The 138,854-nt window shown below is 38.2% G+C and overlaps 3 protein-coding genes across 6 annotated transcripts; 1 reads left to right on the forward strand and 2 right to left on the reverse strand.

The window, feature by feature from the left end:
• Positions 1 to 3,895: 3,895 nt before the first annotated feature.
• Positions 3,896 to 24,757, reverse strand: chrd (chordin). Of its 2 annotated transcripts, none has more exons than XM_088427432.1 (21): positions 24,482 to 24,757; positions 23,047 to 23,150; positions 22,836 to 22,962; positions 20,049 to 20,207; positions 19,788 to 19,905; positions 19,613 to 19,700; positions 17,622 to 17,763; positions 16,229 to 16,366; positions 15,979 to 16,061; positions 12,966 to 13,113; positions 11,098 to 11,204; positions 9,746 to 10,025; positions 9,415 to 9,656; positions 9,232 to 9,345; positions 8,226 to 8,417; positions 8,048 to 8,141; positions 7,703 to 7,759; positions 7,464 to 7,567; positions 6,309 to 6,572; positions 5,663 to 5,756; positions 3,896 to 4,886 (listed from the first exon to the last, which is right to left on the reverse strand). In XM_088427432.1, the coding sequence occupies exons 1-21, from the start codon at positions 24,621 to 24,623 to the stop codon at positions 4,822 to 4,824; spliced, it is 2,862 nt and encodes a 953-aa protein (XP_088283558.1). In that variant the 5' UTR covers positions 24,624 to 24,757; the 3' UTR covers positions 3,896 to 4,821. The 2 variants fall into 2 exon arrangements, with proteins under 2 accessions (XP_088283558.1, XP_088283556.1); XM_088427430.1 differs by having other exon boundaries at positions 15,979 to 16,064.
• Positions 24,758 to 28,347: 3,590 nt separating this feature from the next.
• On the reverse strand, positions 28,348 to 33,487 carry LOC148415664 (fibronectin type III and SPRY domain-containing protein 2). Its single transcript, XM_088427793.1, has 5 exons — positions 33,371 to 33,487; positions 33,249 to 33,285; positions 32,537 to 32,620; positions 32,188 to 32,430; positions 28,348 to 31,449 (listed from the first exon to the last, which is right to left on the reverse strand). The coding sequence occupies exons 1-5, from the start codon at positions 33,485 to 33,487 to the stop codon at positions 30,914 to 30,916; spliced, it is 1,017 nt and encodes a 338-aa protein (XP_088283919.1). The 3' UTR covers positions 28,348 to 30,913.
• Positions 33,488 to 33,624: 137 nt separating this feature from the next.
• On the forward strand, positions 33,625 to 74,886 carry LOC148415665 (solute carrier family 12 member 9). 3 transcript variants are annotated; one of them, XM_088427992.1, is made up of 13 exons: positions 33,625 to 33,662; positions 39,766 to 39,900; positions 40,081 to 40,228; positions 40,404 to 40,721; positions 41,059 to 41,166; positions 42,352 to 42,463; positions 56,518 to 56,675; positions 57,102 to 57,184; positions 59,646 to 59,770; positions 65,059 to 65,251; positions 67,934 to 68,108; positions 69,121 to 69,267; positions 71,811 to 74,886. In XM_088427992.1, the coding sequence occupies exons 2-13, from the start codon at positions 39,871 to 39,873 to the stop codon at positions 72,749 to 72,751; spliced, it is 2,538 nt and encodes an 845-aa protein (XP_088284118.1). In that variant the 5' UTR covers positions 33,625 to 33,662; positions 39,766 to 39,870; the 3' UTR covers positions 72,752 to 74,886. The 3 variants fall into 3 exon arrangements, with proteins under 3 accessions (XP_088284118.1, XP_088284116.1, XP_088284117.1); XM_088427990.1 differs by lacking the exon at positions 33,625 to 33,662 and adding an exon at positions 36,548 to 37,049 and having other exon boundaries at positions 40,091 to 40,228; XM_088427991.1 differs by lacking the exon at positions 33,625 to 33,662 and adding an exon at positions 36,916 to 37,049.
• The last annotated feature ends 63,968 nt before the right edge of the window (positions 74,887 to 138,854 follow it).

The following is a 138,854-nucleotide window of genomic DNA, read 5'->3' on the forward strand; positions in this document are numbered from 1 at the left end:
TAAAAACTGATCTGGTCGCTAGCCAATCACAGGGCACGAATAGCCAGTCGACTATTCACACAGGACACAAGGAATAATAAAGAGCCTTGAATTGGACAGGCTTTAAATTGGAATTGGGCACTTGACACATCCGCATTATAAATTCAGCCTGTGAAATGTTCAAACCACTTGGTGGAGCAAACATCCATGAATTGAAGTCTGACCATAAAGCCAACTGGCAAAATCTCCTGCTCACCCTGTGACCCTAGGGATGATAAGAGCACAAAATGGATTATTATGTTACAAAAAAGACATTATTACAAAACTTTGTTTCCACTTGTCACACTTGGTTATTGGGGATTATTTTTTTGACTTACTTAGATGCCAAGTATTGTTTACATTGTCACGACATAAAAGAGCAATGCTGGGTCATTGCAACAAAGCCAGACTGAGTGTTGCCAAATTAGTAGATCGTCACTTAATTAAGTGATTTTTCCACACCCTCTAGCAAATATTTCCCCAAAAAACTAACAAATTTAGCCATTGATGATGATGCGTGCGTGTGTAATGTTTCTTTCAATTCAGAGAAAGACATTTTTGCAACCACAATCAGTGTACAAAACAGAGCTAAAAGTTAGCCTAGCTTGTGAGGAAAGCCAGGCAATTGCCTCGTGCCCAAACTGACATTGGATAGTATCAATAGCAAAGCGATGCTAAACTAGCAGACTTGATCTTTGAAAAACAGCTAATATTGGTCCAATGTCACAAGCTAACTGGTCAATAACAACAAATAAGCAAACACTGAAATGACATGATGGCGGAATGATGGAGGAATGTCATCTCCCCACGTTAATAGAAAAAAAAAGAGGCGAAAGTGCATTTCTCTTCATGCCCTGTGATTGGCTGGCAACCAGTCCAGGGTGTCCCCTGCCTGAGACCTAAATGAGGATTAGTGTAGTGTAGCCAGAAGTGGGTAAAAACAATGTCGCTTGTAAAAAATAATCATCTTTATTTACCACATTGGCATGGAGGCAAATATTGTATTTAGTTGTTCATCTTTGCGTGTTTAGAAAATCTCTACAGCATATTAAAGAATCTTATTAGTAGCGAATAATATTTTCGCTGAAAAATGAACGGAAGGCCACAAAAAGAGCTCGTAGCAAAGTTTTGACACACATAAAAAAAATTGCCAACTTCACGTGCATAACTAAGGAGGCATGACAACAAAGCCTGCAAGGCCATTTCCCAATATCCTGAAGAAAAAAAATCGTCCAACTCAGCTCATTGTAAGATCAAAGAGATGGTCTCGTGATTTTCAATCGCACAGATGATGCGCAAAAATCAATCATGCAGAGAAGAGGACCGTGGCCGTGGTGCCCTAGTTGGGATACTTCCACAATGCCCCCCCGCCCTCCGGCTACAAGTTGCGAGGTGAGGAAGAATGGGGAGGGGGAGGGGGGGGGTATAGTGCGCTCATCATGCACGTATTTGCAAAAATTGCAAATTGACTCACCACGCTGTTCATGGCAGAAGTCCAGCGCAGGTGTCCTCAAGGAGCGATCGTTTACCTGCAGCCCCTCAAGTGGAAACACTGCGAGTTCAGGAACCAACTTGCATCCATGTCCACGGATGAGCGTGATAGGACCTCCGCAGATCTCAGCCGATAACCGACTGTCGGTCTTGATTCTTCACTCGGAGATCCGAGCGGGGCAGGATGGAAATCTTAATGGTTGCGGAGTCAACTTCCAATTTATTATCCAAGAGCACGCCCTCTCCATAATCATGTCAAAAGACCATCAGTGTTCTCGCTCTCATGAAAAAAAAAAGCGTTTCTCTGCCTTCTCGGCTCATGCAGAATGTTAATAAAATGTTAAACGGAGAGTTCGAGAGAGATCTTCTCAGCTGCATTGTCGTCAGCATCGCTCGGGCGTGTTGCAATGCGGACTGCGGCCGTGTGAGCGACATCTTCAAAGATTTTCGATTTTTCTCAGAAGCTTGTAACTTAGAATTGCTTGAATAAAATCTTGGAATGAATGTAAAAAACAAATGTAAAAAAATCGATCACATAGCACACAACTGCCTGTCATATTTTCATATATATATATATATATATATATATATATATATATATATATATATATATATATATATATATATATATATATATGTGTAAATATAAAACATCCAAAGACATGGATTGCACATTTGCAAAATGATTAATCAATATTAAAAAATAATTACTCAATATTAAAAATCTATAGCACAGGTCGCATGACTGCCTGCCATATGTTGATCATCTTAAAATTTTCTGAGAGTATACATAATTTTTGTATTAATGTTGAGGATAAAACATGAATTTGATGAGTAAGCTATTTATCAATCCATCTCTCTCTCTCGCTCTGTGTGTGTGTGTGTATATATATATATATATATATATATATATATATATATATATATATATATATATATATATATATATATATATATATATATATATATATATATATATATATATATATGTATATCAGGGTGTCCCCTGCCTACTGCCCATGGACAGCTGGGATAGGCACCAGCAAGCCTGTGATTTTTGTAAGGATAAGCGGCTCTAGAGAATGGAAGGATGGATATATGAATTGATAATTACATGATCCTTTCAATTGTCTCGTCAGGCGATGCAGGTTTGCAACAATTGAAATGAGAATTCCCTCATTTTTCTTTATTAATATTTGACTTTGAGCCTGAGGAAGTTAAAATTTATAAAACTCTTCTAGACAATAAGATAGGGTGCACTTCATAAATGTCCACCAGAACGCGCTGACTTACTTTGGTCCTTGAGACTCACAATCCCAGTGTGTTTTCAATGTTTCCCCTCAGTCGACAAACGTGATTCATACGATCAACTCATCAGTAAACTCCGATCATTTTAGTCAGGCGTATTGGAAGATGGGAATCGTCACGAACGGACTGCACTGCAGCTGTCGAGGTTCGAACTTAGTGTATGTCATTGCCCTGTCACTTATACCATGTGCAGGTGCAGGTGATTGTCGCATGATTGTTCACGATCTGCAACAACATGTAGCGCACAATGCTTGACCTTTGACCTCCTCCATCCGGCTTCCCACACAGCCTCCCACTTCTCCTTTCTGTGCTGATGAATTTAAAAAAACTGCCGTATGCTTCAGAGAAGTCTAAGTGGGCCTTGTAGGATTCTGTAAACTCTTATTTTCCCAGCAGCGCTTATGCAATTGTGCATTTTGACCAGCAGAGTGCACTGTGCATTTGTGTATACATAGGGAGGCGTGGTCGACCTCGAGAGTAAAATTGCCTCACTAAGAAATTTAACGGTACAAAAGTGGCTATTATCATCAAAGGTTGAAGAAAGAGAGCGTGGAATTTGAAGATGAATAAATTGCAAAACACGTGGAGTAAATTATTGGTAATTGAGAGCGACGCTGACAGAGGTTCAAAGTCACTTTGTTTATTACACACTCAAAGGCATTGTGAATTTTATGAGCACAATATTAGGGCCACAATTTGTAAAATTACATCATAAATAACGGCCATAAATCTGTATAAATAAATCTGTAGACGTGTGAAGGAAAAAATGTACTAAAAATGTAAAAAAAAAGAAAAAAACATATAGAGTTCATTTTTCATACATTATGAATTTGATACAGTAATAGTCTTACAACGTTGTAACTATCTAAAAATTAGCCTTACTAATTTTACTTTTTCTCTAAAAATGCTAACTTTTTTGTAATATTGTATTTTACAGTATTCAGAACATTTTCAATAATTCACTCCTTTGTATAGTGCAATGGAACCTGATAGAAAAATCAATGATAAAATGAAGTTAATGAAGCAGAAAACTAAAGTGATTGATTAAAGTCAGCAATAACACTACCACAGATAAATATTTTACCATCTTCTATTTATTGGGTTCCAAACATTTCAATAAATACAAATACAAACAAACCTCCTGTTCTTAAAAACAGTATTAACATTTTTAATTCATAACTGACAGGTGGCAAAATATGAACAAGTGAAGCAGAGCAAAACTGAGATCAACAAAAGGCTCAAGGTTAACAGAGAAACAAGAAGCAGCTGAGTATCTTGGAGCTCCTCAATGCGCGATCTTAGTGCTGCCAAAAAAGAGAAAGAAAAACATCGACGGGTTCACTTGTGTGGAAATACAGTCTCAGGGGACAAGAATCTTTTTTGGAAACTCACTGAAACGCCCCCAAAACAAACAAAAACAAAAGCTGTCCCTGTTTCACTCTTATCTCAAAGTTGAACTTCGCATTGCAACCCAGTACATAGTCATGTCTATCCGTACAGCTGATTAGCTGTCATTTACATCCGCGCACACACTCTCACACACACACATCTGGTTTTAGACAAATTCACACAATCATACATGTCTTTACATTGTCCAGTGAGAGCACTCGAAGTAGCTTCAATACAGTAGCTATGGCTGTGCTCCAAAATACAAGACCTGTCAGCAACGTTCAACTGAAATTCACTTAGTAGCTCGTAGCTTCCATTCAAAAGCTGCCTTGTCAAGCTGCTAAATATTTTTTTCTATGAAGAAGAAGGCTGCAGGTTTGCCGTGTCTGTTTGGTCATTTCGAAGGTCAACGATCCCAAGGAAAAGACTGTCATTCGTTAAACATTTTCTGATTCTCCTCCTGTGCTCCTCTCTTTTCTTTACAATCTTAAAGCTGACGACAAGGTGGGTGGGAGATGGCGGGGGGGGGGGGGGGGGGGGGGCAGTTCTGGGCTTGGGTGAAGGGTCAGTTTGGCAAAGTTATTATTGGGGATGTTTCAAGCGTTATCTGTTAGGTCAGGGTCCTCGGCTTGTTCGTTTGTCTAGAGCCTTCATCCTGACTTCATCTTCGTCTTTTGAATCTATAAGGAAAAAATGACAAAAAAGATGACGGTAAAATTGACAGGACTGTAGATTTTATTTGTCATGTTAATCCATCGCTTTAATAGTCTCCACCTTTACCACTAGGCACCGTTGTTGAAAGTTACTCAGTTAAATCTTCCAAATTTCCATAAAATCTTTATTCAGCCATACAGCATAAGTATGCAACAGCTACTATTAAGAGGGAAAAACATATATGATGTATTGCATTGAGTACGACTGTCTCCTCATTGGTAACATGGTTGGGAAGTCAATATTTGAACAGTGTTTCAATCACGGTTTCATGAATTAAAATGCATCCAGTACACGATTGCTCAACGCATTCATTGTACGGGCCTAAAGACAATGTTTATAATGAAGTATTCAGAGATTTTTTGTGATAGTTGCATTTTTAAAAATATTTGAATGAATTAATCGCTTGAACATAGTAGAGCAAAGCATCCTGGAACATGCAAAAGATGACACCATTCAAGTAACCAATAGGCACATTGCAAAGCTCACTCTTAATGACGCTTACCCAGGAAATGCAAGATAGAAGTTTCTAAATTTCCTTCAAAAAGTAAATTAAGCTCACGTTTAAATAAATTTACAAAAACAACGGTCCAACAACGTGTCCATATACTGACGGGATTGTAAATGATGCACCAGCAAAAATGTAAGATGGCCACCTCTGATAAATGTATTTAATATTTAATTTCTGATTTCAAATTCATGAGAAATTGCAGTTTTAGGATTCAGAGGCGTGATATGCACTTACCATTGCAGTCAGGACAGCACGATCCCTCTCTGCGAGTGATGTTGGAGCAGGTCAGCACTGGACATTGCTTACGCTGGCATTTAGTCACACCATGCTGTGGGAAATAATAAAGGAACATTAGTTGGATGTGTTAATGAAAGAAAAAAAAACACACACACACACACACACACACACAGAGAAAAAGCCGCTGCTTCATTTTTCACTTTTATTAAATTAAATCCAGAGGGAATGACCATGGCTCCAAAACAAAACACTGACTGTTATTTATTAGAGCTGGTAAGGAAAACCAAAGCAAACCTTGGTGAGACATCTGGCAGAAGCACAGTTTGCAAGCTACTTTGGATATCAGAAGAATGTAAGCGCAATATTTACTTACTGATTATTTCATTTTCTGTGCCTAATAATTGTCAAGGGAAATTTCAACCAATTAGGTTTTCTCACGCACCACAGGTCTCTTCTTTTGTGAAAAACATAGGTCTTGTTTCCTATAACATTACGTACGATGTAACCGTGATCGTATTTACAGCAAAGTAATTTCGCATCGCTGCGTTTTGGGTTAAATGAAAAATCCAAATTGGTCTGGTTTCGAATCAAACATTTTGTTTTATTTTCGACTGGCTTCGCAATTAGATTTGACAACACTTACATCACACCAGCAGTTGATGCATTTCATCTCCCCCACCAATGGTACCCACGGATGCCAGTTATCGCTGTTCTGGTAATAGTTCTTTCCAAATTTGCAATGTCTTGGCCCATCTGCTTGCATCATGTCAGTGTGTTCCAGGTCTCCGGGTGTCTTGTCCTCTTCTGGACACTCTTTACAGCAGTCTGACGGATTTCGTCTCACTGGATGACTGCATGTCAACATCGGACACGTCACCTTTTCGCAGTGTACCTCACCCGTTGAACCCTGCAAGCGGTGGATAGCATTAATACAATCAAATCATGATTTTTATAAACTAATTGACCATTTATTGTAATTAGGAAAAATACACAGATAATGTCACCCTCATTATCGTGTCAGCCTTTATGGATTAAAAAAACGTATTTCTATCTGAGTTTGAAATGTTCGATTACGTTAACACAGTTAACAGCTAGCGCTAACGTTTGAGACTTGTGTCGTATTCTACAATCACAGCTTAATCATCATAGAGGTTTCTTGGCGTCCTTAAGCAGTGTGACGTGGTGTTTTATATTTTTTCTTAATTCATGAAATGGATTTTAGAATGTTGTGGCAATTAAATTTCACAACGACAATTTACAAGGCACATTAATACACTGGATTGGCTGCAATGCAATGCGGGAAGCCATTTGAGAGTAGAAAACAAACTTAAAAGTGGTTATTAGTACCGTAAAGTTTGAGCAGATGAGCAGCTCGTATTTATTCCGCATTTTGCGTTTAAAAAAATGAGTCATGTAAAATATAAAAGTTAACTTTATGAATTAATTCACTGCTATTGACGGCTATAGATGTCAAGTTCATTTTGTCCTCCGCCTACTGCCCACAGTCAGCTGGGATAGGCACCAGCAAGCCTGCCACCCTTGTGAGGATAAGCGGCTCTAAAAAATGGATGGACCTGGGCAATAAGTATGAACTCTAATTATAATCCTCTGTTAATAACTTTTCCTTTGCATTTCAACTCTCGGTTTGCCATTTCTGAGAAAAAAATGCTTATTCTATTGCCCCGTTTTACTGAAGTGAACTCGTGAGACATGTATTCAGGCCTGTTTCTTGGGAGCTAAATGACCCATTAGGGGCCTTCCAAAGTAAAGCCAGATGTGAGTGCTGGTGCATGTATACCTTGCAAGTGCAGACGGCACATTTAATGTAACCAAAGGGAGGTACAAAAGGATGCCATGTCGTTCCTGGGGCGTGCATCTTCTGGTCTCCCTCAAAATAACAACCTAGGAGAAAGACATTACATTGTTAAGTCGACAACAGCTGGCAGGAAAATACCCAAATGATTTGCAGTCTATCCTCGCAAAAAGACACATGACACGAACAAATTCCAGATGAGAGGAAGAAAAAAATACACCCACCTTCGGGATTTTCTTCCAATTTTTCTGGAGCTTTTGTGTCCTTTGCGTCCTTCCTCTCTGGATGGCAAGACAAGAATTGAGACATAATTGGTGATCACAGAGCAAAAGTGGAATGCGTAGTACCAGTACTGTTTGTAACACACGAAAAAATATAATAAACTGTTAAAAAATTTCTCAAAAGGCGAAAAGATTTATTTCCGTTTAGTGGAAGACCGTTACATTGTTCTCCTGTCACTATATACTGTAGCTGGCATAATATGATAGATGGTTACAACCAAGAAAGTGAAATCAGGCAATTTCTCCTGACCTTGTTCGAATATCAATGTCGTGAAGCAATAATCTCACCATCACAGATTGGGCAACATTTATCATCAGGCTGGATAGTTTGGGAACAGGTCAACACTGGGCAAATGACTGGATCGCAGATCACAGTTCGCTTCTAAAAAAAGAGATAAATGTATTCTTTTAGAAATAGGGTCAACATTGAATAAGAAGTTGTCTCTCATTGTTTATTTGTATTTACCTGGCAGGTGCAGGAGAAACATTTATCATAGTTGGGAGTCCAGCGGGATCCATGAGCGTGGTACTGGTTTTCAAAGGAGCAGGTATGAGGGTCCTTCTTTAACACTTCGGGATCTTTGACAAAAAGGTCATCAAACTCGGCCTCATCTGCGTCCTCTTTAGTCCCAAACTCGCAGTTGTTGGGCACATGAACCTGGACAAATGACAAAATTGGAAAGGAAATTGAAAGAGAGAAATATGCTGCTCTATGCATGTTAGAAAGTATGCTAAAGTTATTTAGTCCTTTCAGTAGTAAAACCCTAATGTTTCGGCCTTATGTCAATCGAATAGAGTTGTCATTGTGAGTTATACAATAAACCAATTTAAAATTTAAAATGTTTTCCACCACGTTCAAGTCATACCAAAACTAGAACAACTTCCTGCTTCTGTGTCAATGAGTCATGGGAAATGAAATCAGACTCTAATGAGTGAGGGAGTGACGAGTGATTAAATTTGCTGGTGAGAATGTTTACTGATGATAATAATATTTTGAGACGATTTTCAGCAAAATTGGCGCGTACCAGTTTTTAATATTGAATGCTTGATCACCCTAAGGTAATATATTCTAAATGGGGGGAGACAGAAGTAGTCTCAGGGTCACCACGACAGTCCGAGCTGCATGAGGAGGCTGATGCCCATCCATATGCATCCCCTCCTTGCTCCAGCATGGGGTGTTAGAATCTGCAAGCATCGCCTTAAAATACCCTTCCTGGCATATACATGTTTTACAAGCGCACTTGCGATGATAATGTTAACATCGTGCAGCTATGCTTGTAGTGATAACATAACGTGTCAAGTTTTTTCTGAGGAATATTTTTTCGATATCTGACTGCAAGGGTTTTGTTGGAAACACCCCCCCAAAACTAATCCGACTCCCCATGTCAATTTCTGGTGAAACATATTCTGAATGAAAATGTTACAAATCACAGACCACAAAACAACGATGAAGTGAACTTTTCATTACATACCCGCCCACGGATTTCTCCTCTTGGGTTCAGCTTGGTGCTGACCTGGATGAAAGCCGTTCCCTGGTCCAAGTGCTGTAGTAATTCTGCACTGATGTCCTTCAACACTCCCTGAGCCTGGACAAGAGACAAGATAGATTGGTTCTGTTCTTGCGCGCTGTGGACTCTGCGTTCACAGCGACGTACCTGAGAGCCATAAAAGCCAGTCAGCAATCTCTTGTGGTTGACACTGCTGTCACCCAGATCTCCGATCTCAGCGAGGCCATGCAGGTGGGCGTTTACTGTGAGATCATCGGCCTTGCTGAGACCCGCCACAACAATCTCATAATGAAGGTGACAATATTTGTCCACAGACACCCAGGCGTGACCAGAAGCGCCGGTTCTAACCGGAGGTGACACAAAGTGGCCAGCAAGAGGGATGGGCAACTCTAGAGGAGGAATTAAACAATTTTGTGTGATGGAGGAATGGTATTGTGAATGTATTATGGATATATTTGTGTCAAACAAAGAGTCTTACCGTGCCTTGGAGCCTCCAGACCACTATAGGGCAGTGCTTTGATCTGGCCCCTTAGTTCCCCCTCCTGGTTTTGCGCAGTAGCCACATTGATGAAGAGTTCGTTCTGCAGCAGCATGTGAATGTTTCGGGCCTCCAAGCGACTCCAGCTACCCACTGCCCTTCCCGTAACCTGGTTGTATTCTGGAGTCAAGTCGAACAGTACTGAGCGCTTGTTTCGTCGTCGCGGCTTCAGCTCAATTGTGAGGCCGACCATGTCGCCTGTGAGACCTGCAACTTGAATCTGGATATAGGGGGCAGAGATGAGTTTTGGATTGAAATTAGGATTACTGATTAATCGGGCGGTTGATTTTAAAAATGTTACTGAACAAAATAGCATGTGTTTTCTTCCAAGACATTTGTATTTGTTTCAATTATAAGCCTGTTCCTCTCGAAAAGTAGTGGCCAACATTAGATACATTGTTTGAAATAATAATAATAATAATAATAATCACTATCTTTTTCCTTTTTCATTAAATTTCATGTTATATATTTAACAAATTCAGTCCCAAAGACATGTTTTTAGATTTTCTTTAGGAGTCCAGCCATTCAATCCCAGATATTTGATTTTTTTTTCATTTTTTCAAATGTTTGGCAAATGGAGGATCTGAAAATTACAGGTATTAAATGAAACATATACTAAAGTAATTGATTACCTAAGAATACATTAATTTAAATAATTAAGGGATTGACAAAGTTGATTAATCAAGATTAATTACTTCAGGACCTATTTTAGCTGTTTGACTGATATAGCAATTTATTACTTTGATACGAGAGTACTTACTTAATTTTATAGATACAAAAGTAATTGATTACCTTAGCACTTAACTCATGTATTACCAGTCGTTTTTGGAGCTTCCTTAAGCCAAATGAAATACGTAAATCAACTAATTCCTTAATTACATGTCATTTACAATTTATTTTAGGTAATTTAGCACTTAAGGTGCACTAACTGTGTTACTTGTATGCAATCGCTGTAAATGGATAAAGTATTTGAATGTAAATCAGCAAATATAGGCCATTTAGCCAATTACTTTTGATGGGCCCTAACTGAAATTGTAGGGAGACAATTTTTCTAAATTCCTATATTTCTATATTCCTATATTGTATCAATAAAAACTACAGCATGAAATCAGCTGGGATAGGCACCAGCAAGCCTGCGACCCTTGTCAGGATAAGCGGCTCTAGAAAATGGATGGATGTAAACCGCGGAAAACTTCATTGAAGCATCAGAACCAATGGTAGACTTAATATAAAAATAATTGGAAAAAAAAATAGATAAATGAAGTGAGTTCAAATTTCAAACAGATCCCGACCTGATAATCCAGCGTGCCGTTATCATGGAGGTTAAAGAGGGCAGAGCCCGTGCCTCCTGTCTTCCCAGGAGTCAGTGCATCACCGCTGGACAGCACGCTTTGGATGGCTGAACCACACACAAAGTGACTTTCATCAAAATCTTCTTAAGAATATTTTCATGCTCATATTACTCAGACTCCACACGGAGTAATCCTCCCTTAAAACTGCTACAGATTCTGACAGCATGCAAAATGAGGCAATGATTACTGTCATGTTTGCTTCTTAGTCCAGCATGCACATAACCTTTAGAAAGTCAACCAGGGCACATGACCAGCAACATCTGATCCTATGTGAGACCGAACAGACCAGTATGATGAGAGAATATGTGGTCGCGCTGTCTGGCGCATTCACAGAAACACACCCAAGGTAAAGCCTTGAAATGAGGTAACCCTTGCTAAATGCAGCCGGCTTATAAGGATTGGGAGGAATTAGAAGCAGAGGGGGGAATAGTGCCGTATGAGAATGAAAAAAAAAAACAATTGGAAAAAAGCTGAACGAACAACGCCATTGATATACTCAGAGACTGAATTGTGAAACAGAGGAGGAAAAGCAAATCACAGGACCTATATTGACAATTATCATCTATATATTAGTTAAGTAGCCCAATAGGTACGTTATATAATATGGAAGAGAGCTGAATTTGGCAGAAAAATAACATGCAAGCCTAGGAAGAACATGCAAACTCTTGTGATTTGTCCTCAGATCTGTGAGGAATAAAAACCATTTCACCACTTGCTACAGTGATTGGTTTTTTTTCCACCCAAAGGCAGAACATCTCTGAGGCCTAGACATAAGCGAGCGTGAATTTTGCGTCACTAAAGGGCCTGTGTCGTGTTTTTCGCACTGTAAGGCGCACCTAATGGCCTTCAATTTTCTCAAAAGCTGACAGTGTGCCTTAAAATCTGGTGCACATAAACCACGGCTTTTCATTTTGGAGAAAACAAAAAAAAAAACTTAATTGCCGATTTATTTCTTCAATTTTTACCTCTGCATTTCATTTAAACATATATTTTTAACAATTAAAATTTCATAAGTCCCAGTTTTAAATTTTTATATGCTGTATTTGCTCCAAATTCGAAGCAATTTATATAGGGAAATGGTGGGAATACCACAGGTTTTTGTAAAACAAAATTGTGATTTATAAAATCAATACAGAAACTCTTTTTAAATCAATAAAACAATATATTTTAAAGTTTTAATTTGCAATTTGACTCAAAAACGTTAGTTCAACATTTAATTGAACCATAATTATCTTCTTTTAAACCCTTGATCTGTCGTGGCATTGCTTCAAACAGTATTTTCATGTAAAGAGGTATTTTTTCCCCATTCTTCACTGAGCATTTTCCACAAATCATCTTCAGTCTTATTTCTGATCTATTAATAAAGTTTGACTGATTTATCTGATTGCTTTGTTAGTGCAGCTCCATCTTGTGGATGTGTAATGCAACCACAGCCACTACTGTAGCTTCTATTCTATGCGCCTTATAATCCGATGCTCCTTATAGTGTGGGAATGACAAACTGCATTGGTGTCAAACTCAGTACATTTAAAGGAAGAAAAGATTTGTTCACTGAATCGTCCGCCAAAATGTTTACTTACTCAAATTCAGTAGAGCCCCACCCCCAATGATGCTCAATGCTGATTAGTTATAACTGAGTGAAGAGTGAATCGTTTCAGCGCGTGACTTTTTTTCACTCACTTTCACCTGAAAAATGTGTTCTTTTGAAAGAATCATTCACGACTCACACACTGCTATTTTGCGGAGGACATAAAATGTTTTCTCGAAGCAGGTCTGCTCTCAACAAAACATATTTTTGGTTGTACTTACTGTCACAGGATTTTCTGCCAGTAATGAATCCAGAGATCTGCTGGGAACGGTGTCCCTGTGTTGCCACGGTGATCTCCAGCTGCCCACGAGAGAGCCAGAAGAGTTCACGACTATTCAAGTCCGTCAGAACCTCTGCAAAATCTGGATCCTGCAAAGATTGGAACAGTAAAACTGAAACTAAGCTGCTGATTGAGAAAACCGTTAAAGTCACTGAAGTGAAAACATCTTCCCCCTGGATACAACCACACTCATCAAACCCTTAACGAACATATAAAATATCACCAACTGTTTCCAACTTAATCACGTCTCACAAAAATGAGCTCAGGACTGAGCCAAAAAAACAAAAAAAAGGAGTGAGAGCACATTAAAATCTCCCACCGAGAAATTCAGTAACCACATGTGCATCAAGAGTACAAATATCATTAAAACGCAAATGACTGCGTTAAAGGCATACTGGGATTCACATTAAACAATGCCTTCAAAACCAGCTGTGACGAATTCCTTTCAAACCGACAGCACACTAGAACAGAAATGGTCAACATAAAGGTGCATTAATATTCTCCTACTGTATATTTTATCCATCCATCCATTTTCTAGAGCCACTAATCCTCACAAGGGACACAGGCTTGCTGGTGCCTATCCCAGCTTAGTTGTAGGCGAAGGACACCCTGAAATGTTTGCCAGCCCATTGCAGACTGTATTTCATTTGTTATTTATTATCCTGTAATATTTATCCTTCTTTCAAGTAAAAACGAAGCCAGTAGTTGTTCTGCTTTCAAACCAATAGCTGGTCTGAGCACTTTATTCATCAAATGCCTTACCCATGTACAGTAGTCGCTTGTCATAGGATGCCTTCAAGGAAGGTGGGACGTTTTCTGATCTCCAATTAAGAAAAGTGCATACAGATAAACAGATAAACTGTGAGGTCCGAGTTGGAAGGAAAAAAACAATCATTGTCAGCCATCTTTTTTGTGTATGTTTACGCTTTGATCTCGGAACGGATACCTTCCTTGAATGCATCTTTTGTGTTCAGACTATTGTAAATGCCTAAATAGGCTTACAGTATTCTGGTTGTTACTATGACTATGTTAGGGCTCTTTTGTGCAGATCAAAGCATTGCTTGAGCACATAATTCTTTTTTTTTAACATTTAAAATTCATTAATGCACCTTCAAATGGTGGAGAACGCTACATATAATACCGATAATATCATGAGATGGAAAAGATCCACTTTCCAAACTCAAAAACATATACAGTAGTTTGAAGCAACCAACAAAATAACAACATCCTGTGTTATTTATTTGAAGTACAAATGACTTATTGAGCTATGTTTGTCCTAAACATCATTCAAAATTAGCATGTAAATTGCACCTCATTTTAAATGTACATGTACCATAAATCCTTGCAGGGTGGAAAAAAAAGAACTTAACGCATAATGGACGGAATGGGCAAAATTAGGCATGAATTACTGGCGTTCTTCCCAAACTTCACAAAGTGTGGTGTCAACACTCGTTACAGGCTGATGTGCAACATGTTTTTGAATGCCCTAGTTACTGAGATTGATCCAAAATGAGTCAGTGAATTGCGTTCAAGGACATTAAAAAGAGTGGCAGCAGCTGAGCGCAAACTTTTCACATGGTCATGCTTGCCGACAGACCTGAAAGGGACACGTCGGTCCTTCACGCCATTCCAGGGAGAATTAAAACCAGGCTCTGCTTTCATCGAACCCCCCCACCACCACCACCACCACACACACACATACACACACCCCTCCTTTTCCTTTCTCCATCCATCTGAGCCCACAGACCACTAACCACTGGCATGTGTGAGAAGTGTGGATGCAGTCCATCTTCCGGAGCACGCCTCCCTTCGTCTCTCATCCTGGCCTAACATCTGTCTCCGGCAAAGAGACACTCTCTTGAAATGGAACACTTTCTCTTCTTTGCTGTTTCCCCGTATGCTTTCATCCATTTTTTTTTCTTTTATCATGTCTCAGAGTCATTGGTTTCGATCAGAGAGATGCTGACAACAACGCTAGGATGTGGTGGTCAGACCACATCCATTTCACAGGGAAAGAGAGGGTGTCTCACAGTAGTTTTGACTCTTTAACTATAGCAACCCCCTAATTTTAAACCTGGGACCAAAACAGTAAAACCTCTCCACCTATTACATGCTGCCAAAAAGGCTATGTTTCGATCACTGTTTATTTGTTCATTACAACTAGTATGTAAAATGTCGGTGGAACAGTAGCATTAAAAGATGCATTATCATGAAAACTCAACTTTTTGGAGCTTTTAACCTTGCTAGTGTTGATTCGTCACCCTAAACATTCCCAAAGTATTATTTTTATTCATTAATGCTTTTCTAAACATTCCTTGCTTATTCTGACGCTCTTCTCACACATACATGGCAACCTTATCCCCGTCTTGTAGTTTCATTTTGGTTCCGGAGTTTAGGGTGAAATGTTGCACCCGGTCAGCCAAGTAAACAACAACTTTTCATTTAATAGCGACAATGTTTTAAAATTGAAAATGTGGAAGTGGTGAGAATGTGTGTTTGGTAGCACATAGCCCGACATTCAATGTCAGTCACCCGCAGGCAAAATTGTTGTTATGAAAATTGTGTTCCCATAGCGACCGATTTATAGGAGGAACCACCGAGTGCAATCTATAGATACTGTTTTGCATTTTAATGTCAGTAAAACACACAAGATAAATGGTGAGAAGCACAGTCCGCCAATTAGACGTTTTACTTCCTGTATGAAATGTCAGTACCATAAAACGACCGTTACGTATGTAACAGCGGTTCTATGAGCCCAGATAAAAATAATACAGATAAAATGGCTTTCATTTGGAAGCAAGGACATTTTTTACATTAAAGTGAAGAGGGCATGAATGTTACTGAGAAAATCTCAAAGTTAGAGCATACCATTATGAAGCACGATTGTTATTTTATTTTATTTTTTTTTTGATTTCTCAAACAAGACATTATGAACTGTTTTGAATATTACTCACATGAGATGTGATGTTGGCCTGTATCTCTCTCAGGACGTGTTGTCTGTAAAGCAGTTGGACCCGAATAGGAACTAGAAGTGGTGCTGCTAAGAAATAAAAAAAGACAACACAAAAATGAATCCTCAATGTAACATTTGTAATAGATGGAAAGATAGAACGTGCGATGAAATAAAAATCTCGACAAAAGCGTCTTTTTTTTTCAAACAAGCTAGCTGTATACATCATTTTAGACGAAACCCATTTTCAGTACCTTTGTCTTTGTTTTTTATAAGGCCTTGAAGGATGAGGATGAAGTGGAGGTTGTTCTCCGTGTCACTTAGCGTCAACATGGCGATGCCTCCCATGCCTGCGTTCTCCTCCTCTGACGTCAGTGTTGAGCTGAAAGTCTCTGTTCGCAGTGAATAATAAACAAACTCAGCATTTGTCTTCACTTACAGACCTTTGGAAATTTACATGCAGTTCCACCACTTTGTAAATACTGAAATTACAGACTGCTATAAATAAAACACTGAGCGTAAAAAAACAAAACAAAAAGTAAGCTAAGGTAGGGTGACCAGATTTTCAAAATTAAAAATTTGGACAACCACAAATTGACGGAAAACGAATTAGATAATAAATTCTCACCAGCATTGAAGTATCGAAGTATTTCTATAGACGTTTGCGATGTCCTAGTGCAGGAGTGTCAAACTCATTTTTGTCACAGGCAATTTTGTAGCTACAACTTCCCTCATTGGGCCAATATGATGAAGATACCAAGTTCATTTTAAATCATCTCATAGTAGTCAGTGTACACAACAAATTAAGAGCTTCGTAGTTTTGAAATCAGAAGTGAAGGATACGAGTTTTTTGAATTATTGTGTGTGTTTTTTTTTTTTTTTTTAAGGGATAGTGTGTAAGAATTAGACCGTTTTTCATTACGAACAGCAGGAGGTGCTGCAGGTGCTGCATTTACCATTGTCAGTAGTTATACCAAACATGGCCGCCTCCGGAGTGCCACCCCTATTAAAATCATTTAATGAAAACTAGACCTAGGATTATATTTTAAACATACTGTTAGTCATTGAGAACACATTCATTTGCAAGTTTTTTAAATTTAAATTTATTTGATTTATTCTTTTTAATGAAAAACGGTCCAAATCTTATACACTGTCCCTTTAAAATGTGCATGAAGCTACATTACCTGAAATGACTTTCTTTACACAGCTGCGCATGTTCAAGGTGATTTTGTTTACTTCTTTATGTATGTGAAACCATTTGACTTGGAAGATGTATAAAAATGATGTATAAAAGCACAACATTAGCTGCATCATTGCAGCTAATTTCCAAGCAAAATGTGCAATGAGTGTAAAACAAGGAATGAGAAAACAGTAAAAAGTAAACAGTATTTTAGACGTGTCAATTATCAATTCAAATTTAGGCCGCAAGGAGCTAATAAACAGAAATCAGGCTGGAAATCATCACAAGATTGGCCACTTTTTCCCTATTATGATATTTTCCAGGTATGAGCACTGAAATACTCGCAAAATTGCTGATTTGAAGCAAAATGTCTGACTTCCTTTTTTAACTTAGCTAAGGATCATTCCAAATTTTGCATCAGTCAGTTGGCAGTAAATTCAAAGCATTAAGTCTCACAAAAAGCTCACCGGCAAACAAAGCTCTGTGTTTGATGATCTTCCCTTCCACTTCCTCATGTGTGGTGGTCGACGTGCTCATTCTGATGCGCAACTGCTCGTTCTGTAGCTGCCTTAGAAGAGGCTTGGCAACATTTTTCCATACACCGCAGATCTATGCACATAATACAAAGACAAAATTAGGCAGTGTGAGATTATTCGTGTCTACAGAAAAGAATTTATCAATGAGTCACATAGACAAGACATCATACAAGTGACTTCTCTTTCAACCCTAGGCCGCGAGTGAAAAAATGTGCGCGCGTGCCGGCACCTCATAACTCGAGAGTTCAGAGGTAATCTCCATTCTAATTAGCGATGGTGTTTGTCTTCTCACTAGACGGTGATGTAACAAGTGAAATATCCTCTCCTTCCCAAACGTTTTGCCCAGGCGACCTCCTCATCCCATTTCATTCTTTTTTTATGGGCCGGAGTGTTTCCTGGATGTCTGGTGTTCGACGCTGACATTTATTTAAAAATAATAATAGGCCGATTTCTGGGACCTGTGTTTAAGGGGCTCCTGCCTTACGGAGATGTGTGTTCAGCCTGAAATGGAATGTGTGATGTGTGTTGTTTGGCAGGAAGTGATATGTAGTGACAGCTTTAGACACGGCGCAATAGCTCGGGGAAGCTTTGACTCTCTTATGAATCATTTCGATTCGGATTTTTGGATCAACATTTTGACTCAGAATCAATTTTGGGTTCAAACATTTTTGATTCAACTATTTCAATTGAGTGGAGGTGTGCAGAAATCATCATGGCCTACTCATTTGCAGAAAAATGGCAAATGGATACATTAAAGGGGCATTTTATTTTCATTTATAAAGTTTTGAATTGTAGGGGAAGTACATTTTGTGTGGACCCATACTGCCACTCTATTCTTTATTAGATTGATAAAAAGCCCACAATGTGTACATAATTGCGTTTATTAAGATTTAATGCATAGATTGACGTTTTTTTGTCTGGGTTTGAAATGTCCAGCTGCATTTGAATGCACCATGTGGTTGGTGGCTTGAGACTTGCACCGTATTCTGCAATGCATCGTAATTGACTAGTGGTTTCTCAGCAACCTTAATCAGAGATTGAATTTGATTTTCCATGGCGGTTTTGAGTTCAGTTCTGACTCCAGCATTCCTGTGTGGAATTTGCATGTTCTCCCCGTGCCTGTGTGGCTTCATTCCAGATACACCGTTTTCCGCCCAAATTCACAAAAACATGCACGATCGGTATATTGGACACTTCAAAATACCCTTTGGTGTGTTTGTGAGTGTGTATAGTTGTTGGTCTCTGTGTGCCCTGTGATTGGCTGGCAACCAGTTCAGGTTGTACCCCACTTAGAAGACTAGAAGACCCAAAAACTACTGGGATAGACACCAGGAAGCTCCGACCCTTGTGAGGGCAAGTGGTTAAGGAAATGGATGGTGTCTTGGTGTTGGTAGCATAAAGCTTGCTGGTAATTAATTTGTGTAAATATGTGTTAATATGTGTAAATTCGATTTTGGGACATTTTATATCGATTCTGAATCCTAGCAAAAAAAATCTTGATTCTTTTCTGAATCCATTTTTTGGCACGTCTCTAATCATGCAGTATGCAGACATACATTTAAGTTTAATAGTGTTTCACACACATGTCCGCCGACTAATTTATGAGGATAGTTTCAACCGTTTGAATGTGATGCTAACACTTGAGGCAGTTTCTTCAAGATGACCCATTTTCTACATTCGGGTGAGTAACGGTTGATTGCAACCAAAGCGGTTCATGTTTCAGGGATGAAGCCAGAGACTATGTGTGCGTGATGCTGTTTATTGCCGCAGCATGAGTTATGGCAAAAGAAGTCACGGAGTCAATTCATATATCACCAGGGAACTTCTTCTCCCTCTCAGGAAACACACAGACATCCGCGCACACGTCATAAAAACACAGCTAACAGAAGCAAGATGATTTCTTGTTCCAGATGAAATCTTACCATGTCTGACTGCCCCCTGGGGACTTTGTACTCAAAAGCAGTGGCACCATCTGTACCCAGGAAAAGGATTTTACTGGGACGGGCCATTCTGCAATAACAAAAGATATTCATTAGACAAGTAAAATTGTTGCGGTACTTTAAGCTTTTGTTTTGCTCATTCTTAGCAACTGTTTACTTTTGGAATGTGATGGAGAAGGCCAGGCTGGTTCTGGTCAAGGAGAAGCGAGCTCTGGCAACCGAGCTGGAGCTCGGCAGCCATGATTCTGTCACTCCTGTCAACAATGCTACAAAGTCTGCAGAAAGGGTGAATAGTTTGGTCAACAAAACGTGTTAAATCATCGTAAAAAAAAATCTGAATAAATATGCCATGAGTGATGTCAGTTTTCAAGTTGTTTTTTGCATGACCTGCTCGTTGAAATGTGGGTGTTCTGCTCACCAGTGCGGCTCTCCTCAGGGCCCATGTCCTCCGAACTTAAGTAGGATCTGTCGTTGTAAGATTTGTGCAGGTCGTCCTCTTTCCCTTTGCCCTTCTCATGGAAAAAGTCAAAGCTATCTAGCATCGGGTCCGTCTGTTTCTTGTCTTCCTCGCCTGAACCTAGAGAACCGAATAATAAATTCCCACGTCTGAAATTAAACCCATCTAATTAAGATCAAATAACACTTGAAACAATTATAACCATTTCTCTATGGGTTTTGAAGCAGGTATTCGCTTTTGTTTTCAAAGCACATCCTTCTACATGTTCCCCAAAGTCTGGTGGACAGATGACACAATAGTGTCAGCTGTTTGCCTTTGTTCCTAAATTTGCATTTGAGGATGAAATATGTGAACATGGGCAGCCAAAGAGGAAGTGTGGCAAGTGAATAAGAAACACAAGCTGTATTAAAAGAAGGCGCCTCAAGAGAGTGGAGACGCCAGACACCAATTAATACAAATTCATGCTGAGTTAATTCTCTTTTGCAGAAAGATTGATACGAGGCGCCATGGATCCTGCTAATACATAATTCTGCAGCAATACTTATGCAACAGGCAAAAGTTCAGAACATTCACAAAGATTTTCCCAAACCATTAAAAACCAGGTTTTCCGCCAAAAGGTCCAGAAGAAAGTAATGGGCGACTCTAAACCAGAGGTGCCCAATTGTTTTCCCCAAAAAATCTACTTTTCCAGCAGCCAACCTCCTGTAATTCATAAGCTAACATTTTGTTTTGAGTGGGGGTTTGTGACCTTATCGCCGAGTTGCTCACTACCAGTGAGCTAAAATTATAAGCCGCCAATGCAGCTCAGCACTATGACTATGTAGTAATTAATGCTAATTGGTGTTAGCGATATTAATTTAGTCCTTCGAGGGACAGCGGTTTCAAAACATCCTCTAGCGATTACAATGTGAGTCCAAAATCATACAAATTATTTTAACAACGGACTGAACACGACCCAACTACTGCAACCGTGTTTTATTGATTTAATCAGCAACGTAAACATCTTAGCTTGACTATATTGGGCGCAAGAATTAGCATGCATACGTGAGAATTAGCATACGCAATTAGCATGACCCCACTATGCTGTTGTCCACGCAGCATGCAATCTTAATGATAAGAGAAATGTTTTAGCTGAAATAAATAATATACTGTTTACAACATGTTACACACTGTAATTACCTTTCTGCCCCTTTGTTTGTGTCAGTTTATTTTATTTGTTTTCATTTTTTTGAGCTAGTCTGTGACAGGCAGGATGGACAATGTTTTATTATAAGGTTATTTTCTAATTATATAGTGATTGACTAAAGAAAACAGCACCATTTCTCCAGATGGCAATACAAAAGATTGCAACCAGCACCTGGGACTTACGTATACGTCTCACGTATAACAGAAAGTAAACGGTTAGAACTGCATCACTCAACGTGTCTCCGAGAAGATAAATGACTAAAGCCATGCTTATGTTTCTGTATATAAATATTATGATCTGCCACAAAAATAAAACTATATGTCTACATTTGAAAAAAAAAAAACTGGTTAAGGGTTTTTCTCAGACATTTCATGCATAGATTTTAGTTTAATAATTTATTTTTTAATCTCTTTACAACACTCTCCTCTTTACAACAAGACGTACATATTAAAATATGTTCATATGCACGAACTTGAAAAATGAAAATAAAAAAACTAACAGTGTACAGTAGTGCGATCATTTTTCCAAAATCAACACCAGAATGGTACCTGCTGCTTTCTTTCTTGGTGTCTTATTTGCATGCACACATCATCACTCGTCACTGCTCCACAGGTTGCACACTCTAGTTGGCTTCTGGGTCGTGTCACACTCAAGTCTCTCAAACTCATAATACTGAATGCTCAGGTGCACCACTATACGCACATACATGCACGCACACACACTTTTTCCATCACTTACACAAATATACAAGCTGCCTTTGTGCCAAAGCTAAGACGAACACACTCAAACTTTTCCCTAAAACGTGACCACAACACACACACACACACACAGTCTTGACCCTGTCCCAATTTTGACACGAGACACACACACATGCACACACACACTGAACTCAGTGTTGTCCCGCTGATGTAGGCTGCAATGCTTTACCTTTTCCATTTCATTCCATTACCAGACACCAAAAAAACACCCAATCGACTGAATAAGCAGCATGAACCTGCGAACAGTGTGTGTTTGTGTGCATAAGTGTGTGTCAGGGGAGGAATATTTAATTAGATGGAATTGTATGTGTGCAACAGTGCAAACACGGTAGGCAACACCATGAGGCTAAAATAAATCGGCTGCGTATTTGCTGTAGCTATCATTTATCCAGAGATTATTCCCATTCTAAGTACTGAATTAATCACTCTTTATGCTGCCCAATTGATTATTCACGTGATTATCCCTAAAACAATTCCAAAAGTAGGCACGTACGTACTGTAGCTATATATGTATGCAATTTATTATACATACATATATATATATATATATATATATATACACAATATGCACAATATGTTTTTTTTTCAGTTTTTATTTCTCTATTTTTCTTCACTATTTCTTCTTCACTATTTTTCAGTGTCATTGCGCTTTCTCAAAGCTGCTTGGAATAAGAATAAAATGTATTGATGTAAAAATGATGTAAAAATGAATAAATGATCATAATAATAGCATCTTTTCTGAACTTGATGAGAGAAGACAATACAAAGACAGTTTTTAACATACATGGCATGCATGTTAGTTACCTTTTGGACAGGTTTTGCAGCAGTGTCCTGGCAGCAAGATGGGGTCATCACAAAGTGGATCCGGACAGTCCTGCTTGATGTTCTTGCAGTTGACTTTCCCAAATACCTTCCCGCGACGACTCTTTTGCTGCATGGCGTCATTGGTGATGTATATATTTAACCACAGCACATTTGATTGATACAGTAAAGAAGGCATGCATTCAAAACTTACAGGGTCACAGTGGCACTGAACACAATGCATCACACCAAAGGGCTCCCCCAAATCTGGGTGCCATGTGTCCTCCAGTGAATAGAATCGACCCCCAAATGAGCATCCTGTAGAAAAAAATATAGAATGGAAAATGTTACTTTTTTTTTTCATTTTAATGTTCGCATCAAACAACCTTCCAAAATGCAAAATTTGTACAAGACAAACTCAAAAGTGGCTTTGTTTTGTAGAAAACAATCCAGAAAGTTAGGTAAAATTTACAACATAATGTGGCAGTCCTCTTTTGAACCATGATTGGGTTGTTTTTAATCCAATTTAATTTTCAAAATTTGGGCTGTCCCTTGTGACCCAATTTGAATTATTTTCAATCTGTCTTTTAAGTGTTCACTCTAAAATAACAAAAATGAATACAGAAAGTTGGGTCAAATCAAACTATGTTTTTTTTTGCCCTATAGTTTGATTTATGTTTGACCCAAATTGTTTTTTATTTGACCCAAATGTATTTAGAATGAGAACATGAACTACTTGGCATTCTTTCTCTACTGCCTAGTGTTTTACAGGCAACAACAACGCTTGCTACAAAGAAAATATGCAAATTTGCAAGCAATATCCTGTACAGCTCAATGCCCTGGCATGTTGGAGGGGAATGAAACTCCCAGAATGCTTCACAGGTTTTTGCTTCTCACAGTCTCGCATACTGCCTCATCTCAATGATCCATGCATGGGAGCTGTTCAACTTTCCACTGGGCGTTTATCAGAGGATCCCTGACTCTACTGTATGTTCCAGATCCGTTCTTTTCAGAAAAAAAAGAGATATACAACATGGAGTATACAAGCTGGTATTAAATGTGACGTTCGTGTTATCATTTGCAGTTGCATGGCTGCTGCAACCCATTAGATTTACTATCAATTGTTAATCAAATTTAAAGAGAGATGTAGTTAAACACTAGTACATTTTTGTTTCAGCTCACTGCTCACTGGTAACATCTTGATTTAGTTTTGTGCACGCAGAGAATAAACAGATTTCCATTGTCCCCTATTAAAGTGATTGCACTCTTCAACTGATCCAAACTGTGAGCCACTTGAGCTTGAAATGAATCATCTTGCAAGGAGCACATGCTTGTAATGGAAAGTCGATTGATTAGAGTTTCCATAGCAGAATTACACACTGAGGCGCTCTCCCTGGTGGTTAGCTGCCTCGTAAAAAGTCGCAAGAGGCTTTGAACGCGCGGGGATTTCACACATGCATCAAATGTGGTTATGACTCAGATGTTTGCCAGTTTGCACATGAACCAACGCAGAATATGGTGAAGCCATAAGAAAACTAAGATAACAAAATGCAAAGGCAAATCCTTTGTCCGGATAATTCCTGTAGTTCTCCAAAAAAAAAAAAAAAAAAAAAAAAAAACATTAAATTGTAATCGGGCACTTAGCTTACCTGACAGGCCTTTGGAAGGCAAAGGTTCTCTCTCGGACTGGATAGGCAGCGAGTGGGTCTTGCTGCGGGAGGCGGCCTCCAAGTACGCACACAAGCAGCTGAGCACGCACAACACCGTGCGGAGCGAACGAGGAACCAGCATCGCTGTGGTCAGTTTGCGCGATCTGTACGCAAGATTCGTCACCCCCAGCAAAAAGGAAGCACAATTTATCCAACAGTTCTGCAAACACAGATCTCAAGTCATCTATCCCAGCGCTGCTCTTCTTTCAGCAACCCCCCCCCGAAAAAGATGTGGCAAGTTCAGTGCAGTGCAGGACCAGAACCCACTAAAGTGCCGTCCCTCTCACTTTTATAGCCCGCTTCCCTGACAGCTTGTAGCAGCCACCGGCTGGGAAGAGAAGGGGGGCAGGTGGGATGGGTAATGGGGGTGGGTCAAGGCTGGATTACCAATTGGACCCCCCTCCCCCTCCCACACCCACCACTAGGGGCCCCTAAATGACAAACCTATTCCATGAAATGTTATTTAGTGCCTTGATTCAATGAGAATTTCATTCAAATATGGAGAACTTTAACAGACCCTTAACAATCCTACAATCACATTAGTTTTGGGTTATACGAGTTTCACATTTTCATTTATATATATAATATATATATATATATATATATATATAATCAGATTTCGAGAAGTGCATGTGAGTGTTTTTAGTTGGCTGAACCCTCCACTTCCATTTAATGCTCGGACCTTAAGTGACTTAACAGAAACGAATGAAAATATTTGGAATAGTTAAAGACAACGCTTTTCAATTTGTACTGGCTCTGCACTGCTTTTTCCTTCAATTGTTTCTTTTGGCTGAACAGGGAGCTCAAACCTGGACGCCCCTACTTATAATTCCATGCGCTGTGATGTCATTAATTTCAGTGATCGCTTGTGCCAAAAGCTATTTAAAGTACCATTTATCTACAGGGCATTTTTAGACATGAAAATTGACATGAAACCAGAAATGTCCCTTTTAAAATGAATTACATAACCCCATTTGCGGAACCCTAAAAAAATCACACTGAGCAAAATCACTATTCGGTTACAAGTGGGCGCATTTACTGCCATATTTCAACATTCCTCTCCCACTTTTCTTGTCAGGGACTGTGGGAAATATTTCCACAAGCAACACTCGCTTCGAGTGTCTTTATGTTGCAGCGCCGCATAAACGTGTCACATCCAATCGGTTTTGTGTGCCAAAAGCGAGAGAGGTGTGAGCCCAAGGTGTTATTTTAATGCATACGATGTCACATAACGTCTCCTGTGGGAGCCACTTCCCACAGGGTGTGGGGATTCACACTGTAATCCCCCCCCCCCAGCAATGAGAGTCGATGATGGCCTGTTTGCACTTCATCATAGGGTGCTAAGCGACGCTTTTCGCCTGCGCTGCACACAGCCATTCATTAGGCGGACGACATTCCAAATTGTCCATTGGAGAGTCCACAAAACTCAAGCAATTGGGTGCGATGGGACTATTTTGTGTATTGGAGACATGTCCAGTTCATATTTTGAAACTATACACATAACATGTGGAGGAAACTTAACCATTTAGCGCCCTATAGTGGCAGTCAAATATTTGGAAATGCTTTCAAATTCTGAGGGATCAAAACGTCAAAACATATTCAGGCTATTATTTCCTTTTAAATATAGTGAACTACAAGCCATTCATTTATATTGTTTGAGCAACAGTTTTTTTTTATCAAATAATACTACTTATTTATATTTATTGTATTTATTGTAGTGATGCCTATAATATGACATCTATCTATCTATCTATCTATCTATCTATCTATCTATCTATCTATCTATCTATCTATCTATCTATCTATCTATCTATCTATCTATCTATCTATCTATCTATCTATCTATCTATCTATCTATCTATCTATCTATCTATCGTTTTATCCATTAAAAACGCAAGAAACATGGATTAATAGCCATCTATAATTTTCCCAAAAACTTTTTTGCCAAGAAACACGGCTCAGCAGCAGCAGATTTCCAGGCGGAAATAAGAGGCCATTAAAAGAACATTATGTTGCGCGTGTGGGTGAGGGCGTGGGCGGTTACTCCATAATGGTGCGTAATGGTTCCATTGGATGGATACACACTCTCAATCACGGCGCTGTGTATTTGCCGGAGTCTGACAGACGCTTGCGGGGCCATTAATGCGGATTGTTTAACGGTATCACTTCCCTTCACCTCTAACAATTAACTTCTCCTCCCCCAAGCTGCCGTGCTTGACAACGCAGCGCCCGCTTGGGACCGCATCCTGTTTGTTGGTCCGTCTTGGAGGTGTGAATATTAAACCCATGAGTTATAATAGCCTGGCAGATGCGCGACCACCTACCCCCACCGCAGATACTCTGAATCACACCACCTGTTCCCTATCCCATGGTGGCTGCTCGACTTGGCGCAATATTTGATTTAAATAGAACCCATTCGAGTCGCGGTGATATTTAGAAGCCCACCCCCCCAGAAAAAAAAAAAAAAAAAAAAAAAAGAAACAGATCGGTCATCAACGAATGCTAACCCTAATTCCATTTAACCACTTTAATTATTTCTGACTCAGATTTGGATATAATCTCGGCGATTCCGTTTAAGATATTTTGCCTCCCGTTTCCTTACCAAAGGAGCTACGGTGTTGTTAATCTAACCGCATCGTTGCATATCAGTAAAAGCAAGATGCGGCAGAGAGCAAAGGGAGCCGCAAGAAAACAAGAGGCGCATGTTGCTTTCCTGCCACTGTTATGCAGATGTCAATAATGATGGAAATAAGAGGCGTACAATTCACTTGTAAAGCTAATTTTTTGCGCTGCTCCTGCAGCGGAAAAGGTCGAAAAAGGCCTTAATTTCCACTTGCAATATGCAAATCGCAGAGGCGATGTTTATTCATATAAATCGAATCGATTTACAGACAGTCGAAAAGTAGGCCAAAAAAGCGAACTTGTTTTTCACGGTTTAAAGTGTAAGACCTCCCTCCTAATACCCCCACTCGCTACTCTGTATCTGATTCAAATAGTTATACATTTTTTGGTTCATTGCATTATAGTAAAGTTTTGTGATCCCTTCAAAAACATGTGAACTTCAATGGAGAATTAAAAAAAATAGAAACAAAAATTATAGGTCCTTAAATAGAATAGAATAAAATATTTTTTGTCCAGACTGAAAGAAAAAAATAAAGAAGAGTTACAATTACATTATGCAGCACATAAATTACGTCAAGTCTTTATTTCATTTTATTATTACTTTTGAAAAATGTTAAATTCAATCTGCCAGCACTACCTCTAGTAAAAACACTGCATCCTGATTATGTTTGTAGAATAGAAATCCACCTGTTTTTGTCCACTTCACATGGCGGCCATTTTACTCCATGCTGTCGACCATAAATGACATCACAATTGCACAGTGCTCAGTTAAGTTCATATTTGACCTTAGGTTGAAATCTGTGGCATTGGCACTTTCAGTGAGACTAGATATCTTCAAATTGTCCGTTCGACAGGCAACATTCATGATACATAAATTAATAAGAGATCAAGACAGAAACAACAATCCTTTCAGATTTGAAACTTCAAAATGTAAAAAAATCTTTTTAAATGCTTTAAATCAGCACGAAAAGAAACTGTTTTTTATATGTCTTATCTTATTGTGTGATATTCAATCAAGTGTGTACATGTTGAATACATATGGTTCAAATTGACCAGGATTGACTGGCTTTAAGAACAGTATTTCTATAAGAAACACAAGTCTGCAGCTCAATTGAAGTGTTGGAAGACTTAATGTCACTTGAAGAGAAGAATTGGAACATAGAAATAACCAGGACACAAGAGTGGAACACTAGAAAGTCTTTATACACAAAAACACAAAGCGACACAACAAAACTAGACCTGAAAATCGAGAAAAATAGACTCCAAAACTAGACTCAGATAATTAGACATACAGTAGACTTGGGCTACTAGACTCGGAAAGGAACTCGGGGGACAGAGCTTGGCGTTCTGACAACATGTCACAGAGAAGCTAAAGTTTAAGTACTGTCATATACTTTCATTGACGTCTTCAAAAAAATAGGTTAATGATTGTGCTATCCTTTCAGAACGACAATGAGCGCTTAACAGCCTTTGAAGTTGTACAGTATATGGCGCCAAGCCCTGACCTCGTCACCCCGCCGACCCTGTGAAATATCAGGTTGGTCTCATTTCTGTTTACACCAAGTAAAATTGTTTCCACACACTTTTCCGCGCATTTCCGAAAGCTTGATAGAAGTGCACTTTACCAAAAGCGGTCACGGCACACGTACATTTTTGCAAGCTAAGCGTGAAACATCGACACAGTCCTGCTGATGAATGGCGCTAGAGGCGACAGTCTAATAAGAGCCCATTTGACTCATCTGTGATTATCCAGTCTGCTGGAGAGTGCGCAAACTGAATGATGTGTACTTGATATGTGTCCAAAACAAACCTCTTGTTTTTTAGCACGAGCTTTTGATTTTAACTAAACATTTGTTCATCATATTATACGCTATAATTTAATTTAAATAGGAAAAAAGGCAGCCTTTAAAAACAACAGGATAAAGCTGGAGGGAGTTGACAAAAGGGAATCTAAAAGCACCTTACTGTGTGGAGTTTGCCTGTTCTCCCCTTGCCTGTGTGGGTTTCTTTCCATTGTAATCAAACCTAATGTATGTAACAGTATCTCACAAAAGTGAAGACGACATTGATATTTTTTAAAGTACTCATGATATATAGTCACTAGTTGAAGCATGGCATTCTGATCAATATTACATTGGCATTTTGATTAATATTGCTTTTATGGAATATTAAGTATCAAAATCCTTCCATTTTTATCCATCTCAGGCGGCAGTCATTTTGCTACTTTCATTGACGTTGATATCAGTTTTGCTCTGGGGTCTTGTTGCCAACCAATATCACATGACCAAATTCAGAAACAAATGAACTATGATTGGTTATAACTGGAGCCATGACTTTAATGATGTAATTTTAAATTATAATCGTAAATATAAAGTTAGTTTTAAAATCAGAGGTTGCATTTTTTGTTTTCCCTCAAAATTTATATATTTAAATTCAAAATTTTAATTTTTAAAATCAGTTTCTGGATTTATTCGATGAAATATCACTTTCTTTTATGAAAACGTTTTTTTGCGCCTTGTCTCCTTAAAAATTACTTCAAAATTGGAGCATATATAGCATATAGATAGCATATCTAAATTTCAAACGTTTGCGAGTGCTGGCGAATGTAACAGATGTTGTTACATGATGTTGTTTTTCGTCAGGGTTCACTCAAGATCACAAACAATTAGCAGACATTTTGGCGCATTCTTTTTGCGGCATAAAAAAATAGAATATGTTCCAAATCTTCTGGCAACAAGAACAAACAGTTGGCGAAGAGATAGGGAAAATTTGGACCCAACTTGAACAAACCCTGAGGAACCTCTAACGTGAAAGCACATTCGCTACCTTCGCCAACAGCTGCAAACATTTCGCTCCTCAGTGGGATACGGTCTTACGTGGGCACACTAACATGATCATAAAATCATAATCTCCATTGTAAATATATGTGTAAATTCATTTATATCTAATGGGTTTTTGAACATTTAAATGTAGACAGCTGTGACCGCATTTCTAACACTTTTGGTGGCCACTGCAACTCAATGCCAATTTTACATTCATCCTTGGCCAAGGACATTTGGGTCTTTTCAAGGATTCTTGGCTTGAAAGCTGTTGGGAAATCCTCCCTTAGCTCATTTCTTTTTACCGTCACCTGCTGTCTTTAATTCATGCATGCTGTTTTCTCTTTTGCCCCCTCTCTGTTCTCTTGTGTTCTGCTGTCCCTTTTGAAGTTTTGGGGAGTCCTGTGGCTTTCAAAGGGTCAAGAAAGGGCAACCTACTGTCTGATCGAAGGCTGAGCGTGGGATAAACGCGTGGTACCACCTGTCCTTGCGGCTCTGAGTTGACACCACCGGTGTCACTGTACTTACACCTCTCTTTCTCACCCTCGCACGGCTTACACATTATTTCCGCTTGTTTGTGTACCAGCTACATGGCGAAAAGAACGCTGAGATGTGTTGCGGGTGTAAGGACCTCCTGCTGTCTGACAAACGTCACACAGAGACAAATTAAGAAGTCACACTGGTAAAAGCCCTCCCTTTCCTGACACTTCACAATAATTGAGGACTCATTCTGGACCAAATTCAGAGCGGCAGGGGTGTTTGATTGAGGGAAAAGAACTGTGTCCTGGAGAGAAAGTCAATTATAGGTCTGTGGTCACACAGAGAATAAAAGGAGGCATCTGAAAGTCCTTCAAGATGGAGCATTTGACTTTTAAATTGCACCCATAGATCAAATTATTTTGAGGATTTGTGGGTCCGTCAGTGAAATTCTTCATCGTAGAATAGGATTGTCTTGTTCAGCCACAGTTTCCTGTCCTGAGTGCTCAGTGGGATTTGTCCCATAGAATCCTGAGGAACAGGGAGATCCAAAACCAGGCTTCAAAGTAAAGTTAGATGCCGACATCTTCTCAAACTTCTGTATCACTTTACGTACTGACTGGAAGGGAATATCCCTGTGACCCCGGCCCCTACTTGATCCACAGGGCCCTCTATAGGCTGAGTTTTTACTGAGGAAAACGTAGGAAGGAGGGGAGAGGCCACAACGCAATCGCAGCCAACCCTGACCCAGGCCCAGGATTGGCAACACTCCTGACGGATTAAAGCGGGTAGGCAGGGTGACGAGGTGCTCCTGGGTCACCGGGTTGAAGAGGCTTAGAGCCCCTCCTCCAAAATTAAGAAACAGTCCGATGGTTTTGATCTGAGGTGGGACAGTGTTCAGCATCTCTCTTCTTCCATCATAAACTGTAAAAAATGACAAGCCCTTTCGTTCCAGCAACCAGGCTTGATGACCATCCAGCGAGCGTACACCTGAAACGACAAAAAGTCACTAATTGAAGATTTAACAACGCTAACATGCATTTTGCTATCCTTTCCTTTTTTTTTCACGTAATACTATACTTTACTTTTACGTAATACTGTCTATACAACTGGTTGTTTGGGGTTGGTTGCATTACTGATTGCTTAATGACAGCCATGACAACTCGCTAGTGACAATCAACCCATGATTAACTTCACTCCAGTTTGAAGTCTGCCTTTTGTGCCTTGTGTGAGAAAAAGAAACAACTTAATTATTGATAAACATTTTTTAAAAAAATCATCAATATCAAGTGTCAGACCTGTTCTCAAAAACAAATAATTACAAATAAAGATTTATCCACAAAGTAATGGAAACGTTTGATTGCAGACAATGTTAGAAGTATGAGAAAAAAAAAATCAATTTCATCACCTTTAACCTTAACCTAAAATAACTACATTATATGGACAATGTGTAATTGATCTCTTGGTTGATTGATTAATATACAATGTAATTTGTTTTTAAACTAAAAAATAAAATAAAACGTGACCTAGCATCTTGGCATCTATATGCAGCCCTCAGAGGAAATAGTTTGGAATTGTCTTTGACAAGTTTGAGGTAATGCACCATACACTTTTAGTTAAGTCATTTTAAGCAATTAAACCAGTATTTCTCATCATTAACGTCTAAAAGACTTGATTATATGAGTGTTAAGCACAACTGAACCAGTTTTAATGACAAAACCTCCTTACCAATTTTGTAGACAGAACTGTTGCAGACTTCCACTTCCCAGTAATATTGTCCCTGTGTAATGACCACATCAGCACAAACTTGAGGAAGGGAAGCCATTACCTCAAGGTCAGAGGTCATTTTGAGCTGCTTGATGTCAGGAGTTCGATCAAGAGAAATTGATTCTTGGTAAGTAACAGTGAGGCAGGAGTTGGAAAGATGGAGCGAAGGGGGAGCCGTTAATGGGTCTAGAGCAAAATGTAAGCCTAAAAAATAAATACAATGCATAACAGTTTGTGGCATTAGACTTTGTTAATCGTTCACTGAAATAAATCTCGTCTACGTTTGTGAATCTGAAGCATGATTTCTTACCAAAAACGGACTGCTCCATTGCATCCTCCCGTAGCTCTACAATGCCCTCAGCTGGTGAGTTGGTGAAACTGCAAGAACTGGAACCTGGATTTATAGTAATAACGGTTTGAAAATGTAAATTATAAATTGAAATAGCAACAAACCGATTAGTGATTAATTATATCATCTGAGGAATTGTGCTTTTGAACTAACTAATAAGAAAATGTCTGCTCTGTGTTAAATCTTCTGGAACTACACATTGAAAAGAAAGAACAGCACCATCTGCTGGATGTAGTGTCCTGCTCCTTTGTTGCAAAACTGGCAAAATATATTGGTGGGACCTGTTGCATATTTTCAGTTTCAGTTTGGCCTCCAATTTTGTTGTATTGACATAATAATAATAATAACAACAACATCAACAATAATAAGTGGTCAAATGGTAATATTTTTTCACAGCTATGTATCACACATATTAAGAACATGTTGACTGCTGACTTCTGGGTTGTTCATGTTTGTTGTCTGCATATTTTGAGACATTTTTTAAAACCTGCTTTTGTCCAAATGAATCGCATAACAAAAAAGCAATGTTTCTCCACGTTATAAGCATGTCCAGTTATAAAATACTATAAACTAACAGCTAACATGTTGCTAAATAAATTGAACAGTGTACGCATAAGATGCTTTGTGGAAAACTGGATCACATGAAATACAATGCACACATTAACCAACTTACACTGGCCCATCTCATCACATGCAGCATTGACGTCCCCCTAAATTAAAAAAAAAAGAGATAATAATTAGACGATACAATTGTAGGAAGTGCTTCAATTAATTCACAAAATTGACCAGTCTTACTTGCACATGTGATGGTGGTGGTGGCTGGTGTTGTTCACACGCTCCCTTGAGTCCCACACGTTCAAATTTAAGAGTGGGATATTTCGGTAAACAGGATAAAGCAGTTGACCACGTCATACATGGCAGCTCAACATCATACAGACATAATGGACACAACACTGAGCAGTCACGTGGGCTCAGATCATAGCGGGGAGACTGACCTGACCTCTTCTCCCCTTCCGATGTTATACAGTGAATACACATGGTATGAGAACATGGCAGCATTCGGACCTCCTCAGTGTTTCTCTTACAGGTGGGACATTTTGAGAACTCCTGAAATAGCTCACTGTCAATATAATTCTTTTTTCTGGAACATAAGGTCAGCTCTGACATTTTGATGCTTAAACAAATGCTCTACTGTCCTTTCAGATTGCTTCATTTCTTCTACCGTCAACAGCTGCGGAGTGTTTTTTTTTTTTTTGCTCACATGTGATGTTTGTCATCTGAGTTTACTTTGAATTTATGAGTTAAAAAGCAATAACATAAGAAAAATATAGCAATTCCATTTACTCCGTGAAAGCGTGACTGTATCCAATTACGCTTTTCAGAAGGAAAGGCCTCCGGCTTTGATGAACAGCTTCCCATCCTTTTGTTATGACATCCGCCTAGATGCAGATGCTGTGGTGGTTGGAGATATCCAGCTGAAGTAAAAAAACAAAAAAAAAGAAGACAAAATTCGCTCCTTTTTAAAAGACCAAAAGCACACTGACAGCCTTGAGGATATAAGAACGAAATCCCCGTTTTGCGCTAACTCTGTTGGGTCCCAAATGACGATTGTGGCAGCATTATGCAGAATGGGTTGAGAGCTGATAAAAGAGAAAAAGGGGGTGGTCGTGACAGAGTAGCCCAGCCTTTGAAAAGGCACTTACTGCTTGGTGTTGCTAAGGTAACAGTCTTTCCCATAGAGAAGTGCGGCCACACAAGATTATGTGTTAGCAAGATCTCAATGAGCATGTGCTCGTCTATATCAATGCAGTTTTTCTTTCACTCTAAGTTATACTAAAGAAGCCAGTGAAAACACAGTTATATGTATTCAGTATTCACTTAGGCACACAAAACACTTCCTGCAAGACAACATTATATGAATGGAACATATATTCAGGATTATTTTGCTGGTGTTGAAAAGGTGGCGGCGATATGTGACACAGTGAGGACACACGTTGGTATAGACCTACAGTATCATTTCACAAAATCTTTGAGATATTATTGATGCCTGCTGCATTCCTGGAAACCACACGGGCAGAGATGGCAATGGGAGGAGACTAATTTTGTATCTGGTAAAACACAGCTACTATTTTCTGGATGAGATTATGCTTCTGCAATAGAAACTGAATTCATATGCTCCCAGTAATTTTAAAGGGGACTATGTGTGTAGTCGTGTGTTTATTGTTTATATATAACACCATGTCATCATAATATGTCTAACTCTTGTTTGGAATTTTGGCCATTTTTGGGTTATTTTCATCCACATCTTTCTGGCAGTATTTTAGCCAAGGGATGGCACACTCTAATTGGTGTGATAACTAAGTGGTCACGCCATGTTTACATTTTACATGTTGTCAAAATCGGGGTGAAATTTCATCTCCCGAGTGACGTCTTTCAGTTCTTGAAAGGCCTTTGTGGGAAAGATCAAAGGGCTTGACAAAATAACCAACAAGGATTACAACTTAGTTCATTTTCATCATTAGTCCATAAATTCAAAACTGCAAAATCAATGGATTTGAGCCCCGAGCTCAAAAACTTTATCCAAGATTCCAGAAATTTTTTGTGCATGTGATGGAGGAATGCAAATTGTATGTAGGGGACTGGGTCTCAATTGCCCTGCAGGAAGCAGTGAGCAATGTGCATGTGATTAGGGAAAAGCACAAATGTATTCAGATAAAAATCAAATTCTTTGACTCGGGATTATGCCAAAACATGTTTTCCCCAACTACATTTGATTGTTAATAGCTTGATTTTAATATTGTAATTTTGAGATTTATTCACGTTTATCCACATAAATTGCTGTTTATTCTCACACTAACTTTACAAATTGTGTACAACATTTTCCTACCTTAGTCATGTGCATCGTTAGCTTGAGACTGGAAGATAAGAAAGGGATTCCAAAAACAGCTCTGCTTTAGACACATGATGAGATGATTCCAGGAGTATGAGTAACTTCTTCATTGTGTAAAGTTGTGCTGGACAATTTGTAGAAGTCAAAATGCTTGTTGAGTGATAAGAGAGTTAAGACAGGCTTGCTGGTGCCTATCCCAGCCATCTTCAGGCAGTACATTGCGGACATCCTGGATACCACACACTACATGTACACACTTGCAGATTTTCAGACTTTTTCCTCATTATGCGGCGTGTTGACATTTTGAAACTCTTCCATCAAAACCTCTTTCAAATTCAGCGTTTTTTTATGTCCATATCACTATATTGTAAATAAACACTGATGTAAATCCAGACAGTGCAGCTAAGAAATAATTTACTTAAGTTATAAATGTTATTCAAATTCATAACATGTTTTTACGGCATTCCAGAGTTTCAAAAAAAACCAAAAACCTCAAGCTTATTTATTTAGTTTTTAACTTTTCGGAAAATAATTCAGGCGTCCGTTCTCATTATTGTCCAAATAAGCACTGAATGCAATAGCAATACTTACTGGATTTTGGGTGAAATATGAAGATATTTTAGATTGACAAAGTAACCATTAAATTGTAAGTTTTTAATAAAATGCTGTGAACTAAAGTAGGCCGGTCTGAGCCATATGATCCCGTGGCTGTGGGGGAGTCTCACTCCTTAACTACGGTCCTTGATCATGCGATTTTAATCAACCAGCCGCTGACGGATTTGAATGAAACCTCGTCAAGAGTGATTTATAAAACGAGACAAAACCGGAAATTTATTTCGTCATTGTTTGTTTTGGCTCAGTTCTCTAATCACGCTGATATTAACATAATGTAATTTAGGAAGATAACAAATGAAATCGATTTTTTGATCCCTGCCACTGTCACACTTAAGTGAAATGATTATCCCAGGAACAGATGTGTCTTTTAGTTTGAAAAGCACAGCCGGAAAAATATGCAAATAGTGTGACTTGATCTTCGTGCATCACATGATAGCTCCCAAGTGAATTTGCAGAGAAATGCATCAACGTGGGTGCTTTTTTTATGGATTTTTACCCGACATTTAAAACTTTTTCGAACGTTCGCTCAATTTGGCAATCCATCTGAAGTTTTTCTCCCTCATCACACACCTATTTTTGGCGTTGCTATGCTGTTAGCCAGGAAACGTTTTTTCGAATCGCCGGCCAGGACATGTCACTGATTAACTTGCCTGATCTAAAGTTTATTGGCGTGCTGTTCGTTAACACAGAGAGTGGGACATACACACGTAAACAAAACAAAAAGATTGTGAAGCGAGTGGAGTTTCAAGATGACAGAACGGACCCCTCTCCTCCACTATCGCCTCTCCACCAGCGTCAATGAATCGGAGCTGCGGGCACCTCCGACCGGCCAGGTGCCGGAGGAGCACCCGGTCTCCCCCCGGCCCCGTTTCTCCCACTCGAAGCAACAGAGGAAACTGTCCACCTTCTTCGGTGTGGTCATTCCAACCTTGCTGTCAATGTTCAGCGTGGTTGTTTTCCTGAGAATCGGTGAGTCTTGATGAGCAATGTTTTTAACGGCTAAGAAATTCATGCATTCAAATATGACTCACGAAAAGTTTGAAAAAGTCGATGATCACCTAATCGCAAATTGCAGCTGGTGAGTTCACCACATGGTGTAGCCTACAATTTGTTTAGTGTTCAATTTAATTTACATTCAGGATTCATGTGATCAAGCAGTTAGATGTAAGTTTAAGCTCACGAAGCATATAGAGAAACTAATATGACTGACACCTGTACTTCTTGTTACGAGTGGGGTACTTTTAGTGTGTGTGTTTGGTAACTGGCTCAAAGTGGCAAAATAGTAGCAAAAGTGTCCGTCCGTCCGTCCGTCCATCCATCCATCATTTTAACTCCTTATCCTCATGAGGGTTGCAGGCGTGCTGGAGCCTAAATTCTAAACTCAGATGACTCTAAACTGGTTGTTTGCGATTCATTTACACACACAAACACACTTACGGACAATTGAGAGGGAAAACCCACACAGGCAGGCACAGGATGAACATGCAAACCTCACAAAATGTGGCAAACCCACGACATCACCTGAGGCAGACGTGCTATCATTTTTGCCACTGTGCTGCCTTGTGCATCTTTATTCCAGATAAATGTGTCCACCAAACACAATCAAAATTATATATATATATATATATATATATATATATATATATATATATATATATATATATATATATATGTGTGTGTGTGTAGAGAGAGTGAGAGAGAGAATATACAGTATATGGAGCTGCTTTTAAAATGTGAGTTTTCCAAATCAAACTTGGTGAACAGATGATTTTGCACAAGGTATTTTCAGCAGTTACTGAGTAAAACATACCCTGAATTACCATTACAAATGTAGTTCCAAAGTTTAATAAATCAGACACAAAAGGCAGAGCAGTTTTTTCAGTTTATTATTTTTTTTATGCTGCGGGATACTTAACTCTCAAAAAATACAGGAATAAAGTATGGAGTACTGTCGAGGCCAAGCAGGGGATTGTTATTTTGTTTTATTTTGTTGTTTAGACTGCTCATTCGTCAGTCGCAGGGTGTCAGCATTGAGGTGGAAATGTATTCCTGCAAGGAACCGACTACATTTAAATGGAGTAAACTCAAAGAAAAAACAGTGACAGCAAATAAAATAAATAAAGTAAAAAATATATTTTTTTTCTGACCACACTCACTACCATAGATGGTTCTACAAGTCCAAAATACATTGTAATTGGGCAGGGAGTGAATGAGGAAATTCATCACTTCCTTCTCAGTCAAATAGATGTTTATTGCTCTCAACGGCAGTGAATGAGATACATTTTGTTATCATAGTGAATAAAACAAACACTGTGTTTAGCGTGAATCAGGAAATAATAAAATTGACTTGCAATTGAAGGTTCCACAGAATTACTGTAAAAGCATAAAAAGCCAAGAAAACCATGAAGCACTTGGCCCGAGCTTCATGTTCATATTGCCCAAATCCCTAGACAGGCCATGCAAGTGTTGATAGACTGTGTCGAGTCCCTTAGTTCTACCACTGTTATTTTCTACACCCACCCAAAGTCTCGTGAGATGTCAGCTGCTGTGGAGTGCATGCACATGCCTTCGTATGCAGGCACACACACACACACGCACACATACACTCACACACAGAGTAGCTTCTGTGTACGACTTAAGACTATTCAATCACACTAACCTGCTCATTGCCTCAACAAAAATGAACAATGGCTCTATTGTTGAGCTGAAGGCTACAATATACATGATAGTGTTTCAAAGTCAGTTTCAAACAACAGGTATTACATATGTAATCATAATAAAAATAATCAAGATTATTTTGGTCAATATTGAAATGCTTGCCTACTTATAACCAATCATATTATTTACTTATAAGTAAATTTTAATCAATTAGCAGTAAAAATGTCATTTTTTGTCATTTCAAACTGGGTTTTTCCAATTTTTCGGATTTTTCAAAATAGGTCTCAGTTGACAACTAGCACAGTATATATTAGGAATCAGGTGAGAAACAATGCCATTTCACATTGATACATAATATATTAGGGTGGGAAAAGCAAGAGGCTTTTGTCATGCAAGCATGCGGGAAACATTGCCCCCTGGTGGTAAGATGACAAAGTACTTGATTTGACATGTAAGGTTAGGGTTAAATCAGGCTTTTTAAATGTTAATATCGCAGAGGATCACCTTAATTAATCGTGGATGCCAATATAGTGATCGTGTTTAGAATTCGATTCATTGTGCAAACTTAGTGACAGGTTATATTCTCGGATAATGTAGCCCTAGTGCTTTTTGAGAATTTTTTTTTTCAGGAAGCTGGTAGTTTAGACAGTGTTATATCCCAGAACAATTGCTAAATATGCCTTATTCACTTTGCAAGACAGTTCTCCCTCATTTTTTGCAGTTAATGGGAACCAGAAAACCACCACAATAAGTGAATTCCATGAAGTAGAATAATTGATTCAAGTCTTCACATTAAAGAAGGTTGAGTGTCATGAAACATCATTCCGTACACTGATAGCTACTTAATTTATTTATTTATTTTTTATATTAAATGACTTTTAATTACAATACATCCTCTGGAATATGCAATGCATCATGTTTGCAGTTGTGTCCTAATAGATATTTTATAAGTTATTTGATAGTAATCACTATATTATTAGGTAATTCGAGAATCATATGTAATTGGTATGTTTTTTTTCTTCTGCAGGTTTTTTGGTTGGCCAATCTGGACTGTACCAAGGAATTGCCATGTTTATCGTGGCCTACTTCATAATCTGCATGACTGTTCTGTCAGTATGTGCCATCTCCACCAATGGAGCCCTTGATGCTGGTGGGGCCTATTGTATCCTCTTATATTACACTTAGTCTATATGAAATCCACATGTTTTGCCCTTAAATTATAAAATTCACAAGTTACCTAATTGCTTGTACATTTACTCAAAATATAATTTTGTCTTCATCAGTGTCAATGGGCTATGCGTTTAATATTGATTCGACAGTTTCCCCAACTATCAATCCTTAGTATTCCTCAGACATGATCAGCCGAGCCTTGGGCCCAGAATTTGGTGGTAGTATTGGAATTATGTTCTTCTTGGCTAATGTGTGTGCTTGTGCGCTTTATGTGCTGGGTTTAGTTGAAGCCATCGTCGCCACCTTTGGCGTGCCAGAGGGTAAGTTTCAACGTAACTCTCTAGTCAAATTCAAGAGATTACTTCTCACGCAAAACATATTTGTTTTAAGTAAAGTATGTGTAATTTCATGATACCATCATTTTGTAAACTCCTGTGTGTATTAATCACTGTGTCACATATTCAGCATTCATTTGGTCATCTGATTCTCATCTAGCTGGAGCACTAGCAACATCTTCCTACCAGGTTTTGCCGTCAGGCTACTGGTGGTCTCTGCTTTACGCCACAGCCATCGCCCTGCTATGTTTGATTGTGTGCATGGTTGGTGCTCACATCTACGCCAAGGCCACCTTCCTCATCTTCCTAGTGGTCATGTTTGTGCTCGGCACAATCTTCATCAGCTTTTTTGCCGTACGGCCTCGCACCATCGTTCTGCCTAGTCCTGCTGACTCCAACCCATTGGTAAATGGAACAGGACCCACCACAGCAAACTTTACGGGCTTCAAATTGGAGACCCTTCTCGGAAACCTGTGGGGTAAGACCCATTGAAATTCTATGTATTACTGCAGTCACATTTCATATTTTCAAATCAAGAGTTTTGAAACACCTTCTTTAAAGTCCATATGTGAGGTAGACATAGCCAACTAAGTTTTCCATAATTTTAACTGCTAGAACTATTATAAGCCTATTTTCATTTTTGTTAATACAACCCACTCAGGTTCTCAATTTAACCCCTAGTCTCAGTCTCATTCAATGTCAAAAAGTACATCCTGCATGTTTATTTTCTGTCAAATATCACTGACCTTGCTAATTAGAGATGGAAGCTTTTGAAGAAATCTCAATTTCTTATCTGCCGTTGTCTCCACACACAGCTGACTACACCGTGGATTACACAACAAAAAATGTGATGACCTTTGCCACCGTTTTTGCTGTGATGTTTAACGGTTGCACCGGCATCATGGCGGGGTCCAATATGTCAGGTATATGAGCTAGCTGCATGTGCACAATTTTGTGTAGAGTCAAGGTCAAAAACATCGACACCTCTGTGCTTTTGTCAGATAATGCAGCCAGAAAATGTAGCAATTACAAGTTCTATGGTTTTAGCATGTTTATTTTTTTCATTTGCATTTGAACAACACAAAAAAAGCACGGCTGGACAAAATTATTATTACCCTCTAATTAATATTGGATTACATATTCTCCGAGAAAAAATAAACAACTAAAATCCATCACTTCCACAAGTTTCTTTCACCTCTTTGCCAGAATTTTGGCCCACTCTTGTCAGTCTTATTGTTGAGTGTTTCAGGTCTGTCCGGTTTGGAGGGTACCTCTTAGCAATCTGTTTTGAGATTAGTGGAAGGTAGCTCTGGACTCATTTCGGACTACTTAAGAATCCTGCAAGGCTTTTTTGAGTGTTTTTGTTGGTGTGCTTTTTGTCTTTGTCCTGCTAAGACCTTTGACTTCTGATATAGAGATCCATATCAAATAAAAGGCCCTACATTGCGCCCTAGAAATCATTGTCATTCTTCAAATTTGATAATGGCATTTACAGACCCAAGGCATCCCACACCAGAAGTAGCAAATCAACATAAGTGAACATCCACCATGTGTGAAAGTAGGAAATGGGTTCTTTTCTTTGAATACCTCATTTCATTTTCGACAGACAGTATTGTAAAACCATGGTCTTTCCTGAAAAGCTCAACTTTGGTCTCATCTGACCACAGAACATCCTTCCCAAGGATTTTGGCTTCTCCAGCCAAGCTTTGTTTTTTTGTGAGTCTTTGTAAACAGTTTCTAGGTCTTCTACCATCCTTTCTTTCATCCCTTTGAATTCAAATATCAACACATAGTGGGAGCCGCGACTGTTGGATCCTTTTGGTGGTCTTGAATTTCTTTGAAAGTCAGGCAACTAAGGCTAATCACAATTGCTAACCGTGTTTAAAATCTTTGTGGAATAACCGTCTGTGGCTTTTCCCCCTCAGTGTTCTTTATACTGTTACAATGCAAACAAAAGAAATAAACACGATAATACTGGTTAATTTGTAATTGATCAAATTTCCTGGAACAAGTGGTGCATTATCTGAGTGAACCATGGCATGCCAATGTTTTTGGCCATGAAAATCAGTACAGACTGACTTATTGAGCATACTTTACCCATCTCTAAGGTGACCTGAAGAATCCAAGCTACTCCATTCCACGTGGTACGATCACAGCTGTCATCTTCACCTTCATCATCTACAACCTGCTCAGCGTTCTTGTTGCCTGCTCCTGTGATAGGTGAGTAATACTCGGAATTCTTTCTCACATCATTCTCAAGTAAGTCATACTAAACTTTCATAAATGCAAGGTAAACATTTGGCATTTTGTGTATTATATTCAAATGTCATATTTACGTCAATTTACAGTAACTATTGTAATACCTGTGCTGGTGCTTTTTTCAAAAATGGTTTACTTATTAATTACCACATGTTTTTTATGTGTTCTCAAGGGCTGGACAATAAATCACATTAATTCTATTAATTAATAAATAAAAAAAATCTAAATTTTGCAAATGAAATTGGTACTGTATTTTACAAAAGGGGCAGAATGCTGGATGGGTTGTTTACAAGACAATATTTATCCACTAACTAATTCAGTGACATCCATTTTATGACCCTCCTCTACTCTAACATTTTAATATAATTAAATAAATAAATGCCTAGAATTGATGCCTAGCTACATGAAAGATAATGCAACATTAAGTCTCTGAGATTGAATGGGTTAATTGTGACATTTTAGCTAGTGATGCTCAAGCTATGATTGTTAATTTTATGTTAAAACTGATCTAAAATCAGCATAAATTATCATCATCTGAATGGTCTCCACACAATTTAAAAAAAGATAAACACTTTAAATCATTTTGGGGGGTTTTACTTCAATTTCAGTCACTTCAGTCCTTCATGACTGGTGAAAGTCGATTTTTTTTTTTTTAATCATTTGGCCATATTGCCCAGCCAAAGGTTCCCCAAACGTGCTGTAATTTTATCTAAAATGATTTTAGTTTGTCTTTATCTCTGTATTTGGTAAAAGTTTGGTAATGCTTGTGGTGATTAGGATTGTCTATATATATATATTTTTAACTGTCATTATGATCTCTCAGTAACACATTTACAAAATGATTTGCAAAGGTGGACATACCGTGGTGATGATAAAAAATAATTTAAATTATTTGGGAGAAGTCATTTTGTGGAGGTTGACCTTGCTAAGGTATTACAGCATGGAAAGAAAATAATTGCATTGTCTTATTATATTATAAGTTATCTGATTTTTTTGAATAAAATTAGCTTGTTAATCAGCCAAAACTGAGTTGAAATTACGTAATTAATCTCATTTTAAAACAGTTTTTTTAAGGTTCCCTCTCAAACCTTTTTGTTTACTGAATATATCTTGCCTCTGCCTATATACACCTTTTCTCTTCCTCCTAGTTTTCTCTTTCTACATGTCTATTGCTGAGTGCCAGAGTTCACTATCGATTAGCTCTAGAGCAAGTGTTCCTGAGGTGCTAAATTGACATGACAAGGCTATTAAACAGCAATGGAGATCAATGCTGCTATCATTTACTCTGCCACACCATCCTGGCAGTATCTGCCTGCATGCTACACACACTCAGATAAAGTTTCTTCCTGGACCTCTCTTATAGCTTACTTCAATGTTTATGTTTTTATTTGGTTTAAATGACAAGACACACCTGCCAACCTTTTGTAAATACATTCTTTATATTGGGAACAATAAGTGTAATAAATGTTCATATAGATGTTTAAGTGTTTTAAAAAAAAGCTTACTTTAGTATATTGACATGGCACAACAACAATATGACATCTATCACGTGATGTTAGTCTGTTCAAGGGCTTGTTGGAATTTGGGTGTGTCTTTGTACAAATATACAGTACTTCATGCCATAACAGAAACCTTTGGGACAGTGATTAGATAGTGTAAAACTACTTGGTGAGACATCATTTACCGTCATTTCTCGAGAATAACACAAACATGAATATTATATGTCCCCACACCCCAAAAATCACCCTTCAGAAGCAATTTCTGCTGTGCACTCATGTGTTATATGCTCCCCTGATTTATTTACAAAAGATGACTGAACATTGTAAAGATGGCTGTGTTGGGGAAAATACTTAGAAGACCCCTAATTCTTATTTTTACTGCGATCAAACTTGTACACAAGTTGTGACTTCTGATCAGACATGTTTTTTTTAAAATTTACTTGTTATTTGGGACATACTCACTCGCGACACCGTCATGATCTTTGGTGAGCAATGAAACTACATGGTATCCGGAATGCACACTTATATTTGAATGTATGTTTGAGATACAGTATGTGTTTCATCAAGGTTACTCACTACTTTTACATTCTAATTTTATTCATAATTTTAGCTGCTAAGTAAATTCTCTTTCACAAACATTCTCCAAGAATTCACTTGCTAAAATAATTTCAAATGATGATTGCAGACCAACATAGTATCTTATGTGCTCTTTTGTTTGTGTTTGAAACAGAACAAATCAATAAATACGTGTCCGCGGAATATAACATTCGAATGTTGGAGTTGGCCACCTTTGCTGCAATTGCACACGGTATCCAAATGGTGGCACTCTTGCTTTCTAAATTATCTGCTCTGCTTCACCATAAACATTCACTGGCAAACTCACCTTTGCAAAAGTCTCTTTTCCAAATTGTTGTTCTGCTTCAAATCTTTTAAAGAAGTCAATAACGCATTTAAGAGAATGTCAGAGAGCTTTAACAATACCTTTCAGAGATGGTTACTGTGCATATTAATGGCACGCTTCTTCAAAATAAAAATTGCCCACCTGTGTTTGTGAGGAGCGACAAAATCACAGTATCCACTCTAGCAGCAGAAATGAGAAATAACCATGCTCACTTTAAGAAGCAGGTTTTGCAGAAACAGCCGATAAAGACCCTCAATCTCTTGCACCGTACTATTATCTGAACCTCCCACTAATCTTTAAACTCCTTGAACATACGTTTTTTTTTTTTTGTTTTTTTTGGCTTTTAGTGATGGGGAAAAGTTGTGCAAGTTGTTTTTAGTCGATATGCTACAGACATGTTCCTTTGTATCATACATATTGTAAAATCAATATATGTTATATATACTGTACATATATTTTTTCCTTTTTGGACTTAACGGCCCAAGCCAACAGAAAGAAAATACAAGGGCAGTATGTTTCATGTGAAATATGAGCATGAACACAGTCTAGTTACCTTCAGTCCAATAGCTGGAAGCACACACTGCTTCATGATGTATGAACGCACTAACTATGCCAGCCAAGAATATGCCGTATCAATCACTTTCCATCAGTTTAGGTATATACTGTTTATAAGTAGTCATTTCCTTTGTCCTCTAATGCAACAGAATGTCTCACTTTCTGCAGTCATAGGAATGTCATTGTATAATTTTTATCCCAACAAAACCTGTTGCAAATTACCTTCTTTTCTTAATGCAAGTTAACATTACCTTCATGATATAACCATTTGTATTGGGAATTTTACAGTCAACCATTTCTGTGATACTTTATGTGTTTTTTCACACCCATCACTATCAATACTTAACTCTCATTAACACAATACGAACAAGTCATTAGTTGGAAACTAGATGAAGCTCATTTGCAACACACTTCATGTGCAATTGGTTTCCAGGTCATTTAATAGAATGTCCTCATATTTAGTCATTTTTGAGATAACCATAAGTGATATGCCAGGATGGTGAAAGGGACAGTGATGGTGACGATGAAGACTTAGCCAATATGAGATATGGAAAATCTATTAACCTCCTGTGACCAGCTCGCCAGGCATGACAGATTGCCATGTCCCATTTTATGAAACGTATGTGTGTGTGCGTGGGTTGGTGTGTGTGCATGTGTGTGTGTTTGACCAATCAAAGCAACAGTTGTATTTTGTATTATTATTATTAGTGTTGTCAAGATGTGTAAAGAAAGAGATTATTCGTGATAAAGTGATCTAAGTAGCCTAATTTTAATATCACCTAAAAAAAAAAACGGAACCGTTTTTTAAAATGTAGATGCCATACATTATTGTGGCAGATCAACATTAATATAATTTGTTTTCTTTAATGGATGCAGTTGTATCTATTTAGCTTCTGCTGTATTTGAGATTAGCGCCAAGTGCAGGCTGCAACTTTTTGTTTCGAACATCAGGTGTTGTTTACTTTTGTCAATGACCAAATTATTAAACAGAAAAAGTTTAAATAAAACGTATCCATTCCTGTCTGTCGCAGATTTGCTCCAATGTAACGTGTCCTCGAGTCTCATTTAGAAAGAGCTTTGCTATGGGTTGCTATATTCGCGACAGCGTTATTATTTTGTAGCTGTGGTCGCAGTCACAGCTGGGTGCTTTGCATTTATGTGTTTGGCCCAACTTGAGCTCTTTCTATGATAATCAAGCTCCTTCTTACAAAGAATGCATTTAACTCTTAACTATCAAAGGTACGTTTATATTTAAAGTTAAATTTACCATTCATTGTACGGACTATTCTCACATGCTCTTCCATTTTGACGCTTCCTTTACCTTCCCACCTGCAACAGGAGCCTATCTCCAGCTAATCAATGTGATTGACCTTTTTCAAACCCCACCAACTTAAGCACGAAAACCCCATGTATAAAACAGATCTAATCAACATCTAGAGAAAGAATAAAGCTCGAGATTAAAAAACATATTCATATGATTGAAAAAAAACCTGCAATTAATTGTTCACAAGCTGTTAAACTGAACCCCCTCACATACTGCATATGATTCCACAATTTGTAATAACTATTTTGTTGTGGAATCCAGTGCCTGACATATTTTCTTAAAATCTTCTTCATTTTCATTTCGTCCTTTGCTATCCCCCAAGTAATGCAAAGTACGTATTAGGTGTGTATAAACAATATGCATAAGTGTTTCCTGCTACACAGTGTTGTGCATCAGTGACCTGTGGGCTAATCCGCCCAGTGCTACAGAAGCTTTTCTATTAATAAATGAGTTGATAATTATATTAGTCTGAATCTACTGGGCTTTCTTTTGTTGCACTATCTCTGACATGCAGCCTTGTGGATGTTTGTTCAGCCCACATATCCCTTGAATTGTCGCTCATCTGTTCAAAAATAAAGGCAGATCCACACTGCTTGTGATTGTCACTTTTTTGCATTACATTTTGCTCAATCATATGTATGTCTGTTTTCAATTAACTGTCAATGTTGGATTCACTTTTTTTTCTGGATGAATTCATCAAGCTCATTTATTTAGTATTATTATATTTGCAGACTTTCTGAGGTCATGTGTACATTTTGTGACATAATTAAAAGATGTATAAGGCATTAAGGAGCATTTCAGTTGAATTAGTTGCTTTCTGTTTTGACGACATACCATTCCACCACATTCAGTGTCAATTCATTATCTCAATGAGGTTATACTCAACAACGGGGGCATTTACAAACCCTTGTTAACTTTGCCTGAGTAACATTGTTTTAACATGTCAGTTGCTCCCCCCCAATTTCATTAATTATTTGCAGAAGATGTTCTCATAAAATTAGCCATCGCTACAACCTGCTCAGTATCACAGACTTGTTTTTAAAAAAGAAGTAGCTTTCTACAGCGAAGATAAATTATGGAATTTTGTTTGTTGCATGCCAAAGCCATTCTAGTAAAGAAGTACTACGCAAAACAAATCAGCATAATGTAATCTGACTGTATTGGGTGTATGGAATGGATTGGAAAATGATTTATTTGATTAAATAATCTTGCAGTCTTGGCTCAGGTTGTACAGGAGAGATTTTAATGGCAAAGCTTGTGAAAAAAAAAAGAATTAGAAAAAAAAGTTGGATTGATGTTTTTGCCTTTTCTTGTCAAAATAGTTTCTAGATTTCATTGACGTGCATATTATGCATCATCTTCTTTCGGAGTTTTACAGCTACCAAAATGTATCCCTATTTATGGGCTTGCCAATCGAAAATAAATAAATAAACAAATAACTTTTAATGCCTAAACCCATGCAAGATACATAAAAATGTGTTTGGGATTTAATGAATTATTTGCGATCAAGCAAGTTATGCACGTGATATGAATGTTAAGTTTACATTACAACTAATTTGAAATCAGGATACATGATCATTTTTTAACCTTTTCCACAGGCTTTATTTTTAAATGAATCAAATCCAAATCCTTAAATACTTCTTGAGTTTATTACTACAAACAAAATGATTACAACTATAAATATCTAGAAAGGATGGTAATGTTGGGATTTTTTTTTCGGCCATATCACCCAGACCATATCTGAATTAAAAAAAAAAAAAAAGAATTTGGGTGACAGAATTTGAGATGCTAGACTTTAAAAATGTTTTGCCAGCCTATCAGTCATGTATTTTCCATGATAGGGACAATGCAGTTAATATGATGTATATTCATGGTGATTGATGAGCAGCTCATATTTCATCCATGTCAAGGGCTAGTTTGAATTGTAATCCAACAATCATACGGTTGAATGAAAATCCACTACTTTCATTTTCAGACACTTTCATTATTTGAGCATTTTTTTCCTGAAGATGAAGTTATCTATTAAAAGAAAAAACAAACAAACAAAAAAAAAATTAAATATACCTACCCTATTGCATTGCTTTTCATATAGAGGGTGAGTGTCACGATACCTCATTTTGGGGCCATCATGGGTGACATGTACAGTCCGGGTTTTGTAAAAAGCAACAGTTTTTATTTCGTTATTTATATTTAAACATAATTTTATAAGAGGTGGTCTTTGTGTACTACTGGTCCTGTGTGGGGAGTTACTGCAGACATTTATATTTTAGTTACCTTTGTCTTGTTTTTCTTTCTAGAACAAAAGGGCAGAAAGAGTCATGCCCATGTTTGTAGATACACCTTGCCAAATGTGGAAATAAATGAAACCACAATGAAAAAGGGTGACAGTGCATGCGGATAGTTTGGAAATACATATGAATATGAAAATAGCTGTGCATAGTGTCTGTCTGTGTATGTGTGTGCACCCACAAGGCTGCATGTGTGTATACACTCAGAGGCCTTGTTAGTTATTGATTCCATTTAATAATCCTTAACCACAGTCAACTCCCTTGAGAGCACTTATCTTTCACTTTCGCTCTGTCTCTTTGCCGCTTACAATTCTCCCCTTGCCTCTTTTACGCTCTGCCTCTAGTTTATCTGTCTGTATCTCTTTCTTGCCCCCGGTGTACCTCAGCTATACTCTTTAAGTACCTACAAGGTCATGGTAAAGTGGGGTTAAAGACGAACACTAAATCCCAGCAGTATGGGATTGAAGTTTGGTGCTGTAGTGCTTTTGTTTCCATGCAGTTGACTGTAGTGTAATCCATGACTCCAGATACAAACTCCTGAAAAAAAATGATTGTTTTGCAAGCTCTTTTTTTTTTTAAGAAGAAGCTTAATATCACAGATGCCACTCAAGTTTAGCTTACCACATAAATCCAAAGCACCCACAGCTAACCAGAGCAAGAAGATACAAATTTTGCGGGGCATAGCAGAGCAATTTGCCAACATAAACTCATTTTGAGCAGTCTGTACCAAGCAGGATAGACAATGTTGTAGTATAATGTTATTTCCTAATTATTTGGCCAATGGCAAAAAAACAAAACAAAACAAAAAAAAAACAAACAAAAAAAACAGCTGGTCAAAACTAAAAGATACTTGGCGTTGTGTGGAGGTGTGGACCAATACATGTAAAACTGTTCGAATTATATAAAACAAACTAACCAATTGTTTATCAAACTAAACACTCTTAAATTCCTTGATTTAGTCGGATTGAAAATGGCACAATTAACGTACAACGTATGCAACAATGAATCTTGCCCCAGTGTCAGTGTCACAATCAGAGCCAATTGTCAGGTTCAGGCAACCTAGAACATTTATTAACTACACACAAGAAGGAAGACAAGGGGCTTGGACCATTTTTACTCACGAGGAGAACAGACAGAGATATGTATCCTCACAAATCTCCTTCCGATCTGAATACACTTCCTGTCTGCCCCTCCTTTATTAATTTGGGTTGTCCGTAGTTCTAAAGCCATTGCTGCCCTGATGGGTTGGTGGAGACATATGGCACCAATGTAACAATCGGCTTGTGTTGGTGGGGGACTAGTCCATGCTGCTATCTTCTTTCCCAGGAACATAAAGACCGACCCCATGCTGTACCGCCTTGTGTTTGGTTCGCGCTGCTTGCTTTCTTCTTACAGCTGCAGGAGACGTGTCATCTCCTCACACTTTCTTCATAAACAATGCCAAAAGAAAATATCCATGTTTATCAATGTACATGTTGCAAAAAACAAATATAGGCTATTATTGTAACACCCTTCTTATCTTGTTGAACTTTTGCTTGCAAGTTGAAGGAATTAAAAGAAAGCAATCAACTGAATAAACGTGCAGCCAGCCATGGCTTTGTGTTATCAGGGGAGATGATGCTATGTTACCAAGAGAAGTTAGTCTCCATCTTTTTCTGGAGGTATTTCTAAAGTCATGTGGCGTAAAGGAAGCCGTTGTACAAAATATGTCCTTAATACAGGCAACACAACAATCCTGTTGAATCATTTGAACAAGTACCATCCAATTGATGATGAAAAAGTAAGTAAGGAAAGCAAGTAAATGTAGGTACTTTACAACAGTTAATGTAATGTAAATTTGCAATAAAGATAGCATTTTTTTAAACCTTAAAAGCATATACATTCAAGAACCAATCCCTTGTACAGAAAGGAGGACCACAGATTTTGGACCATGCTTTGGTAGTGTTCCTTTAGTGTGTTAACATGGGCATCCCCTTTTCACTGTGGACCTAGCCATACCGCTGATTAATTTTATATTATTGAATATATTGATCAGATATGATAATTGAAACAGTTCAATACTGACCACCCAATACAATCGGTCATAAAGTGTTTCACCCGAAGGTGTGTCCAGAGGTGTACGACTCAGAAAAACTCTTTGGTGTTGAAGTCACCCTAAGACATCTGTACGAAAGAGAGATTTGCCCTCGCATCTTACAGAAAATGAGTATATTGATTTACAGGACCATCATTTTCATTTTGCAGAGACGCAATTGGTCACATAATGAGCTTTTAAGTGATGTTAGCCATAAGATGGAGCCATCTCAGTAACAAGTTTCCATCGTCATTTCAGCATTTATTGGAGATTCTGAAGCCTTTTTCTCCATGTTCATTAAAACTAGATGATTCAGAATCATTATGTTAGTTTTCTGATAAATGACCGCACTCAAATGAGCTGGACCACCGGAAATGCAGAAGAATGAACATTGCTTAAATTCAAATATGCTAAAAACAAGCTTTGAATTACCTTTAGCTGTGAAGGCCTTATCAAACTTACAAACAGATTAAATGATGGATGAAAACATATATTTACATGACTGAGCAAATGAGGGTATGAAAATAAATGGTAAACAATTGAACTAAGAGGCCATAAGAAATGACAACAATTAGGAGTACAATCTCTGTTGCTCCCTTTGAGTCATTTTACTTTATTTCCTCTGTACCCTCAGCAAGCTCCTTTTAATCTGCCACTCTCTCCTCCACACCTTATTTCCCCTTTTTATTTGGATGTCTTTACACATTTCATACAGATAATTGGATCAATAATTACTATCCAGGCGCTCACAAGCATAAACAATTGAATTGGTAATGGATTTACACATTTTGAAACCATATACCATAACTGCACTGCATCTGCAATGCTCTCGTTTCATTTGTCAATCACCCAAACATCACTTTTGTTGTCATTGTCATCAGAGCAGCAAGCTTTTATTTTAAAGCCAGTTTGCAAATCTCAAGCTTGTCAAGATTTATTTGGCCCCGACTGCACATCAGATAAACCAGTAATGAGGCCATCAGTTTGAACCCAAACATCACACCCTTGTGGCCCATTAACACAGAGCCTTAATTCTTTATCATGGTTGACACTTAAGCAGTGCTCACTATGTCCGAACAGTGGTCTGAATCAAACACTTTGAATCATTCTTTTGGTCTTTGTTCCTGCTACCATTTTTATTATGGAATCAGAGGTTGCACATTCAAGGCATCTGTGCTCCTTAGGGTTTGGCATCATTTGAACTTGGATACTTTCATTTCCAATTTGTTATTTGATTCAATTGTGGTTCCCAAGGAGTCTTGATTTTTTTTTTTTCGTTTCTTTGTTTCTTAATTAAAGTACAAAATAAAAAGGGCGTTAGAAATATTGTTATAGATGGCGCCATATGAACGCCTCTGTTTTTTAAGTTCATGAACATTTTACTGATTGCGAGTTTTAATAAGGATTATTCTTAATAAGTATATTAAAGTCCGGGTGGCTCGGTGAGAGGGTGGTTAGCACCTCCGCCTCACAGGTAAAGGACCTGAGTTCGATTACAGCTGGCTCCGGCCTTCCTGTGTGGAATTTGCATGTTCTCTTCAAGCCCACCTGGGTTCTCTCTGGGCACTCCTCCCACACTCCAAAAACATGCATGGCAGGTGTATTGGACACTAAATTGTCCTGAGGTGTGATTGGGTGTGTGAATGGTTTGTCCTGGTGTGCCCAGCAATTGGCTGGCACTTCAGAGTGTGCCTCTCCCCCAACACAGGAATTATTGAAAACATGACATCCGGTGGTGTTTTATTATATTTAAAGTGCAACCTACTTAGCACAAGACATCTGTTTTTTTTTTTTTTTTTGTGCAAAGTCGTCTGTTTTTTCGCTGAGAAGTATTGATCGTTAGTACTCACGAGTGTCAAGCGATCACTTACTGGTGGTTTTTCTTTATTCGCGCCTGCTGTCCAGCAACTTAGTGTGTATTGAAAAGTCAGATCACCCCGATCCACCCCAGCAGTAGGACAGCTGCCAGGTGCCTACCAGGGCAGCCTGCTGGTATGGCCTGGGCAGGGATCAATTGGTGCCACAGCGAGATATTAGCGGCCACTGCAGCTGGGGAGATACATGGGAAAGGCCCTGCAGACATACAACTTCGGCCACAGACCATTGTCACCCCTTGGACCACCCTGGTAATGGCAAGGGGCTGCGCACCACAAACATACATTCCCTCTCGGTCCTTTCTTTTCATGTTGGATCTTTTGAAATTGAGGTATGCCATGCCACATCAAGGTTTTTCCAACTGGTGCTGATTTTCATTGATAAACAAAAAGGTGGACAGTCTGTCAACGTGTCAGTGACGGATGCCCATTTTGTCAACAACTGGTCCGTCAGTGTGTCAGTGACGGATGCCCATTTTGTCAACAACTGATTACCGACAAGAAACATAAAAAATAGACACATTTACCAGCTTGCCTTGCTCGAGCTCCAATCAATTGCATTTTCATTATTTTTTTATTACTATTTTTGAGTGAAATTTATTGATTTTTTTTTTTTTTTCTTCAAAGTTTTAATTCCAGTTTCTGGTTTACCTGAGTGTAGTCCTGCTTTGATTCTAAACTCCATGTCTGTCTCCCCATATTCCTTTACTTTTTATTTATTTATTTTTTATGTGCTAATTATCAGATTTGAATCATTTTCATTAATATTTCAATATTAGGGCATGTTTAAGAATTCAGTAAGAAATTATTAAATTAATACAAACATGTTATTAATAAGACAAATTCATTAAAAAACCCAAATAATTTCTGAACGTGAAAGTACTTGGTACTGGCACCAGTACTTGATAGATATCAAAATCTCAAGTATCGCACAGGTCTACTCCAGAGTGAGCATTAAAACATGCTTTCGCTCAATCGCGATCGAAAGAAATTTCCATCCATACAACAGAAGATTTGGCCACATTCGCGAGTATAATGCTTGCAGTATTGAAAATTAAACTCTGTTACTATTAAGATACGTTTGGTTATTTCAACCACACCTATATACAAATGTGTGTTCCCTACTTGGACTCCATGTATAATGGTGTCCTCAATTCTTCGAGTGGAGTGAGCAATACCTAATAGAGCCATGATGTTAAGTATTAAAACCAGTGGACCTTGAAGTTGACGTGGTGAGCCTCTTAATTGTCATAGCAGGCAGAAAAGAAAGAGCAAGAGAGAAATAAAATGGACACTGATTTAAATGTAAACTGTACACGTGAATGAAAGAAAGGAGTAGGAAAAAGATCAGTCAGAAAGCAACAACAGTGAACATATCTTGAAATCATGCTAATGAGGCAGGAGGAACTCACGTTTGAAGGAAATGGACGGATTATATTTGTGTGTCACGCAGCCGCTTCACCGGTGAAACAAATGAACCGTGATGATAATAAACATTTTTTTTGTCAATATCACAATACAGGTAAATCTGTGTGTGTGTACTTGCACATGCAACACCACAAGAGATTGAGAGGGATCAGGATTGAGTGAGAAACGCTTCAAACTGTAATTCTGCTCTCTGGCTGTGTTGTATTGGAACTAGGTGGGGAGCCAGCGGTAATCATGCGCACCCTGCTGTGTTTTTTCATCTCTGATCTCACTGCCTCCATGTTGAGTGCGGCATCTTGCGCGCTAATACGCGCGAGCACAGTCACACTCATGCACACTCACTCACAGTCGCTCTCTCTGGAGTGAGTCCTTTCCAGGAGCTTATCATTAGGCACCTTGGCGGAACAATCATCACTTTGCTCTCTACATTTTCATTGAAAACTGTTTTGCCCCTACAATAAATGAGTTTAAAATGACAGACCACCTTTTGGGCCACTTCATTTTGATCTCTGACGTGAGTGTAATAAATGCAGAATCTGTTTTTAAAGCTAGAAGAAAATTGATGTTTCATGCCATTATATGTATGATAGTTCAATGTAGTTCTGAATTCATAATTGAAGGTATATAGTATGTTTCCCCCCCTGCCACGCCTTCTGATGCTTTTGATCAATTGTTTCTGACAATTCATCCATCCATCCATCCATTTTCTAGAGCCGCTTATCCCCACAAGAGTGGCAGGCTTACTGGTGTCTATCCCAGCTGTCTATGGGCAGTAGGCAGGGGACACCCTCAACTGGTTGTCAGCCAATCGCAGCACACGCGGGGACGAACAACCAGTCAACTGAGAGGCGGACGTGCGAAGCACTTTGTCACCAAGCCGTACTCTGCCAATCCACTCATACAAAAATATACTCAAATCATATAACTCATAAACATGATGTCATGCTATTAGAAATGGCATGTCAAATAATAAAATGTTGCAAATTGCCATTTTTCTTACTTAAGTCTGTCACTGATGAGCTTGTGTGTGTGTGTGTGTGTTTGTTCTTTTGTGTTTTTTTCTAAGCAAGCCCATGATAAATTGCACTTGAGATTTCAATGACTGCTGGATGGCTGCTGTTTTTGAGTTGAGATGGAATTGTTTTCAGAGATTGGAGACCTCAAAATCGTTTGCTTATAAATTATACAAAAATGCTGGAAAAAGTATTTACCCGCTTGGTGATGTCTGTTTTTTGAGGGATCGTTTTTATAGGAGTACTGTATTTTTCTTTTTTCATTTGAACCATTAATTTTCAGATTCCCTGTACCTACGAATTGATACAGATACACAAGTACCAATTGCATGTGATTTGTGCATGTGTTTATAGTAATAAATGTTAATTACAAAAAAATCTAAAATGTTTTCGTTTGGACAATTTAACAATTACCATTCAACGTATTTTTTTTATACATAACAAAACATCATGAATTTAAAACTGAGTCCAACTCTGAGTCCAAGTCACCTTATATTGTAGATATGCTGATACACAGTCGTGGTTCTGTACCAAAACGGGATGTCTTAGAAAAACATTTTAGACATATTAATGCTTGGAGTTCAAAAATTGTTGTATAAAAAGTAGTTTCAACATGTCTGCTTCATTCCTCTTCTCAATTTTCTGAAGCGTTTTGTTTTCATTGTTACCTGATTGTGTTTTATTTGACTTGTCACTGATACTAAAAAAAAAAAAAAAAAAAAAAATGCAGAATTTACTTTGTTTTGTGCCTAAAGATAGCACTTTTTTTGGACGCATTTTAAAACAGGAGCAGATCCTGGACAAACACGTGCACAGCACAGTTTTTTTTTGTCAAATCAATTTGAATGGTATAAATATCACATCAATATCACAATAAGAACAAACACAGTTGGAGTATTTTAAATTTTCCTGTTGCACCGTGTCACAAAAAGGCCCACACATCCACCATTGTGCGTGGTGGCCATGCAAGTAAATGGGACAGGACAGGCTAAAAAATGTGAAATGAAGGGTTCTGGGAATTATACAAATATTGATTGCTATTTGCTTTTTTTTTTGCAGGGTGCTGCTTCAAAACGATTACAGTTTTCTAAGAGATATCAATATTTGGAACCCCTTTGTCACCGTTGGCGTTTACTCCTCCACACTTTCAGCAGCCATGAGCAACCTCATTGGAGCCTCGCGCATCTTGTATGCGTTAGCCAGAGATGACTTGTTCGGTATGTCATAGATTTTTTTCTAGTTTTTAGGAGATACAGTTTAATCTGATTTTATATTTGCTTTCAGGACATGTCTTATCTACTGTATCTGTCTATTTGTATATTTGTCCATATGTCTGTCGAGAGATAATCAATACACAGACACTTGATTGGTTAAACTGACATTACTCACTGAAGTTTGTTTAAATGTCACTATGAACCTAAAATATTCTCTAACATTTTCAAGTGTAATTAATCTGATCTCTAAACTTTTGAACATACGCCAAGTATTCAACATTCATACTCCTTTAGTCTATTAGTCACCATGTACGGTATAATTTGTTTAATTTCATCTTTGTTACAACCTGTGGATGACTTGTTTCTTGCAGTCTGTAAAACAAATTACACATCACACAATTTTCTTTTTATTTTGCTGTTTTATGTTAGGTAAAGTGTTGTCTCCTGCTAAGAAGACATCCAGCAGTGGCAACCCCTGGGTGTCTGTGCTTATTTCTTGGTTCCTTGTACAAGTAAGTGAAAAATATTATGCGGTTGTGAAGATAGTTGTCTGAACAACCAATTGTGTCATGTGTGCAGGCTTCAGGATTTATTTTGTTTCCCAAGTTTGTCCCATTTCATTGGGATTGAAAAAAAAACAACCCATGTTATGAAATACATGACAGAAGAAGTTAAAGCTCACAAAGTCATGATGTCGTGGGAAATATGGAAGCTCTGTGTGCTAACTGCTGATCTGCAAATAAAGTAAAAAAAAAAAAGGAAAAGCAAAATAATAATAACACAATTATTTTATTATTAAAAAAACTCCTTCATCTGTTTATAAATAATATTAATAACTAAGTCAGAGCATCCCAATAATATTCTTTGTTTTTTTTGCCTTGTAAGTGAGTGATTCAAATAAGTCAGTCTTGGTTGAAGAGGAGACTTATTGGCAAAAAGAAACAGAGAGGAAATCTTTGGAATTTTTGAAGCCTGACAAGACCATCATTATTCAAAGAAAGAAGAAGAGGCAAAACGGTTGATGATTACTCGAGCTCTTTGTTTCTTTTCCTCTCTTTGTCCTGCTCTCGTCCTTTTCACCCATCTCAACTCCCTGTGAGTAGAAGGGGAGCAATTAGATGGAAATCGTTAGCTCCTCAGAGATCATTGACTCTCATCTTCCTGCTCTATTCCACCGCCATTCTAATAATTCACTGATGACATAAGTCTGATTGTAATCTTACCTTGAACGCACACACATTATTGGACCGTGAAGAGCTGAGCGCGCGCACACGCACACACACACACACACACGCACACACACACACACACACACACACACACACACCCACACACACACACACACATATATATATATATATATATATATATATATATATATATATATATATATATATATATATATATATATATATTTCCTCTTCTTTTTTTCTTCAATTTAATGGTTCACATTGGGTAAGAGAGACACTCAGCCAAGACACAACAAACAAGATAACGCAATGCATGATTTGAATGAACTTTGTCGTCTAAGCACAATTTGTAGACACATTCTTCACATCATCATCAAGTGTAATGCTTAACTATTATTACAAAAAAAACTGAAGAACATCAATTTAATGAGGTAAAACAATTAAAACAAATCAATTGAATTTAGATTTTAATTCTTATTCTCGTTAGTATTACTGTTTACTATTGTACTTGAAGAATTATTTTCTTCAAATGTTACCAGCCTTGATTTCTAGTTCTATAAAGATGATGATTTCAGAATGAGCATCCTCACCATTTCCATTAAGTGCCGCGGGTGAAGATGTACATGATGGTTGAATTCTGTTTAAAAAAAAAAGAGAGAGAGAGAGAGAGAGAGAGAGAGAGAATAGTGAATATTATTTCAATGGTACCTGTTGTTTGAACATTTGTCACAGTTACATCACTCTGATTCAGCTTCTGCATTTTAGGCAAGGAAGAATTGATCTTGAGACTCCATCTGTTCCATCTGTAGAGTCTTGTTGCCAAGGACTCCGGGTCATATGCTTTACTAAAAAAGATAATTGGTTATTACACAACAAGGATTTGATAAAGGATGAAAATATCCAATATCATTCTACCAGTAGCTGTTAAACCAAATATGGAAATGGTGCACGAGTTGATTACAGTTTTTTCACATGCTTAAACTGTGAAAGTCATGCATACAGCACAATTGGTAATACCTTTAGCAACCATCACAAAACTACTCAAAGATTTGTAAACTAGAAAAACAAGCACTGCTTTGCACTGTGTTTACAATTTTGTCACACACTTCATGAAAATGTGTGAACACAACTGACTGCTTCAAAAACAATTTCCAAATGATAAAGACACTCCTTGCAAATTATATAAATGTATGGCAAATAATTACACTGTTCTGCCAATTGTCCAGCAACATTGTCACAGGAGTTAGCCATTTTAGATATTATTCCAGTTTACAATTATCTTGACCACTATAAATAAGAGAAAGGTAAGCTGTAGTAGAATGAAAGGAGCAGGAAGAGTGAACAGAGTGAGAATTAGAGGAGGAAAAAGTAGAGCACTTGGTGGAAAAAAAACTAAGGAGGAAGCAGGGGAGTAAGAAACATAATTATTGATGAAGGGGCATGGTTGCCATTGAGAATTTTGGAAAAATTCATTTATTCTATTTCTCAACTAGCCAATCCTTAGTTCACTCTATATTCTACCCCTCTACAGAATGCTGCTTATTTTGGATAATCCTGCAAACTGTTTTTCCTCTTACTTTTCATTATTATTTGTTTATGTGTGTCTGTGTTAGTAGATTTTAAAGTTTTTGTGCGTTCAGTATTGCAAATTTGGACTTTTTCCATGACTGATTTTTGTGTTGCACACTGCAGGTTGTATTGATTTTCTTATTTTGGGAACATTCAAATCATATCTATTTTTTCCTTTTTTTTCATACTCCCCTTTTGTGTTAATTTGCTATAGTTGGTGCTGTTTTCGGGGAAGCTTAACACCATTGCCAGTATTGTGACCATTTTCTTTCTGCTGGTTTATGCCGCCGTGGATTTGGCATGCCTCGCCCTGGAATGGGCCTCTGCACCCAATTTCAGGTAAGACAACAATCCAAACACGCACGCTGCTCGATTTTTTTCCGATCCACCACCTTCAAATACGCAGTTGGACATCGTACTTATCACACCCTCACACAGGTCACGTCTCGATAATAAAGGCAATACATAAAACTCCGTAAGATATATTTTTGTTGCGCATTTTCCCTTTTCCTCTCTAATCATACTCCCCTCCTGTTCTCTCTTCTCTACGGGTACCATTGTTTATGTGTGAAAGGGGTGCTTGTATTCCAGCTGGATGCTACTATGGCAACTGTGTACTAATTAAAAGACATAAACCTGGTCCCTGCTTATGGCCCCATATTGGAGAGGGACCAGCAATAAAACTGTTTGTGTTTGAGGCTGTGCAGTGTGAATTGGTCGTTCAAGTACCTGGGATTGGAGATGCTAAGAGATTTAAATTTACAATGTTTGTGTTTTGGCGCGCGGATTGTATTCCTTGAACACTAGCAATGATCCTGATTTATAAAAGCTCCCTAAAGCTGTGTTCACACATGAGGACAGAGCCGGTGTGTCTTTAGCCCAATGATTACATTGTGACACTGCTGGCATTTGGTATTTGAATCACTTTTTATGAGTCATTTCGTATTTCTGGTTGCCGCCGCTGCTGCTATCTGTCATTACAGATGTGCATCTCAAACCGCAGTAACCGGGACTGCTTTCCTAAGTCATACCTTCCAGGATTAAAACCTTCCTTGGGCTGAGCGATACATTCTAAACATGATAAGTGCAACTGCTTTTAATTTGTCACACTGGAGAGAAGCTGTTTAGGCACAGTGCATCACTCCCTTGTTATGACATATCACCTCCGGTATTGCATTTTGTATTATGGATTCCCCCGCAGTAAAGGCTGGATATTAGTCTTGAAATTTATGAGAATACTTGGAGCCTCCTAAGCACGTAGAGCGTGAGTGCGGTTATAGTCCAGATACCGAAACAGAAACGTAAATACAAAATTAAAAATGTCTGAAAAACTGTGAAAAGATTGAGCACTAGTACAAAACGACATGATTATATTTTGAATTTGAAAAAGTCTTTTCTAAAACTGTGTGTTTCTTTCATAAACCTACAAATATAAACATTATAATGGTTTCTTGAGTTTATTTTGACAGACCATTCTTTTAATATGTCACATCAGTTTTGCACATTAAAGTGAATTGAAATGGTGTTAATGATGCCAATTTAAAGACCACCTTTGAACATGCCTCATCTACTCTGCTCTTGTATATATTTTTTCTAGCGATCAACTGATATGCTTTTTTTCTGGGCCAATGCTGATAGTGATTGTTGGTAGTCAAGGAGGCGGATAAGCGATATTTAAAGCAGATATTTATTTCAAGGAATCAAGGCACACACACATATGAGAACACTTTTCTCTCACCATCCCTTCAGCGCGCTTCCTATCAAACCACTTAGTTAATTTCAGTCAACCTCTGTCAGAGTGATCAATCGTGTTGAAAGAAAGAATGTTTTATTTATTTTTTTCCTGAGATTACATTGCAACTTAGCATGCAAGGTCCCCACTGTTAACTAGCGTAGGTTAGCGTAAAAGACTAGCAGGATTTAAGACAAGTTGACAGTTTATCAGCCATAAGATTCATAAAAACAGGTCAATGTCAACATGCACCAATATGACACTCATCCCCGGAGTTAGGGTTAGTGTTAATTGGCCTATCTCTATTCATATATATTGAAATAGTAAATAAACACAAATAGTGCCAAATCAACATATATGGTCGTCATTGGTGTCGCTTCATGCCATCTTTTGTAGAACAGAAGATGTAGGCGATATTATGTATTTCTGAAGTTGTTTTCTCCTGGTCTTCGCCAGTCCTTTCAACCAGAAGGAAGTGCCTTCATAACTTGTGTTATTTGTTTATTTATAAGTCAGACTGTTGAGATACTAGATACCCCTATTTTTAGATTGATGCTATAGTCAACTGTCTAGGTATCGACCAATGAAAATTGGCCTGAAAAAAAAACACTATTGTGATAACTAATACGACTACTACCTGTGTACATTTTGATTTTAAATGTGGAGAATATATTAATTGGCAGTGAATAAATGAGGTGATGGCTACAATGTTTTTAACTGTTTGTTATATAAAGTTCAACAGTGTTAAAGTTGTCTTATTCTTTGTTAATTCTGAAAATTGTGTCTTGTTGACTTCTAGTAAAGGCTGAGCATCTTATTTTTCATCTGTGGGTTTTTCCCCCTTATATAGTGTCTGCTTCTTTCATTGCTTCGTTCATTGTGCCCAGGCTGTCTCCCACGTCTCTTTCCAGGCGAAAAGAATTAAAAGCCATTTAGCACCATCTCTCCCGGGAGAGCTGCTCTGTAATTAGCATAACTAATTTAGCAGAAATATTTCCCTTTCCCTTAAATTTGGCATTGTGTAGGGGTGGGTTTGAAATTATGATGTAGCGGAAAAAATTTCTACTTGTTAAGTGTGTCTGTGTGCAAGTGTATGCCTGCAAAGGCAAACGGCATACAACAGGAGCGTAAAGGCATGCAATTTTGAGAATGGCTTTGTCCGAAGTGATGCTGGAACTTTTTTTTTTTTTTTTGGGTTCCTGATCATTGATGTGTGAGTAAAGCTGTCTGGTACCAGTATTGTGTGTGTGTGTGTGTGTGTGTGTGTGCGTGTGTGTGTGTTTCTGGTGTTATCTTTCAGTGTGATTAGGCTTCTGTGTGGGCTACAGCTTTATCAGTAGTGCTTCCAGCAATGCAGACTATTCCTTAAGGCCAGCTGCGGTCACTCTGCTGGACTGCATAAGGACACACAAGTGCCCGCGGAAGCACGTAATACAGCACACGCGGTACATGTAGCATTGCTTTGTCACCAAGCAAGATTTAATGTTACAGACCTCTGTCATCAATTTAAGAGGGATAACTTGCACAGTCTGTGACTGAGTAAATACTTTTTTTTTGCCTTATTGTAGGTCAGGGGTCCCCAAACTTTTTCTCGAGCCAAATAAATGTGACCTTCTCTGAGGGTCACTTTTTAACAAAAATGTGATGGTCGCAGAGCTGTATTTGCAGCTCTACCAAGCTTACCCGGTTATATATTCTTAATAGATTCATGCATTCATGCGTGTAAGTATCTTACGTGGATTGAAAGAAAAAAATCATAATGCATCTTTGTTATTGTTCAGGGCGCCAGAGAAAATGTGGAGTCGGGCCGTAATTTGGGGACCAATGATGTAGGTACTAGATGTCAAATCAGAATTGTCCAATGGCAGAACCTGTTGGCTTGACTTGGCAAAAATGTCCTTTTTTTCTTAGTATTGGGGCACCTACTGTATACACTTTGCATTGCGCCATTTTAGCTTTTTTATAGATGAGAATCCCATGCTAGCTGGTGCTTCCCACTACAGCTAATAGCATCCAGACTTGCTTAATAATGACCCTATATCATGGCTGGGACTTCAGATGCCAAGAAGGAGCAAATATGGCTGCCGCGATGTCATCTTTGACAGAAAGTTTCCATAGGCCCTTATAATTTGCTCAAATAAAGCCAATGTAACTGAAATACGATTGGATGCCATTTTTCCTGCTGCACCATATCTAAATTTTTCCTGGCTCTGGTAGTAAAGTTTAACTTAACTCACTGTTAATTCTCAGGAATTGGAAATTCTGACTAGAGAATTTTCTAGATTCAGTGGACCTAATTTTAAGAACTGACTTTCCATATTATGTAAGCAAGTAAAGATTAGCTAAATATACAACAAACATTGCGTGTTGTATTGCTTGACTAACAGTCTTGCTACTTAAAAGGGAAGAGTTTGAATTCTGTCACTCTCTCATAATGCTAAAGGTCATTCAGCGTCTTCTGTTGGCTGACGTAACGTCTCAGACACCAACTTTCTGTGTGTGTGCACACGCTGATAAGTAGGAAGTTTCTGTCCTAGCTTTACCATAATTATAACTTGAATCCGGGCACATGTCCAAGTCTTGTCGCCTGTTTTAATTTCTTGATTGGCAGTGATTCTCTTAGGCTACTTCTTTGGTGTCAGCAAAATGACATCAGCTGCTGGGGAACCACAGACAGGTGATGGGGTGAGAGGGAGGTGATTGTTTAGCGGTACCATTGTCGCTTATAATGAAACAGAAAGACGAGATGGATTGGTGGGGCCGTTAAGGTTAGCTTTTATCGTTATTACAACCCCTCTCCAATAAGGTGAAGATGGGGCTAAAAACGTTTGGTCAAAAGGTAAAAGCAAAGTTTGTAGTGAACCAATGTGATACGTTAGTGGATACAGGTCAAGTCTTTTAATGTAAGTAACAGGTACTATGTCGCTGAAAGGATTTACAGTGGATGCCTCTCATCACTGCTGTATTTATAAGGTGTTTTACTTATAATATATGCTCATTATAGACCATGTCACGTTCCATATTATGTAATTCTCTAGATTGATCCTCAGCCTCTTGTCTGTCTGCTACGTACATGTCAAATCAAGCCCTTTTAGTCATCCTACCACCCAGGAGCAAACTCAAGGTGAAGACTTCATAAGCTTAAGAAATAGCAAGCAAGCAAATCCTGCAAGAAGGGCGGCAGCATGCTTGGTTTACGTTCCCAAACATGGCGGATAAACTATTGCTTATGGAAGTACAAACACGGTACAAACACTTTCATGATTTGTCTGAAAAGGACTACAGTGACCTAAATACTGTAACCAACTTCTGATGAGCATGCCCGCTGGAAAGAGATTAGTCTGTTAAAAAAAAAAAATTGGAAGGATTTTGATCATGTGAATCTACTGGGATTCTCTACCTCTGTTATAGTGTTATTTGTATGCTCTTTTTACTGGCAGAATATCGTCTGACTGCGGGGGAAAGCCCCACCGAGTGTAAAGTGCTGCAAAATGCACGGCGTGAGATTTCGCGCATCTTCTTTCCACACGGAGCGTTCACGCATCAAGCATAAACCAAGCCACAGCAGCCTCAACTGAGGGAGTGGCACGCGATGACGATGCTGAAGTTGGCTTCGCGGGCGCTCCCAAGATTTCGGGTTTCAATTCCACCGTTAAAGCCTTTAGATGTTAATTTTTCCCACGTTTTCACATGACAAAAGCCTCTGCTAATATTGTATACTAGCTGTCAACTGAGACTTATTTTGGACATAATTGTGCAGCCCTAATGCGGTGTATATACTATAGATAATAATGGTCTGTTATCTGCTGTTTATTTTTTTTTTTAATCCAGATAGACTATTATAAATTGTAATTCAGGTTCAAGAAAGAGTTTTTTTTTCTTTGTTCCCTCCCAGGCCCACTTTTCGTTACTTCACCTGGCATACATGTGTGTTGGGCATCGTGGGCTGTGCTGTCATGATGTTTCTCATCAACTCTATCTACGCCTCGGCCAGCATTGCCTTCATGCTGCTGTTGCTTCTGCTGATTCACTACCTCAGTCCAACCTCCAGCTGGGGCTACATCAGCCAGGCTCTCATTTTCCACCAGGTTAGAAACACACACAATCACACACGCACAAATAAATACACACAGCACTGCCTCGTCATTATTACAGCAACTAAAACCTCACCCCTTCGACTTAAAAAATGTGTTCTTGCCAAGCAATCTCTTTAAAATGTTTATTGAGACACACAAACACAGACTATTGCCTCCCCAAGCCAAGTGTGCGCAGCAGACAACAACACACACATCAAACGGCGTCTTTCCAAATTCATACCCATTCATTGTTGTGCGGCCATCGATCATTTTTATATCAGCCCTAACTGACACACGCTGCATATTTTTCCGTCAATGAAGTGCTGCACTTGTACAAGCCCACTCATACATAACTTTATATCATACAATTCACTATGTCCTCTATAGGCGGGCCTGTTGCTCTCAAGGTGAGGCATCTCCGATGCCAACGAGGCCCGTTGCCAAGGCGATTCAGGGTAGTCGGGTTTGCGAGCAGTTTGTCAAGAGGCAGAACATTATTACAACCACTCAACTTATTGCACTTTTCTTCCTCCCCCCTCCTCCCTTTCCTTTTCTTCGCCTCACACAGATGCCTCCCTTCTCATCATCTACCTCCTCCTCCCTTCTCTGCGTTTTCTCTCACGCAGGGCAGTTCAGCAATTTAAATGATTGCACTCAGGCGCGGCAGAAGCAACATGTTTGCTTGGGAGTCAATAGGTTGCTAGGTATTCGTGATGTAAGATTAAATTACAAGGCTTGAAATAAGCTATTTCAAATAGCTGTTTGTGAGGTGAATTTGGGACTTTGTGCCGCATATTAACGCATTGAATTGCAAAACTGAGGATCAAGCGCCCAATGAGATGGTCCCGCATGGATTTCGAATGACAGTTCATTTTTGTCCAAGAGTGCCAGCTTTCAAAAGACTTCCAGGAGAAGAAAAAAAAAAGGCTAAACACATGTACAAGGAGTTTTCATATGTAGGGGGATGAAAACCATATTTTGGCAACCCAAGTCACAAATTTTCCTCCTGCTACCACATGTCATCAAAATACTCAGGGGGAGGCAGTACAAAAGTATAAAAATATTAAATACTGTATTTATAATATATACCAGTAATGTTTTTTTCACAATAATAGATTTCTGCATTTTTTTTAAGTTTAGTTCATCTTAATTTTAACTCAGGTTTTACTAGCTTTTTATCTTACATTTAACATAAATAAACAGTATGTTAAATCATAAAATATTTACCACTAAAATGCAGCTCCTATAAATAGGTCCTATAAATGGCTAATACACTTTAATCATCAAGAATAAAACTTTCGTCTCCCCATGGTACCAAGATGTAGAACATGTACCATTTTATTTACAAGTTTATGTAATGGCAGAAAATATAAACTTTCTACAACCCCTCTCCCCCCGAACTGCCCATATTCTATGGGAAGAACTGCAGAATATCAAGTTTTATGATGATGATGTTGATGATTATTATTTTTATAAACAATTAATCTTTGCTTCTTCACAAGAAAATACATTTTGCTGCTGTACTGAGTGTCAATTTAGGCAATAAAAACTGCTGAGCATATTTAGAAAATTTGCTCCAAAAAGTCAATGATTCACAAAAGAGCTCTGTCAGAAATTGGATATTTGACGCCTTGAATAAAAACTTCAGATTTTTTTAAAACTTTTAATGTGAAAACATATATAATTGCTGAAAACTGATCAGTTCCGTACTAGAAGAAAAAATGAATAAGACCTCCTTAATTTTGAGTATTTCTGTGAGGAAGAAATCTTTTTTTTTTTTGTGGTAGAAATCAATCAATTTTGATTGTACAGTAATGCCTTGCATTACAATGCATGAATAAAGGCAACTTGGCAATATTATGGGAAAGAACAAGGTGAGTCCTTACATTGTTTAATAAAGTAATTCTTACTCCTATCCCTTGTACGCACTTAAGGAACCTCCCAGAAGAGGATGGAGAAATGTATTAAATGCATTTCTCTAATAAATCAAAACTGCACTTTTTTTTGTTATGTATTTTCATCTTGGCCTCCAATTTTTAATGTCAAAAACACTAAATTATAGTGGTGTGTAGGACTATGTTATAATCGTTGTAAATATGTCAAAGTCCCAACAGCAGCCAGATTGGAAGAATGCCAGCAAGATGACTTTGCAGCAGAAAACCGAGACAGAAGCGCACAACAAAAACACACTAGAAGATAACAAGCTGCTGACAACAGTGTTAAAGAAAGACTTGTGGACAGAAAAAAAAAGCAAGCTGAAGACGATGGTATCAAGTTAAGAAATAGATGGAGACAGAATATAGGCATAGAGAGCGGATGAGTGATTGAGCAAATGTAGTGATGGATGAGACCGAAGAGACTGAAATGATGATAGCCTGATGGATGAGAGGACCAAAGAAAATGGGAAGATAAAGAAGACAGATGATTAGATGAGTCGAGGCAGTTGGTCTCCACCTATGAGACTATTCTTGGTTATTTGTTGATGAATGGAAATGTGGAATTACGAATAGACGGGCAAACATTTAGTCATTATCACCAGTCTGCTTATTTTCTTTTACATCGCACGGTTGTTCTGTGACATATTTATTTACAGTATGACTGTGCGTGTATGCAGGCTAATCGGTCAACTATGGCCAGTAAGGGAAGTCAAAAGCTTGAAATGTAACATCTCAACTTTTTACATGCTACTTTTAGGTACGCAAGTATTTACTGATGCTGGATGTGAGGAAGGATCACGTCAAGTTCTGGAGGCCCCAGATTCTGCTGATGGTTTCCAACCCGAGAAGCAGTGTAGGCCTCATCACGTTCATCAACGATATTAAAAAGAGTGGACTGTACGTGCTGGGACATGTCCAACTTGGAGATCTCAGTAAGAACAATCATATTAATGTTATTCTGAGAAAAAATAGAATTGTTTAGTCATATGCATAACAAGATTGCGGGAGGTAGAGTGAGAGATTTAATCAATGCTATCTGTGCTATAAAAAAATAGAAAATATATCAATACCTTCAAGTTTAAATGTACAGGGTACAAGTTCTATATGCATCCAGAGCATACACTTTATACTGCATTAATTCATAATTGTTCAATGTTGTTTTTCGTTGATTTCTTGACTGATTTTGCATTTTGTTGGACACAGAATAAAATATCATTTTCAATGTGTTTAGATAACAAAAAAGTGATATTTTTGTTGCATTATTTTTTGTGGTTACTTTTTCCACATATCTGTATAAGAATTTTGTTACAGTATCAAAAAAAAAAGTGCACGTGTTGGTTAAAATACTATATGTTGTTTTCCAAAAATATTGAAATGAGAGTTTGCTATGGTCGCCGACTATAAAATTACTAAGTAATAAGTACTAATAAGTACTTTTTGTACAGAGTGTAGTATGTACTCTCTGGTAATTGCAGTTGTGCGTGTGCAATCATGTACTCCGTTGTTGAAACGTTAACAACTTTAGATGCGTATGTATAATTTTGATCATGTACTTATTTTAAAAAATTCTACCTCATGCTGATACATAGATTTCATTTTCATGCGGGACTCGGAGCTGGCCTTGCATGAATAGTTCATAATCAAAATCACTTGAGTGTCTAAGTGTCGCCTGAGCACAATAGGGAGGAATGATATTTTCATTAGCAGATGAAGAGCCCTTCTGTAATTCGAACTGGCACTTGGTATTGAAAAATATGAGGGAGTTATTCTCACACACTGAGGGAACTTAAGAGGACTATGTTGTAATGTGTATACACCCTCAGTATTTTCAGGCCAGTCGTCGCTGTAGCTTTTGGACGTTGCACGTGGGCCATGCTCCGCTGATATAACATGTTATGCCGTTGACTGACACATATGCTTATTTTCCCGCACCTGCACTCACAGGCACATTACCCTCTGACCCTCTACAATCCCAGTATGCCTCTTGGCTGTCCCTGGTGGACCATCTCAATATCAAGGCCTTCGTCAACCTGACGCTGGCCCATTCAGTGCGTCATGGCATTCAGCATCTTCTCTTCATCTCCGGACTAGGTCAGTATCACTATGGCAAAAATATTCGCCAATGGGAGCACTTGTGAACAAACTTTCACATGTCATTTCATCAAGTCAGAGTGATTGAGAAAACAAGTTACATTTCATAGTCAGAGATGGTAAAAGTACTATATTTCAGTACTTAAGTAAAAGTACTGTTACCTATGTCGAAAAAAAAACCCCTCTTAATAAAGATTGAAATACTGAGGTCACTCCCTTATGTTAAAGTACAAAATTACCAACTTGAAAATGTAAATGTAGATTGATGTATTCCAACCCCAAAATAATGTACTTATTTAGATTTATTCATTAATTATTTTCCAAAACCATGATTTCTCATCAGTAGAATGAATCAGTAGCAACATGTCAAGCTGTATAGCTGGTGCTTCCAACAATAACAGTGGCCTGAAAATACCAAATCAACATATTCAATTAACAACATGATTCTAAAAACTATGAAAATGAGATTTAGGGTTTTCAAATTAACACCATTTCAAACAATGACTTGTTTTAACAGTGCCAAGCAAAAATGAGGAAATCCAAAACTAATGGTGTCCCTGAAATGCACAAAACCCCAAACACAAAAAACTAAGCAAACAATAAAACGTAAACCAATGATGAAACACGAACAAAAACCAATAAGACATTACAAGAGAGAAGCACGCAAGAAAAAGGGGCAAACAAGAATAAAATAGCTCACAGGAGAAAAAGACTACACAAGAAAAAAGGTGCACACAAGAAAAAGGAGCACACACATTTCTAAAGTGAGTGGTGCGGGTGAGAGAAGAGGTTTGTGGGCACATGGTTGATTGAACAACAAGGGGCAACTTGATGTCTGTATTTAAGCTAGTTTTTAATACATCTGCGTGTTCCAACCCTGCTGGTGACATCTATTTTTTTAAGTTTAAATTTTTTTTCTACATGTTTGCAATGTCTTGCGGACAATCAGTTGGTGAGAAGCAGCCGCTTTGTTTCGCGTCTTCATTGATGAACGAAACAGTTTGGCCCTAACTGGTATCGATTAACTTTTTTTTTTTTCTTCTTCTTATGTGCCATTGTGTGGCCCAGTCCCAAATGGGCCGAGGCACGGTCCCGGTTTGCGGACTGGTGACTGGGTATCACCGACTATCGCAGACTACCATACCTTTAAACTGAGTCTTCATTGAGTAAATCTTTTGGTCAATGATGAAGTTTGATCTTAAAGCCGCTAGTCTATGCTGGATGCCTTTTTCCTGTTATCAAACAAAGAAGGCTACTACAGCTTGAGCTTGACTTTTCAGTGCTCGGATTAATGGCATAGACCTGTCTTTTTGACGGTGAAATGGATCGCGCGCCGAAGTTGACTCGGGGAGGCATTCACTCAAACATAACTCACCGTGACGATGAAATCGGGACTCTAAAAAAACAAGTAGCTCCTTCCATACTTGGCAACAAGTCAGCCTTGTTATCTTATTTGTTCAACTATATATGATGTCCACTTGCCTTATCGTTCTCACCCACAGGTTCCTCTGTTCAATATTTTTTTTAAGCAATACCAGGAGTGCCTTTGTGCAAAATTACACCCGAACGTCACCATATCATTCATATACTCACATGGCTGTAAGACTAATTGGTTCAAATCTCGCTATAATCATCATGTCAATCAGATCCATTCCGATCAATCATATAAAAGGCGGAAAACGCTAGCTTTTTCCCTGAGCGACAATTTGAAAGGTAGGAGGAGCACCATCATTAAAACATAAGACGGGCCAAACTTCAACAACGTAAAAGCTGTACACTAACTGTTGGATCTATATACAGTACAAAGCCCAATTCTAATGAAGTTGCAAAATGTGAATAAAAAGAGAACTGGTATTATGTTTTAGTTTACATTTTATGAAACATATTTGGTCATTGGAAGTTTGTATAACACTTAAATGTTTTCCTTGTTAATTTCCTGGGAAGGTGAATATTGTCAAAATCCCACAGATAAACTTCTTATAGTAATGTTATTAAAATTCACAAGAAATATTTTGCCCCATTTAATAACCTAAAGATGGTTTGATCTGCGAATTTCCAGCCACTCTGCTAATTGATAAGTTAAATGAACTTCATTGTGTGGAAAAAACATCTGTGGCGCATTTCAGCATGTGGCTTTGTTACAAACAAATCATCTTGGCACACTAGCTGCATTTCTATTACAGTTTTTCACAAATAAAAACATTATTCAACCAATTTCAATCAAGTACAATTTCGGCTCATCTGTGTTTCCATTGAATTGTTTTTTGTTTGTGGGGTGCCAGCGAGCGCACAGCACAGTGTGCCTACACTTTCCCTGTGCTCTAGATTTAAGACTTAGTTAAGAACAATCCCCAGAATTGTTTAAAAAATACCTCCAAGGTGTTATTTTTTACTTCGTGGTGTGGAACGCTAGTCATGTGACTTCCCACGGACGTGATCTGGGCCGGTCCACATGACTTAGTCTTTGCGCAACATGCATTCTATGCAAATCTGAGGATCGGGAAAGGCACCTAGTGACTTGTTGGCTCCATTCTACATTTCAGGTGGGATGCGGCCCAACACTCTTGTTCTGGGTTTTTATGACGACAGCCTCCCAAAGGACAAGCTCTCCGTGTATCAGCCCTCGGATCTTTCGCGGCCCTCTCACGATTTAGAGAAGCGCCCGTCCCCGTTCCATTTCGCTTCTCTTCGATCCAGCGGTAGGGCTGCCAACGACGACGTGCATGACGGGAAGATTTTAGGGCCTCGGGAATATGTAGCCATCATTGCGGATGCCATGAAGATGCTGAAGAATGTGGTTCTAGCCCGTCATTTTAATCATTTTGACCGAGCACAGGCTCTGTCAGCTTCCTCCTCTCCAGGGAAGAGTTTTGTGTATGTCGACGTCTGGCCGGTCAACCTTCTGCGCCCAGACAGCACGAGCTACGTGGATACTTGCTCTCTGTTTTTGCTGCAGCTAGCTTGCATCCTCAATATGGTCCGAGCCTGGCGCAAAGCTACGCTGCGTCTTTTCCTTTGCGTGGAGAAAGGGCGGAGCATGAGAGGCTTGGAGGAGAAGCTGGGACAGCTGCTGAAAGAATTAAGAATCAAAGCTCAGATTTACCCCGTGCCCTGGGACCAGCAGGTGGCGCTTCACTGGCAGCGCCAAGGTGACTGGGACAAGAAACAATCATCAGAGTTGCACGATAACAACGAGGAAGAGAAGAAACAAGAGAAAGACGAGGAAGAGGATGAAGACGATTATGTCAACAGCTTCCCGAGTAACACCACACGCTTGTCTGATGACTACCTGTCGGCTGTCAATCAGCTGATCCTAGACCAGGCCCAGCCACCGCCGGCTGTGCGCTTCCTGTACTTGCCCCGCCCACCGGCTGACACCCGCCGCTACAATTTGTACTTGCACCAGCTGGAGCTGCTGACTCATGACCTGGGCCCCACTTTGCTCATTCATGGCGTGACGCCAGTCATCACCACTGATATCTGAACACTCCCCTTCCTGTCACGCGCCACGAGGCGGGACATGCTTCGTGTTTTCCTATTGGCCGATGAAACTGCTGTCTGTATTTGACTTGATGCTCAACAGCAGACTTGATAAACAGCCCTTGAAATCTGACCAACACCTAAGTACCACAATATGGTCCAAAACATTTTTTTTTGTTTTTTTTTTGTGAACACTTGAAGGAAGGGACTGTGAATTGTGTACCTAAAAAGATAATTAGCAATTAGTTTTGTGAAGGCTGACACAAAGACTATTTTAAGTACAATTTAGATAAACTGGGCATGGGCCAACCGTACGATAACCTTGAGCAAAAATGTCTCGCTGTTAAAATTACAGCTCTGTTATTTTTTCAATAGAGCACAATCCATTTTATTTTCAAACAAAATATTTAATAAAAATAGTCTTGTTTTTTAATTGTTCTTAGCAAGTGACCGTGAAACATCACTGGTAAGCTAATTTTAAGACTGACCTTATTATCGTCTATGCTTGCCAAGATAGAAAAAAAAATGCAATTGCCATCCATGTAATTTTCAGAGGCGACTTTTAGTCAACTTTGCAAGTACTAGTGATACCGTATCACCGAAATGCATCGTACTTCCATGATGCCCTCATTGAGGCGCTAGAATTTGAAAAAAAAAATCCACTAAAATGGATATATTTTCAAAATAATGTCAACTATTATCACGTCACCCTTAAAATTATACAGAAAGTAACTGGACTAACAAGAGTATACATTTGTGTTTTTGATCAAAAATGATCACTTACCTTTGCCTTTTTTTTATTTTGAAGTCGTGTTTTGAGAGCCATCTATTAAGATCTAAAAAGAGCACGGAGGACATGCCTGGCATCATAACTTGATTTCGATTTGTAAAGCTTCGTCCTGCGACTTAATTAGTTTAGACCTGCAAAGTGTCATGTCCTCCGGAGTAATGCTTAGGTCTGAAGGGCTCCATGCACACCAAAAAGGTTAAAAATAAAATCAATGAATGCCAATCATAATCTGCTCCATTTAAATGTCCCTTTTAGCAGAAGCAAAAAAAAAAAGTGCTCATTACTGATTATAGATGGTATTCGCAGTTATCGAAACCTTGACTTGCTGGTTATCAGCCCATGCCTAAAGTAAACAGTAGAGAAACAACGGACGTATCTTATGAATATGTAGCATAGCCAATGAGTACGAAATAAACAAGGAGACGCTACATTGGAGTGCATCCTTTCATCAAGATGGGGGGCCCTACCCCTTTTCCTCATATCATTCCATCCCACACCACTGAGAGCTTTCCGCTGGCCGATACAGTCTGAACTGAATTTTGAAGTGTCCTCTGGCTTCCCTGGTGGCCTCCTTTTTTTTTTTTTTCCTTTCATTTTTTTAGAGCCAGGTAGAGATAGGTTGCTCCTCAATTTTCCTAAAATGATCATTCCAAGTCGCCTTCAGATCAAAAAGTGCCCAGCGTGTTAGTGATCTAATTTGTGGAACTAGTCCGGCTTGTACAGGAAGTCTTACTTTCATCGCAAGTCTACTTGAGCTGCTTTGCATTTTATTGCGATAGGATGTTGTTTGTTTTATTTTTTTATCCCCACAGTCTTTTCTAATAATGTTCACAGCTCACAGTTGTTTGCAACTGCCAGGATTCTCTGCGATATTTAATTCATTGCTTGAGTACATTTCGAGTACTTTGCTAATTTTAGAATTGTTTGCCCCCAGTACAGCCTGATCAGTTTGAAAAATTAAGTAGCAAATTAGAATTCAACGTAAATGCAATTAGCCTTCTGCTAAAATTGTGACAGCAAGTGACCATTGATAAAGCACATTTACACAAGCTACAGTAATATTTACTACGATCTATTTAAAAATCCACTTCAAAACAAGCATGAATATTATTGCATCTTTTGATCCTACAAGTAAAAGTCTTCATCACATTGAACTGATGTACTGAATTCGGTGCTGACCGTTGAACTGAAATATTTATGGTACTCCTCATTTGACAAACGTCATTATACGTCTCTTTCTTTGTATAGCTTTATCATGCTTATTTATGAAAGTATTTTAGACTGCTTTTGATCTCTGTGAAATTCTAGATGAAGGTGCTCAAAAAATATGAATAATAAAGACTTACTACACCTCATTGATTGCTTTGCTTGATGACATTTATAAAATCAAACAATGACATTGTCCCTCAAAACTGCTTTTTGACTTTTTGACAATTGGAGTAATGACAAACTGATGAATCAGCTCACAAATGATTTATTGCTTAGATATTTGATTATTATTCAGTAGGATAGACAGATTTCTTCAAGCATGTAAATATTTATACATAAAACTGAGTGTGTGTATAGTGTATATATACTGTTTTTTCCACACTATAAGGCGCACCCTCAATTAATGACATATTTTAAAACTTTTTAAATCACAATATAGTAATACACAAAGTAATAACAATAATAACTCAATAACTAAACTCTCAATAACATAATAACTCAATGACAATATGAGCTACCTTGTTCAACTGTAAACACACAAAAAAACAGGTAAATCTTACTTCATCACTTTATTCCCCATCTATGAATCCCAATCTCAATACTGATCCATATATAAGGCGCACCTGATTTTAGGGCGCACCATCAGTTTTTAAAAAAAAAATTAAGGCTTTTAGGTGCACCTTATAGTGCGGAAAATACGTTACACACCCACACACACACACACACACACACACACACATATATATATATATATATATATATATATATATATATATATATATATATATATATATAGTGCTTTTTACAACAGCATCACTGAGAATAATTACATTGTACTGCATTAAGATTGTTCATAACCATAAATAATGATCTCTCAGTCATTACTCATATTTGCAGTATCTTATTTGTTTGTTTGTTTTTTTCTTGAAAAGTCTTGTAACCGGTTAACCTGGGACTCTAGGTATCTTATTCCGTCCCATATCATGTGAAAATGTGTGTTGATTGGACAATAAAATTCCTTGAGTCCTTGAAGCCTTAAAGTGATGGAAGGATATGCAGTTGTGAAGAGGAAACACCAGAGTGCGCGTGTGTGTGTGCGTGTGTGTGTTGTAGGCAGACAACATCAGGGCTCAGTGTGTGTGCCTCCAGGCAAACGATTTTTTGCCCTGTCACGTCCACAGCCCTGATCAGAGGAAACGTGTCACTCCCTCCATGTATCATAGCGTTAACACCCTGGCACACGAATTCACATGCTCACTTATCACTTCACTTTTAATTTCTACCCTACTTTCCATTTCTTCTGCCTCCTTGCATCTTCGTACCCACTTTATTTTACAAGACACACATTTTTCCTGAGTCATCACATGGATCAGGGAGAACGGGAGAAGAAAAGAATTAAAAGATGTATGGAGGGTGGGATGTCAAGTGCAATCTGGTCACGCTGATTCTATTACCAGTTAAGAATTTTGGAAGCCAAACAGACTCCTGGCGTTTGCTTTGAGCCATCAAAACATTAAAATATGCAGAAAGCGTGTCAGTTGGCGACACAGTGCCTACATATTTAAAGTTCAGCTTGGCAAGTCTCTAGTAATCATAGCTCTGATAGGGAATGCGTCAACGGCTTTTCAGCGTGCCGATTGCATGAAGCAATCAAAAAGGACAATATACGTATACAGTATGTAATTTTGTTCCTTTTTCCTGTTGGGGAAGCTTGAGAACAATCAAAAGGTACTTTTCACAGCTTTTCTTGTACTTAAAAAAAGAAAAATCAGTTAAAGAACAGGTACGATTCTATAGCACCTGTTTCCATGGTAATGATTGCCATATCAAGATGAAAGTAAATGCACAGCAATTGTAACGAAGAACCCATGATGTTTTTACAGGGTTATTTTGGAAGCCGTTGGAAATTTATAACAGAACAAACCTGAACATGTGTTCTGTGTATGTGATATGTAAAATAGCATATGCTTACAAAGTTTATGTTTTGCGAAGTGGCATGAAACAGCTTTTGTTTAAAGGGTTGCTGGTAATTTTTCCGCAGTGGTGGTCTTGTCTGTATTATATCAGCCGTATTCTTACTTACACTGATTACGTAACAGGACAAGTTAGAGGCTGGATGTCAGTTGCCTGTTAGCAGCCAGTGCCTGTAAAAGAAGCGATCAGACCGAACCAACATCCGAGTCCATCTTTGTTCACACACAGGAATATTACTAATACAGAGAGGATCATGTAAAAGTGATGGTGGTTTGCAACGGATTTGATTACCAGTGCACCAGTAAGAGAACATGGAAATGTATTTGATTCTTTTATGAATTTTGGTCTTTTGGTGTATACACAGTCATACACTTGGTGGAACATGTTGCACAACTTCAGGTATTTATGGTAAAATGAACTCGAGCTGCAATAATTTTTAGATTGTCGCCAAACTGTCAGTGCATGATATACACGGTTAAATAGAAAATACTAGAATTTGACCCTAAAATTCAGGGTGTGTCCTGTAGGCGTCCTATATTAGAGTAAATCCAAGGCAACATTGTGGATTTAACATAGTTAGCTGTAAATGTTTACTGAACCAAACACTAATCAAAATGCATTAGGAAAAAATATTCATATATGGAACGACAAGCGGAATTTTTTTGTAATCCATCTGAAACGGATCAGCGGTTGTGCGTGAGGTGTCCTGCCGGGCCCCACGCCGACTCTCCCACGGTCTGTTGGAATATTTATGTTGATTGTGCTTGCAGAGCCACAGGTGGATGACTATTTCTTATTCCTTCTTCTGTCTCATTTGTGGACCGCAGTGTACTACTAAAATCAATCATTTCCGTGCTCAGGCAGGGTAGCAGAAGCTTCATAAACATGGCAACACCCTGGATGAAGAACATTGCATTTCGCCCTCTGTTTCACCATGCGGCACAACTGCATTTGCTCTGTTTGTGTCGGGATAGAGATGTGAAGAAGAAATTAAATCATATGGAACTGATAGATAGACACCTGCAAATCCATCACAGTCACAAAACAATACCGGCCTGGAATTCACTTCTGGTTGTACGTTTGTTTTTTTTTGTAATTAAGATTAAGAAAACAGGCATGCTGCAACACACAATAGTTCCTTAAAACCTCTTTTGAGTTCGTTGTAATCTGGATCCCCTTTTAATCCCGAAACAATTCTTCTTTCTCCCATTGTAATACAAGTTCATTAAAAAGTCTTCTCGATTTTGTGCAACCGTTCGGACAACTCTTTTCCTCTCAGTTGCATTTTATGCCCGATGCTACGTATACATTTTAAGCGCTCATGAATCATTGCTGCATTGATTTGGGGGACTTTGTGCAAACACCTCAACAAATGAGTCTCCATAAAGTGTAGCAGGCCTTGCCAGCTCTGAACGATCCAACATTTATTTACTACCCTCTGTAATCCCTCTGCTTCATAGCCCGCAAGTCCCCAATTGAATACAGTGGAACCTCCAAAGAGAGAAAAACACTTATACGTCTCGATTTCCAATTTGTGATGATTTCATTTTCCACCTATCCATTTTCTATAACTTCTGTCCTAATATGGTCGCCAACCAGTCACCGCCGTATAAATGACTGTTTTATAATTACTGGTTTATACTTGACGCTCCGGCACACGTTTTGCAGCACTTCATATTCGGTGCGGCTTTCCCCCACAGTCAGACAATATTCTCCCATGCTATAGGTGGCAGTAAATGGAGTCTACAACATTCAAACAACACTACTCTATGACAGAGGAAGAGAATCCTAGAAGATTCAAATGATCTAAATTTTTCCAATCGTTTTTAAAAGACTCTTCATCTTTCCCCAAAATGGTGCTCGCCAGGAGTTGTTTACGGTATTTAGGTCACGGTAGTCCTTTTCAGCCGAATCATAAAGGTGTTTGTACCAACAAACTTCCATAAACAATCTGCCATGTTTTCCTCTCGTGAAGAAATTCTGGAAGGTACGCGCTGTTATACTTAGTTGTAAAAAAATTTCTGTCTGCAAACATGATTTTGTTTTAGAGGAGTTCTATTGTCGGTTTCTAGCACTGGGTTTGCTTTAACTTTGTATATAATAACTTTTACTTCCCCACTCCTATGTCTAATCTGCTTCTGGGCGCAAATTATTTTTCTCGCTCGGCAGGCACCTCCACTTTTTGGCATACTTCCCACGCATTTTATTTCAGTGCCACCACGAAACGTCCACTGATCTTCACAGTTATTTTCAGCCTCAGTTGTTGCCCGTTTCACTACATGTAAGATTACATATTTCAGACATTCGCATCATATTATGAATCGATGTTGTCGATGCAGCGCATTTGCAGTGGCCGCATCTTCAAAACTTTACTTTGCAGTGAGTTACTTAATTATTATTATTACGTGAGGGCTCGGCAAAAACCCGCATATGACATTGCGTTTAATGTTCCTTATCAGTCTGCTTCAACCATATTAAGAAAAAAGAAAACCTCTTGGACTCATTTGGTGTGCAGCAATCAGAGCGGTGACCCAAATGAAGAACAAAAGCGGATCTCATCTCTGCTCCGCTTCAGTCCTGCTGCAAGTCATTATCATCCCACCTCTTATTTCACTGGCTGTCACCTCCTGCTGCCCCCACCCTGCCACAGATGTAATCATATATATTCAGTCATGAAGATTAAATTGCACCAACTCTACTTTCTCCCGCACCCGCTTCGTTTGCAAAGAAAAGTCCGGTCATCTCTTTGTGGCTCAGAGAACAAACAGATTGCTTGTCCTCATGCTGCCGACATCACCGTCATCACTCCGACGGATTCGCTGAGCAGAAGGCATGAAAATGGACGATTGGGCGTCTGTGAAATTAGCAGGGCAAAATTGTGAAAAAGGTTTGTTTTTGTGCGTGTTTACAACTGTAATTAGTTCTTTATGCTGTGAGTAAAATGCTCAGGTTAGCCATGCAGAGGAAATGGGTAAAGCGCACCCACAATGTTCATTTTACAACGCGCACAGCAGTACATTAAAGAGGAGCACTTTGCAACAAGTGTTTCATAGAAATGGTCCCTAGTCTGTTGAGTCTCATTCAAATAGAAAAACAATATCAGTTTTAAAGTTATTTAAAACGGGTCATGATTTTTAATATTGCATGTATATTTGCAAAATATCATTCTGCAACCTGATGTTAAGAAGCTGTCGAAAATTGTGATTTTTTTTTTTTGGTTTTCTTTTAAAAGCTGCTCGTCACCATGGTCGCTAGAGAGTAAATTATACACACACACACACACACACACACACATATATATATATATATATAATGTTTATGAGATTGATAACAGTAAAAAAAAAAAAAACGAAAGCAGGTTCCCACCACAGATAGAAAAGGTAAAGCAGCAAAAAAAGTCATGTTGCAAGATGCAACATGTCCTCTAAGCACCAATCATTACAACTCCCTCACCCAACATAAACATCCTCTGAAATTGTTCATTCTGAGCAGTATGTCAATGTTAAACGTACACCCGTTGATAGTGAGGGAGAAATTCAGCAGCTTTAAAGCACCATAAACAACATTCAAAGTTTTAGTATCCTCATAAAAGTCGAGGCCCGCAAGATGATCGCTGTAGCTGTGATTTGATTCTTGTCAAAGCTCGAATGTAAAGGTAAATGCTCGTTCTTGCAAAATTCATTCCAAATATGGTAGTCTCTCACTGAGAGCCATATTGTCATGTCTGTGCATCAGTCCTAGGCCTGGACTCTTTTCATGTGCAGTGCAACCAGATTTTTTTTTTTTTCACCATTATTCCAAACTGCATTATATGTATCTCTTACCTAACAATTATCCACACAATACCCCATGATGACAATGTGGAAAAACCTTTTCATACATGCTCTATTAGATTCAAGTCTGGGCTCTGTCTGGGCCAGTCCAGGACATTCACAGAGTGGTTCTAAATCCAATCCTTAGAAGAATGGCTGTGTGCTTTGGTTTGTTTTCCTGCGGAAAAATGAAACTTCGCCCCAGTCTTCATCTACCGATAACTCTAAATATTGCTGCATTTATTTTTCCTTCTGTCCTTGCTAGTCTGCCAGATACTGCTGCTGAAAAACCTCCCCACAGCATGATGCTGCCACCACCATGCCTCACTGTAAGGTATTTGCCTAGTGATGAGCCTGGTTTCTTTCGAACATGACACCTGGCTTTCACACCAAGAGTTCAGTCTTTGTCTTATCAGACCATAGTTTTGTTTCTCATGGTCTGAGAGTCATTCAGGTGGCTTATAGGAAAAATACAGACAGGATGCCATGTTCCGTTTACTAAGAACTTGCTTTTATCTGTCCAAATTACCATACTGCAGCTGAGGTGGTTGTCCTTCTGGAAGGCTCTCCTCTCGCTCCAGAGAAATGCAGGAGGTCTGACAGAGGGACCATATTTACTATATTATGAATACATGTGGCTGGCATATATTTAAAGGTGAAATAGTTGCTTCTATAAAATATTGACCTATCGAAGCTCTAAAATTTGTAAGAGGAAGAATGATGAATATCTATAAAAGGATATGTGGAAGACCAGATTTGGCAGGGGAGGCCTACATTTTAGGGTGGCTCCACCCACAGCGAATGAAGGTGCATTAACGGTAATTTAAATGGAAAAATAAGCACGGCCAGAAAAGCACTTTCCTTCTTATGCATGTGGGAGAATTTGACCCTCTGCACAAACGGAGTTTGTCTGAAGAATTAAACTGCCATTTTCCTGATAAACACGTGGTCTGAAAATGGAGTTTAAAAAAAAAAAAAAACTTAAATTTGTTCAATTTTGGAGTAACTGCACCAGTGAACCAATACTCAGGTTTTTGTGTTCTATCGGGTCCACACAATAATTATACAGCCATAAAAACTTCAACCACGGCAAAGTTTATGTTGTGAGGTGGAAGTAAGAAAAAAGGAATCCACGGAGAGAGGACAAAAAAAAAAGCAATGAATGTGAGGAAATAAGAGACGACATTCTCATTCCGACGGAACATCTGCCTAACTTGCCTGTGCAATCCTGCTTTGAGCAACCCGACTGCCGCAAGTTGAGCTTTCAGTGCAAACAGATGGATTTAGACTTCCACTCAGACACTTGGTAATATTCGCCGCCTCAGGTGAGGTTTTAGAGGTTGCATTGAATCAGGCGTAACAAACCACACTTGGGACAAGGAAAGTTTCAGCGTAAATGGGACTTTCTTTTTTAATTAAGCGATCCGCTTCTAGGATCCAAGACCCCTCCTGTATGCTTATTTTTTTTTTTTGTGTGGGCGCTCTGAAAAGAAAAATATCCCGCTATTTCTATCCTAAAGAGAACAGATTACATTTACTCTCAATTTACTATCAAAATAAGATAATCATAAGGTTTAATATGATGCTAATAAAATGTCACTTCTATTCTCAGGTTAATTGAATGATTAAATTATTTGTGTTGTGAAGTGTGTGTGACCGTCTCCAACCATTGCATAAAGTGGAAAAAGATGCGATTTCCCTTCCAGACTGGTTTCAGTGTGTGTGTGTATGTGTATGATAAGCACATTTGCGTGTGCATCAGCATTCATGATTATTAAATCAGTCTTGCTTAAGCCGAAATCCCACTTATGGGCAAACGCTGGAGAGTATCAGCGAAGGTAGCAGCGCTTTTGATCTCCTCCGGGGTTTGTTCAAGGTCGCCAGAGGTCGCTGTTCAAATTTTTCCTGCGACGAGCATTGTCTGTCAGCCGCCGGTGACCTTATGGCAACCTTTTACAGCGTTAGCTTCCAAAGAGCATTTGTAACACTTCATTTCTTGCACATTCTTCCAGACTTATTTAAAAATAAAAATAAAATTAAACACTAAAACATCGGCTTTGTGAACATTACAAATACAAAAGTCTATAATTAGAATGTGGGGCAAAATATTGATAAACTAAGGAACCAAGAAATCACAAAACTGAGCAGTAACTGGAAGCCACCTGCAGTCAATTGAATGTCTGGACATGATTTAGAAAGGCATCTACCCAGAAATGTCAAAGTAATAGTCTGTGTAGAACCCGGAGGCACAATTGTCTCCCCTCTGCCCATTTCCCACAAATTTGTTTTCTATAAGGGCCAGACTTAGCCTGTGTTGTCTCAGTCATTTCCTCATGCATCCGCTCACACCCCTCCCCTCCCTCATATGTACATCCCCGCACAGCTCTGTAACTCACAACCATAAACGCACTGATTCAAAAGAGTCTTGAAATGTTATTGCCAAATCACCCTTATATATTCCCATGACTTCATCGAAGTAAAATGACGAGCAGCGGTATAGTTTTCAGCAAACGTGCCGCCATTTGCAGCTGAGCGTGGGAGGCCATTAGGTACGCGCTGCTGTAAAGTGGTGATCTTTTGGGGCAAAATAGAAACACAAAGTACCAAAGCTACAAAAAATGAAGCGTGAACTGGTGATGGAACACGGATGCCTCTAATGCCTTTAAAAAACACATTTTCCATTTGCTATAGACTGAAAACGGCACACCATGTGCTCAAGGTTCAGGTAACAACCCTTTGGCTCAGGTTGTGAGTGTCACATGACCAAAACCTGGGAAACTTGTGAGTCGTGCTGATAAAACATGGGTGTCAAACTCCAGTCTTCAAGGTCTGGTATTGTGATGGTTTTGATATTTCCCTCTCTGACACACCAGATTCAATTTTTCAAATTTTTGACACCTGTGTTTTAAAGGTATTAATTGCATATGAAAAAGAATGTATTTATCAAATTAATCATAGACAACATGTTAACTTTTTACTGCTGAAACTGGCTAAATACAGTAGGTGCACTACAGGTACATCCATACATTCATACATCCAATTCGGAATAAAGTTACAGCTTAGCAAAATGTGAGAAAAGTACTTTCCCAATGCGCCTTTCCCAATGTACTTATCTTGCAAGTGGCTGTAATAACTCACGCATGTGCCGTTGAAGATAAAAAAAAAGAAAAAGTTCATATTATCTCTGGGTTTTGGACCTCTGTGTGAACCAAACAAGGGATGATTAGGAGCAGGTGACGTGCCTTAACTATCTCCCGCTTTCAAGAAACGTAAAGTGAATATGCGACTTGTGTCAAGCACAAAAGTCACGTAAAATTTTTAACTGTCGTCTTCCAGTTGCAGTCTTTTTTTTTTTTTCTGTAAACCTGCTCCTTCGTCATAAATGATCATTTCACTTGGATTTTCATCAAATCACCCTAATTGAATTCTTTGCTCACAATGTTCCACTTTATTATCTTTAAATTCCAAGCTGGTTCATGCAAAAAAAGAATTTTTCCTTTTAATGCTTTGGCTTTTGCTCATATTATTTTTCTATAACTATGACTATTAACTGAATTATTTTAATGAGTTTCTTGTTGAATACTGTACTGTTTTTTTTCACATAGTGTGCAATTCAGTATTTCTTAACGAATCTATAAACACACAGACAAATAAAATCCTTTAAATGAATGCAATCAAGTGATATTAATTTTCTTTGCTGTGAAAACCTCAACTTTATTTTCGAGTGCAAACCCTACTACTTACACTCGTGTTTGTATTTGGAAGTTTTGTTTGTACTCATTGAAAAAAAGACATATAAGATTGAGAGTGTGTGTTTGTGCATTTTTCTGTATACCTGAACAAGTCAGCCATAGACATAGTACTACAACGGGAGAGTAAAGAAAAATAAAACAGGCATACACAAAGCTCAAGCTCCCTTCTGATTGAATTTGTTGAGGCGTGGCATTGAGATAGATCACAAACGCTGATTTGTGTTGTGTAGTGTGTGTGTGAGTGTTTCCGACCATTGCCCAAAGTGGAAAAAGATGGAATTTCCCTTCCAGATGTGAAAGACTGGTGTCAGTGTGTGTATGTGTGTGTGTGTGTGTGTGTGTGATAAGCACTTTTGTGTGTGCATCAGCATTCATGCGGTCCTGTGAGTGTGATTAGATATTTACTCTGTGCTGCAGTCTGTGATTAAGCGTGGTTTGAAGCAGTGGTTTTACGCTACGCTGCGTCACTGACTGCAATAACAATACTCACATGGGTAAAAAAGAACAAAAAAGAGGGAGGGGGGCAGCTAAGCGCTCAGTTTTGTATCTGCTTTAAAAAACTGCATCCCATTCAGCTACTGGTTGTTAAACATGTCTGATGCTGTCCTGACTTCATGAAGGATTTGACTTCATAATGACAGTCATAGTGTTATTGTGGTGTATTTGCATTTTTTTTTTGTGGTCATATTAGTGGAGTTATTGTGCGGACTTGTTTGTGTGCCCCTAAGAGATTGGCAAACTTCTTTTTATGTTCTGTTTGGTGTTTGTTGTGTTTCGGTTGGTGTCTGGGTTTTCTGTTCTTTTATGGCCTGGCGTCTCTCTTGGGTTTCCATTTGTCTTTTTACATCATGGGTTGTTTGGTCTTTTGTTCATGTTAGTTCATGTTTCTCTCGTCAGTTTCTTTTGCCAAATGTTTCAAACTCCAGTCCTTGAGGGCCGGTATGCTGCATGATTTTGATTCTTCTCTCTCAAACACACCTGATTTAAATGTTTAGGAGTATTTTTAAGATCCTTCAGAGCTTGCTGACGAGCAACAAAGCAACACATTTGGAGGTTTCTGTTTCTGTCATAAACAGTACATGTACATGAATGCTTTTAAAATAATGGCCTGCTCAGTTGGTTTCTCTTGAATGCTCATGTAAGTTAATTAATGAAGGTCATGAGGATGACCTCAGTTCAGTGACACATGTAGTTTAACTGGAGAAGGTTGAATGTCATAATTCCGCATTTTCATTAATTCAGAATATTTAGGGTGCATACTGTGTTAAATTGAGATCTCTTTGGGTTAAAAGAGATGACTAAATGAACCTGAGTTCATGGCGGATTACCGATGTTAAAGATGGTTCGTATTATTTTGCTTATAGCAAGCCGGATTGGAAAAATGAATCATTTGAGGCGAATTGAAATGTTTCCTCACTTCACATAAAACATGAACTCATGTGATCCTTTCTTGCTGAGGTACACCGGCTTGAACCGAGGAAGCCGAGGAAGTTCTCGGAACATAAACATTTTAATCATAATTGATTTACAGGTGAAACAATCTATACCTTTGCATGCATTAGAGAGGGAAAAAAAAGCCTAACATTGATTGCTTTGAATCAATTAATCAGACTTAACATTCATGTGAACATATTACTCTCGCTCTGATCGGCTGAAAGTTGGATTGATGAATTCATTCAATTTGCATACGTGTACTAAAATTAATCAGGTTGGTCCTGGATTTCAGGTTATGAGCTATTGTTGGTCAGTTTCCACTATGGGAAATTGTTATTATTACCACATCACAATTTATTTTGACCTTGTAATAACCAGGTGTCATCATTTTGAAATAATCCACAACACTATTGATTAAGTCCAACTATAAGAAAAACGGGAACCCAAACCGTTGTAGTGTTCAGAAATGATAGGACTTCGCTGGGCTTTAAATCACTGTAGATCCATCATTAAATGAGAGGTATCTCAGTGAATTTATTTATTTTAATTATACACAAATTTGATTATTTTAGTTAAGGTTTTCATGCAGAAAGATGTAGCAACATCTTTAAAGGGACAATGTGTAAGATTTAGACTGTTTTCCATTACGGGCAGCAGGAAGTCCTGCATTTACCAAATATGGCATCCTCCAGAGGAGTGCCACCCCCCATGTAATATAATTTAATAATAACTAGATCTACGATTATATTTAAAACACACTGTTAGCTGTAAAGAACACATTTATGTGCAGGTTTTTGCAAGTTAAGGTTACACATTGTCTCTTTAAATGCCTAAAATGCATATTCTGAGAGGATACAGGGATTGATAGTCAAGATTAGTGGTATAAAAACTGACTTTGCATTTCATTTACATCATCACTAATTAAATTCTAATCAGGGCTTGACATTTACTTTTTTTTTTTTTTTTTTTAATCACCAGCCACTGTGGCTAGAGTTACTAGCTGATCAGCATTTTCACTAGCCGTAATGCCGTTGTTGTATAATTATGTTTATTATAATTACTGCCTGAAGACAGGTGAGATAGGCTCCTGCGACCCTTCTGAGGACAAGTGTTTAAGATAAAAGATGGATGATTAGAGCTAGATTAGCAAACTCTATTTGCAACCATTTGCCAACTGACTCCACCGAAGACACTAACGACACTTTACGTCCTTTACGAGCACTCTGGAAAGTCTTGCATCATATTACACAGTACCAGTCAAAAGTTTGAAAGCATCTTAGAGACCGAAAGATTTGAAGATCTTGTTTGCGACTTTTTTTTTTTAGTCCGAACTTCTTCGGTGCTTTTTTCAGGTAGATCCTTTGTGTTTATGCTCGAGCAGCTGCTGCTCACAGAAGCAACCTCTTCAACACACAACATATAAATTCAAGTGGCTAATCAGAGTGGCAGTTCTCCTGGTCACAGCTGGCAGTCACTCACATTTGGAGGCTTGGCGCGCATCAATGTCAAGCCCCTGCCTGTAATGCATGTTTTGGATAGGACCCATGCAGGCAGAGGCCAAACATGCAAACTCTACACAGAAAAGGCAGTGCAAGAACCCAAAAACATAGCATGCTTGCATGTGGTAATGGGAAGTTATTTAAAAAAAATGTGTGTCTAGACACATACATCCCTTTGTTATGATATTTATGAATGAATTTAACACACTGATTATGAAAAGATGTATCTTTCCATAGAATACAACTGGAGAACAATAGAATAATTCCACTCCAGTTTTAAACCTATTTCTAAAGGTTTTGTGCTTCATTAAGAAGAAAACGACCCATCAGACAAAAAGGTCTCTCTTCTGCAATGAGAGCTGATACAGTTCCCCTGTTTTGACAGCTTGAACTAACTCTCCTGTCATTAGATCATTCAAAGACACTTGAACTTTTCCTCCTTATCGACTCTTGAGCTTTCCTCTTTTTGTGGGTGTGAGTGGTTACCTCTGAAGGCCCGCTTAAATGCTTATCGTGTGTGTCTGTGTGTGTGTGTTCTACAATAGATGTGATGATAGATTTATAGGCCTCTCACATACGCTGGAGCAATCAAGGAATCACCCCAACTCATATCCTCTCCTCTAATGAAAAAAAAAAAGTCCCAGAGAACACAGAAAGCCAGCGGGGAGCGAACAGAGGACAATGAATGAATTGGACCTGATTGATGAGGCAGAAGAAAAGAGAGGAAGAAGAAAGAAGAAAATGCGTGGATGGATGAGTAAGGCCAGAAGCAATAGGTGGGGAAAAGTTGTTCCACAAAGCTGAGGGAGAGAGGAAAAGAATTAAACGTTGGTTGAGGAAATTAGCATAAAAGGACGACTGTGATTTCTTTGAGTGCTCCAATTTTCACCACGGTTTTCACATAATCTGAATCACTCCCGCTTACAATTCTCTTCCCGGTGTCGACAAAAAGACGAAGATGAGAAACAGGGATATACATTCATGATGAGTTATCGGGGGATGGATTGTGTCAACAGAGTCTTGGTAGGGATCAGTGGAGAGGAGTGTACAGGTTGGACGGTGTGCTGCCGGGAAAGAGTCAGTCAGGCAAACAGAAAGATAGCAGGACGGAAGGAGTGGAGAAATCATTCTCGGTGACTGGAGGTGAACAATCGTAGTCATCAAACAAAGGAAAACAAATCAAATAACGGAGCTGCCCGCAGAATCTTCCTTACTGGGGAAAACAGAGATGGTTTGGCAGAAATGCAGACAAAGCTGGGTTGTTGATGCGCAGGCATTTCGAACATTATAACAGCAATAAGGATAAAGAAAAGAACAATCCGTTTAATTTATTTACACTTGTGCACACACTTTACAAACTATTTACATTGCATTTTTCTCTCTAGTTTTGTATATGTTTTTAACCCTTGTGGCATTATGTTACAAGTTATGGAAATTCCTTTGATTTTTTTTTTATGATATCACAAAAGAATAAATAGGGAAAAAAAAAACTTGGGAGCTGAAATTTCCAGCAGATGATTAAAACGTAATATTTCTGACATTTCTATGTGATTGCAGCTGGACATGCGAGATTTTGTGTACAAAAATAATCATTGTGCAAATTTTGGACCATATAAAACCATTATAATTACAATTTTTGAAATGCATCTTAATACGATTTATTACATTGATTTTCCTGCGATTTTTGCAACATTCCGTTGAGCGGCAGCCAAACTATGTCAGCAAACAGAATTTTTTTTTTGACTTGTGTTTCCCCTCAAGACAGTAGGTGGCAGTAGAGACATGTTAATGGCTATGTCTTAAAGTGTCATCATCACTTCACAGACTACAAAAACAGATTAATTTGAGTGGTTGGACGAAAAAATATTCATAAATGACTTTAATTATTATGCCTTTAAAAGCACTTGCAAAATTAGGGAAAAATACAATGTGTATAGTTTGCAAAATGTGTGCACAAGGCTTAAAGGCGTAATGGTTAAAGTGATTTATGAGTATTTTTTTCCTTCAACCACTCAAAATGTTCAGTGGCATCAGTTCTATGCATACATATGTAGGTTAAATTTATTAACACCCGCATAAAATTGAAAAATGGTATGGTCAGTCTTTGACATGATGATGACACTTGGTGACACATAACCATTAATTAGTTCCTACCGCCACATACTGTCTTGAGATGAAACACAAGTCAACGAAGAATTTTCTGTTTGCTGACATTGTTTCACCGCCGCTCAACTGAATGTTGTAAAAATTGCAGCAAAATGAATGTAATAAATCCTATTAAAATCCATCTCAAAAATTGTAATTATAATGGTTTTAGATGGTCCAAAAACTGGACAATAATTGTTTTTGTACACAAAATCTCACATAGCCAACTGCAATCACATAGAAATGTCACTATTGTTGCATTTTTAAATTTGACACGATTTAATCATCTGCAGGAAAATTCAGCTTTTTTTCCCCCCATTGATTCTCTAATGATATCATAAAATATTTAAGGAATTCCCATCATTTGTAACATAATACCACAACAATGCATATGCACAAAATTATGCTGACCATGCGGAGGCACAGTTTAAGTGGGATCACGACTAGTATGGAATAGCTATTAATTTTAACTTCTGCTGTGTGTCATTCTCATTTCTTTGTGACAATCAGTAGTATTGGTATAATCAGTAATATTTAGCACATCTAACTATGTGCGGTGCTTTTTTACTATGCACACTATGGTGTCTCAGAGAGTTCATACATTGCAAGACCTAAAATATTTGGGCCCATCTCTCGAAACCTTGCATGCTTGCAACTTAGAATTTTTGTTTTTGTTTTTATGAACCTTGCGAATGGCAATTGACCAATGACCAGCCATGCTTTTCACCCAAGTGAGACGAAAGAGACTCCATCTCACCCACCATCAGCATCGGTACTCCAATTTGCCATCAGTGAAGCTGTGGTGACATCACGCAGCCACTCCACGTGAAAGCATAAAGTTCTTTGAAATGATCACCCAAAACAAAATAATTTTCATCCTTCCGGTTACAATTTATCCATCCCCTTTTCTGGTTATGTCGGCCTTGGCTCTGAGCGAGGATACAAAAAGGCCATGTGCTTTTGCCGATAAGCGCGAGTTCTTCTCTCAGGAATAACACATCCCAAATCACTCATGTGTCTTTCACACATAGTCTCCCCCTCTCTCTCTTGCTCACACAGACACACAAACGCTTGCGCGTTAACAGGCACAACTTGCGTAGTAAACAACGTTGCACTCACTCGCCAAATAAATGTGTTCCAACGACAGTCATGGCAGAGATAAAACCGCGCACCTCCACGAGAGAGACACTGTATAAAAATGGAGAGACTCTATGCTGGGAGCTGCGTTAGCTGCAGATGGTCATGTGAACATAAAAAAAAATAAAAAATTCAGGAGCTGAGTTTAAAAAAAAAAGGGGGAAAAAAAAACAATAAAACTGTGAGTATGTTGAAAAGTCTAATTTTCTCAGGAGGTGTCTAGTAGTCGATTATGAACGTGCTGCCACTTGGCTTTGGGGTTTGCCCTTGTGATCCAAAAGAAACTATCGTCCAACTACAACAGAAAAATCATAAAGACTTAAAACACATAGTTTGCCATCATATTTGTACATTTTGTCCTAAAAATGACTACTTTATTACCACTCAAAAAGATGTATTAATGATATCATTGTAATTTATAGTGTTGGGAGTAATGCATTACAAAAGTAATGTAAATACTGTAATACTTTTTTTTTTTTTTTTTGCTGTAACACAGTAGTGTAAGGCAATACACACACGCACACACACACACGCAACCCAGCAATAGTAATATTTTACTCCGTACAAATGACAGTAATGCACGTTACAATGCCTGATAATATAAAGCCCCCACAAATTGATAATATTAATTGAAGCAGTTGATAACATGAATGCAATTCATTTGGTTGCCTTGAGATGGTCCTAGTGTACCGTTGGTGTGCAGAGAACTTTGTTTATGTCGGTTTGTTTGTATGTTTTTAATTGGACATTTCCAACGATCTAGACATCATTAAAAAGTCCAAGGAAGCAATAATGTTTATTTTGAGCCTTTAAGTATACTTAAGTTTTGTTTTATGTCATTCCACCGGATGTGTATGTGACATTTAGAACATCAAATCCATATATCTAGGTACGTTGTTGAAAGTAATGTGAATGTAATGCAGTAGTGGTGTAATGACTTATTTAAAAGACAGTAATCTTATAATGTAACTAATTTCTTTGGAATTATCGTAATAAGTAATAAATAACGCGTCACAGCTTTGAAGTAACTCGCCCAACACTGTCAGGGTCGGATGGGTCTTTATTTTTTTCCCCTGGAGAAATAACATCCTCATTTAGAAATCGCATCATATAGCATTGTTTTTTTTCTGTGATTTAAAAATTGGGATTATGAAACGGAACTTTTGTAAGAGATAAATATCAATATAATGTTATATCCTATGCTGTGTTTTATGTGGAATTTTGAGGGAGAAGCATATTTAGTTGAAACTTTTTTCAAAACCAAGATAAAATATAAAATTCAAATATCAGATAAATATTCAAGGCAGCTTTTCCTCTCATGCAGCTATGAGCACAAATAGGAAATATTCATCAATACAAAAGACTAGAGTGCAGAGCCACTCTATTTTTTTACACATGTACTGGTCATAGGTGGTAGCCTCTCTAAACATAACTCAGCCTGCGCACATGGAACTGTTCTGCAGAGGTGGTATTTTGATTGGTACTTGCACAGCAGGGGGCTGCAGATTCCTGTGGCGACCCCCTCCAATGCTCCCTCTCACACTATTTGAACATTTACCAATGCTGATCGACTGTCTCACTTTCATCGAGAGAGAGAGACTGAATTGTCTGAACCTGCAACAGCTTCTTCCATTAGATGATCAGACATCTTACACCCTGCATTCAAAATTCAAAATGCTACCACCTAATTTTGCAATGTTTGTTGACGGGAGAATCACTATGTAACATAAATACACTGAAAATTGAATTACTTACAAATCAGCAAAGCAAAAACAGGTAAAAACTAAAAATTGGCCCAATGACAAGTCCAACATTTTCTGTTACCAACCATGCTAACTAGCAAGCTACTTGAGCAAGTTAGAGCTCAGCATACGGATTAAAAACAAAGATCGATCAAGATAATACAACTTGGACTAACTGTCATCACACCTTTAAGTTCAACCAAAAAGTTTTGCTTCGCATTTTATGCAATGCCTGCTCCTGAGCGTATTACTCATGTTGTTCACGTAGACAAATCCACTTCCATTAGCACAGCAGGATTATACATCAGGTCTAGGGCCTTTGCCGCTAAATATAGGTTGGGCCCGTCAATTCATGGATGTAGAAAGACGCTGATTGCAAATCAGTAAAGGAGTGGCTCTGGCTAGTGCACATCAGATCTTTTCAATCGTCCCTTGACACAAATAGCCACTGTACGCTCATAGGAATGCAGCACACGTCGGTAGTCACATCTAAACACATGGACAATTAATAACCTAGTTTGATTTGTGTGCGTGTGTGTATGTTGTGATAGTGTATATGTATATAGGTGGCTGTTCTCAGTTCTGGTCTGGCGTTTTCATGGCTGCAATTTATTGACTTCAGTGAATAATAATAGATTTATTGCTCCGGAACTGCTGCAACTCATGCAATTTATCAAGGAAAGGGAGAGAGAGGTACAATCTGTCAGGAAAATGGAGGGAGGAAGTGCATGGCAGAAAAAAAATGACAATGGGTTAGTGAGGAGCGGAGGAAAAAGTGAATTTTGCTGCTCATCGGACACCCTTGTCAGCACTATTGGATCTGTCTCAAATATTAAAAATAAGGTCCATGCTGTATTTGCATAGTGTAAGTACAGAACCCGTGTGTTATTAGAAACTTTTACCGCTAGTTTGAGCAAGAGTATTTGTCCACATACTTCAGTGGAATTTTTACGGCTTTCTATGTGCATGACATCACATTCTCTAACCGATAGAAAACAATTAAATCCCACTTTACAAACTTTCACGAGGTCAATGGATCATCATAACCTATTTTGTCATAGCCTGGATATCTAAATGAAAAATCACGCTTCTGCCCACTCTGTATACTGTGGACTATAATTATTTGTACTTAACTGACCCTAAATCTTTGTCATTCACTTAGCAGGATGCTCTTGCTGTGTACTTGAATCCCTTAAAATTCGAGTATGACCATTAGGCTAGCTTTGATTGTTCAGTATTGGGAAACAAAATGGTATTATTTTTGTTGTGACCCGAAAATATAGAAAGTTATAAGTAAAAAACAAACATGTGAAACTCAACACGTCTCTTTTCCCTCTCTGATTTATTGTTCAATTAGGAATAGATGTATATTGAGCATTCCTTTCTGCAAAGCATTTATTCAGCAGTATAAATGTATCTGAATAATGAAAGAGAAAGTTGTCTTTGAAAGATCCAAGCACAAGAAGGCACATGAGTCTTGCAGCAAAAAGGGGAGGCACCGTGACCTAACTACAGGATAGACCAGTTTGTCAATGACCGTTATTGTGAAAAACAAGAAAACAGCATTTGTAGGAACTGAGAACTGATACCTATCACTTTAAATAGTGGCAGTCTAGGAATGATCTCAGCTACATACACACACCACTATTGTGCGATGGTTGTTGCGTTGTTGCCTTGTACTCCCTTCAGGGCAGCAATGTTTGTAACTGAGGGGGCAACGTTTGTAACCGAGGGCGACTAATCAATAAAATAGAACTTGAGGTGTGTTCTAGAGCAGTAACACATCTCTGTCCGTTCTCTTTGCGAGCAAAAACAATCTTGAGTCTCTTGTCTTCCTTCCTTGTGTGTTGTTCAAGGTTGACCGAACCTGACAGATAGATTGCAGGCCCTGCGATATGACTTGCACGCATGCACATTGCAATGCTGATGCTACCCCTGCAAGCTTCCCCGAGGTCCCTGTCTCTTGATATGATTGGTCAATTGTAAACATAAATGGTCCGAGGTGAGATTCTCTCCTCTTCCAGTTGACATGGCTTCTCCAACAGCAAATGTACAACGTGAAATTGAAAATGCAATTTTGGACTGCTTGATACTCAGTATAGCAAATCTATGTGTTTACATGAGGGGCAAAGTCCCAAATCTGCCAAGAAGAAATTGATGTGAAAGCACTTATTTCAAGCCCTCGGTATGTGTTTATGTGTGTGCGGATACAGGAAGATACATTTCGTGAAGAATGGTTGGAATCTATTTTTATTGTTCGCAGGTTTACATGCTCAATAGGACCCATTAGCACTGTTGTTTTGTTTTTAGGTATAGTCCATTAGATTGATGGTTGTTGGAAGCATAATGCTATTTTCGACTGTGACTCCTGCTCCATTCTCAAAGAATCCAATACTTTCTGTTAGCCAGCATGAATAAAAGCAATTCGTTTTGGCTGAGCTATGTGCCAGTGTTTTAAGAGGAAGAGGGAGGGACAAGAGGGAATACAAGATGAGAGGAATATACACAGGGGAAGTATTAAAAACAGTTGAGATATTTTCTTAGCTTTGAAAATCTGTCTGATTTATTCTCTGGTGTATATTATTGGTAATATCGCTTGCTTTATGAGTACAAATACATAGCTTTGGGGCAAGCACTTTCCAACAACTTTACCCTGTGACCACCAACAGGCAGAAGTGACAACGTCGAGGCAATTGTGACAAATATGTGCTTCTCAGTTTGTGGCTATGTATTATTCACACCGCATCACCTTATCAGGTCACAGTCTAACCACCACAATGAACCATGATAAAGTGGCAGTCCAGGAAATACCTCAGTAACGAGATAAAGATACCATGGAGTCATTTCGCTGCTCTTCTCGAAATAGCTAAGATTCAACTATTTGGAGAAGCAAGATGCTCCGCTTGTAAATAACGAAAAGTTGTTTCAGATTGTAATGTCCCAAAATGTTCCGTTGAAAGGAAAGCTATGAACTAAAATAAGAAACCCGAGGATAATTTTGAACCCTGATGATTTATGAAAGAACACTCTGGACGGTTGGAAATGGTGTACAAAATCCTTTGAAGCAAATTGGCCACTTTGGCCTTCAACAATTGTGGTACTGGTTGATAATAGGCGAGCAAATTCCTGAAAAAAGAGGAAGTTCACCCCCTTTCCTATTCGGTGGTTCTTACGTGGTTCAAGTTCGCCAATGGTAATTATATCATGCTCCTACAAATGTTATTGAAATAAATGTGGACAGTCACCCATGCGAGTCGTAGCCTCACACACCCTTGTTCTGTCAAAGTCATTTCTGCTCATCAGTTCTCTAATGCTGTTTTGGGAGATGGCTTTCAAATTGTCTGATGACATACTAGCAGCTCTGATTCATTTAGCCACAGAGTCATAGATGTCAAGATTAGATGACTAAATCACCAGTGGCCTCATTAATTAACACACCATAGAATGACTCAGCTGCGTTCAAATGGCCCAGTGGCTCACATCCAAAGAACAGTCGGTTGAGTTTTGCATCATTTATAAATATTTTCCAGTGATATTGTTCTAGCATTGATGCTTGGGCCATTTAGGCTAAGGAAACAGACAGGCCCCAATTAATTTGATGACCTATGGTTTTTGGCTCGGATGCTGGTTGTCACATGCTCAAACTTCTCATGGGTTTTTAAAGTGGGATTCATGAACTCTTAACTTTAGTTAGATGGGAGAAGGCTCAGTTTAAGCTGGTCAAATGGGAATATCAGAAATGTTCATATTGTGGCTATCCGATGTTGAGCTGCTCATTTCTGCTGTCAAGCGCAACCCTGTAAGAAACGACATAACATCTGGAAATGCCATTTAAATACCCCAGACTACACAACCAGTCCATATGTAAAAGCTATTATTATGCATAGTACATAAAACCATGAGAAGCATTATTTTCAGGCGGATTCGTAGCAGAAGGCTTTGGTGAAGAAAAAACAATCATAACACCTTCTGAAGCTGAATTGTATCACCATTTTATATGTTTTAATGTTGCAATAGTAAGCAGTTAATGTGTATGACAAATAGTTGGGTGACTGGGTGCAATAGCTGTCTAGCAATGAGCAGGTGATGATGGTGTAACTGACCTCTTCTTACATGTACGCTTTCATGTCATTTGGTTTTCTGTGGCATGTGCAGCAAAAATTCAGGGGGAATATTGTTTTACTAGCATTTTAAGGTTAATGATAACGGCAACTAGAGCTGAAACGTGGACCTTGCATGAAAAAACAAATGCTTGAGGCATGTTTTTCTGGCCCCCGTATACTCTGTTTTGTTGACAATCGCAGCAGCAAATGTTAAGGCGCCGCATGACATTGCAAATGCAATGTTAAAGGCCAACTTCTCAGTTTGCCAAGTAATATACGGACATCAATGGCTTGGTTTGCTTTTATTTTGAAGTTTTTCTCAGTACCGTGTCACACATCTGGTATCTGTTGCCAGTGTTTGTCGGTGCCTCAGACACCGTTATAGCCGTGTGTATGTGAAATAGCCACTAACTAGCAATGCTCAAGTGCTCCATATAGGCTGGCGCGATAGACTTTAAAGACTGCATATTTTGATGCTGACAACCTGACACAGCTGCCGTTCCTACTGATCACATGTGCTGTTTCAGCCAGCAAATTCATCTCTCAAGAGCTAACATTTATGTGGATGGGTTTATCAAAAATATGATGTTTCTAGAGAGGAAATAAAAGTATAAAAAATTCATAAATACTTGGTAATGTGGTATTCGGTCTTCTGTGTTTATAATTGTGTTTCCCCAATCCCGAGCCAAACACAGGCAGAGATGACCAGAGTGTGGGTTATGACCGCAAATATTACAATAGATGTGAGAAAGAGTCTCACTATGTTGGGAAAAGGATGGGCAGCCACAAATGGAATTTTCATCTGAGGGCAGGGGGATAGAGACAGCACTAAAGGATGGCATGGCCAGAGAGTAAATTAGTTATAATAGAATGGAGGAAGAATGGTGAAAGGAAGAGTTATATTTCATGTGTATTGGAGTAGCCTATATGAAGTGTACAGATGGAGAAATGGAGGAACAAAAAATAAAATAAAAAAAAAAAACAGCACAACAACCTGAGGCAGAACACCCTGAAGATACACTCTAAGAGAAGAAAAAGATATAGCACAGGGACACACTCCGTAAAAGAATTGACATACACAAACACACGCATTCACAGTGTGTGGCACTTCCCCTGGAGGTAGCTCAGTCATTGAGGGGTCAGCCATTTATCCTGTCCCATTACTGCAGACACTGCTGTGAAATTGTCCAATAAATCAGTGTCTTTGAGCAGCAGAGCTCCCCCTGCTGACCAACCACTTGTTGTGCTCAGCTCCAATTTAGCCTCACGCCTGACATACACACACCGCATACCCACACTGTCCACATAAGCAACATAAGCAATGTGCAATATATATATATATATATATATATATATATATATATATATATATATATATATATATATATATATATATATATATATATATATACTTTTCAAATTGTAAGCAATTGAAACCTCATTGGATGACACTATTAGAACCAAATGAGTCAACTGAAGCCAAATACTCAACAAGATATCAACATTATCGCTGCGTCTGGCTCTATTGTGTGAAATCTGTCACAGCAGTACCAGCATGATAGAAAAGTGACAATCCAGCATGAGAGCAATAAATGTGCTTTTATCTGCTTCTCTTTCCAGCATTTGTTAGGTAATGACAAAAATAGAGAGGCTTTATTGTGTATTATTTCAAAGCAATTTCTTGGTGTAAGTTGCTGTGTTTTAAACTGCTTTTTGATGTACATTTGTGAGATTTGTGCTCAAAATCATTTTGACGACCTGTTCGGATAGATTTCCCACCAAGGTTTATGCTTATTATACAAATAGCCAATAGCCAATTTCAGACTGAATTTTTGATAAATTGGCACATTGGTGGAATGTCCGTTGAGCATAGAAATTTATCTGCCTGTCCTTTTCAGACAGGATGCACCAAAGCAAATTATTATCCAAAATATGTGCTTGCCCACAACTGAGATGAAATCCTTTCAGACGGGGAATCACAGGTGTTAAACTTCACACTCTGGTTGCGACTTGTTGTTCCACCTTTGTTATGCCTCTGATAGTATGTCAGAAACCGGCAAATTCAACTTCAACACCTTCATCTTGCATCAGTCCATTTTCTGCAGACAACAATCTGCGAATAAGCCATTAAAAAGTTCATCGGCCAAGTGACGATGAGGCTTTTAGGTTACTGCACGGATAATGAGGTGATTAAAACCAACTTAAACTTATTAACTCTTGTATGTTGCTGTCCCAAGCCTGTGCACCAAGAAAGAAAAACTGAAAAAAATGAGGATCTTATTAGGACTCAGTTCATTTTGCAAGGCAAGATAGCCAATTGGGATTTAAAAAAAAAAAAAGATTTTATGTAGTCATTTTGGTGAAATGGCCCAAAAATAAAATCTGGATTTTTTTCAGTCTTTACTCGTCACCAGGGGGCACTCTCCACTATTAAATGCAACCAAGCATGCTACTGTTGTGTTAGTGCAGTATTCTAACACTCCAAGTGCTAAAACTGCGGCTTATAGATTTTCTGTTAAATTTTTATTGTTGGGTTTTATAATTCGCTACACTTTTTAGTCCAAAGTTTATAGTATTTGCAATTAGTGGGAGTTCTTCACGTTTATTTTTAATCCAGTCACATCATTTGGTAATCATTTTTTTTCTTAAAAGAAAAAAAAAAACATTCCAAAGGCTGGTCTTAAAACGCCGGCTGGCACCATGTTTGAAGCAGAATTGTCTCTCAGGTGTATTTGGGCTTCGTCAACAAGTCTGCTTGTGTCGATATAATCCGCCAATAAACATCATGGCTAAAACACTGTAATTGCAAACTCACAGCGTCTCTTCGATCAACTCAATTAAATATGTTTTGCTCAGTCTCTCTGCCGGCCAGATTTGAAGCGGAGCTTCCACTTTTTTGCAATTCTCTACCTCGACTGCTTATCTGGTGCCAAAATGACAGTCTTAATGGGATGGAAGAAACAGCTTTTCACTCTTACGCACAAGTAACTCTTGTCATATAAGGTACAGAATGATCACAATAAACTTTAGTCATGGCGCATTTGGCCCACACGCCACTGATGATCGCCACATTTTCACAAATCAAAATACAGCATACATCACGCCGTCTCTGCTGTTGGTTTAATACTGTATGTATTGCAGTGATCCCTCGCTACTTCGCGCCCTCAGTTCATCGCAGTTTGTTTTTTTTTGTTTTTTTGGGGGGGGTTCTAAATTTCAGAGAGACTAGCTGTGACGGTTTCCTGCATGCCAGACAGATGAGGTAACTATAAAAGCACTTGCCACAGACGTGGAACTACTGCAGTACACATATTTACTTAAATCTTGGATTATTAAACCATATACAGTAAACGAACAGTTACCCGTTTCCATCCTTTGAAATCTCGCCGCGGTCATATTAGCGGCGTAGATAACAACTCCTGCCCTCATTGATCGAAGGTCACGCCGGGAGCCAATCACTTGTCTTATAGAAGTGCCGAGCTCTCTCTTGAAATCACGTTTGACTGTTTTGCAAGTCACTATAAGGTCTCCAATGTGATTGGCTCCTGGCGCGACCATCGACCAATGAGGGCAGGAGTTTTTATCTGCTTACGCCCCAACTCCAGCTTGTTTTTCACACCTGGACGTGCTTGTGTCATTCTAAAAACGCACGCTGTTGCTCCTCCAAGACAAGTGAGCAAAGACCTTGGAAATCTCTTCCCTACATTTCTTTTCTAATAAAATGGTGCAAATATTTCAAGTGGGAACTCTCATTGTTATCATGTTTGATTATCGACAGATTTGATTTTAATTTGACTTGCAGGCGCCGTTAAAATGACCGCGGCTGATTTCAAAGGATGGAAAGAGGTAACTGTTCAGTTACTGTATCAGGTTGAATAATGTAAGATTTACCGTATTTTCCGCACTATAAGGCGCACCTAAAAGCCTTAATTTAAAAAAAAAAGCTGATGGTGCGCCCTAAAATCAGGTGCGCCTTATATATGGATCAACATTGAGATTGGGATCCGTAGATGGGGAATGAAGTTGTAAAGTAAGCTTTACCTGTTTCTTTTGTGTGTTTACAGTTGAACAAGGTTGCTCATATTGACATTGAGTTATTATGCTATTGAGAATTTAGAGTTATTATTTGAGTGATTATTGACATTACTTTGAGTATTACTATATTGTGATTGAAAAAGTTTTAAAATATGTCATTAATTGAGGGTGTGCCTTATAATCCTGTGCGCCTTATATATGGAAAAAAATTTGAAATGTATCATTAATTGAGGGTGCGCATTATAATCCGGTGCACCTTATAGTGTGGAAAATACGATAAGTTAATATGTGTACAGTACTGCAGTTATATTTGTCTTAAATAATATATATAGTGTAACGACTTTTCACATTGAAGCAAGTCTTTTTTTTTTTTTAATAAAATTTCAAAAATGTTTTTTTTTTTTAATTCCATGGGGGGGGGGGGTACTTCACGGATTTCACTTATTGTGGAGGGGTGGCTGGGTTCAGGTCCTAATCAACCGCAAAAAACAAGGGATCACTGTATTCCTAAATTAACCACGTGAAAGTCGGTGAGTAAAACTGAAAACAAAACCATTTCAATTAGCCGACCTTTAACTGCAGCCACTTTGATTGTCATGCATAGCCATGCTCGCAGCAGAGGGGTTTTATGCTTCGGCGGCCGCTATTCCTCGTATCAAGTAGATGAATGGTTGTGTTCATGAGGCTTGACTGAGGTCACGCAGTCCAAGTGCCAGTGCGGAAAAGAAATACGATCTTCGCATCCATTTCCCATTTCTCTTACCTTCTCCTCGTTCACCTGTTAACCTCCCTTTGAAATCCCACTGTGTCTTTGTGCATCACTGACCACACATGAGTCCCCTAAAACGAAATGCTCCGATAAAGCCCCGCACATATTTCCCGAGCCAAAATGCGATGCGGAGAACTTTGAATGGACGCACCTTATTTTTTACTCTGTAATTGAATCAAAGTCTTTAGAAATTTTAGGACTGCTTTGTAGACGTACAAACATAGAAAGTTTTAGAAAAGCTGCTTTCTTATAGTTAGCATCATCACTTGAAAACGTCAAGCAGGCCCTCCAATGTGCACAATGCACACGCGTCAGATTCCGACTTGAAATGGATTAGGGCTGTTCCTTACAAATCTTTTTAATCAGTTATTCCATTGATTACTTATTTACAATTTATTGGCGAGATAATAAAACAAAAGAGCTTTGCTATGTACTTGCAGTGTGAGATTACATTCAAATGAAGTGAAAACGTGAGCAATAAAAATAATATTTGAAAGTTTGAGGGTCGAGCCTATGCGGAATTAAAATATCAGTTAGTAAGCACTTTCAAACCAGGACTGCATATGCTTTCATTATACAATCGCACTAATTGATTTTCTTCAAAAATATTTAAATTACATTGTCGAATTTTGCACTGACTTCAGTCTAAATTAAAAGTTTTCTTTCCAGCCAACTTTCATGACCTTGAAATGAGATCCGGGTAGTCAGGTGTTTTCTCTTGATCCTGTTGTCATTTGCCATTAGCTTCACATTAATCCAGGAAGATTTGTAGACTGACCCCTCATCAAATCATTTACTTCAGTGAATCAATTTAGCCTGACACACACAGTTTATTAATCAGATGGCGCGGCTGGCGAAATGGCTCCATCCGAAGAGCAAAGAGACGCAAGCAGAACACTTTGAAAGCAACTTGCTGTTTGTTCATCTCTACCACTCCCAGTGCCAAATTCTGTAATTAAGACTAATGATCGCAATTATTTTCCAGCATAAACGGTTCAAAGTAACTCTACTTTTTTTCAAGACAGACAACAGTCACCTGCTAAACGTTCTTCTTCTTTAGACACTCTTTAGACACAAAAATGGAATGGTCTATTTCCCTTTGAGTTGATAGTTTGTGATCATTGGACAGGATATGAGCAACGGATTAAATTAATGTTAATATTATCGTTGTGTGACCTTAAGATCCCCTTAAAATCATGCATGTTAGGTTGTAAGTGTCAATGGTTTGGTTAGTTGTCTCAAGCTAACCTGTGATTGGCTAGTTACCAGTTCAGTGTGTACCCAACCTCCTTCTCAAAATCAGTTGGACAAAAAGTCACACAGCCATGCATTTTCACCATCTTTTTAATGGGGAATTAGAGTATTTCACTTGACCCATGCTGATTAAATCTGGTCTAAAAAAAAGAAGACCTAGGTCACTATTTTGGTTGACTGGTGTAAAAATTGACATGACCTTTTAGGGCCAGCACAATCCCAGTCTATCATGTCTTTAGTACCGTTTGAAGCTCCGTGTCAACTCTGTGGGCGTTCCAATGCACAAAGCTGCCACGCCCTCACCACACCTGATATTTTGGTCACAGAAAGTAGACAGAAGTGGAATTTAACATGTTTGTCATCTTGATACACCACGCTAGTCATTCTGGGGTCCTAGAGCATTTTCTATTACACACCCCCCACAATATAATTATGCAGTATTACCTTAGCATAAAAAAGGTATAAAATTCCCCCAAATATTTGAAAGAAAGAAAAGACGAAAAGAAATAACAGTACTGCAGCATATATGAATCGATGATAATCACAAAGCATTTCAGCCAGGTTGATTATTGAGCCAATTATGATCTTGTTGTGCCTCTCTTGCCTCTCTTTGTCTGCAGCATATCAGACTTGACACAAACAAAGAGGAGAGTGGCTTGCTGGCAGTGGCGGCTGACAAAGCCAGTGTTTAACAGACTGCTTTCCATTCTGCCTCATCGTGGCCTGTTAATTCTCTGACTGATGGTGTCGTTTTACACCATCCCTCTATCTGTCATTCATCCCTGCACTTTCAATTTGTTCTTACATCTCCTCTGTCCGTCTTTCCTTCACCTCATCTCGATGTGTTCTGTCTTTTAATTCTCAATGACAATAGCTCAGAGTTCATATCAAATAAAAGTATTTGGTCTCATATGTTGGCATATTACTGCAACATATATTATATTCCTTCCCAGACATTACGCCATCTATTTTATTTTCCTAGCTGTAGGCTGTTCTTCTCATACACATCTGGAAAGTCATTTGTACAGGCATTAGGACAAGCCTGCATCTTGCCAATCTCTGACTACACTTCATCAGAGCCAGTTAACCACATGTGCCTTTTTGAATGTGGAGTAAAATGAGGACAATGCACACCTTAATTTAAACAGCAAATAAGTTACATGGATGCCCACGTTTCAAAAACCGGGAATAATAAACCGAGTGTTTCTTTACATCAATATGCACCCACTAAAGGATTACGCATACCGCACACTTGCGAAATTGAATTAGATGATTTAACAATAGGGATTATGGTCTTAATGTTTTCCTTGACGTCAACGTAGCCAGTTTTGCTTCATTTCTCATTTAGTGGCAGTGTGAATCTGAGTGTGAATGGTTGTGTGCCTTGATGTAACCTTTAATTGGTTGGAAACCAGTCCAGGGTGTAGTCCTACTTTTGCCAAAGGTGATCTGTCATAAGCTTCAACTTGATGTGACCCTGAATATAATTACAGATGAATGATTAAACATATGTTGTTGTTGTTGATGTTCTACAGCAGTTTGCGGGTTTGTTTGGGCAGACTGCAAGTCTGGATGCAGAGGAATGTGGTCCATTTAATCTAAATAGGGGTGGAAATCTTTGGAAGCTTTAGTAGACTCACATATCAGGAAAATCTGCTTCCTGGAGTTTGGTGGAGCCAAAGTAGATTGTTGATTGGGTTTCTGCATTGTAATTGGATACTGTGGTCAATGTGGTGTAATACTGGAGGTAGTGTTTGTGCAAAATGACTAGTGTGTTGCTGCTCAGTCTGCTGCTGGTTTCAGACAGCATAGAAAATACATGGTTCCCTCATTTTTAGGGACCAAAAAAAAAAAAAAAAAAACTGTGAAAAGTGAAATCCATGAAGTAGGATCCCCCATTGCCAAAGTCCACTTTGATAAAACAACACTTTGCTTTGCAATCTTGCAATCTGTCAATTAGCTCACAGGTACTCCTACAAGACACGTGATTGGCTTCGTCTCATCCACTCCTGCCCACATTTTCAAAGCTGCACCAGGAACCAATCATGTGTCTTGTAGGAGTAATCGTGAGCTGATTGACAGGTTGCCTGCCTCCAGCAAGCAGTCTCCACCTCACACAGAGCAATCCCGTGAGGACAGAACAAACAAAACAAAGCGCTGGAATTGGAATTTTGAGCGTGAACTCTGTTTCCCTGTTTTCATGTTTGGTCAGCTACAGGCTCCACTCTAGTTTGACGTCAGTGGAGTGCTTGTGGCATGTGTTAAAATGTAGGTGTTAAAATGTGTTTCATTAGTCAACCCGTCTGTTTGGTATGCAGGAAACCTTCACAGGATGTCTCTCTGCAATATATCTTGTTTTTTTTCAAGAAAAAAAATACAATTCACAGAGGGCGTAACAGATTAAGCATAGAGTAGCGGGGTACACTGTAATGGCTTTTGTGTGGGTGGGGGCCACAGTTTTATTTAACAAGCATACACAATGCTTATTTGCTGCCCTGAAATGCTAATTTGTGACTTTGACATAGGTATTACACAAAATACAAATTTGTGTCCAATGCAAACTTTTAGCTTAAAGTTGGGCAGTTGCGTAAACAAATTGAGAGCTCCCTTTTTGCAAACACTAGCATGGAGATAGAGGCTGAAAATAAAGATATAGGACAAGGATATCGTAGTAACACTGAAATCCATTTAAGATGGGGGAAAACTACAAAGATTGTCTGCAAAAACTGGACTTGCAGACTATTTATTGATGAGAACAGAAGAAAAAACATACAATTCTGCTTGTTAATTGAGGTGAATAATAAACCTTCAACTTGGTCTTTTGTGTGCACAATACATCAATTTCATCATCATAAATACACATTTTGACCACAAAAATATATCAATGTTGTTTTTGCAGTTCTGTTAATCTTAATGTTAAAATGCAGTCCATGCACGGCAAATGTCAATTGTTCTTTGTGAATAATAACTTGCATAGATGGCCAACGCATCTGCACAATCATAAATCAGTAGAATAACTCCATATTCTCAGTTTCTCTTTCCTGTTTACATACTTTTGCATAATGACTGATTATTAATTCAACATTAGTTTTACATGACAATTGATGATCAGATGTTTCCAATGACATAACAAAACTAATAAAGGTTCAACCTCAAAAGACAAACAATTTCATTCCCATGTAACGAGCTCAGACATATCTGGAGACATGCCAGGTAATCTAACGCAATCTTAATCCACAGTGGCACCTCTAATGGTTTTGGTCCTTGTGTTGTGCCACTACAAACAGCCTCACTAACCTTGTTTGGGGAGGACCATGCATTACCGGACACTTTGGGCTATGATTATTTACACACACTTTAACTGAAATGTGTCACTTCACTACATGCAGACATCATTGGAATTGTAAATCAATGTGCTGGCACGCTTAACCACAACTCCCCCTGAAGCACTTCCTCATTTATCTGAACCAACTTTTTTTTTTTTGTTACATTTATCCACTTCCACTTTGTACATGCACCCCCTTCATCTCAGTCAGCTCCCAGCCGATATCCGGCGGTTTGTCTTTTACACAAGTAATGCCAGCTCAAATGTTGCCCCTGGTACAGAGCCAGGAACAGTCTAGGCAAGAACAGGAGTGAAAGGAAAACAGGAATATGCAACAGATGAAGTGGTACAAATGATCTCCCTGCCTTCAGTAGGACATCTGGCTTCCCACCAATATTCTTGGGTCATCGTTACGTTGTTTATGTTCAAATCTGATGTTTTCATCTGGGAGGTTGATAGAAATGAGGAGAATCAGTTTTTGACCCTAACTATGCCAAGACCCATTTGGAACTGTATTGTTTATAGATTCTACAATAATTTGAAACTAGTGAAGATTTGTGAATTGGGAGATTGTAATACTGTGCTAATTATCTTGAAACTTAACAACTATACTGTGCCAATCAATATTCAGAAGAGATTTGTTAAAAAAAAAAAAACAAAGGAAGCAAGTGTAAATTAAAAGGAACAGAGAACTTAAAAAAAAGATTCAAGATCAAACTAATGGAAGAATCCAAAGACATCAGATTAAAACAAGCAATAAAAGATGGTATGTTAAAGAAATATGCTAATTACCTCCACCGTGTTTTTTGGACTACAAACCACACCTTTTTTCTCATGATTTGAGTCCAGCGATTCAAAGTACAGTGCGTCTTATCTGCAGAGGTTTATTTATTTATTTATTTATTTTTGCCAGCCACAAGGAGACAATCCACTGGTAATACTGATACTGCCATGTATCTGTGTAATGTGCCAACTATGAAATAGAAAAAAGATGTGAATCAATGGCTGTACTAAAAAAGAGTTTTATAAGTGTTAAAATTATAAAAAAAAAGTATCTACAAATTGAAAAAGGTTTGTGATGCTCAAAACTATATATATATATATATATATATATATATATATATATATATATATATATGAAAAGATGCAATAAAAGCTGCTCATTTGGCACAACAAAAGTTGAACTGCAGAAAGTTAGTCTTCCTTCCACGACTTGAAACTGCGGATCTTTTTCACCCTCCTCCTTTCGTTTTTGGCGAAAGTCTGTTTCCTTCAGGCTCCTTCCCTCCGATCTCCTTTCCACCCGCTGTATTAGACGAACCTTTTACGGCTGCTTCGGCCAAATCAGTCACACTTGCGTGCACACACCCACACACCCGTAGACACACTTTCTCCTCAGTCTTCTCGTTCCTAATACACTTTCTTCCCCCATTCTCCACTTCCTATCTTTTTCTTCACAGTGCATTCTCCCCAATTCTTTCCACATAATTCCTTCCCCTACTTTTCTCTGTGACAAGAAACTCTTTCGTTCACCTTTTTGCACACAGTGTGCCACATCTCGCTGCCTGTCCAGAGAAACAAGCCACTATTTCCCTTCTTATCCGTCCTTCACCTCTATTTACTCTTTCAATCCATCCAAGATGATGCCTCTTGTTATCACCCCCTTGCTTCCTCCCTGACTTTTCTACCGCTTGCATTCATACCCCCCCCCCCTACTTACGCTCATTCATTCCCCCCCCTGCAATTTCCTTCCATTGCTTCTCTTTCTCCTCTGCTTTGCCATAACCCTTATACTCTCATCCACCCACTTCTCTTCTTCTCACATTTCCCCCTATCTGAAAATCACCCCTCATGTCCCACAGCCAAATAAGATTTGGAGGCCTGGCCCTGGGCTCTTCCCTCTCGGAATGAAGTCAGTTACTGTGGGCTGCATACAGGTATAAACCATTTACACCCTACAGCACCTCAGCATTACACTCTCAAAATACCTAGACACCCTCAAATGTTTCTACCATGTGTTTTTTTTTTAGAGAAGCAAAAGATGTTTATTTAGGTCATCGAAAGTGGATGCAAGTATCAAGGATTAGCGTAGCAGAATCACATGTCATACTATTTGCCAATATTTTGCAAAAACAGTCATAAAATGGCAGAACAATTTTGTGATCGTCTACTGTATACTGTCGCCCTGTTAGCAAGCAAAAAAATAAAAATGCATTTAGACAAATTTTAAAATAATTATATGTTGAAAAATATATAACAAACAGTTAATATATAAAACTGAAATGGTTGCTTCATTGAAGAGTCATGAATGGGCTGCATACAGGTATAAACCATTTACACCCTACAGCACCTCAGCATTACACTCTCAAAATACCTAGACACCCTCAAATGTTTCTACCATGTGTTTTTTTTTTAGAGAAGCAAAAGATGTTTATTTAGGTCATCGAAAGTGGATGCAAGTATCAAGGATTAGCGTAGCAGAATCACATGTCATACTATTTGCCAATATTTTGCAAAAACAGTCATAAAATGGCAGAACAATTTTGTGATTGTCTACTGTATACTGTCGCCCTGTTAGCAAGCAAAAAAATAAAAATGCATTTAGACAAATTTTAAAATAATTATATGTTGAAAAATATATAACAAACAGTTAATATATAAAACTGAAATGGTTGCTTCATTGAAGAGTCATGAATACTCACAATTTAATTTAAAACAAAATGAAATTAACACACACACACACACATATATATATATATATATATATATATATATATATATATATATATATATATATATATATATATATATATATATATATATATATATATATATTTTTTTTTTTTTTTTTTTTTATTTTATTTTTTTTTTTTTTGATAAATATTCCAATGTTCTGGCCTTCCGAGATGATACAACAGATTCTTTCTAGGTAGACAGACGGTGCACTATTTAGTATACTATTTGAATAAACAGGTTTGTGACCCCACATGGCTGACCCGATGTTTGCTAGAATCCTTTTTTTTGTTTCCTATAGCCAAGAGATAGTACAGTATTATGATAAAACAGTATTCATAAGAGAAGGAACTATTTTATGTTCTCCAATTCCCTATTGCTCAGTGGGATGCCAACTTTGACTTTTGTCAGTAGATTTCATGGCACAGCTGGTTATCCTGAGTCTCTTCATGCCACAAGAGCGGTTGACTTCAACTTTAAGTCTCCCCACTGTTCCACGAGCTCTTTTCTTCACATCAGGCCCTCCTCCCACACACATATTTGACTTTTTTTGTGCTGTTATCAGCCCTGACAAGTTTATCTCCGTTTATTGTCGTTCTTCTTCGGTGGGCCATCATCCTTCATCCTTTGAATCAATCAGAGTGGCCCCTCGCCATCCCTTTAAATGAGGTGCACCTGAAAAGTAACATAATATAATATAATATTTATAAAGTTTTTAGTGTTTTATATATATATATATATATATATATATATATATATATATATATATATATATATATATATATATATATATATATATATATATATATATATATATATATATATATATACACACATATATTTAATATTTATTATTTATTTACTAAGCAGGTTACACTGAGTGCAAATGCGCCAGTCTACCGAATTAGGGCCCAATGTTTTGAGTTCTTCTCTTGATTGTGGCTATGCTGTATACTGTGTCATAAATCGCTATCGTGTGTTTTTATGCATTTTGACTGTTTTTTTTTTTTTTTTTTTTGTAACGGGATGGCATATATTTGACCAGCTAAATGACATTAAAAAAAAAAAAGGGAGCATGCATTTATGATACAACTAAGAAAAATAGAGACAACCGATGCAAATTGAATGACAAATTGAATACGGACACTTTAAGCATATTCCTGGGTTACTCCTCCAAATCTTTTTTTGTTTACAAGTGTTTGAAATAAAGTTTATAAGTCTAATGCCCACAGCCGTACTTTTCTGCAGGGGGCAGAGCTGAGATGTTTTCTTGGCCTGGCTGTCCTTCCATAAAAACTGAGATTTGGACAAATCTAAGTCAGTCTCACAACTCTCAAGAGGTGAGCATTCCATCAATACAGATGGAAAGTCTGTCAATACTTACTGGCAATATCCATTTGTCTGTGTGTAAGTGGCTTTTGCTGTAGGGCATGATAAATAATCAGCTGTGGTTCCATAAGGTTTCGACAAACTTTTTCCTTATGCCGGCAAAATGTGTGCAGCCAGTGTTTAACGTGTATTAAATCTTTTTTCTCTTTTTAAAGCCACACATGCAACCTGTTATTTTCCGAACGTATAGAGCAGAATGACAGTCATCACATTTCCTTGAGCATCAGGTGAACTCACACTCCAACTCGCAGCCGAGTGGTTTGTACGTCTTTTCCTCACATCTCAATTCACCCTGCTGAGATTTATCAGGTAGCTTTGCATCTCCTTAATTTCACTTCTTTGCAAACCGTGAAGAACACGGACATGTTTTTTTTTTCTGTAAAACGGCTTGTCAGCTTTTCATTGTACTTTGCAAAAATATCGTGCCTTACCAATCACATTGCGCACACAAGCCCACAGACACAGACATGAATGCAGCAGTTATTCAAAATCATGTAGTCTCATTTGAATAAGTGCGCAATTTGCCCCTTGAAAAGATTTCATTCACATATTGAGGAGAAATTCGTGGGAAAATGGATAGCAATTGTCAAACACAACTGCAGCAAGCCACCACAAATATCAGCTCTCTTCTCGCAGTCGCAATCGCTCGTGTTTACGAAAAGAAAAAAAAAAGCAATGCAATTATCCATTTTTATGGCTGTGATTACCACCAGCAAGGACTTGGGGCTCAAACATTAGTACAACTATCCCTTTCCTGTCCACTTTTCTCACACTGAGTGTGTTTTCACTTTCCACTATTGATTTTGTATGGGAAACAGTGTGGGATGAAACCTAGTGTGAAGCTATATCAACCGCTCTCTCTTTATTATCAAAGGCAATCCCCGCTGTGTAAATTACCCAACACACACACGCCTATCAGTAGATTGGACTAAACACAGTGGCAGCCTGGGTGCCAGCCCACCATAGATTAACCGTGCTGAAAGGGAGAGACTTGCAACATTTTCTTCTTACTTCTTCGTGCACATTCCTTTTGTCACTATTCACAAATATGGCCGCTTTTTTCTTGTTTATAGGGGTGTGGCATATTTATTGTACATACTGTACCTTTAGTAGGAATAAATCCCATCATTTTTGTTTGTGGTCAGTAATATAAGATGGTGCACGACAGGCGGGGTGCAGCGAGGCCAATTTAAATTTTAATGATGAAATCGCTGGAGTAGAGATAGTTCTAATTTGCTTCAGCCTTCCCATGTGGGCCAGTATATTGGACTGGAATGGGTTGGAATTAAAGTTAGGTGTGACATAACGCAGCCAGGTGGAGTGGTCAGCATGCGTGTGCTGTGTCCCCTAATTAAATTTCAAAGTGCGTAAAACATGCACAAACAATCGCCGTTCTTGTAACAAAAGTAAGAGATTTCACACTCATTTTTGAACATAAAAATATCTTGTGAGCACCCTGTATTTTTTTCTCTCCTCCGTCTTGATGGCTTAGCTGATTTTTTTTATATCGTTCATGATTTCCTTGAAATATAGTTTTGTGATATTTGTAATTTCACTGATTGTTTCACAACCTTATTTCTGAAACCTATTTAGCCATCTCGAAAAAAAGTAGAATTTACATCCAGCTAATTGCTTTGACCATGAGTAAACCGAGATGACCCCTATTTTGTTTTTCATATTTAGTCAATATTTTCCACCGTAATGGAGTGTCACTCAAACCACCGCAACACTGTTACGCTATGTAAAATGTCAATGTTTTTATCTTTTTATTAAGCAAAATTGTCCTTTGCTCTTTTTTAGTTATCATAGTAGCTCACACAGGGAGTGTTAATTTTCAACAAAAACTCAAAAATAGACTTTTGATTACAACTGTTATTGTAATTAGACCAAGAAAAATCTATCTATCTATCTATCTATCTATCTATCTATCTATCTATCTATCTATCTATCTATCTATCTATCTATCTATCTATCTATCTATCTATCTATCTATCTATCTATCTATCTATCTATCTATCTATCTATATATATATATATATATATATATATATATATATATATATATATATATATATATATATATATAAACCTTACTGGAGAAAGATTGTCTGCTTTTAGTGTGGAGATTTTTTTGGAGTGAGGAAAGAAATTTTGTAAAAGTAAGCAGCATCTACCACTTTTTTTAGCGTTTCAAGAATGCAAGTAACAGCTTCTAAGGAGGACCAAGTACAGAAAAAGGGCGATTGCTACCCACACTTCACATATAAGCCATCCAAGGTACTCTTATCCACATCTGTCCATCCATCTTGTATATGGCATATCTTGTTCAGGGTCACGGGGAACCGAAACCTCTTCCAACCCGTTGCAATCCACACCATGCAATGCTTGCTAGTCAATCACAGAGCACATTTTGTATATAGACGGAGGCTCACTCTCAAATTTACACCATCACTGAGTGGAATCTGAAACCATGCTGCCTGCACTAAATCACCTTAAATAGCTGTGACTCTATATCCAGCTTTTGCATTATTATTTATTTCATTATGGTACCGGTATATTCCTTTGTATTATTGGAATGTTACAACATTGTAAATTTCCATGTACCATTAGAATGCCAAATTCTATGCCAATTTCCTTGCTCTACGATCAGATTCCACTGCATGCTCTTTTTTTTGGGCTGTGTCGTGTTGCCCTAAAATTGCAATGATTATTTTGTCCTACATTGTTTCTTCTTGCTTAACTGCACATGATTTTATGACTATGTGCCGTGCGTGTGACATACCCTAATTTTCCCACTATAAGGTGCACCTAAAAGCATTCAATTTTCTCAAAAGCTTATAGAGTGCCTTATAATATGATGTGCTTGATACAGCGCATAAACTGCAAGTTTTCATTTTGGGGGAAAAAATAAAATAACTTAATAAGCATGTAAATTCTTCAATTCTTACCTCTGAATTGTATTTCAAAAATAAAATAACTTAATAGCCATGTAAATTGTTCAATTCTTACCTGAATGGTAAGGTCAGTTATAAATGTATTTTTCCAGGTAAAATTGACAACACTGTTTGAAATTTTGATATGTTGTATATGCTCAAATGTTGAAGCAACTTATATGGGTGACAAAGCACAAAAACCTAAAATGCATCCAGAAATGAACAAAACAATATATTTTAAAGTTTTTGGTTGTAATTTGATTAAATAAGTAAGTTTTATATTTGATTGAATCACAAGTGTATTCTTTTAAACTCTTGCTCTGTCTTGCTAATGATCTAAGCAGTTTTTCAATGTAACAAAGCGGTATTTTTTCCCATTTTTCAGATAGTGCTTTCCACAAATCATCTTTATTTTTAAATTCTCATGAAAAAATGTGACTGGCACATTTGATTGTTTTGTTGACATTCCCTTTAACGCAGCTCCATCTAGTGGATGCAAAATGTAACCCCAGCCACTACTGTAGCTTCTATTCTATGTGCCTTATATTGTGACGCGCCCTATATATGAAAACAGTTCTAAAATTTGCCATTTGTTGAATGTGTATCTTATAATCCAATGTGCCTTATGGTGCATAAATATGGTAGGTAGAACAATGTTTTAAATCGTGTGGCTTTGGCACAGAATTGTTCCTAGTTACTCAAACCATATTCACTCAATCAATGAAACTGGCTTAGAAAACGGAATATTTACTGTTGTAGGTTTAAAAAAAAAAGAAACCTCAAGGAAATAAATACGATCTTGCCAAATCACTAATTTCAAACACATACAGTAAGTGGATACCACCTGCTTTCTCCCTGCAATTTACCACACAGACACAGGTCCAGATTCAGCCCCACAATCAATATGTGTCAGTGTGAAACCTCAGAACTAGCTGGAGGGATCTCATTCATTTTCCCTCCATGACTCTCCGACGCACACACACCCCACACATTCACATACACAATCACAAACAAAACACCTACACCACTTCCCGCAAGTTTTTTTTTGTTGTTGCAACAATTGCACTTTACTCACCATAAAATGTTTTTATACCTTAAATTAAGATAATTACATCATTTTAGTACAATTGCCTCTACTGACTGCGTTTAGAAATACGATAGAATTCTTTTTACTGACTGTCTCTTGCAAATTATTGCCCCTCATAATTTTAGGTACAGCTGCAAAGGTTTAATGCACTTACTGAACCACGGTGTTTTAACTTTTGCAGCATGAAAACAAACAGCCTGTTGAACAGAAAGAATGCTAATATACTCAAAATTTCATTTTGTGATTTCACGTGTTCTGTTCCTGGGTATCTGAGAAAAGTGTACAGAGAGCAAGAATACACTATATCTATGAAGGACACAGTACTTTAATCCATAAACTAACATTTAGGCGGAAAGTGTGTATCTTCTTCAGATTTATTACAGTGATGTCACATTCTGGCTCCATTCACTGTCAGGAAAGCTGCCAAAACTTAAAAAAAAAAAAAAAAGTCTGTGAAGGACACATTTGTGCAACGTCCGCCAATAAGATACTCAAAGAAGTCTCTTGCTCTCTCTCTCTCTCTCTCTCACACACACACACTCACACACTAACATTACCTTGTGGACTGAAGCTTTATTTGGAAACCACAACCAGAATCTCAATTTTAATTAAATGCTAAAATACAGTATAGAAGAGGTAAGGTTTTAGCTTTTTTTAATTGAAGAGATATTTATTTAGGCTTTAAAGCATGCATTTTTAAAATAAACGATACCACTGTTGAATTGTGGTGTCATGAATATTACAGCTGTCAATGCATCGAATTGGATATTTTCATTTTGCGAGATACAGGTCACATTTCTCCAGGCCTTGTTATCACTTTCTGACATGTTCTTTGATTGCTATGGTCAAATTTAGTGTTTTTTGTTTGGAAACATTTTGGGAAAACAGATTCATTATTTAAAGGGAAAGTCAAGTCTTATAGGTGTTTTTATGACGCGTGTTCCATATGATTCCACTATTGTAAACACAGCACTCTGATTAATATTGCATTTGTAAAATTTTAAACAGTAAAATTAAAATGGGTGGATTTTGCACCTCTGTCCCAAGTGGCAGATATTTTACCACTTTCAATCAACTTAAAATAGCATCACATTGCCTAAGGGCGAGCAGAGTTTTCAGCTTAGTCATGTGACTTCGCAAGTTGAGCGCCAAGGCACTGTGATGTCAAATACGTGATGCCCAGTAGAGTGTGAAGGCCTTTAAAATGAATTACATCTTTTGTACCTATGTAAGGCAGTGTATAAATATAACCTTCCGAAATGTATTTAAAATCAAGCAAACAATTTATTGTTAGTGCACAGAAGAGACCCCACACCGGTCTGCTGCTCTGCTACAGTCTAAAGTTTCATTAATATAATAACAGCAAAACATGACACATTAGTTATCAGAAAGCAGCAAGCATATCTTAACGGCTATCAGCAGACTTCTCAGACTGGAAACAATTCAATTATCTTTCCACTCGTTCAGCTGATACTGAAGACCGCTGACTGGTAGATAGAGCTTGCCTCATAAGATGGCCTTGGGTAGGGATATGACCAAGGCAAAAAAAAAAAAATCACATAGGTTCAATAGGCTCCAATTTTGGTCACACCCATAATGAGGACAAAAGTACACAAATGGGTCGATGAAAACAGTATATGCATGTATCTACATACTTCTACATTCTTTTTTTTAGAGTGTTTAGTATGGTTTAAAAGTAAGCTGCAAAAATTGCATCGGTCACTTTACAATAGAAAAACGAACATGCCAATTTGCGTAAAGCTGACAGTGTTAATGGAATCATATTATTTGCAGTTAATTTGAATGTATTATGAGTTTAATGACCCTGTAACCGACTGGGTGCACGTGCAGGGTGTTTCTACTTGTCACTTGAAGGCAGTTGGCCCTCAGCAGTAAACATAATATAGAAAAGAGTTGGACAAGTCATGTCTCGATTTAGTAGAACTGTTCAATCTGTTCATTGAAGTAAATACATTTTAGGAAGCATTTTGCGGGGTGTGTGAGGAGAAAAATCAAGATTCAAATTATCTCGTTACACGGACTATCAGAAAAGGTTTTAAATTAAATTTCTTACTTTGGTGTCTTCATGGAGACCTACAATAATGTAAGCTACTGTAAAAAAAAAAAAAAAAAAAAAAAAAGCTTGTGCAATAAATGGCAAATTACTATTTAAAAATAAAATAAAAAATAAGATTGAGGATTACTTTCATGATAAATCCCTCAAAGCTTATTAAAATCAGATATCCCATTTTAAATTTGAACCAAGAACATGAAGCACATGTGCTAACTACATACCTGTCGATAATGAGAAATAGATGACCTACTATTTATGTGTATTCGTTGATTACACTTTCTAGAGTAAATGCACTGTCTCCAATAAAAGTCCAACCTTTCTCCATTTCAGTCATACACTAAGTGATGAGGTATGGATGATTCAATTATTATCATACATTGGGTATTCATAGTTCATAGTTGGGTATCTCATAGTTAGGCACAAATACATTGTTGCGCGATTATGACAACTCACTAGCATGCAAAATTGGACAGTGGGGACAAGAAGTAAGGCTGTGCACAATTTTGGAATACTAAACATAGAATACGTTCATATGCTGAATGAGGCATTAACCAGTGAAACTAAAAGGTTATCTTTTTAAGTGGTTATGTGTATAATTTGTCCAAGCTCTAACAAATGACCTTCAATGTGTTGTTGGCTTACGCGCTGATTAACAATTAATTGAATATAAACTTAATTGGATGATGATTTCCTACTGACGAATACTGTATTTCTTTTTGCTTGAGGACACAATACGCGTTCATCAGACTTTTCCCCACACACAAAATAACCCGTTTTGCAGTGTGTTCACAGTAGTAGCAAACCTGCCCCCATTCCTGTTGCTTTAATTCAGAAATAATAGAACAATCCCCTAAGCATGTGCCAAAGATGCGGAGGCGTTTGTGAGGATGAGATGAGAAAGGGATTTAAAGTAAAAACATTCCATTCATTCATTTTCTGCTGTTAGTAAAATCGTGTATGTAGAACAGCAAAGCAAGAAAAAAAAAACAAGTGAAGAATTGTGTCTTTGTGAAAATGTGTGTGAATGTGTAGGAGTGTGTAATGAATTACCATGCAACATGTCTGCTGCAAGCAAAAACTATTTACATGTGTCAACAAGGGGCTTTACCCTTGTGCAGTATTTTGACCATTTTGGGTCATTTTCCATGTAATTTTCATAGTATTTTAGCCAATGGATGGCAATCCTAGTAATGTGATAACCAAGTGGTCGTGCGATGTTGAACTTTGACATGTGGTCACCATCTGGGTGAAATTTCAGCTCCTAGTAGCTTCTTTAGATTCTCTCCCTTTGGGTGTGTGTTGATGTGAGATTAAGTGAGTCACCAAAATAGCACATGAATGAGTCCCAAACAGTGAAAAATCCTCAGGGAGAAAAACAACTGATTAAAATCAGAGTCTAATCAAAGCCATCAAGAGTGAATGTAATCATGACTTGTTTGCTTGCGCAGTTATTCAAAATATTTTTTGGTAAGTCTAAGGGAAATACATTTCTGTCAGTTCGTAAACACAATTTTGAAGACACACATAATTTATTAGCGGTTAGGATAGATTGCGCGGCTCGGTAGCACAGCACATCCACCTAACAGTTCAAGGAAATGTGTTCAAATCCAACTTTAAAATAAATACACCAAATAATACATGGGTGACAATGCAATTAAAGTAGGAGGCTTTTATTTTGAAATTGGATTTCATAGCTGTCGTTGTGTCACGGTTAACTTCGTTTTTGTTGCAGTCACATTACATAGCTATTAACATCAACACATATCACCTGTTAAAAAAAAAAAGAAGAAGTCAGTTGCTGATTATGGATAAGAAAAATTACGTTGTCATTGGATTACATTGCACGAAACTCACGCGTAGCTGCGTAAGCGTGAGGCACGTGATGCATTCAGGTGAAGTTGGACATTTTAAACCTTAAGTGTGGGCTTGTCCTTCTGCTGGCCCCCTCTGTGTTTATAAATTGTATTTTGAGTCACTGCCAATCTTTACTTCATATGGAAAGTCAATATGTAAAATATACGCAAATAGTTTTGGCTGTGCATCAGCAAATATGGTCATGCTGTACCCACTCAAGAAAGTACGTGACCAAATCCTGCAGTGATTATTTTGGGGTCAAATTCTGGTATTTTCTATGTTACCGTTAATAAGACACACCAAGACCATGAGCTGATATTAGCTGCAACAGGCACTGTGGCTCTTTTTTTTTAAGTTGCGTTCTACAGGTACCATCCATACTTTTAGCCATCATTTAAAAAAAAAAGTGTGTTTTATATTTGGAGAATTATGGTATATAGTTTACTAAAAAGGAAACTGGAAAGTTTGTATACTTTAGATAACACTGTTAATGGATGTAAAAGAAAATTGATTTTATTCTCTGTTTTGTTTTCACTTTGGAATGACCATGTTTTTTCATCTTTGTGAGAGTTTAAGAATTATTAAAATCCCTACGAATTGATTAAAAGTAAAATGAAAATACTTTTGTCATTTCTTTGTCTACTTTGTTTTCATCTATGTATTGAAAACGTGAATTACACACAAAACAATTGCAGAACATTCATTTTGATCACATTTACCATACACTTGCATTTCACGGTAAACATTGCTTACGGAGAACTTGTCCCTGTCACGGGGGTGCACGGCGGGTGTGAACGCCGGCGTGGTTGCGGAGGACCCAAAAGCAGGGGAGCGTCGGGACAGGGGGTTGATGAAATCCATGTTTATTAATACAACGAACGGGAACAAAAAGCGGGAAAAACAGGACGGCAAAAACTAAGGGCGCAGGCAAGCTGGAAAAACGGAAAACAAACACTACGGGCAGGCTGGCAGGAATACACGAAACTGATGGGCGAGACGAGACGGGACTACAAGACGACAATGACCTGACACGACAGAGACAATGATCCGACACGGGCTGTAACAGACACTAGGCTTAAATACATTCACAAACTAATCAAACTAACACATGGCAGCTGGGCAGGGACAACAGGCAAAGGGAGCAGATTGGAGGACACGAGGCGCAGGTAACAGACAGGTGGACTAAATCAAAACTAACGCAGGCAGACGCGACAGGGGCAGAAACCGGAACTATAAACGTAAACAGAAACAGAACCCCTCAAAATAAACCCACAACCCAACAAACCATGACAGTCCCTCACCCTTACCCAAAGTGGAAGATTGAATAGAATTCTTCGTGGTGGCTTTTCATTATCACAAGGCAATTTAAATCTGAAATAATTAAGGCACGACAAAGCAATAACTGTCAGCTCATTACAGAGAATAATAAAATCCGCATCACAGTGTCACTCTCACAAATGCCAACTTCAGGCGCCAACTGTCATCAGGAAGCCAATCCCTTCCTCTTTAACGGAGAAATTACAATGGGGCTTTGGGAAGAGCCCCATCTGTTTCCATTTCTTATCTTCAAGTCATCTGTCACTCATAGTATTATGAAAGCTGCTTTATGTTGATATTTAGAATATTGTGTTGTAACCGTGGCCGAACGTTTAAGATCATCGCATACTACTGGGGGGGACGGGTTCAAGACCATACCGCTTGGACGCACTGCAGTGTCCTTGAGCAAAACATAGATACCCGTAACTAATTACTAGGGACCTCGTGGGTGCCACAAACAGTGTTGGTGCACTGGACAAATTTTGTGTGTACATGACAGAAATTCTGCATCTTTATCCTGAAAAAAAAATCCCAGAAAACATTTCAAAGCAAAATCTTTCATTTCTGTATGAAAGTCCTGTATGACATTAAGAGTGGTTCCATAGTTTTGTATGATGTTTTTTACATTGAGGGGTTATAGGGACCAATGGGTTTGGGTCTGAATGCAATGGAAACAATGTTTCAATGACAGAAATATGACGTATTATATAATTTGAATATTTATTTATTTTGCATTTTTGTTCTTGACCAAAATGTTGTGCTAGGCACCAGTCTAGCGCAAAGCACAGTTTTAATTTCTGCATGTGTGTTTTCTTTCTTTTGACATTTGCACCCTTGTAGGAGTGATCATTATTAACGCCACCAAAATTGTGTTTCACTATCTACACCATAACTTAAACCTGTTTTCAATTGGTCAAACTCGAATGATTTGTCTACTTTCAGCCACCAAAATGTCAGGTGCGCCAGAAATGTGTCAAAGGACCTGTGAGAGGCGCGGCTTGAGTCAACGAGACCTTTCAAATGCCATTACTAAAAGTAGACTCGTATTTCATGAGAAATTAAATTCCAATATGTCAAAGGTAAGATAACATAATTAACCATGGAAAGACTAAAATATCATAAAAAGAGCCTTTTAAAGAAAATGCCCTTGGTCAGCCACAAGGCCCAGCCTGGTACAGAAATTGGGCTCACAAAATCAAATTATGCCAGTCTTTATGCCCCTGAATGCAACGCAAGTGTTCTAAAGACATGTTTCACATAGGAAAAAACAATCATAAAGAAATAGTCTGTTATTCAAGAAGAATTGTCCACACTTTGTTTGCAATTGTCAGTCACAAAATGTTACTGTTCCAAGTAAGCAATTTTGTCTGTGTTCATTTCAAAATTGCCATGCCCATTATCCCATTCTCATTAGAATGTTCCTGCAAACCTGCATTACAAATGCTTATTTTACTTTTGCAATGAAATATGGAAAAACAACAGTGAAAGATAACATTCGATTCTAATTGGCAGTGATGAGTGCATGCTTGTTGCACTCATTTTCTCAGATTTATTCTTCATACACACATATACGCACACCTGAGGACACACAAGGGTGGTTTTCTATCGTAATGTGGACATCCCATTAACGTCTTGCATTTCCTAGCTGCTAACCCTAACAAGCACAACAGATTGCTTAACCCTAACCTAGTGCTTCTCAATTATATTTTGCCACCCCTCCAGGAAAGAGAAAACTTTTTGTGCCCCCCCCCCACATACACAGACACATACACACTTGACACGCTGACTATAAATAAGATTATTATCTATTTAAAAAAATATGTAGACCTAAAACTGTATCCTTTTTAACATTAGCAAAAGAAAAACAATATAAATAAACTTTCAACCACTGTTAATTCTTTTTTAGGGTTGTGAAAATGAGCAATTCAAAGAAAAATGGCCTGACAAACCCATGGACACATGTACCTAATATGACAAGAGACTATAGCTGTGAGGAAGAATCCCAATTTGAAATGACATTATGAGGTGAAGCGTGGGTATGAGGAGACAGTTCCTCAAAATTCATGAACTAAATTCATTGCGCTGAAATTATGGTGTGTATTTTGTATAAGCACAAAAAGCCTTCCTCAAATGCAGGAATCATTTAAAAAAAAATGCATGATTGATGCGATGAACAGTGTTTGAAGGCTAACAAAGAGAAAAGACAGCTACAGTTAAGGACATCAACCAACTATTTAGTTTAATTGATATCACAATGAAAATGAATAATATTTCAAAGCACATTTTGTCTTTTATATTATAGCAAAATTGCACATGGCTTGACGCTCCTCAATAAGTTGACTTTCATACTAAAGTGGGATTTTGAACTTCAGATATGAGTATCCCAAGTTTGGAGTTTTTCCTAAGCATTTTTTGGAATGTGGAAGCCAGACTACACAGATTTTAAAAAAAACATATCTCCAAGAGCTCTAATGTAATAATGCTTCACTCTGCTGGCTCCATCAGGCTGATATAATGGGAAATTGTTATTTATCGCAGTGTGTGTGTGTGTGTGTGTGCGGGAGGGGTTACGACCCTGAATTGCCTCTGCTTAGCCTACCATCCGTGAGAAGGGAGGAAGGCTTGTTAAATGGGGGACGGGAGAGAAAACAGAAAGAGGAGTAATAAATAAAGAGGGAAACAATCAGTAATTGAATGAGGAAAATGAAAGGGGACACTGGACGACGATGTGTCAATTAAACGGAGAGCGAGTAGGATTGCTTTTTTTTCTGTCTTTCCACTTCATGTTGGTCAATCAAATGAACATGTGTGTATGTGGGCGTGATATAGAGCCAGCGAGCAGGAAATCCCCCCGGCAGTGGGCTGCAGTCAAGTAATGTAATACTCGGTCAATAAGAGCCCTGAATGGGACTGTTGGTGATGCACAGATGTAATAGTAATAATGAAGACACTGGGTGCGTGAGGCCATGGCAAAACTCAGTGTCACCACGTGTCAGCTCACAAATGTTTAAATACGACCATCAAAAGCTCTGGTCTTTTGTGCCAGTTAGTTTTTATGTGCCTTGTTCCTGAGGTCAGTAGCTCATGTCAAATGGAAACTGGCATTATAACATTGTTTTGGTACTATGGGTGAAAAGCTATTACTTCCCTTGTGGGTCTGCTTGACAATCTTGGAAGAATCATCAGAGTAGTGAGGACATTCAAATATGAGGGAAGGAAGTGAAGGCTGGATCGTCGCCTTGACAAAACGAAGCACAATAGGCCTTAAAAAAAATTTTGTCCTTCTATGTGTGTGTGTGTGTGTGTGTGTGTGTGTGTATGTGTATATATATATATATATATATATATATATATATATATATATATATATATATATATATATATATATATACATATATACATATATATATATATATATATATATATATATATATATATATATATATATATATATATATATATATATATATATATATATATCGAGATACTGAGATCTTGTTTTCGGGAGATTTTGTATGCAGGAGCTTGTTAGTGGAAAGAATGCCATGTAAACAAAGTGTTCTAGGCTTGAAACGTCAACTCAATTTTTTTAAGTGTCGATGACTAGTCAATTAATACACATTCAGGTAACAATGAGCCAGAAAGTTAAAAGCGTAAATAAAATACTTCAGAAGATCGAGAAGAAGAACAAAACAGTCATGTTGAAAATAAACAAATGGACACTCAAAAGTAAAAAGCGGAATTTTCTACCAAAATGGATTATTTGTTGTTGGTTTTTGCTCACGTCTCGCAAATGCAGTTTGAACTTTAGACTTACGTTGTCCTTCTTATATTTTTGGTTGTCTGTTTCCAGAGGTAAAATGAAATATAATTTAAAAAAAAAATGTGATGGGATTGGTTAGGTGCACAAGAAACTAGCACAGAAACTACATTTACAGCCATCTTTTAATTCATCATTACATACAGTATAAAGATATAGTAGTTAAAATATCACACTCTTATTGACCACGCTGAGTGAAATTTTCAGAACAATATGCTTTCGCAAATCTATCCATCAGTTAGATGCCACAGAGCTCCAGAAGCCTGCAAGACAATTTCGGGTTCACAATCTTGCCCAAGTAGACTTCGAACCTGTCTAAGAGCAGAGCCCCAGTCGCCCAATTGTTGACACTGAAGCTGTTATAACAAGTATAGCACCACCCACAGACATCATTGTAGACAGGATTCATTTTAATTGTATGGTATTAGCGTGTCAACCTTGTGACAAAGTGATAAAAAAGCAGTCTTTTCCATTTATGTTGTGTGACTGAACTGAAAAGACTTAATGATGAACTGAATAGACAAATTAACTGAAAAGTAAAAAGAAAGAAAATAAATAAACATTTAGTGTTACGGTAAGAACAAAATTCGGCCTCCCTTTTTATTGTTATGTTATAGGAGGAGAAGTCAACCCACATTTGCTCATGATGCTATGTCATCAATGCATCAGTAAGCTGTTTTATTGCCTGCGTGGCAACCTTTGCAGCTTTCATTTATCATTTTGTGAATTATATGTGACATGCGGCATCAAGTACCTTAATGGTAGAAAGACACTATGCAAGTTAAGCATATCCATTTATCAACAGAGTTTGTGAAGGAATCGTGTTGTTTCACTTATATTTTATGGGAGGTATTCTTGACCTTTTATTTGTATGAAAGTCTTTTCAGTCAATGAGTGCTTTAAGTGGACCGCACTGGAGTGAATGAGAGCAAGTCCCAGCTGTCAATATGTACCAATTTTTTATCTTTATTGTTCATTCCGTGAATGAGGAGAACCTATAGAGTGCTTGGGGTTTATTTCCAAAGGCTTAATACATGTTTAGATGAGTGTTGCTGTACAGTAAGGCTAGCAAGGAAGAACATATTTGTGTTGGCAACTAAAAAGCAACTGGAACACTTTTCAATAAAAAAAAAAAAAAACGAACTAGGGAGCCAAAAACCTTTTAAACATCTAAAATAGAAAAGTATTTTCTTTTCTTTGTTTTTTGTTTTAATATATGCTGCAGCCATAAGGCAGAAAAACTGCGCATCGCAATGATGCGGCCATTGTATTTGCCATAAAATTGGCAAATCGTATTTGTAAATTAATAAATGACAATGCGGATAAAACCAATGGTTTGGTATGAATTGAATGGATTCAGGCTCGAGATTTTTATTTTGCCATCGACACAAATGCCAACTTAATTAACTCTAATAAATGTAATAATTGTCTGAGTTCAAATTCGTGGAAAGAATTAAACCCCAAAATTTAATTAGTTGTGCCAATATTCACAATCTATTTCTCAAATACAATTCCTTCAAAAAAGTCTATACTTGGTTCTACTCTTAACAGAGTAAAATTTACACTTCGACTTACTCAGAATATTTCACTAACTTCTAAGTGTAATTTTTACTTTAAAAGTTTACTCTGTTTATACCAAATATAATCTTTTTACAGTAAAATGTACTCTGAAATTCGCTGTGTAACGTACTCATGTCCAGTATTTTGTCCAATCCTTTGAAGTTTACACAAACAGTGTATTACATCAAAGAGAAAGCATTGACAGAAGACACCAGGGAGCTGAAATTTCACCCAGATGGCCACAACATGTCAAATTTCATAATGGCACGACCATTTAGTTATGACACTTCCAGGAGTGTACCATCCCTTGGCTGAAATACTGCAAGTAGAATGTATCCAAAAAATGGACACAACAATGCACAAGGGGTCAACATATTGAATTATTAAAATAATAGGAAACCAAGAAAAAAAAAAAATGTACACTGGGCAGGTTAGCAGATAAACGCCGACTTCCTCCCAAATTGGGAAAAAAATAAATAAATACAAAGTTGAAATGCAATAAACATTAAATACAGAACCATTGGTACTGTTGACAAATGTCTGAGTAGATTCACTTAAACCACGCGCATGATTTACGTGTATTCAGAGTCCTTGATCCAGAGACTTGCTGCCTCTCATGTGGAAATATTTTAATTAAAGCAGCATTTTCAAAAGATCAACACCAAGACTGAGATGCATTAAGCACTCTGTGTATACAGTAAATGTAAAAATCCCAAAAATGGAAAAAACTCAGTTTATTGCCGGTCAGCTGTTGAAGTGAGATAGTTGCTGGTGTAGACACTGCAGGTTAAGCTATTACTTCCCTTGCGTGTCTCATAGGGCTCCTTAAGAGTTTTGAAGCTTACACAGTCACAGGTCAGAATTTTAACATGATATCAACACACACACACACACACACACACACACATAAACTCAGGGTGGCGATAAGGAGCTACTTAAGGGGTCTTGAGATCTCCCACTTGAGCAATTGTTTATAGGCTGTGAGCACACACACCAGTGCTGCCAGGCCCTCTGTGTATTCTAAGCAAACAAAGCCAACATCGGAGTAAACAGAGCGGTGTAAAGAGATACACACGCCTTGCTGATTTTTATGTACACGTTTCATGTGCTACATGTGTTCTCTTTAAGAGGAAGAACGCGTTTGGCATTTACCACCTTGTTTTGATGCGTTAATGCCGTGATGAGCAGTGATATAGTTAAGTCTTTGTCAGACAAATTAAAACCCAATTATATTTTCATTTCACGCTCTCTTACTGGTGGAAATAAAAAAAAAAGCTGCAGAGAATCTCGACTCGGAGGATGTGAAGCAGAAGGAGAAGGATGCCGAAGGGAGGAACGAAACAGAGGGGGCTGTGACTGTTAACTCCCCCTTCACGCTTGTGTTCGATTGTCTGTTTCTGTGTCATTTTGCGTTTTGTTCACTTTTGCGGAAAAAAAAAAATGCAATGCCAAGTACATTAAAATGGTATATGAAGGCCATATAGTGTTCCATAGCTGCAAGGAAAACAATGTATATTTGTTCTGGATAATGGATTTTCGTGTCATTACTCAGTTATACTATACAGCACGCACATTGAAAGTGTCACATAAACAAACACATCAGTGTGTGAATACTACATGTTTGCAATGTTAAAGAAAATGAAAAAGTATTTCGCTTATTGGAGCCGATAAGAGCAAATTGACGCTTCTTTTTCAGTTTTGTGAAATTTTGACAATTTCTGTTAAGTTCATTGAGTTCAAGCAGTACTGTACTTCTATTTGACCAAAGGTTTTATTTCTAGACAAAGTGTCTTTACTTTTATTACAGTATAGCGTGTGAGTGTTTTTGCTGCATCAGTTGTCCATTAGACACTCACTGTGGACATTCTCAACAAACCGTAATCATAAGACACAATTTGTTGCTCTTTTCAATCAGAACCTGACGTTTTCCCTTCCCTCCTTCTTTGCAGCCCCCCCCCCCCCCCCCCCCCTACCAAAAGCCACTTCATGATTTACTGACTGACTGCCTGTCAATCACTTCACAACTCGTCTAGCAAATCATCCGTGTCCTTCCCGTCCTCCTGCTTGCGCGGCTAACACTTTCAATTAGAACGCGTTAAAAATTACGAGCCCGAAACGCACTGTCATTGGCGGGTCGCTACTTATTCCCTTACGTTGTTGGTCGAGTATTTGAGGAGAAAGAGAATTGGACAGCGAAAAAAAAGAGGATGACTTTCAAATGACTCCTTAGTCAACAGCCAATCGTCAACTATAGCAGGTTGCTTGTTTTGCCATTTCACTTGGTCTCTCTCTCTCGGGTATGTTCTAGTTCATGTTTGCAGGGTTTTTTAAATTTTTTTATTTTCAGTATTTAGGTGAGCTCAGTAAAATAGTCTGGAAAACAAAATGCCTTTTGGGTTTCTTATACAGTATTATTACTGTACATTTATACAGTAAGAAACATTTGTCTGTTGAAGTTACTTAGGTGTCAAGGTCATCTTGTTCTAGCTTCACAGAGAATCCTCATGTACATAAAGATGTACAAACAAGTGGTCACTGAACAACAAGATGTTATGCTGAATACCTATTTTCAATACCAGTGGTCATTCTTTGCTTTTGCACGACAGCGATTTTTGGTGGCATCACCAGTTCTTCCTTACGTGTGGTGGGGCCTTGCCAGGTGGGCAAACTCCATCAACAGGTGTTGATGGGCGCACGACGGTTACCACCTCTGCCTCAGCACTTAACGGCTCTCTGGCCCCAATTCCTCATGTTGGATCGACTCCATCAACAGACTTTGCTCCAACTGTGACTTGGACTCAGCACTAAATGACTTCCTGGCACCGATACCTCCTGTTTAATACCTGATATTATCTTGACGTTGACGGTTCCCGCTGCAGACTCAACATTCACCATTGTCCTATAGTCTTCATTAATGCCTCCCAAAAATCACGACCTGGTCTATGTCAGTTTTAAGTGTAGTATTGTGGTACAAATAATGTGTTTGAGCATCCAAATAAACACCATTAGAGACATTACACCAAAGAGTTTTACATGGGCAATGCTTTCGTTCTTGCCAAAGAGAATTGGGACAGGACAGCCAGACGTCCCTAAGTGATACGTCTTGGAAAGTGTTAAGAAGTCAGTGATTTCTTTGAAAGGTCTTGAGAATCTTTGATTAAACCGTGAGCTTTCAATTGTATGCTTGCTTTAAGCGTGACGTGCCAAGTTTTGTTGAATTGTGTTGAGATAATGAACAGACTTGTCTTATTCTCTTACCCGCATGTTCATCCGTCCATCCATTATCTGTAGCTGCTTATCCTCGCTCGGGTCGCTGATTTAGGGCAGTAGGTGGGGAACGAAGAGCCATTCACGCACCTAATCACGCCCAAGGACAATTTAGAGTGTTCAATACACCTGCCATGAATGTTTTTGGAATGGGGGAGGCTCGGGGAGAAGATGCAAACAGGAAGGTCGGAGCGTTCTGGATTTGAACTCGGGACTCTGAGCTGTGAGGCGGACATGGAAATGCTAACCACTCTACCGCCGAACGGCCCTACCTGCATGTCACATTCACAGTTATGAAGACTCCACATGGGTCCATGAATGAGCTCTTCCACTCTTTTTAACAAGGTCAGAATGAGCCGACCCAACTCAAGCAATTGGCCATCTTTTGTGGTTATTTAAACAGAACAAGTTCCCACTCTCTTAAAAACATCACATGGGAATTGTGAGCAAAATTTCCCAAAATGGTGAATGTGTTGGAGAAGCGTTTGAAATTTTTAATGAGTGCTTGGTTGGGAAAGCTGGAGGCCCAAGTTGTCACATTGTTTGTAGTGGACACACTGTAAATGTCTAGCAATGTTTACATAAAGCTCAAAGCAATAAATGTGGTGAAGTTGCTTTTTGGTTAGGTCAGTCAGAATTTTGCATGGAAGTCTCTCTATCCTGAATGGGGAAAAAACACATTGTTCCAACTTAGAATGCCAGTTCACACAAAGGTAACTTACATTAAATGAAACGCATCTTCAAAATGGCCACTCCAGCGGCCCTGCTCAGTGGCAGGAAATGGTCACCTCAGTGGCAGATGGCTGCCCAGGTGTCCTCATTAGGACAACTAATCAACCAAAGGCGTAAGGGCTGCTGATCTATGGTGATTTTATGCAAGCTTGTGAAGCCCACACATACACTAGGTATGTTCAGAGTTTCTTCAAGCTTATATTGATATGCTTTTCCAAATTAGAGTTTATGTGAAATTTCAATCGAAGACAACAATTTTATCCAACATAACAGCAAATACACCTAAGGACAATTTAGAGTATGCAATACAGGATTTCAGAAGGTGGGAGGAAACCAGCGAAAACCCACCCAGGCACGAGGATATCACGCAAACTCCAGAAAGGTAGGCTAGAGCCAGAATTGAATCTGTGAGGCGGACGTTCTAACCGGTCTGTAACGCACTCAAATATTTTATTCCATTCCAAAATTCTTTCCAATTCTCATCCGGATTTAAGCTTGAAACAAATGTAAATAATGGGCCCGTTAAAGTGTTTCTCTGATTAATTTGTGTGTGTGTGTGTGGGGGGGGGGGGGGCATGATTAGCAGTTGCCTGAAGTTATTTATCAAGTAAATCATAAAAGTGTTGATTAAAGCAATCAGGCTTTAAAAGGAGGGCTTGACTCTCATGGAGTGCTCTAATTTCCAAAAGTGTTTACAAAATTGAGTTTAAAAATTCTCACATTTGACCCTCAGGTTTTGAAACAGTCAAGGCGCCCCCCTCCCACTGTGCCTGAAGTCAGTGGCTCGACATACTCAGAATATGAACTAGTCAAGGTTTCAAAGGAGGGCTTATCCTCCAAGCGCTCATGAATTTTGACTGCTGTGACAAAAATTCAGTTGAAAACATTTAGTTGAAAAAAAACAAATAAAAAATTCATGACTTGTTTTTTTTTGTTTTTTTTTTTCAAATCTGGTGGTCCAATCCAGTGCTTCCTTCATGCTTGTCAGCATGCAGATGTGATAACACGAAAAGCTCACTTTTGGTGTGAAAAATTAAAACAATTCATTAGGAAAAGGACAATATTTTCAGTGTTTGCACTCTGGCACCCCATGTGGTTATATTTAATGCAATCAAAATGAAATATTCATGCATTTGCCTTTGGCTACCCTCTTTTTATTAAAACACACATGCACCCTCCTCAACTCCTCTCCTCCCGTCCATGAATTCCTAATGATTTGCAATGATTTACGATGGGCTCTACCCTCCCTGCGCGCCGACGGCCACCACTGGAACCACTCTCCCGTATTAAAACGGGCCACGCCCCCCAACAATGGCCTTAAGTGGCCTGGTTAGCCAGCCTAAACCAGCCATAAAGCTCTCGTACTACGGCTGCCTTTCCAACTCACTTAATATCTGTATGCAACGATTCTCCGATACTCCGTCATGCACTCCGCTTTCGCCCTGTCCCCGCTGACTCCACCCATCTAATGATACAGATATATTTGTGTCCTTTGCTGCAAAGTGTATTAAGATATAGGTCGCTGTGAGGCTAAGTGCTTGAGTGTGTGTGTGTGCGGGCACTCAAATGGCGACAGTCACAGAGATCTAAGCGATGGTGGCGTCCGACCAAAGGATCCATATACTGTAGATGACATCACCCTCGGAAATAAAAGGGGGGTGGATTTAGCAAACCATGAGCTCAGAATTTCAATGTGAGAGGACAGCACTAAGCACACCTGGTGCTGAATCTCCATTTCTCCCTAGTCCTCCCCTCGGCCACCTCTCGGTGTCCATAACTCTTCTAATTCCGAAGCTTTTATCACCGGGTCTTGACACCTGTCCTTTTTCCACCCTGCTCTCAAATGCATTCGGAACTTAACTGCTATCCTGGTGCGTGCGCATCTTCTCCATTCACAAGATATCTTTTAAAAGGCCTGCTTTCTTGTTTTTGCATTAGTACATCCAATGGCAGATTATCATTCTATTCAGGCGCAGATATTTGCTCAACATTGTCTGAAGCAGCAGAGAACTAATAACTTTATTCCTCTTGGGAATTCAGGGACAAAAACGACAAACAAAAAAAAGAAAAAAAAAACTGTCCAGTACATCTGTCACGTATCATTTTTGTTTAGAAAATATTTCATAAATATGTAATTATAATTTCTTTTGACAACAAAGGAAATGTGTCCAGTGTGTTTCCAGGGTGTACAAGTGTAATTTAAATGGTTAATTATTCAAGCTTTGGAACACATTATTAGTTGCTATGCAAAGGCCTGAAAAGACGCGTGGATTATTGTCACTCTGAATTTCGTAGAAATGAATTTTCTGCCTTTTTAAATGGTTGTAAAATGACTATGATCTGTTTGACTACACTTTTGGAGAGAGAAGAAAGCGCGCAAATCAACATGCTGCTTCTGAGTATTCTTGCTCAGTTAGACAACAATAAAATGGCCCCTTACAAGGATTTTCTTGCTTTGTCCTCTGTGAATCAAAGCTTTTTTTCTGTATAACTACACTCGCTGCCTTTTTGCAATTTTTAATGTCTGAGCAGCAAAGCGCAAACATTTTTAAATGCATGAACTGAAGTTCCTTCATGAACACCCCAAAATAATAATTAGTAGGGGTGTGCCGAAAAAAATCGATTTACGTAATTACCACATACCACATTTCAGATTCAACTTAAAATGTCCCAGTATTGATATTAAAGATAAAAAGAAATCAATCCGCTTCCTGTATGTGTGCTACGTGTATATAACATACATGTATACAATCAGAAAACATCATAAATAAAAAATATAGAAAGGATTTCTTTACCTTTGATTGGTGCTTGCTATGCCCACAGTCCCTAGTAAGGGTAGCCTAGGCTAGGCTAGCTTCGTATTTCTTGATTATCTCCAGCTTCGTTTCCATATAAATCATCTCCTTACTTGTCTCTTTAACATCATTAGCAATCTTGGGACCCATGGCTAACCCATTCAACTTTGAATTAAGCAGTAAAATGCTCTATAAATACGGTTTTGTAACCACTTGCGATAGAACAAAGCTTTACCGTTCCGCCATTTTGAAATAAGTGAGACCGACTCATAGCAGACCAGCAGACCCGTTATGTGACAGCAACAGAAAATAAGTGCAATTACCTAAAAACGCCTGCAGATAAAGACAAAACAATAAAAATACAGCCAACCCCCTAGGGTCATGACAGTTGTTTTGTCACAAAGCTGTTTTTGTCGAAAATACTGTGAAGACCGGACGAAAAAACTCAGTATTCCACATCGCAACATGAAAAAAAACATAAGCCGGGGACGCTGTAACACGGGAGTCCACTGTATTTCAGAATCCAAAGTGTGTGATACCATCCCACTTTAACAAGACACTGAAAGAAAAGTCGTCACTGCCTAGACTGAAACAAGCGTGACCTTAACATGTGATGCATGGACATCGAAAACAGCGCAGTCTTTTGGTGTTTTGCCAACTCATGTGATTCACAAAAGTCACACAGCCACCTGCGTGAATGCAATGTTTTACAAATGCAATTTGACCGTCACAGACCATCATGTATTTTTATTCCTATTTTCCTCCTCACGCTGCAACTCTCCTGGCTCTAACGCACTTTTCTCTCTCTTGTTCCCTACAAATCAAAACGTAATCAATGTAACAAAAACAATAACTTTTTTTCCTTCTGTTATTTAGTCTTGCAAAGCAAACTGTAGTACGATGATGATGCTTTCTTCTATGGTATAGATTGAAGCAGAATTCAATTTTTATCGGATCGAATCATTTCGGAATCGAAACTCATTTCGAATCGATACTCAAAATTCCAATTTCAATCATGAGACGGTAAAAAATTCCCCACAATAATAGTTAAGCGCCAACATGAAACACCTAAAATGAAAGCGGTTTAAGATAATGAATGGATGACTAACAGAACAAGAAAAATAATGATTAGGATCATATTGTGATTATTTTAAGGACTAAAACCATAAATCGAAAGATAACATGGAAATAGAGAGTGCCATTCACTGAGAAAATGATGATAATTGTTGGAGCATTTCAAATGCGTGAGCTCCTGATTTACTGACGTCAAAACAGTGCAAACGCACCTTAGAGTTGTGCCGCGTGTTATTGCTTATTGTATATTTCATTAGTTGTGAAGTATGTTTGTTCTGGCTTCTCCATCCTCTCCCTCAGCCCTTCATCTCGTCGTCTCGCCAACGTCTCTCTGTGTGGCGGCTCGGCTCCTTCCATCCATCTTTTTCCTTCCAACCATATCTCTTCGCCTCCATGCGTCCTTCCCGCCACGGCTCTTTGAACGAGAGCTCTTTGAGGGTTCACTGATGTAAATACTGTAATGGGGTTTCTGACACTTGAGACTAAAGAAGTGAAAAAAGATGGCGAAGAGGGACCGTGGAGGGTGTAAATGAAGGGACATTATAATTAGTTTTATGGAAAAACTCCTTGGTCTGTGAGCATAACAGAAAGTAAAAAGTCCACCGAGACGTTCCTTTGCAGCATTTTGTTGTACTTAAACTCGCTCGTTTGTTATTGTGAAAGTTTAATTGCGTGTGTGCAAGCGCGCACGCAAGAATGCACAGCAACGTGTAGCTGTTTAGTGTGTGTACTCGCACGCGCACAAACAACATCCAAACGTCTTCAGAGGAGACTTTTAGACAGCAACAGTTAATTAAGCAATTATTGAACATTGCAGCTGTGGCTCACGGGAGACCTGCCAGTGTGCTTATAGGAAGGGTTTTGTTTTTGCAGTGCTTGTCAATTTCTCATCAGTTCAACACCTTCCAAGGACAGAAAATATCTCGCCGGCGATTCATGTCATGTTTCGCTGCCTCAACTCAATTTTTTCTTCCAGGACCGAGCTGACTTTTGTGTAGATAGCAACAGCTAAATCCTCACAAAGTGTATTGCTGGGGGGACCAGTTTATGCCGTCTTCCATCTGGGATAAGTTCCCTTCCCTGTGACCATCAAGGGTTTTCGCAACTAGCAAAAATAGCCACTTCCTGAGCATACGTTTTGCTGCTTGATTCATAGTCTACTATTAATCAGAATATTGTACCGTGTTTGGATGAGTGGGGGTGATTATAACATATTCAAATTTGGACTTGACTTCCCCTTTAAGAATAAGCGTGTGTGGGTACTCTGCCGTAATTTATATGAACTCTATTGGATGTGTCAAGCTTTATTGAGCCAAGGCACCATGTTTCCACACAAAATATCTCACAGCACTACCCCAAACAAAAATATTGGAATAATGACTATCTTGGCTGAATTTACTCCTTAACATAGTGTGAAATTAAACACAAACCTGTTATACTTGCAGTTGGTCGTATCAATGGCAACAGATGGATATACAGCTTTATTTCACCAGTTGCTATCTAATAAAAAAAAAAAAAAATCAGCTTCATGCAATATGTTATAAACAGATGACTAAAATGTAGGCATAAAAACAATAAGGGTATTGTATTAATTTCTATTCTATTTTAATCTATTCTAAATATTTTTCTGACGCTTAAGTTAAATTGGTTAATATCCTGATGATTTCTTTGTGGCTTACTAGGATTCTTGTTTGGGATAACGAGTTTATGTATAACTCTTTGCTCTGGCAGGTCACTGCTCATTTGCATGACTTCTGTGCAGGCGGCATAGGTTTGGTTCCCACTGAAAGTGCGGATGGTTGTCAGTGATTTCTGGCCATGAGATTTAATCTACCTTATTTTTCTGAAAGTATACTAAAATGGGCTCTAACTCCCCTGCGTCCTTAATGAGGACACGCAATGTAGAATATGGATTCTACATTCTTCTAAGGGTTAGAAGAAGGAACAGAAGTCTCCAATCATGCATTCATAGACTTAATATGCTTTCTCAAGTCCGAATAATGTGATCACTTTGTAAACAATGTTCAGTAAGCAGTGCAAACTTAATCAATTTGTGGTAATAGTTCAGGGAAGAACCTTTTTTTTGTCCTATAAAAGCTGCAGTAGATCTTTTGTGAGATACTGAGAAGCCGCTCTCTGTAGTTTTCAACAGCTGCAGCTACTGTGAATTGCACTTGCATTGTGCACATATTGGTTATGACTTAGAATAATAAATGACGAGTAAACCAAGCCATGACACTATGAAATTGAGCCAGCATTTTCTATACGAAGATGCTGAAACTCAAGCACCTGAATGAAATTACATTTCACACTTGCTTTTTTTTTCCCCGAGCTGTCGTAGTACATATTTAAATAGATGAAACGATACAGTGTATTATTGTAATGCTCTGATATTTTGACACATTGCAAATGCTATTGGTTAGGCGAGCATGCAGGCGAAGAAGGATGCGCACTAAACAGAAGACAGTAAGTTAATAGTTTGCTTTTTGAAGCTAGGAAAAATGCATGGAAGATTAAAAAAAAACAGTTCAGTTGTTAAAACTGGAATACATATGATCCACATTGTTAATTAAACCCTTGTGCTTTCATTTTAAAAAGACTACTCTCACGTTTTTTTGTACCAACGTGGTACCTACTTTTGAGGGTGGGATAATGAACATTTTTATTGAATTATTTTTTTCTTTAAACCTCTCAATTTTGAGTGGCATAAGCTCTATCCATACATATTTAGTTTTTATGAAATACAAGGCAAAATACACAACTGGAAAAAGTGAGTCAAGATCACCGCTTTTCCCCCACTCATATAGAGTAAATTACAAGTGCATTCGCACTGGTTCGAAGCAAGTTGGCATTTTCGTTAACACTAGGACAAAAAATAACCATTAGGTGGTCTTTAGCGCCACCTACTGTCTTAAAGTGTTACACACAAGTCATTCGACCACCGCTAAAGAGCTTGGTTCAAAAATGGCAGGAAATGCAATATAACACATAGGTTTAACATCCATTGAAAAAACGCGGATTATATTGAGTGTGGGTATGTCCAACCTGGTACCCATGAACATATGCGTCGTAATTATTTTGTACGCCAAGCTGCAACGGGTTAGAATTTGCAGCATGGTCGTTTCTTGAACTTTAATATGATATAATCAGCGTGAAATTTCAACTCCCAAGTGTTTTTTTTTCAATGCTTTCTCCTTTGATTTCACAAAGAAATCATCGAAAAGGTCCCACATTGGTACCATGTATGCATGAGGGTTAAGACAATTCAAGAGAAATACTGGGAATTTTTTTTTTGGTAAAACTAATACCCTGAAATAGCCTGACTAATTCAACTGACATCATCATCCACTGACAATGTAGCTCCTTTGACGTTCTTTTTTTCCCACTAAAAGAAAGTGGATTCCTTAAAAGAACGAAAGTAAAATGTACATGGATCATTAACGTTGCCCTGACATGTAAGGTAATGGTGTAAAAATACGAACGGATCTTCCCATTAGTCTTTGTGGGTGGGAAGGGAGGGGATGGCTGTACGGGCTGGGGTCAGGCTCACGTTTTGAACAAAACAAAAGAAAAAATTCATGTTGTCCACCTCCCCTCGACAAGCTATCTCCATCCATCATAAGTCCGCCTACTCCCGCACGCCAGCTGGAGGCAAGTTTGTCCCGTTCTATTTCACCCACCCATGTCGAAGCTGGTCTATATCAGCGGTCATGCTGACACATACGCAGCGGCTACTGTATTTGTTACACCTGCACGATGTGATGAGATCTAGTGAATCAAATCGTCTGAATTTATTGTTGCTTGGCTTTGTGTGACAATGGAAATGCATTTATTATACTGAGATGTGGTCCTATTTTTATACTTTTGATAACTTTGTTGAATTACGTTAGATGAGTACACATCCATCCAAATATGTATATATGGATATTTTCTGTTGGAACTGTCATGTCTCCTGCAGCTGTAGCGAATCACAGGCATGATGACCTAAGGACCTAATTACAGGCAGAGACTACCTAATCACAGGAATGATGACCTAATCACAGGATCGTACAGTACGGGGTCTCTCACCACGTTCTTGGGAAACAAGATAGCAGCGATTGCAAGGGCTTGTAGACTTCTACCTACATTACCCACTATCAGAATGTGATTGTTACCTTGCTGCCATAATGTGTTCCCAAACCTTTCAGGGCAGCAAGTGGTTTTGTAACTAGGGCAAACTGTAACGGATAAAAGACGGGTGGACCGAAACTGTAACCAGACAGGAAATCTGAGAAGCTAAGGGTATTTTTCCGCTCTCCTCATGAGGAAAAAAATGGTTGTCTTCCTTCTGCTTTGTTGGAAACTGTAACCAGCCAGAAAATCTGAGAAGCTAAGGGTTCTTGTCCGCTCTCCTCATGACAAAACAATGGTTGTCTTCCTTCTGCTTTGTTGCTTATTGTGTGTTCTAGGTAGCCTGTATCTGACTACCTGAAAAAAAAATAAAAAATAAAAATTAAAAAAAAAAAAAAAAAAAAAATATATATATATATATATATATATATATATATATATATATATATATATATATATATATATATATATATATATATATATATATATATATATATGTATATATATATATATATGTATATATATATATATATATATATGTATATATATATATATATATATATATATATATATATATATATATATATATATATATATATATATATATATATACAATATTTATATATATATATATATATATATATATATTTTTTTTTTTTTTTTTTTTTTTTTTCAGCACTAATTCAAACAAGCTCAGATTAGTTTAGGTTCCTTTCACAAGCTGAAAAGGGAACTCTGGCGCGAAACAAATAAATTGTTCCTTACAACTGTAAAGTCCTTGATCTATTCTTGATTAACCCTGATTACAAGAGAACATGTTTAGAGACCAACGAAATTAGTCTGTGTATTTGGAGAAGATTACCCAGATGTGTTGGTTACCCCACCAGTACTCCTGTTTGCCCAACGTGTGTGCATAGCAGCGGCCAGAGATGGTGAGAGGGTTTTCTTGTCCCTCCCCTTGGCAGCAGGTGTGTAAATAACACCCTAATACAAATCTGTTTGAATGAAAGTGCGGCAGGCCCCAAGCAGCACTCCTCGTCACACTTCCTCGCGTTCGTTAACTTGGACTCCAACATTGATCCCAGCTCATCTGCTCATCATCAGTGTCCCTGGCTCGACGGGTTATTTCCCTCCCCTCTGGTCTCCCGGGGCACTCGTTATAATTCTGAGCCTGTAGGCCGCAAGTGTTTTGGGATATAATTGTGCCAAGTGTTCTGCTTCTGTGCAGGCTGACAGCTGAACCCAAATGAAATGCTTCACTGGGCCAGATTATAGACCAATGTGCCTCGTTGCTCTCACTGTTACCTGTTAGTAAGATGACTTCTGGGGAAAGTGAGATGAAATGCCCCCGGGTTCAAGGAAAATTATCAGAAGATGCAATGAAACAGCCCCAGCAAGACTTTCTTTTTTTTTGTTTTTTTGTCCACATCCAGGTAGTAAAGGAAACGGTAGTCAAAACTTGGGTATGATGGATCACTTGGTTCTATCTTGATCATTTACATGTGTAACTACAACTTTGAGCAATGTAAACCTTGCCATTCCCATCGATCTTTGCATGTTCAGTACATGTCTTTTGGGGTGACAAATGGGCCCGAGTCTCAATCTCAGCTGACCTAGGGCAAGGTACAGGGTACACCTTGGACTGATAACCTGTCAGTCAGCTACCCTGTTAAAATTGCCACCCTCAATAAATATTATTTCAGTAAGACATTATAGTTCAAATATGATTCATAACCATTCATTCAACCATTCATTTACTTTGTAAACTATTCACATTGCATTTTCCCCTAATTTTGTAAATGCTTTTAAAGGTGTAATAGTTAGTTATTTATGAATATTTTTTCCTTCAACTACTCAAATTGTTCTGTGGCGTCAGCTCTATAGATACAAATGTAGGTTAAATTTATAAACACCCACAAAAAATTGAAAAATGGTCTGGTCTGTCATCGTAGTCTGTGACTTGAAGATAATACTTTAAGAGATAGCCATTAGCTGGTCTCTACTGCCACCTACTGTCTTGAGGTGAAACACAAGAATTTTCTGTTTGATGTCATAATTTGACCGCCGCAAATGGAATGTCGCAAAAATTGCAGGAAAATCAATGTTAAAAATCCTGTTAAAATGCATCTCAAAATTTAAATATAATGGTTTTATATGGTCCAAAATTTGGACACTGATTAGTTTTGCACACAAAATTTGAATTTTGAAATGTGACATGTTTCAATCATCTGTTGCAAATTTCAGCTCCCCAGTGGGTTTTTTTTCCCATTGATTCATTTATGATTTCATAAAAAAAAAAAAAAAAAAAATCAAAGAAATGTCCATAAATTGTAATATAATGCCACAAGGTTAATCAGCCGTCTGGCACAACAAAGAATACAG

Source organism: Hippichthys cyanospilos, chromosome 11 (genome assembly GCF_059441005.1).
Source record: "Hippichthys cyanospilos isolate Australia breed blue-spotted pipefish chromosome 11, RoL_Hcya_1.0, whole genome shotgun sequence".
In the NCBI taxonomy this organism is placed as follows: domain Eukaryota; kingdom Metazoa; phylum Chordata; class Actinopteri; order Syngnathiformes; family Syngnathidae; genus Hippichthys; species Hippichthys cyanospilos.

Bases quoted from the DNA above. Each gene is read 5' to 3' on its own strand.
- LOC148415665 (XM_088427990.1), top strand. From the start codon at position 36,830: ATGACAGAACGGACCCCTCTCCTCCACTATCGCCTCTCCACCAGCGTC. The intron at 37,050-39,765 runs GTGAGTCTTGAT...TTTCTTCTGCAG, and splicing joins GGTTGTTTTCCTGAGAATCG to GTTTTTTGGTTGGCCAATCT. The intron at 40,229-40,403 runs GTAAGTTTCAAC...ATTCTCATCTAG, and splicing joins CACCTTTGGCGTGCCAGAGG to CTGGAGCACTAGCAACATCT.
- LOC148415664 (XM_088427793.1), bottom strand. From the start codon at position 33,487: ATGACGTGGTCAACTGCTTTATCCTGTTTACCGAAATATCCCACTCTT. The intron at 32,621-33,248 runs GTAAGTTGGTTA...CTATAAATCCAG, and splicing joins ATGTGATGAGATGGGCCAGT to GTTCCAGTTCTTGCAGTTTC. The intron at 32,431-32,536 runs GTAAGAAATCAT...TTTATTTTTTAG, and splicing joins AATGGAGCAGTCCGTTTTTG to GCTTACATTTTGCTCTAGAC.
- chrd (XM_088427430.1), bottom strand. From the start codon at position 24,623: ATGCTGGTTCCTCGTTCGCTCCGCACGGTGTTGTGCGTGCTCAGCTGC. The intron at 10,026-11,097 runs GTCGGGATCTGT...CCCTATATCCAG, and splicing joins ACGGCACGCTGGATTATCAG to ATTCAAGTTGCAGGTCTCAC. The intron at 7,760-8,047 runs GTGAGATTATTG...CTTGCCATCCAG, and splicing joins ATGTTGCCCAATCTGTGATG to AGAGGAAGGACGCAAAGGAC.